This window comes from Chroicocephalus ridibundus, chromosome 3, assembly GCF_963924245.1.
Source record: "Chroicocephalus ridibundus chromosome 3, bChrRid1.1, whole genome shotgun sequence".
NCBI lineage: Eukaryota > Metazoa > Chordata > Aves > Charadriiformes > Laridae > Chroicocephalus > Chroicocephalus ridibundus.
The window spans coordinates 70,148,909-70,267,352 of record NC_086286.1 but is presented as its reverse complement, the minus strand read 5'-3'; the positions used below and the strand labels follow the sequence as shown (position 1 = coordinate 70,267,352).

General features: G+C 42.5%; 2 protein-coding genes across 4 annotated transcripts; both read right to left on the bottom strand.

Annotated features, from left to right (window-relative positions):
- Positions 1 to 51,000: 51,000 nt before the first annotated feature.
- On the bottom strand, positions 51,001 to 73,807 carry KIAA0408 (KIAA0408 ortholog). Of its 2 annotated transcripts, none has more exons than XM_063329651.1 (8): positions 73,607 to 73,807; positions 70,777 to 71,325; positions 66,455 to 66,561; positions 61,825 to 62,023; positions 58,702 to 59,043; positions 58,296 to 58,375; positions 55,602 to 56,976; positions 51,001 to 53,665 (listed from the first exon to the last, which is right to left on the bottom strand). In XM_063329651.1, the coding sequence occupies exons 4-8, from the start codon at positions 61,957 to 61,959 to the stop codon at positions 53,492 to 53,494; spliced, it is 2,106 nt and encodes a 701-aa protein (XP_063185721.1). In that variant the 5' UTR covers positions 61,960 to 62,023; positions 66,455 to 66,561; positions 70,777 to 71,325; positions 73,607 to 73,807; the 3' UTR covers positions 51,001 to 53,491. The 2 variants fall into 2 exon arrangements, with proteins under 2 accessions (XP_063185721.1, XP_063185723.1); XM_063329653.1 differs by having other exon boundaries at positions 61,825 to 61,968.
- Positions 73,808 to 73,939: 132 nt separating this feature from the next.
- On the bottom strand, positions 73,940 to 107,884 carry MTCL3 (MTCL family member 3). Of its 2 annotated transcripts, XM_063329649.1 has the most exons (7): positions 107,640 to 107,884; positions 106,714 to 106,829; positions 104,313 to 105,340; positions 103,762 to 103,986; positions 100,190 to 100,348; positions 77,017 to 77,088; positions 73,940 to 76,385 (listed from the first exon to the last, which is right to left on the bottom strand). In XM_063329649.1, exons 3-7 carry the CDS (start codon positions 105,267 to 105,269, stop codon positions 75,078 to 75,080), a joined length of 2,721 nt encoding a protein of 906 aa, XP_063185719.1. In that variant the 5' UTR covers positions 105,270 to 105,340; positions 106,714 to 106,829; positions 107,640 to 107,884; the 3' UTR covers positions 73,940 to 75,077. The 2 variants fall into 2 exon arrangements, with proteins under 2 accessions (XP_063185719.1, XP_063185720.1); XM_063329650.1 differs by lacking the exon at positions 106,714 to 106,829.
- Positions 107,885 to 118,444: the final 10,560 nt, after the last annotated feature.

The window sequence follows — 118,444 nt, the reverse complement described above, 5'->3', positions numbered from 1 at the left end:
GGGGAAGGTGCTCTGATCGGCAGGCTGGGGTGTGTTGTGGGGAAGCTGAGAGAAAGGAGCCCAGGCCTCCATGCCAAAAGCTGTTTCACTTGAAATATAATGAAACATTGATCAGGCCAGAGAGCAGGAGAGAGGTTCAGCATGGCCACAGCTTGGTGTTTGCTCAGTCTCTCAGTGACCCAGCAAATACTGATGTATTTAAACATTAATAGCTACTTAAATTATTGCATGCAATATGGAGCAGTTTGAGCAGGTCAGGTAAAGCATGTTCTTGCTCAGCAAAGTCCTCTGTCTGGTTCCAGCTCACCACTGGAAGGGTGGGCTCAGACCAGCTGCTACCAAAAGGGCCAGCAGGCCCCTGCCACGTGGTCCCACCTTTCACTTTACCACACTGTCATTTGATGGGACATTAATTTTCTGTCAGGAAATGTATACAGTACAAAAATATGCTTGTGAGTGGTTTACCTTCCTATACAAGATAAGATCTTATTTCACAAGATTGCTCAACTTACAGCACACATTAAAATAATAGTTCATCTCTGCTGATGGGTGGGGGTCCCACGCTTCTCCTCCTTCCTTGGAGTGAGGACTGAGGGCGACTGCCCAGTGAGCCGGTTGAGCTCACCAAACTGGCAGAAAAGTGCTTTAGCACATTTTTATTCCAGTGCTAAGGAACTGAACCAGCCTGGCTTGCTACCAGATGAGCTGCAGGGACATGTAACGGGGGAAAGAAGATGGGGAAAACCATATAAGAAAGGCCTTTTTTTCTTTTTTTTTTTTTTTCTTTTTTTTAAAGTGTTGTTTTAGCAGCACTGAGCTGTCAAATGGGCTCGGTTGTATTATTATGCCTGACTTTCCCCATGGCATTCAGGGCATTGCCAGTTTGAGGAGAGGGAGCGGGTTAGAAATATGTGGCCCAGGGCAAAGCTGAGAGATGCCTGAGCAGGTGCCCTTCTTTTGGGGGGGCAGCCAGTCCCTGGGTCAGGCTAATTGTACTGGAAAACTCCACCCTAAATCCCTTTGAAGATCCATCTGTGTTTTCTCTGTCTTCCTCAATTCTCTCTCGCCACTCTGTTCTGTAAAACTTTCAGGAAAAAGAGGCATCGTGCCTTTTTTCCAAGAGCATTTGAATCACACAGAAGTAGGCCAGGTGATAATTGCACAGCACATTGTAGTGCTGCTTAAATGTCAGCTGTTAATTAAAAGCCTCTCCTGAAAATGGGCCATTAATTAGGGCGAATGCAGCCATTTTTTACGGGTTCTGACTAACCAGTGAGAAAAAGCATTATTTCAACATTGGTATTGGAATTGTTCATTTTTATTTGTCTGAGGTGTGTTTACTATTTAAAGAAAAACAACTGAAAAAATTACAACTCACTGAATTTATTGTTCTTTCTTTTAAAGAGAGTTTAAAATAAATATTTTGGCACAAGAATATTCATGGGCACACAGATTGCAATAGGGAACATTTCAGTATTAGGTCCAGATGTCTCTAGCAGTCGTATAGCCTTGGTAGGAATGCTTAAATGCTGTAGATATTAAAATACAGCTCTGACCTGCGAGAACAGCCTGTTGTGGCACTTCACTCGTGTCTTTCTGTTCTTAAGAAAATGGCACTATCTGAATGAATAATGTTACACAGACACCAAAATGTTTGCTAAATCTGGGCCAGAAAGTAAGGCATGTGCTTCCTTTGAAGCTTTTCTGAATTATTAGGGAGAATCATAATATTGATAAAGGATCTAAGTGTTCCAGACTAAAGAGATATATATATCTAAGCCTTGCAACATAACCATCTTGCTTTTTGTCTCTTTGGCCTGGATTCAGCAAAGCAATTAAGCCCCTAAATAGTCCCATTGATTTCAGTGACACATAAGCACTTTGCTGAATCAGGTCCACTTTTGCCTGCCAAACCGCATTCCTTCTTGTCTCACAGTCTATTAGAGATTTTGAAAGAGCAATTCCAGTTGTTATCAGCAGCTGTAACATGAAATCAAGGTAGATGTTGGCACTTTTATGCCCATATGCCTATGCAGGAGGTCCATCTACGAGAAACTGTGCAGAGATCTGATTGAAGATTTCAGTCTTTCCCTGTTGCAGTATTCCCATGAGGCGTGGTTCATCACACCGCCATGGACACCAATAATTGCTTTTACAGGAAGACCTTTATCTACAGAGCAGTCACATCGCCCCAGCTACAGCAAAGACAAGCCCTCGAAGCTGGACTGATCTCTTGAAATCTGACCATGGAGAAGAAGCCCCTGAACCAGCCATGCCGGAGGTGCCTCCGGGCACAGTGCCCACCTCTCCCAAGCCATGGCTCCTGCGGCCACTGGTGGTGCAAACACTAAGACAACATCAGTTTTGTTTCATACATGGCTCTAGTTCCTCTTTTCACGTGAAGAGCTAGTAAGTGGTTCTGGGTGAAATGGAAAATGCTGTGATGCGAGCTGAGAGTTGTTGCTAAAATGAGCAGAATTGGAATATTTTTTGGTACCTTATTCCCTGCTTTCATCTGCCTTTTCATCATTTCTCTTCCTTCTTTTCTGGTCACATCTATTTTTTGCTCATAATATTTTTCTAGTTAGCACTTTACAGAGAAAGAGAAAATGGTGAGAACGGAGTGGCGGCAGAAGCTGCAGAGCATTTCTCTTTAAAAGCAGAGATGGGTTTATTTTTCTGAAGTACATGTTATGTAAGTGTATCATTTCCACAGCTGAATTATTTCAAAAGATGGATAATGAGGTTCTCATCTGGGTCAAGACAGAGCAGCCTGCTGAACTCTATGACCCCACTTTCACGGGAAAGATGACCAGTGTAGAGTTTACCTTGTAACAGGCCACATTTAATAGAAACACAATGCATGTAAAAATACTGTAATGGTAAAAGAGGTAATTAATAGAAAGAAACTTATGATTATCACCAGAGATTTCATGGTATTAAATCTAGATATTTTAATAGCATGAAAGAACTGTTAATGGCTGCAATCATGTCGCTGAAGTAGTTAATTCAGGAATAAATTAATTTATACCTACATGTCAGTATTTTTTAAATATTGTAAAATTCTGGGTTTGTATACAGTTTTTGTTTGTCACAGAAAAAGTTCTTGATTATGTACTGTTCTTAAAGCCTTTAAAGATTAACCAGGCCCTGCACTTTTCCTGCGTTGAAAGCATAATCCTGTGCAGACCTGATGTTCTAACCTATCACTCTTTTTTGCAGTGTCAAAATTTGCTGCTTTTGTGATCCAATTCAAAGCTAAAACCAAATGCAGAGAGATTTGGAAGGAAAATAAACCTCTTGAGATTCCTTTTGTGTTACTGGTGCTTCCTGTGCTGACCCGTTTTCCCCTGTCAACAGATGACAACCGGACAAACAACATACAAAATTTCAATTAACTGTTTGGGTGTTTTTAAATAAATAATTTCAGCCTAAAATAACACCTAACATGAATAACACTGGAATATGAACATCTGTGAGTTAGCTTATCATTCTCTCTATGTTTTCACTAGCAGTGCAGTGAATCCTTATTTTATTTGAATTGATCTAGATAGGTGCATGTTGCCAGCTGGCCTAAAGTAACGGGGATGCAAAATCCCTGGACTATCAAAGGTAACCAGGGGACGGCAGGCTGGAGTCAGCCTGAGCGTAAATTTATGTGGTCTGTGTCCCTGAGGCAGGGCTGCTCCTGCTTGCGTTGGTTGTGCATAATCTGGTTGTACATTCAGACAGATTTATTTCAGGATGCTGCTGAGGAGTGTATCTGAAAATATGACCAACCTATCCTGACAAGAAAAGGCATAAAGAAATGAAAAGACCACTTCATCGATTTTATCATCTCTATTGCCTTTTAGATACATGTGAATAAAACAGGATTTAAAATATTATCAGAAAGCATGAATCTTCACACAATGCCTTTCTGTCTTTCTGGTGCTTAACACATACTTCCCAAGAAAACAAATTTTACAAGCTTTTAACTGCTGAATCAAGTGAATAAATCACAATTAGTAACTTATTTAGTGCAGACAGATTTATTTTTCTATTCCTATAAAGCTGCTGATGAGGTACTATCTCATCATTTCCAAAGGTGTTTAGGATTTGGGTTGGTTTTCCCTCCATGCCTGTTAGCCCGGTGTTACTGGGAGGCTGGGTGAGCTCGGTGGCTAGCTGGCCCGCGTGTGTGTGTGCCTGCACGCCGGCACAGCGCTGAGCTAAGGACAAACCTCGGCGCAGTTTCACAGGAAGACAGGGGAGCTACCTGAGCTGGCAGCGGGGGATGCTCTGCCCAAGCGGTTGAGCTAACCTCTCTGCCGAGCGAGCAGACTTTCCCCGTCGATGACGACAGCGGGCACTGGCGAGGGGAGCCTCCTGCCTTTCCATTTGCCTCCCCTTCCCCTTCTGCAGAATGGCGGATGGATGGCTGGACAAACATCCTTTGCAGAGTGTTTTGTAGCATTAGGTATTGGTATTATTATTCATCAAATGTGATCAGATATTTGTGGCCATATATATTTTAGCAGCTTCTAATCTAGCATGCTGTGAAGTATTCCGTTTGCTGTTTCCCCATCCAAGCAGAAAGAGATTGGCAGGGACCATAATCACATCTTTTAAAAAAAAAAAAAACAACTGCAAATGAAAATAACAGAAATGAATCTTTCTATAGACTTGGCACAAGGATGCTGCATGGGGCATTAGCCTCATCTCAAGCTCCAGGTGGTTAAAATCCTGCCTGGGGACCTGGCACCCAAACTGCCTACAACAGTTTGGGAGCCTCAGAGCAGCTGCCGTGCTCTAAATGTCATTGAGGGAACATGGGACACCCAGGAAAAAAAGTGAACCAGAAAATCTGTCAGGATCCAGTGCATGAGAGGGGCTCTCTGTCATGTGCCAGGTCACGCAGCAAGGGCAGAGACCCGTGTAAGTGGCGTGAGCACTCCCATGTATTTATGCAGCTCCCGCAGCACTTTGGTCTCTTCCTCTGTTGCTCCATGGCTCACCACAGCTCTTTGTCAAACAGCTACAACAACACATCCTTACTGAGAGGCCGAGACGCCAAAGTGCAGTCTTAAATACATGTGATACAGGTCTTTGAGAGGAAGGTGGAAAAAGTGTTCCACGTAAAACGCGGTGGTAGCTGGCAGATCCTGCCTCCCAGTGCAGTGACTGATGGGTCCCCGCAGTGGTGCCTGGCTCCTGCTACGGCCCAGACTCATTCAGAACCAGAAGCTGAGCCATTGCTTCTCACAAAGGTTTCTTAGAAGAGATAAAAGGTTTTTTTGATGCCATTATTAAAAATCTGTCCTGCTATGACTCGTAAAGCCTTTGTGAGTACAAATTATTAATGCAAATAAACTCTTCCATACTAGAAGAGGGAAGGTGTATTTGTTGATTGGCCTAGGATCAGAAGCCACCATTTATTTTAAGAGGCCTTTTTTTCAGGATCCTTTTTGTCAAACACCACAAATAAAAAGTAGAAAACACTAGAAGTGATTCTCCAACATTTTCTCTGCATTAGCTGCCGTGTGAGTTCATTCCTCTTCCTACCATGCCTTGCTACCATGTGGCAAGCTGGGATGTTGCAGGACCCTTATATCCTACCTTGTCCCTACTCTGCCACATTGCTTTTGAAGTGGAATCAATACCATTCCAAGCAGCACTGAAATTCCATCTTAATTTACTGAACCATAATGTATATTTAAGGCTGTAAGGTGAGAGAAGACGACGGACCACAGCAAGACCAACATTCATTACCCCCTGTACTCGGAGTCTAGGAGGCTCAGTATTGGGCCTGACTGGTCAGTTTTTTCTGTGAGTGAGAAAAACAAGGACATGTGCTTTCCTACGGATTTGTGCTTGCTTGGTGGCTCATCCAGCTCCTTTGCAACAGCCCAAGGCAGAAGCAGCGCAACACAGCATGTGTGCTGGGTGGCTGCCAGTGCTTCTGGGTGACCACTGCCGAAATGAAGGAGTAGTGGTTGTTTTGCTTAACTTTCTTTTGAAGGGGAATTAATTTGAGTTCACTAAGGTGATTGACCTCAAGCTTTCAGGAATCTGAATATCTTTGAGACCTGGAGACCTCTGTCAGACTTGGCTGACATAAAGCAAAGGATTCAGAAACTGCTGTGCAGACAGCATAATCCCATCAAACTAATTTTCAGGCTGAAAGTCATGGTAATAAATGTGACATTCACACATACATTGTGTTTCTTATCTGGATTCTTCAGAGTCATTATGATTATTTGGATCACATTTTTGAGACTCCCAAAGAAAGACTAAAAATGAACTTAAAAAATTTTAAAATGTATATTCTCACATAATTATTTGACTTATGTTTGGAAATTTAAACTAGCAAAATTCCTTGGAAACAAAGTCATTGAGTAGGAAAGGGTAAGTGCACATTAGAGTTTGCCTACTTCCAACAGATGCTGCAGATTCATGGAAGTCCTTGTGGCCATTTTACAGGTAAGGGTTTTCACTGGGAGAGCTTTCTTTTGGGATGGCATCCTTGCTGGCAGCCCCTGCGGCCGCTGTCTTGCAGTCTGGTAGAGGGAGGAATGCTCACAGCCTCCAGGGCTTCCCGCTTGCCATGTTTGGTGCTGTGAGAGAAGGTCAGCAGCAAGGATGGACCTGTCAGCCCCTAAAGAAGGGGAAGCCTTGGAGCGAGCCGGATCACCTGGAGTAGAAATTTACTTTATGGCTTTTTTCCCCACCTCTACCCCTTCTCTTCTTGATAACTGATTTAATTACGACTTTCGTTTTTCTCCTGGCTCCTGCAGTAAAGGAGGTTTGTCTATCTTTGCTTCCATTTTGAAAACACAAAGATGCTTTTGTAAGATCCCACCTGGCCAGATGGCTGCTACTAGCCTTAGTGCTTCAGCAAGTGATCACAAATTGTCAGATCACCCGATTACATCACCCTCTGAACATACAGGCATTGGAATACATTACTTGTTTTAAGCATAATCTCTTCAGAGCTAATCAAGATGAAGCAAGAGAAGCGAGGCCAAGGACCGGGGCCCATTAACACCTCTCAGCACGCATTGGACCGGACTACAGACTTGTGTTCATGATGTACTGGGCTAAAGAGACCACTAACCATGGCTGCAGGGACTAGAAATATTGCATTAACAGAGTTTACTGCATTTGGTAACAGTGCTGCAGCAATTTATATAGTACCCTTCCTTCCTCTAGGAGCTCACTCCTAACCCAGTACCTCCTCCATCATGTTTGCACAAGGGTTTGTGTGTCCAGGACACGAACCGAATTGATGTTTTGGTTTGGCTGAAAAGTTGCACAGCCAAGGAAATGAAAGTTGACTTTCAGACAGGTCAGTTCTGTGATCTAGTTCATTGCATGACTATACAAGCAGTTATGCCAGGCACAAGGAAGGAGGGAAGTGTGGTGTAGGAACAAGACACTAAGGTGAGAAGGAAGAAAGGGCCACTTCAGCAAGCATTGCTGCAGAATAAAGGTCCACAGAGCCATAGGCCAGTCTGCTTTAGAAGAAACTAGTATTTATGATCATTCCTGCACCAAGTATTATCTCCTGGTTCAGTAAGATGTAGAGACGCTAGCCATTCTTGGCAGATTTTCCGTCTTCTTAAAAATAAAGTAAATTTCAACAATAATGTAATATATCTGTTACAATGACACGACATAGCCGAGGCATACATCTGAGCTATCATAACAGCTTTTTCAACAGAATAAATATAACGTTTCCTGCTTTCTCTCTTCCCCAGTATGTTAATGTCTTTTTGACATTTCATCCGCATTGCCCCGTGCTCTGAGATCTCTTTCTGGATCCAGTCAGTCTGATACGTGGAGCTACATGTACCTTACAGCAGTTCACATCAGGGAACTCTCTGCTTTTTCCTACAAGCAATCAGATATGCCAGATACTAGCACCGTTTCTGGTAAATATAGCTTTCCTCTGACACCAGACCTACACACATAAGGCCTGTGCTGCATCATAGGACGGCACATATACCTGTCACCTGCAAGCAGAGTGAGCTCAGAGAATTTATACAACAATTTATTGTTGTAACATGGTTGTCTGCCCAAGATATTCAGAGCTCCCTGACACACTTTCACAGGTTTTATAGCTCATGTGATATGGCTAGCTTAAGGACTTTAGCTGCCTTTTCTGACTCTCCCAGAAACACAATGGCAATGTGGGAGCCTGCAACCCAGGAGCAGTGGGGTTTTCATCCCCTCGTAGTAATAACATTTATTCTTTCCAAGGGGGCCGCTCCTCTGTTCTTGCCTTATAAAGTCAAGGCAGGAAGGAACAAGGAGCAAGGCATTAATAACAATGGCAAGTTTATACAGTGAAGACAGAAGGGAAGTGTCAGGAGAGTAACAAAAAAGAGAAGGGGAAGAGTATGGGTGAGGTGTTGTGCACAGAGAGCTTACTTTGACTCACCAAGACATGAGACAATCAAATCTATTTGAAAAGATAGTATTGGCGGGTCAATGGTTTTGACATGAGGCAGAAGGATCCCTTGCTGTGGCCATGATTTTTGAGCTTTGCAGCTGCAGGGCTTGTGCTGATAGGTAAACACTGTCTGGATCGTGTATCAAAGCCCAGGCATCATCCTGTCTGTGATGGCTGTATGACACGGGTCATAATCCATTTACTGAGGCTTGGGTGAGAAAACCAAAATGAATTTCTTTACCAGCTAACATTTCATGGTGACCTGCCTGGAGAAGAAGCCAGGAAGCAATCTGTGTTACAGATAGGTAGATAGGTAGGTAGATAGATGGATAGATGGATAGATAGGTAGGTAGATAGATAGATAGACAGACAGACAGATAGATAAACACACAGGTAAGTAGAGGTTTGTGTATGTATACAAATGATACCGGTCCAGTTTGACCTCACCATGCTCTTTGAAAGAGTGGCATATTTTTATCTTCTTGAGGTACCTACTCTACATAGTCTTGCCTCAGCACAAAACAAGAATGATAGTTTTAGCAGCAGGACCACCCCAGCCTGAGACCTCTCTTTTAAGTTAAGGGTGGGTGCTGAGAGGAGACACAGAATTATTGTCCAAGCATGTCCTTCAGCCTCAGGTTCAGGGACTGCACTAAGTTTCTAGAGGAAAATGGGACGAGGTGCTCCATTTAGTCCCAGGACTCGAAGGTCATAGAAACAGTGTGACTCACAGAAACATGCACCATGCAGCCCAGTCTCAGACTCAGCCTACATTTGCTCCAGGACAGGGACGCAATTGCCGCTGCCTTTCCCAGCAAGAGTTGCTGCACTCATGGCAGACTGGGGGAGAGCTTTCAGAGTGGCTGCCTGCAGCTCCCTGAGGGCAGAGGCTGCAAGCTCTGGATGCTGCTGCTGTCACCTTTGGGTCTGGGACAACCACTGGGAGTGGTTTGCTCTAAAACAAATAATGGAGTAGTTGCTGGTTGTCTTAGCATTTCCTCCATATTAAACAGTAAGAATTATTAATCAGTAATAGTGGTTATATGCATTCCTTTAGTAACTGAGCTATACCTTAAAAAAAACAAATGGAAATACAGTTTTCCTACAGTAATAAACCAATTCAGCTTCCCTGTAGGGTTCGACAGATGGGGAAACCCAATGTCTGCAGCAAGACAGAAGAACAGAGGACATCATAGCTGGTGCTTTGATGATGATAATAAACAACTCCAGGAAAGGCAAGACAGCAATCAATATGCATTTTAGTTTGGCCTGGTATTCACAAGACAGGCTTGACTTCAAGAAGGAAATAATGAAACCTTGCACCTGAGGCTTACCTCAGAGTGGAGACTTCAGGAGTTACAGCTTCTTGATAGAAAAAAACCTCAGCTCCTCCTTCACCTAGCTGTGAGGCTTGGACATGCTTTCTGCAGTGGAGATACCAGAGTAATTACACTAACAGGGAGGATCTCATGTACAGGTGAGGGTGAGGAGGTGAGGCAGGCAGCCCACTCCTGCAGCACTTGCTTGCACCAGGGGAGGCTCTCAGGAACCATGCTCAAGCTTGTGCATCACGTACGCCTTGGCTCAATTTTGTCGACCAGGTGCCCACACCAGGAGGAGGTAGCTTCAGGCCAGTAGAGAAAAAAGTCCTGGTGTGAACCAATGTGAACGAGTTAATACCAGGTGAGATATCTGTCATGTTTTCAAGTGAGAAAATAGACACCGATTTTTTATACGCGGGGTTGGAGTGGGGAATCAACCATGGGAACAACTGCCAAGAGAACTAGTGGGGGTTTTAGCTCTTGGTGCGCATTTGACTCAAATGTCTTCCAATCAAATTCCCAAACAAATATGTTTAATGTAGGAAAAAATGGGTGAAATGCAATGGTCTGTTTTGTTCAGGCGGTCAGAAGAGATGGTTCCCAGTCTGTCCTGGCCTCAGAGTTTAAAAATCAATGTCCAGTACTGAGTGCCATCTTGAGTACACTGCGTTACAGAAGGCCAAACACTCCCTGGGGATAAAAACAAGCATTTAAAAAATATCACTGTAGGCGGGGAATGTATGATGATATAACCTAAACTTCGGTCAATGGTGTCCCAAAGTACAAAGTGTGACTATCCTACAAAGCCTACGTACAGCTGTGGCAGCGAGAGCGAGAACTGCCAGCTGTTTCTCTGTAATCCAATAATGCAGTATCACACTCCCCAGCTGGCCTGGTTCCACTCCTGCCCTCACAGGCAGGCAGCAGAAGTTATATCAGCATAATTATAAAATGGCCCAGACACACTAGTCAGACAGAGGCAGATATCTGCCTGTCTCACTGTGATATCATCCAACACATGCTCCATGAAATGTGTTTTCAGCTGTCTTGCAGGAGACTGTTTCCCAGTCCTGTTGTGGGAAGTAACCAGCTGTCTGCTGGCCATGAGCTGCTTTTCCAAGGTGCTGTATACAAGAGGTGACGGGCTCTGATTGATAGCACAGGAAAACTGGTGTTGTATAACCCTGCCAAAGCTGGTTTTTATTAAGGTCTTGCAAAATGACCATGGTTTGAGCAGCTGGTTCCACCACCCTAGACTGAACTGCCTCAGCCTAGCCTTGGCTTTTTCCTTAGTGACCCAGCTCCTAGTGGTGCATAAGTGATTTGACCAGAGAAGGTGACCAAAGAGCCAATTTTGTGCAGAAGACATATATCTATCATTTTAAGCTGAGGTTTTCCAAGCTACCACGTTAAGACCAGATCCCAGTCCCTCTGTGTCTACAGCTGAATTCGATTAATGACCTGAGACTTCCACTAACACACAGGAGCTACAAAGCACGTTTCAGGTTTATGGCCACTGCATACCTGTGGTGCTACAAAGCAGCTGCAGAGACTGATGGGTCTGACCAATGTGGTAATCAAATATTCGGGAACCTGTGTGACAACAAATGGGAGAGCGTAAAAACAGTTGACTGTGGGCAGGGTGTTGTAGGAGAACTGAGGAAAAAAATATCCCGTGGTGGCAAAGACTGATGATATTTTGGAATTGCTCATCATGAAGTTCAGTTATTGCCCTGCATATCTATGCCAGGGAATACTCTATTCCCTTACATACAGTTACCAGGGAAATTAAATAGGAGGTTGCTACTATTTCAAGACTCAGAATGAAAAATAAAAGTGCTGGTTTAGTGCAGCAGAGTGAATTTGGTGCAGCAGAGTCTCCAGGCCAGGCTGTTGAAACAGACTGAAAAGTGCACATGGGTCTTTATTTTTCATGTCAAAGACAGACTTAGGCTCTGATTTTCCAAGCAGGAAAAATTGTAGTGGAGGTATGTGCCCCTTACCTCACCTGCAGTAAGGAGTGAAAGAAGTTAAACGAGCAGATACTATTCAATGAAGAACAGCCCTGCCTTAGTTAAAGGTGTTGCAAAGACTTTAATGGGAGGAGTGCTTTTCTGCTGTTAAATTACTGCTGTGCCTCATTTGTAACCCCTGGTAGCTACTCTGGCAGCTGCTCACTGATACAAGAAGGTTGCTAAGAGAGGCTGAATGCTGCTCACGGGGCCTGAAGATGTGCTGTGGCTAAAGTAAGAACCAGAGCTTCAAACAGGAATTTCTGCGACGTGACCCAAGAGCGTTCCCTCCCCTCTCCAGGAAGTCTGGCTTCTTTTTTGTCATGAACTTAAAAAAGCTCAAGTGTATATTGATGCAGGGATCTGGCATTAAACAATGAGGATAAATGTGGAGAAGCAGAGTTATTTGCTATACAGATTTATTACACCAAGTCACTACAGGAAGAGCAGTGGAAAACAAAGCCTTCCCCTAAATTATATTTTGATAACTTTATCAAATTAACGACATAGTATTACATCCTGAAATTCACTTGCAGTTGCTCTGAAACTTCCTCTTGTGCTCGCAATGGCACATGAAAAATGTGTTCCTCTGCCGGTGCTGCTCCGAGTCAGAGGAATGAGAGATCTCCTATGGGGAACAGCATCTTCATTGCATTGACAGCATATCAAATGCCAGAAGTCCTCAGTGAGCTCCAGAGCACCTATTTAAACAAACAGCAGGGATCAGGGTAAAAAAGAACAGGATTTTAATCAGATACTGCCGTGGAGTGCCTCTTGGCTGCAGGGACGCATGCTCCCTTCACTGACTCCCACGGTCGCTGGGGCAGCGTGGAGTTAAACAGTGTCACTGGAAGAGCAGGAGACCCCTGGAAACAGAACAGCCTCTCGGCAGAGCCCAACCCCGTCCTGTCAGGCCACACACCACAAGGCAGGCAATGTCACTGCTTTAACTTGAGGTTTGGCACTGCTGTACCCTGAACTCATGTCAGAAGTGACAGAAGTCATCTTCAAATGCTGCTTCAAACCTCTGCTCTCCTCCTCCCTCTGCCTGCCTGTAGCTACAAATGAAGCACAAGGGTTTGTGTCTGTCGGATTTGAAAAATATTTACTGTAAACATCACAAATTGCGATTTTTGTGAGAAATGCCACAAGGGGGAAGAATCGTATTATTCACAGGGCAGTGTTCCTTTAGAGCATTTGGTTTTTTGAGTCAAATTAAAACTAAGATTGCTCTACACACCCTTTGTTGGGCGAGCCAGAGAGGGATAGAGGAGAAAGGATAGTGTAAAATGAATCTCTAAGACCCAAGGAAAGTTCAGTCAAACTCTTCAAGCAACTCTGCTTTTGTACCCAGACTGGGCAAACTGAAGTTTTGCATCATATTGGTGAAAAAAACCAACTTTGGCCGGTGCAAAACCAATTCCTTTCAAAAGCAGGCATAGTTTGGCTCTTAGACAAACTGCTTTTGCTTAAGATTTCTTTAATCTGTTCAACAAAAGGTTATAAGGGTTCAGTTTAACAGCTCTATAGCTGATAGTTTGCCCTCTGTTTTTAACAATATATTGCAGAAACCAGCCCTGATAAGGTTGGCAGAGGCACCCCGCGGCATCATGGCTAGTCAAGGTGCCTGTAGGCTCATTGGGTCTGATTCTCCTTTTAAAAAGTTTTTTTTTTCTCATCACTCTAACGGCACCTAGGCACCTTGGTGGAAAACAAAAATCCCAGCCACACGTTCCAGATTCATTTCAAGGCAGCAGCGCTTGCTTAGCAAGCAGAGCTGTACTTTGTGCTAACGCTGCGCTCCAGAGCACATCTGTAGGGCGACGTGGTGTTGGGTTTTTACAGAAAAGAAGCAGAGGCCAAAAGAACCTGCTGCTTCAGATTAGCGGATCAGCTTTACAGCCTATGAGCCGTAACTGCTAGAAATGTGTGTATACATATAAGAGCATCATTATGCGCATGGATTGACATAATGAAGAGATGCTTGCATGATGTCGCCATTTGGATGCTCTTAGATAGCTGAGCAGTTCAATGAGACAGTGTAATGAAATATGGAGTGCGAATTGCTTTAAAATAGTCTGTGATGTTCCCAAACTTTTGCCTGAGGAGTTTGACTATAAGAAGAAAAAGGAGAGGCACTGAACTAGCATTCCTGGGAAATGAATAAACTGTTGCAGCCCGATCAGGAAGGCAGACGTAACGTTTTCTCTCCGCAGGAAGTAACGAATGCTGAGTTCATACTGCAAAACATAACGAGGGGTGTTTGTCATAAGTTAAAAATCAATGAACTCCAGCTGTTCCCATGGTCCTGGAAGGTTCATTTTCAATGAAGAAATATTTCTTCTTGCAGGAGCATTCCAGAAAACAGACTTTGCCCTCAGTGGCAGTGTGGAAAACCAAATTGGATGGGACATAGCTTTCCAAGCTAGTAGAGACTCTCTCTGATGAGCCCTTAAGAAAAAAAAAATATTAACATGCCACATTAAGATTTCTACAGTTAGAAAATCATCAGAATGAGACTTGCCTCTTCTTTTGAACAGAGGTTCAGCCTCTATTTCAAAAGCTGTCCCCTGGATCACCAAGGAGCACTTTCTATTACCAATCCATCACGCTGAAGTATGCAGAAGACCAGCTTCTGGCATGAACCAGACTAGCCTTAGGGTGTCTATCTAGTAAAACATTGACTGATCTAACCAAGGAAGTATCTCACTTACCAGAACAGATGGATCCTATGGGATTTTGGCTTCTCTGTCTTCTAGCCCAGATCTGCTTCCTCTCTATCATTAAAGAAAGTCTTCTGGTTAATTGTCTTGCCTCTGCACAGGAATTAAAGATGCTTTAAGTCCCTTTTGAACAGGAGGAGTTGCATCAGTGGCAGAAGGCATGTTAAGGATCTGGATCTCCACTTCTGCTGTTTATTCAGTGTGGGAATGGCAATAAACCTGTGAGATGGCAAGGAGGGAAAAGTAAATGCAAATTGTGCACCCAGGCAATAAATCTGACAGAACCCTCTTTACTGTTGGAAAAATGTCCCACATGCAGCCTGTTTGGGTGGAAAAGAAATGATTTCATAGTTTCTGGAGTTCCTCATTCCTGTTTATGTCAGTGTCTCCCAGGAAAAAAAAAATAATCAAAAAGCTATTGGGAATTTTAAGCCAGACTTGGACTTGGAGCCAGCCAGCCAGCCATCAGAAGCGATCATGTCAGTCCTGAGAGCAAGCGCAGCAAGAAGCAGTGTCAGGGATAATGGCTTCTGTGTCCATTTCGCAAGCTCTAATAATGCCAGCACATAGGCGAATTTAGCCAAGAAACACACGGAAAGAAACTCACCTGTACTACAGGCAAATAAAGATCAAAGTCACAGAGCAGTTTGATTGCTAGCAATTATTCACACATAGTGAATAAATAACTGTGTCAACAGGAAAGAAGGCATGGGAAGTTACAGTTAAATCTTGGTTTCACGTTCTTCTTTTAAGAAATGTAAAACCAGAATAATTTCTTAGGTAAAGTGAGACTATTCCTGAAATTAAATTTCCTGAAATATTTCTGAGATTTCCTACTATCCAGCATTTATTCAAAGGATCCCCAACTACAAGTTGGAGCCGTGACTTCCCAGGAGCGCAAGGCTCCTAATGAATTAAATGCAATGTTTCACAAGTTTTATCATCTTCTAATGGTGGTGCAACCAAAGGATTACATGGTCTCACCTACAGGACTGAATTTAAGTACCACGCTATCTGTATTAAATGGTAAATGTAAGTTAAGTGCATTGATTTGCATGGTAAAGCTATTAAAAAATGGGAGCATTTTCGTTTTTTTTTTCTTTCTTTCTCAGTTTTTCCTCAGGCCACACCTTTCTTGTAAAGCTAATCCTTGCCACCAGCTGCAGTAATAAGCAGTACTTGCCCACGAATATTGGACTCAGCAATCCTGCTTTGGAATATGTTACTATAAGTGAATTTAATTTACCTAAGCCAATGAAAAGGACATTTTTTAAGTTACAATCATCTCTCCTTAAAAAAGCTCACACAATTTTGCAATCGACATACGCACAAAATGTTCCAGCAAATAATGTATTTTTCTTAAAAAAATTTAAATTGAATTTTTTTGAAATGTGAATATGCAATACAGTCTGAGTCTTGATGACTTTCATCCAGGAGTCACAGAAAAATAAGCTAAAAAGATCAATGGCCTTCTGTCATTATTTCTGGTAAATGTTAGAATACTTGAGAAAATATCAAACTTCAAACAGAACACAAAAGAGGACTCAAATAATTACAGGTCATCTACCCTGATATCGTATTCAATGTCCTATGTGTGGACAGTGTGAAGATACATAGTTTATGGAAAATGTTTAGTGTAAGACAGGCCTGATTTCACTCATTCAAGAGTTTAGTTGGTGAAAGTATGTAACTGTTCATTATTTTGAATATTCTTATAAGAGATGTGACCTTAAGCTAAAACTTTGTCCGATTGTGTAATGCAATCAGCTTTGAAACACACAACATTCTTGTTTTAAAAATGAGTAGTCTCTGGCACTCCAGTACAAAGAGATACCTGACCTCATATCTCAAAACTGGTTGTTAGTGAGGAATCATTGTTGAAAGAGGACGTATCTGGGGAGTTTCTGCAGACCTCAGCTCAAGTCTAGCAATAGTTACTGGGTTTGTGTGGACCAAGAAGTAAATACAAAATCACCAATGCTAAACCTGGTGGCTGAGACAAGATGAAAGATGTAGATAAGAACAGGCTAAGACTGTCAACCATAATGATCTCGATCACTTGGGAAATTGGAACTATTCAGTGAAAATGGTTTCAACACAAAGCTGCAAAGTTTCAAGCCAAGGGAGAAGAGATACAAGCCAGGCTAGCAGACTGAAAGGCACTATCCTAGGAAAAAACAAACAAAATGACCTTAAGTGTTCAATCATGAAAAAAAAAAAGATGACATAGTTACATGATGACATTTTATGAGGAAATACATAGCGTTTAAAATATCACTAGTTGTATAGACATGATGTTACAAGAATTTTCCACACAGTGGCTGGAAAATGAAGCCAAGCAAATTAATGTGAGAAATCAGACATACTCCTATAACCTCTCTTCGTGTATGCGTGTGTGTGTGTGTTTATGTGCATATACATATATAAACCCACCAATCCAGAACATACTGAATAGTATGACAGATTTTCTGTCACTGCTGTCTTTCTTTAGTCTCTTTCCAGAAGCGTTAGCTCAACACATTACTTTTGGGTCGGAAATGAATTATTGCACTCTGTACAGGAATAGCTGGATGAAGTGTAATGGCCTGTTGTTTTACAGGAAGCCAGATCTGATGATCTAACAGTTCCTTTAAATCACTGAAGCAACAAACCAGCACCATTAGCAAGAGTGTTAGCAACAATTATTCAAAAAGCCGGTTCCAAGCAAAATATTCTGGTGAAGTTTGCTGATGACACCAAACTGAGTGGGAATGTGGACACTTCAGAAGGGATAGCCACCCTGCAGGAAGACCTGGATAGGCTGGAAGGGTGGACTAACAAGAACCTTATGAAGTTCAACAAGGACAAGTGTAAGGTCTTGCACCCGGGAAAACATAATCCAGTAGTGCAGCACAGGCTGGGATCTACCTGGCTGGGGAGCAGCTCTGTGGAAAGGGACCTGGAGTTCCTGGTGGACAACAAGCTCAATATGAGTGAACAGTGTGCTGCTGCGGCAATGAAAGCCAACAGGGTGCTGGGCTGCATCTACAAGGATGTCACCAGCAAAGATAAAGAAGTCATTATCCCACTCTACTCAGCACCTGTCAGGCCACACCTGGAATACTGTTCAGTTTTGGTCCCTGCGAGACAAAAAAGATGTGGACAGGCTGGTCCAGAGAAGGGCCACCAAGATGATCAAAGGACTGGGAAGCCTGCCATATGAGGAAAGGCTGAGAGAACTGGGTTTGTGCAGCCTCGAGAAAAAAAGACTTAGAGGAGACCTTATAGAATCATATCACCGTGTTCCAATATTTAAAGGGTGGCTACACACTTTAAGGGATGGAGACTCCCTTTTTACAAGGAGTCACATGGAAAAGATGAGGGGTAAAGGGTACAAGTTACTCCAGGGCAGATTCCAATTGAACACATGAGGAAAATTTTTCACATTGAGAACAATCAGCCATTGGAATAATCTCCCCAGGGAAGTGATGGATTCCCCATCATTGGACACTTTTAAGATTCAGCTGGACAGGGTGCTGGGCCATCTTGTTTAGACCATGCTATTGCCAAGAAAGGTTGGACCAGCTGATCCTTGAGGTCCCTTCCAACCTGGCATTCTATCATTCTCTGATTCAGTCAGCACAAATGCTCGTGATTTGTACATATTGCATTGATGCCCCAAAATTATGCTCTGGAAACACCATGATATGGGAGATTGTGGCCACATGTTCAGAGACCCTTGGTTCCTCTGTGCCCAACAAGGGATTAACTTGTGGATCTGCCATCCCTTTTTTGGCAGCGTGTCCTTTTTACCGTGGCTTATGAAGCAGCCTGGGAAAGGCAGCGTGGACTGGATGGGCCAAGGGGCTGCCTGCTGCATGGCAGAAGGCTGCGCGCAGCTTTTACAAGAATTTGTTTCTTAGAGATTTTATTCATACAGATTGATCCAATAAAAGAAAGTTACATGTGAAAAGCAGATCCCCAATGCATTTTGTAGAATCTAAACAAGTTTCCCATTTAGGTGTTCAAGGAGCAGAGACACATGGAGAAAGACAAAAGATAATAATCAAAGGAGATGATAGATTATAAACTGTATTATCCTCAGCATGTTACTAAAAATTTCTGCTGGGGTCCTTTATGCCTGTTATTTTCATTACTTGCAATAGCAACAATAACCCTTAAGAATAGAAATCTTTATTGCACCCATTTTTAAGGGCTGGCAGTGGACCTTTTAGTTTGATACTGGTTTTTAACTTGCACATTTCAGATGTGAAATAATGTATCTTAGGATGGTGTGTTGAAACCTTGTTTGACTTGCTGATTCTTAATTTTTATTTTTTTAGGCATCTAGCCTGCCACTGAATTTAAACCCAGTGACAATAGGCTTGCTTTCCTTAGTGCCTTCTCACAGACCTTTTTGAAGTAGTCTACAAACCCTAGGTAAAAATGGACTGCTCAAGGCACTATGAGCATGTTCAGTGGTTAGGTGTTATGGTTTGAGAAATCCACAACAATTTATTGTCATTTAGACAATTATTCTATCGCCTGATGACCCCTCCCCACCCAGGAAACGGAACTGGGAAAAAATAAGGAAACCCAAGGGTTGAAATAGCTTTAATAGAATAAGACTAAATAATTAACATTAACAATACTAAAGAACCAGTATTGATCCCAATACCAGTATAAAGTATAGAAGCATTATACTCAGCCAATGCTATCAGCAGGAAGCTGTGCACTCCCAGCAGTGGACAGCAAACGTCAGACACTGCGAGCGCCATGGCTTCGGGAGAAAGGGAGGGGCTTAGGGGTCCAGCGCCAGGGCAAGGAGTTCTCAGGATGGCCGCCATCAAGGGAGAGAGAGAGACTTATCTAAGTGTCTAATTTATATTGAATGTGACGTTCATGGTGTGAAATAATCCTGTTGGCAGCTTGGGTCAAGTGCCTGGGTCTCGTTCCTCCTCATCCCCACACCTGTCAAGGCTCAAAAACACTAAGGCACCTGGAAACCCACATAGCTTAGCTGGCAATAAAGTAAATTTTTTCACTAATTCAGACATTAGTGTCTTCTAAAAGCACAGTTTTCTCAAGCATTAGAAGAGAAATCAGTCCTGTGTCGCCCAAACCAGGACATGAGGGCTTGGTGACTTTTTGCAGTATATAAAGCCAATCACAGCACAGTAGGAGCACCCAGAAATGGTTGCTCCTCTTGGAATCGGGGAGCTCCCCAGCATTCAGGAGGCTCTTCTCCAACAACCATGCCCAGTTGCAAGTGGTAAATACTTGGTGATTTGTAGGACTTGGACTATTTGCATCAGTGTGTGTAGAAGGCTAGGACAGCCGCTAACAGGTGACCGTGTCCTTCAGGGGCACACAGAGATGATGGCCTCAAGAAAGTTGAAATATAAGTACTAGGAAAATCTCAGGTGCAGAAAGAGACCAGTCTTCCTTCATGCAGGCAACACGATTGCAAGTGCAGCAGCCGGCATCATCTAGAAATCCAGGCCATCATGTACTCCAATACCTGCCAGCGTCTTCAAATATTGCCTTAGCACTGCTTTAGATCTGGCAGTGCTAAAGGGGTCTGGTTTGATGGGAGTTCCCAGCGTATGATATCAGTGTTTGAAAGGAGACTTTAGCAGGGTAGGAAATGAATGTGTGGGGAAAGCCCGGGCTTGAAGTTGGATTTCAGAGGTGGACAATAAAACCCAGAAGATAGAGCAAATTCAGAGCCTGCTCTGCATGCCTTGGTTTTCCTGACTGCTGGCTGCAATAAAAATGCTAGTGAGGAAACCAATCCAGCTGTTAAAGGCAGGAAGGAGCAATTTGTGATGTGATGAAGTACAGATACGTAGTAAACCTGTCAAACTTCACTTGAGCTGTTCCATCTTCACCAGGTACCACCTATTTTTATATTTTTCTCTGCAGAACACACAAGTTCGCTATTATTTTACAAACTTCACACATCAGGGGAGCCTCTCTCCTTTGAGGTCATTTTCTTTAGACAATGTAAATGTCAGCTGCCAATTGTAAGTATTGTTATTTATATGGAGCTGTCAAGGAGTGAGGGGGAAAGGACGCAGGCAGCTCAATTCTGTCTTGTTAGCTCTCAGGAAAGATCAGCAGAGTTCTTCAAAAAGCACACAGTGTCAAAGCGGAACCGTCTTCCAAAATCCACTCTGCAGAAACAGTGCAGGAGAGCATGTGCTTTAAAGCCAGCCAAGGTAGCACTAAAATGCTGTTTTTTTCTGTTGCCAAAAAGCTCCATTAGTGACTGCTTGTGGTGTAAGAACCCAAAGTGGCCAGAGAATGGACAGAGCTCACGCTAGTAATTTCGTCCAGCTGTGTTCGTTTGTTTTGTTGGCTTTGGGGATTACGTTTTTTAGCCTTCTGTTTGACCTAGCTTACATCTGAGCAAATTTCATCCTCTGATGAACATCCCCACATATCCCCATTTCATCCTCCCTGAGCTGCCAGTACACGGAGCATCTCTCCACCCTACGACCTGGGTGGGTGCAGAGGAAGGCCCTTCTACCCATGCACCATTTCTTACCAAGCTGTACAGCTCTCAGCTCTAACACTGAGGGTGGATTTTGTCCTTGCAAACTCGGCAAAGGAATATGGGATGTATGGCTGAGAACAGTAAGAGTCAAGGCAGACTGTGGCACTCAGCTGTGGATAAACTGACCAGAAATGTTCTAAGTGCAAAAAGGAGATCTCTTCACAGAGCTTTGGCTGAAATCCCAAAAATATTTAGGTGCCTAATTCCCAAGGAAATCAATAACAATCAAATGGCTAAATGTCCTGCCTGTTACATAAAAGAAGCAGAAAGAAATGATTTGACTTCTATCAGAATTGATGATACAATTCTGCAAAAATCTCCCCAACAGAGACAAGATTAAAGGAGGAAAGGCAAATCCCAGATTAATGGCGTGAACAGCTTTGTGGTATCCAGAGGTGCTCTCCCAAGAATATCCCAGTGCAGAAATACTCTGGAAGATTTTCAAGCATGTTGGGTTTCAGACTATTAAATCCACCTTGCAGTTGGGCTTCACCCAATTCAAAAAAATCAGAAAACCCTCACATTTCCCTGAAGGCGTCTAAAAGAAAAGAGAGATCCACTTACTATTGCTGCTACATGATATTTCAAGAAAAGAAAAATGAGTAGGGCGTTACGAACTCTGCCCACAGCAATATTTACTGTTCTGGCTCCTCCTTAGCTGGATCCACGTTGTTAAAGAAATGGGATCTGTCCCCAGCAGGATGTGGGTGAAGCCATATAGGAAGAGTGATTCCCCTCCCTCCGGCTTCTGGGTTTCTGATCTGAGGGCAATGTTGAGATGGATTGCATGGTTGCAGAGCCTTGCCCCTCTTGGTGTAGCTACCATTTCTATTTTTATTTTATTGGTGTGCTCAGCTGTTCTTTTTCCCCTTGGCCCGCGCCGTGCTGGGATTTCAATTTCTGAGTCCTGCCTACAAAATTCACAGACAGAAAGCACTGAGACAGAGAAGCATTAAAATGAAAAGTAATTTCATGTACACTTAAGCCTACTGTTACTGCGGGGCCAAGTCTTTTAAGAGAACACCATGGTGTACTTAAATTGGAGACGGGAGGCCTTTTTATTCACTGCTGTTTCTGATTCTGCCATAGGAGGTCCTCAGGAGCAGAAGCATGTGAAGAGAGACAAAAGCCCACTGCCAGAACACATTTTGGATGAGGTTCTCATGGCTTGCAAAATACACTGCTCGTTTACTCATGAGGCTGTTTTCCCTTTGACACAGAGTTTGCCTTTGCTAGCAGATACAGAAGGATCACTGGGAAGACTTGCCGGAAGTTATGCTCATGAGGGCAAGAGAAATGCTGATTCTTTGGTTCCTTTAAGTCTTTGCCCCTGGCCACCCCAACAAGCCAGACACCTTCCTGTGGGAAGTGGAGGCCATTCATCGTGGGTCCTCAGCTCCTGGCTGGAGAGCGTGGACCGTCTGCTGCTAGGGCTTGAGAGAGCTCCGTGGGGTTTGTCAAGGTTTCCTGCGAGATGCTGGACAAACCCATGACCAACATATGCCCACCTTCACCTCCCCACCTGTAAAATGGGAGATGTGTTTACCCATCTCATACACTGCCTCTTTTTAAGTCAGAGGTGACTAGGAAATGCTTTGGATGAAGGGTTCATCAAAATATCAGGCCTTATTCTTTCCCCTCACCATGCCTATTTTCACTACTTATCCCCAAAGAATTTTATCTGGAGTTTATTATTGCTCTGCTTTTACTTATTACCTGGAGATTTACATTCCCACCAGCCCCCTTTTATTCCCTCATTCTCTCTTTTAATTATCTTGTGCTCTTCCTCTCCAATAACTGCTTGTGCCTTCTCTCAAGACTGTGGTTTCATGATAATTAGTACCAGACCTGAGTGCTACAAGTCCTAACAGGACAAATGAGATCAAACAATCATATTCCTGCCAAATTAACCCAAGCCCATAGCAGCAGTTTCTGGCAGCCTGAAGCTTTCAAATGGGTTGCAGGAGAACTGGCAATACCTGATGTGGTGTGAAGTTAAAACAGTGATATAAAGCCAGCTGATAAAAGCTGAGCCCACAGAATCACAGAATGGTAGGGGTTGGAAGGGACCTCTGGAGATCATCTCGTTCCAACCCCCTGCCAGAGCAGGGTCACCTAGAGCAGGTTGCACAGGAACGCGTCCAGGCGGGTTTTGAATGTCTCCAGAGACATTCCAGTCCAGAGACTCCACCACCTCTCTGGGCAGCCTGTTCCAGTGCTCTGCCACCCTCAGGGTAAAGAAGTTCCTCCTCATGTTTAGGTGGAACTTCCTATGCTCAAGTTTGTGCCTGTTACCTCTTGTCCTGCAATGACAAGAAGAAAGAATGAAATAATGAACCAATTTTCTTTGAACAAGTGGGAGCTGGCAGAGTTTATTGGTGTCAGATTGGTATTGGGGGGCTGGGGATGTTTTGGTCTAGTACTAGGAACCCGAACTTTCCTAGTCTTAAAGGTCTTGTATTACCAAACTACAGCCTTAGGTGTGTAAACACACCAGCTCCACCAGCTCCTCTCCTTGCCCCTCACCACGGGTGGACTGGGCCCTTTCCCACATCCCTGCCTGCCTTTGCTGGTGCTGGGGTGAGAATGGGGGTGAAGGAAAGCAACGCAGGGCAGAGGGCAATGAATAGGCTTCCACTGATGGTGTAACATCTGAACTTTTATTTAGCAGTCTCTCCCTCTATAGATAAGAAATAAATAAAGAGGACTGGTGCATTGAATCCAATAGCACTAGTCAAAGCTGTACTGGTCGGTGGAGGAGAGTCTGTGCATGAAAGTCTTTGCCCACCCAGGGGCACTGTGCTTGCTGGTTATCTCCTGGGTCACCGCATGCCTGCCAGGGCTGCTGTCATGCTCCAAGGTCTCAGCTGGTCTCTGTGTATAACTCTCCCAGCGGCGATGCTGGCCGGGCAGGGGTCCTGGAGCTGCTGGTGCTGTACCACCGTGCGTGGCCCTTGCATCCACCTGGAAGCCTGTGTGAAGAAAGGTCAAAATCTCAACTCCCCCCACCGATGCCACTTTGGAAAGTCTGGCATTGGGAAGCTTATTATTCCCATGCACAAAAAGCATTTTGTCATCTCTGATGGCAACGTAGCTCTGGGACTAATATTGTCAATCAAACACTGCAGAAGGAGAGTTCATACACACTGCCATTTTATTAGTCCTGAAAACCTATTTGTAGTTAAAAAAGAAAAACAAAATTACACAGCCACACAGCTCATATTTATTGTAAAGATGGATTTTTAGAATTAAAAAGATGATAGAATTTAAGGGAAAGAGCTCTTACCAAGAAAACAAGTTTCATATAGATTAGCTCTGTGGGCAGTTTTGTAGGTTTATGTAAGAAGTGGAGTTAATCCATCCAAGATGCACACTCAGCCCTTTCCCACAAATAAAATAAGGCTTCCAATCACATTTTGACAATAGGAAACAATATGTGTGTTGCAAGCTGTTCTGGCTGGGACTGAGTTAAATTTTAAGTTATTCCCATCTGTTTCAGATATCCTGATACGTTTATCACAGTGAAAATACTGAAGAGCACCATTAAATGATAACCCGAGGGAATAAGCCACCACTTTACCTGCTTATATACGCTCTCTCTCCCCATTTCCCTGTGCTGTGAAAGTCACTTTACAATTTTTATGCAAAGAAGCCAAAAGCCAGCAAAAATGCGGGTTGCCTTGGTAAAGGAACTGCAGCATGTGGGGATGTGTGTGCTTGCACACAGACTATGCTCAGCGCACAGTTTTTCCTGTCCCTCTGGCTCTGCTTGTGCTCTGACAGCACCGATGGCTTAAACGCAGCAAACAGGACTGAACAAAGGTCTTGTCTCAAGCAAGTGCAGGAGCACGTTCAGGCTTCCTACAGCAAGGGCACTTCTGGCAACCGTTTTCTGCACAGGGCAAACCGAGATGGACAGGACTGCCCTGGAGAAGGATCTTTGATGCAAAGGCCTGGTGGACATGAAAGCAAATGCTGTGAGGAGAAAGGGAAAACCTCCGTGGGAATAGTGGGTAAAACAAGAAGGAAGGGTTTCATTTGAAGTGCGATGTCAGATGTCCCGTTTAGCCCTTGGAGAAAGCTCTCCCCACATCAGGGATAGCAAGGCATGGGAAGGGAGCTCTCTGAGGCAGTTCAAGTCTGGTTGATATTGCCTTGATATTTGAGATTCTTCCTAAAGCTGCTTCCATCCCTATTTCCTATAATTTTATGAGCTATTGCAGAAAGCAGATACCTTTTCCTGCGATGAAACTAGCCTGACCAGTGAAGTTGTCCTCTGTTTCAGGCCTTGCATCATACAAATACAATTTTTCTTTTATTAAACCTCAGGGCATCTGGCACTTTCCCAGGCTATTCCATGTGCTAATAGTTTTAATGTCATTTGCTTAGGTGCAGAAATGCCTGTAATTCTCTGGGAATTCCTGCCTTAGCAAGTCCACAGAAAGTATAGCTAATGTCCATGTCACCTATATATGGCCATATAGCTAATATAGAACAAAAAAAAAAAAAAAAAAAAGAGAAAAAAAGAAGAGAGAGAAACAATGGCAACTCTACAGCGCACTCTGGCAAAGCCCCAAGCCTGTAAACTCACAGGCAGCCCTTGCTGAAGAGAAGCTAAGCTAGCCCAGTGCTTTCCAACTATCTTTGTTTTCAGAGGACCAGGCATTTGCTAGAGGAGGAGGAGACCTTTATTCTCACTTTCCTGAGATGGCTTTTCCTTCTATGAAGCCCTCAAGAATCAGCCCATGCACACAGTTGACCACAGATACTGCTGTTGGAGACGGCTAGTTCAGACTGCTTTTCTGAGCTAATTGCAAATGCCAGGATGCAGCAGGAGAAGAAATGGACTGGCAGTTTCCATGACAGTTCACTACCCTATTAAAATCACAGAATCACAGAATGGTTCAGGTTGGAAGGGACCTTAAAGATCATCTAGTTCCAACCCCCCTGCCATGGGCAGGGACACCTCCCACTAGACAAGGCTGCTCAAAGCCCCATCCAGCCTGGCCTTGAACACTTCCAGGGATGGGGCATCCACAGCTTCCCTGGGCAACCTGTTCCAGTGCCTCACCACCCTTACCGTAAAGAATTTCCTCCTGATATCCAATCTAAATCTTCCCTCTTTCAGTTTGAGGCCATTGCCCCTTTTCCTATCATTACACTCCCTGATAAAGAGTCCCTCCCCATCCTTCCTGTAGGCCCCCTTTAGGTACTGGAAGGCCACTATAAGGTCTCCCCGGAGCCTTCTCTTCTCCAGGCTGAACAACCCCAACTCTCTCAGCCTGTCCTCATAGCATAGGTGCTCCAGCCCTCTGATCATAAAATATAAATATAATCAATAATAATCAATATAAAATGAAAAATAATCAATATAATGATAGTAAGAAGTTGCAATTTGTTGTCACAGAGCACAGAGCAGGGAAGCAAAGCAGCAAGCAGGTTCATGTTGTCCACACCATACTAACACGGCATTCTTGAGATGCTAAAGTGGAACCAGCAGAACAGAAAACTACATTGGACCTGGTTTTTAAAAGGTTGGTGCATCCAGAAACTTTCCTGATGTAGCAGGAATTGCATGTGTCAGCATCTCTGAAAAGCAAGGCCCTAACACGTGTATACATGAACGCAGTATCAGGATATGGACCATGGCAAGAAACAGCCTGCGCATACATGGGTTTATTTACAGTCTGTTTCAGTCAATACAATTCTGTTTCTAATGAGATGCCAGACCATTTTGCGAGAACACTTACATCAGTAAGGAAAGACCCGTAAAACTGGATGAAGATGTCAGGAGGCTTGTTTTAAGCCATTATAACCTTGACAGTTATGAAGTAAACAAAGCTGTTTTCACATCTGTAAGCAGAGATTTTGAAGAGCCAAATATGCTGAGAATTTTTACTCTTAGTGCCAGGCATTTGTACTATTTTTTCTTCTTCAGTAGAGTTCATCAAACGCATGCTCTGTTTTTATGTTGTTAAGTGATTCTCATTACATCTTCATGGAACAAATACCATTTCTTCCAGCTGGATTTCCAAAAGAGCTTGCCACTCGGGCACATCTGATTTTTACAGAATTTTACTTTACTGTTGTCTTTAATGGAGTCGCTGCCATTGGCAGATGCCTCCCCACGCAGCGTCGCAGGCAGGCTTCTCGCCACCCCTCTGGTTTGCAGGGCTACTGCACAGCCGTTCCCTCCATGGACACTGACATATATACCTCTTTGAATGTGACATTAAAATGTGGCTCTCTAAGGCCACATGCAGCAATCGACAATTAAAATGCAGGAGAGCGCTTAACCGCTGTGCTTGCTAATGCTTTTTAAAGCTTTCAATGCCCTTTAGCGCAGAAAAAAATTCCTTAGGAGGAGAGGTCCAGCGCGTGGTGTCAGCCTGTGCCATGTGCTGAACTCCTTCATCAACAGCCTCTGCTCTGGGCTGCTGAAACACAGCGGCTTTTGTGCGGGGTGTGCAGCTTCCCTGGGAGAAAGGCACTGGTGCGGCTGGGGGGGTGGCTTTTCACACAGTCGGGGGTACCAGACGTGGAAGGGTTTTTCCACCCTGTGATCAGCCGCACTCACCGCCTGTCCTCGGTACATGTATCAGGGTCGACATACTCCTGGTGATGGGGTCGGGGCACGGAGAGGACGGGTTGTAGGGCACGGGTGCCACCGGTGGGTGCCATCAGCAGAGCTCCTGGAGCCCACCGGCGAACCCTCCTCTGCACACCCCTCCTGCCCCCGGCACCCTCCCCGTGGGCTTCAGCCAAGGGCCTCCAGGGGCAGCAGCTGCAGAAATGAGCCAAAACTCCATAGGCAATGCCACGCACATCTCTTTTTTTTGCATGCAGCCTTTCCTTCCTTGTGCCAGGAACAGGATAAGCTACGAACCGAACAGCTGGAATTCAAATGCTCAGGGTTGAGGAGTGTACTACAGATTAAAAGCAGCATCACATTAGCAGGTAGGCACCTTGTGAAGCTCATGACAGGAAGACATCTGATGGAAAACCCTCCCTCCGGTCTCAGCCTGGCTCTCACAGCACCGCTTGCATGCAATTAAAGTCTCTGTTCCAAGAATTTGGCAGTGCCGGAGGACATGGAGAGTTGGCTGCTTTCAGGGCTGAATTCCCTTGCTTTTGTTCAGCCTTTGAGGTGGAAGGAGCCAAGCCAGCGGGAACTCGCTGGAAATCAGACCCTTCCCAGCCGGCCGGTTCCCAGCAGGGATCTGGAGTCCCCCCACACAGAGGGGGGAGGCATCGCTCCCTGGCCAGGAGAGGGTCTTCTTCTCCTACCCCCTGGCTCCCGCTCCGGGAGTGCAGCTCCTCCAGCAGCACTGCAATAGCGGGCTGGCTAAAACCCCTGGGGAAACTGCACCTCAGCTCCACACCTGCTACCAGGTGATGTTCGGCATTAGGTACTTACCCTATGGCATATACATGCAGCAGGCAGAGCTGCAAACACAGGTTAGTTAATTCCTTACTACACTACTGTCCCTTTCCTCCCCAGTGACAGTTAATAAACAAAAATACTAGAGTGATACTTTAAAAATAGTTCTACTATAAGAGCATGTGGTTGTAATTACTGTCTTTATGGACAAGTCTATTATTTTTCTTTCCTTCCATCTCTGCGTTATAGGAAACATGCCAGTTTTCAAGCATCTTTCTTCATTGCTATTGGAAGGAAATTTCCAAACAGCAGAGTTTGTTCAACACAGGCTCCTGAGCCCATCCCAAGAGTCACCCCCAAAAACTGGGCTGGAACAAGTCTGAATGAATTGAAATTTTTGAGAGTTGCAAGCACTTCCTTGCTTCTTTGCTTTCATTCTCTATTTCTCTCCATTGTATCAATTTCTTGCATGTTTTCTTTCCCTCTGTCTTCTGATTCTTCTTACCCCAAATCCAGCCTCCCTTCGCCTTCTCCCCCTTTTCTCTGCCCTGTCTCTTTTGCCTTCAGCTTCCCCTCCAGTCCTTATGCCACTCCTGACGCTGGTCTGCTCCCCGTGTCCCTCTGTCCCTCCAGACAGTTCCTTCCATTTCCTAGCATCTGATTTTCCTCCTGGGAGTCTGAAATCACCCTGTCTCCTTCTCTTCCCTCTTCTGTCCTCTTTTCCATGGTTTCACTACCTTTTCCCCTTCCTAGCCCCTATCCTTAGCCTGTCCCCCAGCTCTCTGTCCCTCTGCTCAGCCATCCTTCAGCATCCCTCTCTATCTCCATTTATCTTTCTGGGGTCTTTGTTGCAGGGCTCCCCCTTCTGCTCCCCATTGCCTCCATCCACCACCCCCAGCCCTCTCTTATTCCTCCTTTGGTTGCCACTAGAGACAGGGTCCCCAGCCAGCAGCGCGCCATTGCTCTCCCCCAACATCAGCTCATGCTCCAGTGGGGCTGGCACCGATGCCACACGGGATTTATACGGGGCCACAACGTCTGGATGGCTTGCTGGGGGGCTGCCGCCGTGCCGGAGCAATCACTGCTGGCTGGAGGCATTGGCACACGCTTTCCACCTCCGTGCCGCCCCGGGGAACCGCTGTCGGAGCCAACAGGCACAAAGCAGTGCGGGCTCCAGCCCTACTGCGAGAGGTTTGTTTATAATGAAAACAGTCCTGCTGGATTAGGGGAAGCTGCCTCTTCCAAAAAACACATCAGATTTCAATATAAGATGGGGAGAAGTGGCCAAAGTAACACGACCCACAAAATACCTTTGAACTTTTGAGTTTTTGGCATGATGGCAGCGGGCACGTTGTCACATTCAGCCACCAAACCAGTCCCGCTTGCATGGCTGAAACCACTCCTGCTGCTACTGCTAAGGGTATCTGCAGAGTCCTGCCTCCCACCAGAGAATTTGGGAGTGCAATACAAATGCTAATTAATGAATTATCAGAACACCGAGGGCAGATAAATATTTTTATTATTCCCTCAAAGACAAGGATTCAGGTCAGGCATAGGACGGTGACCTGGTGTCTCCAGTGCTGCTTGCCACCTTCTTTCTCACATCCTTTTGGTTCAAGAAAGGCAGTCTGGCAGGTCAGTGTGAGGCTAGAAAATCTAGGAAGGTGGGACACTGGGCAGTCACTGGAGCACTCAGAAGACTAAAATGCATTTTCTACAACAGTAGTTTTTGGTTTAGAGATTTAGGAATTTCTTTTTCTTTCGGAAGCCTGAACACTGACAAAACCTGAAAATGCAAGTATCTGTATTTAGAACATTTGGATGTTCAAGAACTGAACCCTTTTTTTAGGGAAAATCTGCTCTGTTACAAAGCAAGGCTTGCATCTACCACCTTTGGTGAAGCCACACTGCCACATACTTGTCACATGTGTAGACACGTGTGTGCAGAGTCAGAGTACTCCTCCCAGATAATGCACTCAACACACCCCACAGCATTAGTTCTCAGCCTTTGCTGGGACAGAACTGATGATTAATTCATAGATTTATGTCTTTCTAGAAGAGAGCAGAAAAAAATGAGAGTATATGGAAAATATTGGAAAAGTGATTGCACATGCTTATAAATTTCCAATACTATTTTATTTCTTTATGTAATTTATTATCAAAAACTGTTGGCTCAACTGTTTGAGTTTCAGGCAAGTTCTCTGGCCTCTGAATGCCCATTGCTGGCGATCTTAAATCTGTGCACGTACTGACATTTCAAGTCTGTACAGAGTGTTTCACTGCAGTCCGTAACACCTCCCAGAAACTGGGTTACCAGTCTGAGTCCAGCCAATACTGAAAGGATGGGTGTATGGGGAGAGGGGTATGCAGGGCAGCATGTGGAATTAGGGAAAGGGGCAACTGGAAACAACGCTTTCCTGGTAAACAAAAACATAACAGAAAGAAACAAAGTGTAGTGTAAAGAAAAAAGAATTAGACCAAGCATGAACAAATGAAAGCGAGAAGGAAAACATAAAAGCTGAAGATCATAAGCAAACACACAAATACAAATACGCATACTAACCTCAGTGTTGCCCAGTGCAGACATGAGATATGTGCAGAACTAAGCCTGGCGTAGACCATGAATGGGTTTGTGGCATTACAGTGAATTGCTACCCTATAGATGAGAGGGAGAGAGGGCTGTACAGGGTTGTTCCCCCTCCCACTATAGGGTACTTATGTAGAGAGAAGACATTAGGAAATTAACCTCTTGAAGATCTATCTTCAAGTCACGACAGTTTTGCCTGTCCTAAAACAAGACTGTGTGCCCTTTAAAAGCGGTGAGAGACATGACAACATGAGAGACATGACTGCAAACCAGAGATGTGGCGTGCACTTCTCCTGACCCAACGGGGGCCGCCACCAGCTGCTGTTAGCAAAACCTCATGAAAATAAGAGGAACAACCAGCGAAGGCTGCACAGCGTGTTGCGGTTCTGGAGTTTGCTGAGTCACAAACCCAGGATGAGCCTATGACCTAAAGACAAATGTGTGTTGACAGCAAAAACCAAGGAGAAAGCATCATGGGTCTTCCTGGGAGGGAACAAAAACTGGGATTCGTGGGCACAGAGCTCACTGGCGTGGCAGGCTGGGGGATGCTGAGCACGGGAAATGCCCACTCCTTCCGACTGTGCTCAGGAGATCAAGGCTTTGTGCTTTGTAGGTTAAATAAGATCACACCAAGGGACACATGATCCATGTAATTGATTACTCCTCCTGATAGAAATGATCCCAAATATCAATCGACTGCTCCAGCTGGACAAGACATCTCTTATTTCAACACATCCCACTTGCTGGCCACCAAGAGAAAGCAAGCAAATCCTCTGCATTTTTAAATTGTGATTGTTTCACTCAAAACTAACTGCAAAGCACTGGTAAGATCAAAGAAGAGACTTTAACTTGCCTTTCACTATTTTCACTGTTCACAAAGCAGGTTAGGAAATGCGCTGTTCCGGACCAGGAGGTGACTGTTGTCTTCTGGGGCTGTTGTCCCCAAGGGGGAGCCCACGCTGGTTTACCTGCAGACTGCCACCGTGTTTCCACCTCTTTCTGATGGTTGTCAGAGGCTGTGCAAAAGGCATGTCAGTACCTTGGCCTACTAGGGAAGGATTCTTTTTCTTTTGGTGGGTTAACGTGCTGAGGATTTAACATGCCAAACTGCTCAGCGTGGGGTTCAACAGACCCCAGAGCCATTAGAGCATGGGGATCAGGACACAGCTGGGAAGGGGCGGGTGAAGGGAAAAAGGGAAAGAAGCCAGGTCAGCCAGCAACTGGGCTCTCAAGCAGCCTACATTCATCTAAGTACCTAAGGGGATAAAATTCTTCATGGTTAATGCTTATTTCTATTTTAGTCTAAAAGGACAGCCCAGATAAACAAACAGTCTCCTTGAAACAAACCCTCGAATGCTCCTCCAAGTCTGACCTGCATGAACCAGACTGGGGTTTCATGTGCAGTCACACAGATCTGATTTCACGCCGTCATCAAAAGGGACAAGAGTGGCCCTGCTGCACATGGCCAAAGCCTCCCTTGCGCTGTCACCAGCAGGAGTGGGGGCACACAGCAAACTGAGTCAGGGAACGTCTCAGGCTGAACATGATGAGTCTTTATTTTTCCTCTGGGTCAGTTTTCAGCTGGACCTCTCCCTGGATCCTGCGTGCCAGGCTGGGGTACAAGCATTAGCGCTGGAAATGTGCGTCTGGGAGTAAAGTCCCCTTCGGCATCAGTGCACGCAGCAGAGCCTGCATCCGCAGCACCGTCTGACGCCGATGGCATTGCAGGGTGACACTGGCGCGAGCCATCTTGGGCTGCATGTGCCTGAGCTGAGGGTGTGCGTACGTGTGCGTGACCATGTCCATGCGTAAGGTCCTTTCTCACAGACGTAACAGAGCTGTCTTCACAGACATGGAAACTGGTACACACATGATTTTTGTCCTGGCTTGGCAAGGCTTCCCCATCTTGCTGCCATTAGTGCATTTTTTCCTTTCAGTGGTCCAGCCCTGGAGACCACCCTGAGCTCTTCATGGGATAAGTTTGGCAGCTACAAGGGTTTGCGTGCCAGTTGGATTATATTTTATATATCAGCAGCCGTGCCTGGAACAGTGCCTGATCTTTTGGCTTCCTTTCATGGTGACCTTTTTCGTTCAACTGCTGCACACTCTGATGCCCGTCAGTCTGCCAGGTACCAGGGAAGCAGCAGCAGGACAAAAATCCTCCAAGGATGTATTTGCCCCTTCCATGAGTTCAGGCACTACGAGGAGGTTCATGAGGAGCAGTTTATGAACAATTCAGCTCTTGTTGGACAATGTCCTCTGTGTCAAGCAGCGGCCCAGCAGGAGCTTCTGGGTTTGACAGCTTTGGCTTGTCTGAGTTAATAGCCATGCAGTCAACCCAGCTCTGGCCCATAAAAAGAATCAATCAGAGCTCTTGTCATCCCTTGGAGATGATATATGTCCTTTGGCTTGTGGCCCTGTGAAAGTTTATGTGTTTGTACACATCCTGCCCTTGCTAAACAGCAACTTGAGTGTGCTCTCAAGCACAGTCTCATGCTGCTATAGGCCACCTCTTGACACAGTATAGTGCTTGAGATCAAACTCATATCCCACACTGCATGGACCAAAGCATAGGGCCTACCTTTTTACAGACCACAAGACATTGTTAGCATCAAACCATTCCCTCCAGATGCAACGGATGCTAATCTTTCACACAGGTCTGCAGACTGCTCAGCATAACCTCATGGACCACATGCTCTCTTGGGATTCACAGGAATCTGATGTGAGATGATCCAGCCGGGCTTCACCTGCTCCTGCAGTCCCTTCTGCACTTCGCCCTGTGCATTGGGAACTACATGCCTTCTTTCCTCTGGATATATAGTTTTCTTTCACCCCGGAGACCCCTTAACAGCTAGGAGCTTATGATGGACCATGGTCACTGAAGGCATGGGATGAAAGCTCCTGCAGACAGGAGGCAGGAACACAACTCCATGGTTCTGCTCACAGGTGCTACTGAGGCCACAGGGAACACAGAGCACAAGCACAACACGGAGGAACGTGGGTGCCTTTGGCACATTTTACCCCATGCAGAAAGTGTGGAAGACCTTGAAGTAGACATAAATTCTGTATCAACTTGACTGGTCCTTTTACTGCCTGTTTTGCTCTAAATGACAGCCAGGCCCAAAATATCCAAGTTAATATATCATAGCAATATAATTTCATGTTGAGTCATACCATGAAGGACAAATGAAAGATCTAGTCCTGCAAAAATATTTAGTACCTTCAGAATACTCTCAAACAGCCCTTGGTGGCTATTTATAGCAGGTGCACGTTGCTCTGTGGTGCTCTGGGGTCTGGGGCCTGCTGTAGCAGAAGGATGCACAATCTGCAGCAAGCCGTATTTGCTCATGGCTAATAAACAACAGAGTTTATTGTAGGTCTTCTTCCACTGCTGTTTGCTACTCACTTTTAAATACTATTCACTTTCTCTACCAGAAAAGCAGACAATTACTACTAACAATCAGAATAAATTACACTCCTAAAGTAATTTCCACTGAAACAGAGAACCCTCCAGGGTGAATCACTCCAGCTTAGCTCTGCAGAGCTGTGCCAGGATGCAAGCAGGGACAAAATAAGACTATGTTGGAGGATAGGAACTTGAAAGAATTGTCACCGGTGTTTCCAGTAACGTGCTTCTTTTCTTCTATTTCAGTTGAACGTTCCCTTGCTATCAGCTTTTCCATCCTTTGGCTCCAGTCCAGTGAACTACTTGGGCACAGGTTTAACTTCAGCAGTTACTCATGTGCTTACGTGCTTTTCTCGACTGGGAGCCTGATTATTAACTATCATCTGCTTCATATCACAAAGGAGGGCTCTGTATGATAGTAAGCATCTGCTAACCTCACCTTTGGTCTGTGAGCTTACTCCAAACGTTAGACGAAATGGGCTTGTTCAAGGGCATTACAGTCGCTATTTCTGCTGGGAACACATGTGCTGTCATAACGTCAGTCTCGGCCTAAGTACACCTCATTCTGGAGATGGCAGCTTTCTGTGTCCTCCGCAGAAAGTTGACTCTAAATCAGAGGCTTCGTGTGACACTGCACTATTACCACCCTGCAACAACAGCTCTGAAGACAGCAGTCTCAAGTGGCATTCAAAGCAAGGGCTAGGAAGAATATTTTAACAGCACGTTAGTTTCTCGCTGGTTCCTGTTTCTATGCCTGTTAATACATACCTCATCCAGTTGACTACAATTTAAAGTGAATTGGGTCTGGCAGAACACAACTCTTGCTTTCCACTACAAGCCTCTTTGAGAAAGGCTTTCCTGGGACAGTAGGTTCATGGAGGGAGTGGAGGGAAAGCTGCAGAGCTGGGCAGAGCGCCACTTTTGAAGGGAGAAAAGACTCATGTAGTGCCATCTGCCCCGTAAATGTTTTTGGCAGTGTAAACATATATACCATGTCTTCAAAGTGTAACATGCCCCATATAGAGAAAGCCAACATCCCTTGCTAAATCACACCCCTTTTTCCCTACATTTCACTCTACTTGGATAGATTCTTACAGAAATGCCAAACACTAAATTCTCTGATTGGCTTTAGTTCCCATCATCTTTGACAGGCCCAAGTTAGTGTGCTAACAGGAATGCGTGTTTAATGCTTTGTTCATGATTGTGCAATGAGGATGGAAAAGCCGTAACGACTGTTCCATGATGCAGACACTATTAATAGAGTGTATGGAAAAGGATGCTCTCTGATGCATTATGTTCTAATCAATAACAACAATCTGACTCCAATTATATTTTATTGTCTCTGATTGAGAGAAGTATTTACATTGCAGAACGGCTGTGACTCACAGCAGTGGTTTAGTTAGGAGTCAGATTCAATTAGGAATATTTCAGGCTAATGGCTATTGTTTTCTGCAGTAAGGCACCGTACCATCCACTGCTCTTGCTGAAGTTAATATGTAATTCCTTCATTGAACTCACACTACTTACATATATGGCTGTCTTCACCAGAGCGCTCTCTAAGGTCATATGAACCAAAAGGTTCATATCCTAGCTGGATGCAAACAAACAGAAGAATTCTTTGTATGGGGAAGTCTAGAAATCCCAAGTGCATATGATCCTTCAAGTTCTTTTAACCTAAGTAAACAAGAGAGAAGAAAAGTAAAAGGGAAAAGAGGGAGATGACAGATCAAAGTGATTTCCCCAAAGTTTCAAAGCAGATGAGTGGCAGAGACAGGAAAAAAACATCAAGTTTCCTAATTTCCTGCATTGTTAGCTCTGGCTGCAGTCCTTGGGCACATGTTTTATTTCCACAACAGTCTGAGCTATGTTGCATTACCTTGTATCTATGGCAGACTAGCAGCTGGTACGCAGAGGATTACTAGTGATATCCAGGTCTTTGGTGGCACATGGCAATTAACCAACAAGTTAGTCAAATGACAGAGATCTCATATGTCCGTATGGGCTTGAGGAAAACCTTCACAGAATGTGATCAACCTGCAGACTTCAAATTCTCAGACACGAGTAAATAAAATCCAAATACTGTGTACTAACATTTAATGAGAACTGGACCTGGGAGAAGAACATAGTTTCAACTTTCAGCCATTTTCCCTCTTCAGAAGTGAAGTGACGAGAAACACTGAGAAAAGTGCATGTTTTATCTTTCTTTCCTAACAGATTTAAAAGCTTGGCTAATGCTTTTAAAAAAACCCTTCAATTATATACTGCAATATAGTAAGTACAAAGGTAATTATTATAATTTCATATATCTATTTTCCATAGCAGCATTTATATCCCTGGTTTCTCCAGAGCACTTAACGCTTTCTGACAGCCAGTCAGGATGACTTGTTGGGAGGTGGAAAGCAGGGAGGCAGAACTCATTTGGTGTTCCAGGAGAGCATTCACATCTACTTGAATGTTGCCTACAGCAACTAATAGTATAAAGTTCCTTTTGTCTCCCTAAAGTGGCAAATACACTGCTCACGCTTTCTTGCTTTTTTCAACTGCCAAGCAAGGAGAGGAACACGAAAAGAGAGATTGAGAGGCAGTGAGAGAAATAGCTAGCAGTCAAGACCAAAATATAAGGTAGCCTCAGAGATAAACCAAACAGATTCATTTGTCTCTCAGACACAGTTATGCTTTGGGGAGAGGAAACTCGCTGCTGTCAGTGAGTTACAGACGTCAGAAGCCAGGACCTGAAAATATCCATTAGTACATTATTGGCAGACTGGGTCCCAAAATAACTTTGCCTTTGAGAAAGGTGAGGTTGACTTGCTCTCTCTCTGTACCTCTCGACAGTTGAGATTATGGACTGTGACTGTGTCCAGAGAAACTGCATTATTGGGATGTAAATTTTGCCAAAAGTTGTTTTTTCCCCACTTTGTAAAGTTTTGGTAGTACTCAAGTACCCAAAGCAAGCACAGGTGCCAAATGACACTTTTCATAGGGATGCCCAATGGTTATTCTGACATAAAATGTGAATTCACATTGCCACATCACTGCTTGCCCAGTGTGTTGGGGATCTAACATGCCGCATAAGCATGAAGTGTGCTAAACTATTGTGGTCAATTGGTGACATTTTCCTCTTCCTCCATTGCTGGCAACGCTATCCTACCCAGTTTCACATGCAGTACCAAGGCCCATAGGGACAGAATGACCACAGATACATAAATAGCATCACCAAGGTAAATATGTAAACACACAACGTTAGGAGGTGATCCCACCTGATGCTTTCAATACCAGACAATAGTTAGTACCCCTGCTATGACCTGGTCATTCAGAAATGAGTCATCGCTGATCTCTTGAACTTGTTGAGCATATGAGTTCACATGGAAGAAGGTTTATCTCATTTTGCAGTAAAGTGTCTTTTAATATTTGTCTGCATAATAAGAAATGGAGGCTGTAGGATACCTCTTGGTGTGATAAATTACACTAGAGTATTTGAAGATGCTGTAGTTCGTTACAAATATTTTAGTTGTAACATTGCCAGCCATAGTTTCCATCTGATTCTGCCTACAATAGGAACTTCTAGCACAAGGACAAACAATTTTTTTTGTCTCTCCATCTCGTCCATTTAATGCTGTATACTGTTCATGCCCACAAGTTCTGATCAATGTGCGTTTGTTTGTGCCTGGCACAATGCAGTCCAAATCTCCCCTGGTGCCTCCAAAAAGTACTCGACTAGATTTGTGTTTCTCATATTAAAATGCATGTCTCTTAGTATTCTGATGCTTTTAAACAATTAGCCAGCATATGATTACCCTCCTGCTTTATTTTATCTACCCTATGTTAAAGTGCATCTTTTTCTGAACCCTAACTTGTCAGAACACTGAATACTCTCTGTTAGTCTAAGAGAACAGTTTACTTACTGAAAAAAAATTATCCACTTAAACACTTCTTTAGTGAAGCCAGGGATCAGAAGCACTAAATAGGATCAAGGTCTAAGCAACAGGATTCTTTGTACTGCCTTTGTGTGCTTTAATTATCATCTTATTTAAAGGGGGAGAGGGTTATATTTTACCAAACAAGAAAACCAGCAACTCTAAATGAGACTGTACGACAAAATTTCATAGCAGTGTGTTTCAGAGCAGGGGCTAACCTACTTTGTACCTGTGCAGGCTGAACTTGCATCCCCGCTTTTGGCTTGAACTCAGGCTCTTTTCAACCATTACTTGCCCTGTGGCAAGTGGCTCTTCTAGGAAGAGCTAAGGAGATTATTCCTGGGCAGGATCCAGGATCGACTTCTTTCCACCCATGATCTGCCACTGCCAGAGGCAACGGGGCCATGGGATGCTTCGCACAGCAGGGAGGTGTGCCGGGCAAGCCACTATAGTGCAGGGCTCACATCAGGGAGCATTATCTGGCTCTCCCTGGAGCCACATCCCAAGGAGGTCCCACCAGCAGGTGGTGTCGTCAGAGTGAACTCTGCGCCATGGTTAGTCCGGGGGCTGCTCCCGAGCGGCTGTGCAAGCCCAGCCAGTGAACTTCTTATGAGCAGGACTAACTTTTACATATATATTTCAAGTGCAGCTTTCAGCTAGACTTTTTTCCCTATATAGTTTTGCTGTTTGTCTGACCCTGAGGAACATCTAGTGTTTCTACAAATCATTGGCAAAACTCCCATGGACTTCAATGCAAGTTAAATTTGGATGCAGAAAGAGACATGTCATTTAGTCTGTGTGATGGTTTTTGCTCTCTCATTAGCATTTGCTGCCCACTGCTATACAAAACAAAATTACAAGTTTCTAAAAGGGAAGATTATTCTCCTGTATGTGTGTTTTCTAACCACATGAGTAACAAATAGACATGGTAATTTCACTGCCTGCAAGTGAACATCTGGAACTTCTTGAAAATCATCTTTCAGAGGCACCACGTGAACTTGCAGGGCTCACTAACTGGGACCCAGGTGCTAATTCCATTAATAAGCTGTGTTTAAGTGACTCAGAGACAACCACAAGATGACATTTGGTGGCTTAGCATCTCTCACTCATCTGCCCCAGCTCCATGCCATTGTGTGGATGGGCCCAAGGGCATCTGCAATCCATGTTAGGAATTAACTTGGTGTCAGCATGGAGAACCACAAAAAAACCCTCTGCCCAATTTGCAGGAGTGGTGAAAAGAACTGATGTATGTCTGAATACAGAAAGAAGGGGATGGAGAACAGTATGAAATATGCCCTGTGTCATTTGATAATCCAGGGAGATTTTCTCATCCAAAGTGTCCACGTTGTTTACTCCTGCCTATTTTGAGAGGACAGAATGGTATTGGAGGCAATTGCAAGGCATAGTTAGAGGCAAAGCAAAATTCCCCTGTAAGGATTCTTGAAAAGTTTGGGGATCATTTTCTTCGACTGAATAAAGAAGTTTGAATAAAAAGAAACAAGGCTAAAAGCACATAAAATGACCCAGACAGACAAAATGAATCCGGAAGTTGCATTCACTCTTCCTCATAAGAGCAGGGGGAGGAATGAAAGAAAAGCAGGTTAAAAAATGTACATTTTCACCATATGCACAGCTAACCTATGTTGCCATTACAGCAGGCACCTCTTAAGGCAGAAATGAAAGTTAACGTACGCTTACAACTCACAGCAATTTCCAGAGTTGTAACAGTAAAAGTAAGCAGGGCCCAGATCCCAATCTTAGTTGGTGGGGTTGTAGCTATAATGGTGGATGTGAGAGGTGAGGGTCCAATTTCCTTCTCTACCCTGTAATCTCAGTTTGGCCAGGGAGGGAGGAAAAACAATGGCTGGCCAGATGCTAAAACTCGGTTTGGAAACCTGACTCCCACGAGAAGTCTCTGCAATTAGACAGTTCAGTGCCTTTAAAACATGGGTCTCTCTGTGCTTCTGCTCTCCAGCTACAAAGTGGGAACAATGGCATTGTACTCCATCCAAAAAATACGAAAGGGCCAATCCATCAATGTGGACAGATACATATCCCTGCGACCAAGAATAGGAGAAACGTTATCTTCAGAACAAACTAACTCATGTTCTTACTTCTGGGGTTTTTTTATTGCTTGGTTGTTCTTTTTTTTTTTTTTTTCTCCTTCCCTCAAAGTACACAATACTGCTGAGTGCTACCAAGATCTACCTGGGCTTGTACTGTCCTACTCCTGGAGAAGGTTATTCTAATGCCAGAGAGTCAGGAGGGCAGAAGTGGTGCTTGATGAGTCTTGCCAGTGACTCAGCATTCCTCTCCCCTCCTGTACTCTCTAAACTTCAGTGACCAAACTTCTATCCATACTTTTTCTACAGCATGGACCTTTGATGACAAAGCATCAGAAAGTGTAGCAAAAGGGACTTCAGGGTGAATCTAGGAACAAACTGTTGCCAGCAATGTGCTGATCCTTTACTTATCTTCCATACACTGATACAGCGCTGAAATACAAGTCCCAGCATGCAATATCACATCTTCGTCAAAATGTAATATTGGTTGCATAGGAATTAAAAATCTCAGTAATAAAATTTCGATACTTATGACTGTGTGAGCAAACATCAGATTTGGTGTTGCTGCCCCCTGCTAACTGTGTTTGAGGCATTTGGTATAGCAAAATTCAGAAGTCGGCTGGTTCAGAGCACCAAACAGCTACTACATTTGCACCAGAGGAGAAAAAAGGGGATGCAGCACGTTTTGATCGCATCCGGCAGTATATACTGGTATTTAAATCACACAGCAAATATCAGAAGACAGAGTTTGGCATTATGTCTGACCATGCTTGAATAATCAGGTCGGTCTTATTTGTTGCTCTTCCAATCTCTCCTACAAATACTAGCTCCCTTGTTTTATTCTGATTTACGCAGGCCCCACAACCATCCACAATTTGGCAGCTTCTGCTGAGTTAGAAAATGTCAGCAGGAGAGGGGAGAGGTGATTAAAGAGAAGAGAAGAGACAGAAACTTTTCCAGCCATCAGCTTGCTTGCCTTTTCAGCGTGCTTTGTGTGAGCTCTGCTGGCAATACCTACCACTTCTTTCTTTCGTTAGGACATCTGATTGTGCTAACCGTGGCTGCCCAGCACTTGATTAAAGATGTGTTTTTAACTGAGAAGAGTGAAATTAAATGCGAGACTTGTATGGATCCAAGACCTTAATCAGAGGCAGGAGAATAAAGTATTGCGGATTTGGAACCTGCTGCATGGAATCTGTTAACTCATACTGACAGTCACAGACCAGTTTTGTTTTGAATCCAATATGCCTTATATGGTAACCTCAGCAATATTTTAATAACTTTATCCACTGCCTTGATAATACGAAGTTCTTTTGATGACGGTCTGCAAGACTGTCAACTGGCCTTTGGTATATCCACATTTTTCTAGAACTAGGACTAACACCAAATTTTGCCAAAGTGTAATTGGGAGATACTTGTTAATCAAAGAATATAATGTTCTTTGCATCTGTTCAGCTCCTTCTGTCGTGGCTCCTTTCCTTAGTATTCTCACAAATTCGATGATAGGAAACGTTAGCTGAAAATTGACCTTAAACACACACAGGGCATGATCCAAGATAGAAAAGACTTCTAATGATTTCAGTGGATTTTGGATTTGTTACTATTCCTTTGCACTGAAAGGGAGTTCCTGTTGTTTCTCTGCTCTGTCCATACAGTGACCAACATAATCTAAACAGACCAGTCAGCCAAAGAAAGCATTATTGTAACCATTATTTTGCACAAGGGGAACGAAAGCTGAGGCTCGCACAACTATGCAAGTGCCTCACTCGCTCCTGTAGAAATAAAGAAACTCTAGGTCCCTATTTGAGAATCTCACCCAGTGGCTTGAGCTAAGATCAGCTGAGGCATTTCCTGGTAGATCAAAGAAACTGACCGCAGATCTCCTAAATCCCAGTCCCATAAATCCATTTTGCTGCTATTTCTGTTCTTTGGATTAAGACCCTACAGATGAACAACAGAAAACTAATTGTAAACATACAGTCGTTAGACCAGAAATGTACATACAGGGATGAACCTCTGTAGAACATAGCACCATTTTGAAAAAAAACAACAAGCCTCTTCAGATGGTGAATACAGAGTTACAGAATTACTTACCAAATGTTACACAATTTGCTGGCTAGAATAAGCTTGACAGTTACCAAAGTACTTGAGATAGTGACCAAATCTCTAAATAATTATTTCCTTGCTAATCTATGGAAGTAACTAAAGGCTGTACCCAACCAGTAAGTTACTCACTGTGAACTGAGTCCAAGCAGAACAAATGGTGCCTCCTTCAATAAGATCTAGCATTAATTTAATATATCTCTGAACTACTTGATATGTTGATACTTCATGTTCGGGGGAGGCAGGGGGAGACATTTAAGGGGCTGAGGCCCCACATAAAGAAGCAGGATGCAAAGCTCAGAGAACAGGTCTGCCTTCACGTCTTTTCAGCACTCTACCTAGGCACCTGCCCCTTACCCTTGGGTAGCCTGGTACAGATCACTAGGGACTAATTTCTGCCCCCTGCTTGGCTGCTCTGCCTTTGACTACATTACAAATCATCATGTTCCCAGACCCACTGCAGGGTGCATATAGGAATACCTTATATGCTGTTTCAGCCCAAGCTAATACATTATCAGATTTGACCAATTCTACTGGGGCGGTGGTGACAGAAAGTCTTCTGTACCATGACAAGATACAGACAAGGATGTGTTAATGGCACAGTAACATATTTGGACTGGAGCACCTCTCTGGGCAGGGAAAATCTGCTTAGGCTGCAGTGCGCAGTGACTCCGCGGGAGGCACCCACCTTCCCGGGAAGAGCTGCTGAAATGAATCGTACAAGTGCCTCACACACTTCAGCACAAAATCCGCTAGGTTTTCCCTTCCCCAGCGTTAGGTGAGCTGACATCAATCCGAACATTTGGCTTGTAAGGTGGTGGAGGTTTCACCCTTTCCCTCTTGAAAGGGCAGTGAAAAGGAGCATGGCACACCTTACATTGCTACAGCTGCTTCTGCTCTGATCTTCTGCTCCACTTCCTTCCTCCCAGTTCCCCCCAGAACGTCAAGAGTTTCCTGCTATTTCTTTTTTTCTGCTTCATTTTCCTTCACTTCAAAAATAGGAATGTTAATACTTGCTCCACAGGGCTGCAGAAAACACAGCTAGAAGATAAACATGTACCAGTGCAGTGCTTTAAGATTTAACATCTCGTATCTAGCATGGTCTCACACTGTAAGCTGCTTGTGGGGAGAAGAGTGGTCTTCCCAACCCCCATATTTATGACTTGCCGGATCATAGTTATTTATTCTACCTCTAGACAAAGTCTAGTGATCAGAAGTTCTTATTGTGTGATAGCATTAAATAATTTTGCAGACCAAGACCTGTCTGAAATGATGGAGATGGACGAATGCCCTCTCCTCTTGATCCAACTGAAAGCTAAAAGATGCGTGTGTAATGAAAACCAAATTCTCTGTGTTGCTGCCAAAGAAATGAGAAATTGAAGAATGGCATTTCCTTATTCCTGACCTGCTGCAGCTGGCTTTTCCTGTAATACTCAGTCAACAGTGGGTAATGTCATTGTTATGAAAAACAGTTTTAGTCAACAGTGACTAGGTGTGTACACAGAGCATTTCAGAAAGAGGAGAAGTGAGGCTGTTGGGTTTTTTACTGTGTTTAGGAAAAGAGATGCTATAAGATTCACCCTTTAGCAATCCTAAATTTGCTATGGGTGGCAAGAAGACCCTTCTTTCTTCCTGCCTTTCTTGGTCAGTAGTAACAGCAAGAAGTTCTGGAACAAAGATGATGACATCAGTATCCATTCATTGCACAAGCGCTGTTTTCAGTTCAGCTCTGCCAGTTGTTGCTTTTTCAGGGAAGTCATCACAAACCTGGGAATCCAGATATGAACACGGAGAAGTGCCTCTAATGTTCCCCTGTACAAGAGGGAGAGAGCACTTCTTTGGCAATAAGTCATCAGTGCTGAAGCCTGTGCAGCAAAGCTGGTATCTGCTTCCTTATTTTAATAGAGATGTCCTAGGTGGGGCTGGAGCTTGGACTTTTTTCCGTGGGGTTTTTTGGTGTTTTTATTGTTGTTCTTTCTCCTGTGGGTGTTGAGGTTCATGGCTTTTACACAGTTTGTCTTACAGGCTAGAGTGGAGATCACCAGCGTGAAATATTGGCAGGAAATTTTGAGTTCCTGAAGTGCTTTGAGATTCACTACAGTCTCTGCACACCAATAATACTTATACACATGTGTAAAAGTTGAAGTTTCTCTCTGCAGTCATTCAAAATTCAAACTTTGTGGATGGTACCAGGACTGGAATATTAATTTGAGATCTGCTTTTGGATTCTAGGGAGGTTCAAGCAACAATTAGACTAAACCAAAGGTCTGAATTTGAAGACTCAGTTCCTGTTCAACTTTCAATAAATTCCAGTCAGACACAGTTTACATTTGACCCCTGTGTGCCAAGTGAATGAACTGAATCCAATCATCCTGAATTTGGGAAATCTTCAATCTAATTCAAAGTCCTTTTTCTACAGCCTGTCTTTCTCCAAATCACAGGAAAATGTAGGCAACGAAAAATATGGATATACTAAAACTGTCCCTGTAAAGACAGCTGCAAACCTGTAATGTTTGAACAGAATAGCATGAGAAAGGATTAGGACTACTTTAACTGAAATTAATGTGAAATGTCTCAACATTTCCTTTCACCGGGATTTTGGTTGGGATCCCAAGCCCAGTGTAACGCCACTGTTTGTTCCAGTTTGGCTAAGACCGATTGTAACTGTGTACAGGCCCCACTGTTGCTGTTTCTATACAGTGGAGTCACAGTTCAAAAGCAAGAAGGAAGCAGCAAAAAAATTGATAAGTGTATATATACTTGTGATGTGTACATATTCCTGTGTATAGACATAAAAGGAAAGCAGGCGCTCTGAATTAGTGAGCTTTGATTTTCTCAAATGCTGCAGATCCCAGAGACGGTGTCTCCAGCATTGCATCAGCCTGGTTCTCCCAGACATGTTTAAATGTGTACCTCCTATGAAACACAGCAGTCTAGACCAAAAGACATATGGGCTGGCACTGAATGGCATCGCAGGCAAAACAGAATATCTGACACATAACTACTCACAGGAGGCTGTACAAGCAGGATAGTGCTACTTAAATCACCAGACCGCCGTTATCTTCATTTCTGCATGTTGCAAATTGCTTTCATCATCCACTTTCCACTCACTACAACAGAAACAAGTTGGTTTATTTCCCAGAGCCAAGCTTAAAGAGACAATTCAGTTCTAAAAACCTTGGTGGGCTGACTGCAGATCACTTTGGCTGGAGATTTTTAAACAGTTTTAAATTCCTCTTGGCCCTTTGTACATCTACTTCAGCTTTTGGCTACCTTCCAATAGGGAATGAGGATTTCTTCACTTTCTGTCCAAACTGCTGTGAAATTTTGCTGTAAAATGAATTAAAATTGCAGAAACCCTTCCAAGAGCTGGTTGAGAGGGAGACAGACTCCCGCACAGAAGAGGTAAAAGCTTTCTCCACACTAAAAAAGCGAAAAAACCCAATAAAACTATTCGGCCCCCAACTGGCTGCCTTAGTGCTTGTTGCAGAAAGACCACAAAAGGCATCTTTCTCTCGCTTCTGAGCTAGTCCGTGGAAACGTCATGTGTTCTGCAGGTCTGGAGGCCTGCAGAAGAGAAGCTGGAAAGTGAAGAGAAGCTTCCAGGCAGCTATTTTTACCAGGCCTACTTCTCTTTTCCTTGGGTGGTTGCATCTTCACCTCCTAATGGAAGGAGGGGGAAGGAAGGAGTAAAACTACAGAGAGGAGAAATGGAAGTTCAGCTTCCCTGCATGGACAGTACTGTTTAATTTTACGCTGTTGAAGTCTCATACCCATGTACAGGGAGACCAGTACCTGCCATTTTGCAGTGCCTAAGCTAGAGGATTTCTTTGACTACCTCTATTTCCACTTTCTTTTTTTTTTTTTCTTTTTTCCTGCAGTACAAGAGGCAAAATCAGGATCAGGGCTTGTACGTTAGGCTTACAATATTTGGAAGCAAAAGGTGACATGCACAAGCACATTTTTTTCATTAAAAGCTTTGATTGCATTTACTTATATGAAAATAGGCTTTCAAAAACTACTGGTTCCCATTAAGTCACATGTTGTTTTTAATGTAGTACCATTCTTGGGGAGGACTCTGTTTACATACAATATTAGACATCATTTATCTGTATATACTATGTATCTGCCTGTCGTACTCATATACGCAGTAAATGGTGTCTTACAGCACAAACAGCTGCATAGGACACTGTGGGACTTCCTGGAGGGAAAGTTGCTAAGAGCTCTCATATATATATATATATATTTAGATATATACACACACAGAGAGATGTGACAGTGTAGGAGACAGCTTGTGAACATCTTATCTCCTTTGGTAGCCAGCTACTTCTCTGACTAGACATTTTGGTTTCAGAAGAACTCCCTGTGTAACTTCTTACCAGCAACAGCTTGGGTAGCTCGGGTAGCTCAACTGCCTTCAAGTGATTTTGAAAAAAAAAAATAAATTCCAATCTCCCCAAACAATCAGAATATCTTTGTGGAAACTGGGATTCGGCAAAGAAACAAGCAGCCCACAGGCACATATATCTGTGGTGCACTTCCATCAATAGTATCTTAAGCAGCTCTGCATCATATATGGTGCCAGAATATATGACCTGTTGCACATATCTCGTGATATAGAAAGATGTAGAAGTAAAACTCAGTATGCTTTTCTGTGTCACCATGCCAGCTGGCAGTGTCATGTTTTCAGAGTTCACATATGAGTGCAATTTTCTTTAATGAAAGTCCTTCTCTACTGTGAATATGATTTGGTGGCGCCAGAAATTCTTCCAGCTGCAGTAAACCAGGGAAATTTGAGGGGCACTGGCAAAAGACTATGCAGGCACATCTGCCACGGTTGCATGCCTCCAGTTGGAGGGGCAATCAAAACCAGACTCCTTAGCATTAAGATCCCTGCGACACATTAGCAAGTTAGTAGAAGTCTATGCATCCACTGAGACTGAATATTCAAGAACCTCTGGCTTTCCCGGGGTGACTAGTCAAGGGATTTTAGCTTACCCATTAAATATCAGCCAGTACAGCTTGCCTACCTGTATTACATGCCTTAGACATGCGTGCAGTGCCTGCTGTCTTTCCCCCAAGTCATATTGGGATCATATCTACTCTGTAGTAAAGGGAAACATGATATGCAATACAGGAGTAGATTTTGGGCTCACACATTAGATAATCTGATTTAAAAGTGTAAGAGGTATGGACCTTACCCTATAGTGGCATTTTTCAGTGAATCTTGGCCATACACACACAGACATGTGCCACTAGAAGGAATCAAACTCTGGGCCCTTAAACAGAAACATTGTGGTTACTAGAAAAAAGACATAAAACAGCAGCCCCTGGATAGGTACTTGGAAAGCTATACAAATAAATACTAATTGGTATATTGCAGTCACTCCCCCCCAACACACACCTTGATTTCCCTCAAAAGTAGTAACGGATTTAACACTACGTGACAACAAGACATGGATCTGATCTGATCCATCTGATCCAGGAGATGCCTCATCCTAGGGCAGGCTCTACTTCTTTGCTCCCCAGCTGTCCCTAGAGTAGGGCATCCTTCTGCAAAAGACCATAAGACTGTGATTTTGTCCCAGTGTGGTAAAAATCATCCATCCCTCCAGAAAAGACCATAAGGTTGTATTTTTGTCCCAGTCAGGTAAAAAGCATCGTGTACTGAGGACTGAAGTTGCTTGTAGTCTAGTCACATCGCTTGGCACAACCAGTGGAGTTGAGATACAGCCTGGCTCTTGTACTGAAGAACAAGGTTGGTTCAGATTTACGTTCCAGGAATCTCCCATTTCAGCAGTGTGACAGAGCGTGCCCTTGTGCAGCGCTGGGGATCTAGCGTGGGTGGAAGACACAATATGTTGTGCATTCCACAATGTTCATGCTGTGAGAACCATCACGGACCTGCTGATAAAACCAACTGCTGCCACAGAAAGGATTAACAAATGAGACTTGAGCATTCTTCAATAACCACCATGCCATCAAATATGGGAAGTGGAAGGACTGGTGTTAATCTGACGTTACTAACACCAGCCTTTCAGTAACTCTTGCTATTACGGGCTCACAGAACAGGAAAAGTATACATACAAAGATGCTCATTGAAAAAAAGACAGTACATTACTGTAAGTTTCAGGTGGTTTGAAGTAGGCAGCACAGAGGGATCTTCCATTAGAAGCAAACAACTAGCCACAACATTTACTACAAGTTTGCACCCTCCTCTTTGATTCTTCTGTTTTCTTTCTGATTTTTATTTGCACACTTTCACTTTGATCATATTGAGGGTTCGATCTCTCTTACCCCACGGAAATTCAGATACAATTCTTTTTAGAGTAACATAGATAGCAAGGCACCCTTAGGTATGAGCTCCCATAGCCACACAGCAACTGGATCAACCGTACATACCAGAAACACATCTCTGCTGATGCAAGTAGTTTGCAAAACAGAAAAGGTGTGAGGGAAAGGGGTAGAAGCAAACCTCAAAAGCAGATTAATCATCATTTCAAAAAACAAGAGCACAGGTTTTGTATAATGTATGCCACTAACAGTTGATGAAGAAAGTGCATTTTCAGTGAAGCAAAACAATAGATCAAGACCTAGTATATTTGTGAATGGCAATAGTAATATCAGCACTTTTTAGAATAAGCTGTCCAAAAAATATTTTGACTGTGGTACAAATAGAATGATATGGCATATACATATAGAACAATGGCAATAAACCACATGAAAATATATATCCACTGGGAATTGAGGAGGAGTGGAAAGGCCAGAGGTAACAAGGGGCTTTGAATTAGTGCATTTAGAGCAAATGCATTCTGCCTTCCAGTTTAAAGAGCATGTACACAACAAAGACACCATTGCAGATTAGTCCAATAGAGAATATCAGCAGTATAGTGGCTAGAGTTGTATATTACAGATCTCAAAGCCAAAGAAATTCTTTGCATAGCAGCACCGTGAGAATTGCATAAGTTCTTGCGTGCTAGGAAATTTAGGCTTGGTCCAAAAATAACAGAAGTCTAAGGGAAATGGCCTGGCTGCTGCGTTGCTGTAGATCTTTGCTAAAATGCCGTTGAAGCCATTTGGATACAAAATCCCTATTTACAGAAACAATTTTTAAAATAGACAGCCAGAGAAATAAATTGGTGCTCTGAATGCTCTGGAAAATTATATTACACTGATTGCCAGTTCTTTGCTATGTATAACAGCTAACTCCCTTACAGTATGTGTAATAGTGACAGGTAATTGTGTTGTCGATGGAGAACAAGCAAAGTGCATCCCTTCAGCAACATTTTAAAGATACACAAGAAGTGTATCACTGGCACTGGAACGATAAAACATTTAGTCGAAACGTACTCTGAGTTTGAGGAATGATATCCAGAGGTTTTAAAGGAATTTTTTTTTCCTCTACTCCTTCTGCCTCTAGCAGAGGCTCGGAGTCAGACCAGTTTTCTAGCCTTCAGCTGGCCTTCTATATTGCCTATGTCGATAAAGTCTAACTGACTCTTCTCTATGTGTTTCTACTCTGCCAAACTCCTCTATAAAAGGGTTTCAGGGAAAGATTATGGCTTCATCTCCCAGCATGAGGGAGAATGATGCTTTCTCTCAACTGAGTACCATCAGCTGATTCCTAGCGACATCCTCATTTCAATGGGCAGCTGACTCTGTGTGTGCAGAGAGTTTGAAAACTCCTTGCTGCATTTATTTCAGTACTAAAGCCCACAAACATGCAATAAAGAGAGTCTTAGACTTGTTCAGAGCACAAGTAAGAAGAACCTATAGCTGCATTAAGACTTTAGACAGAGTCTGGAGGAATAATATTAAAAATCTATTTTAAAAACAGGCTTAAAAAACTCACCGCTTCCATAGGTGACGCTAGGATTAATAGAAAAGTCACGTTATATGTGTGTGTGTGTGTGTTTCTGTGTATAGAGAGTCTCTTGCTTCAGAGCTTCCAAGGTAACTATACTTCCTTGTCAGAGATAACATGGGGGAAACCCGAAAGTCTTCCCCCTATAGCAAATAAGTGCAATAAAGCCATTACTAGGGTTCAGTAATCACACTTCCGGGAACTAAAAATTTCACCAGCGTGCACTGGCCCTGTTACAGTTGAAGAGAATATTTAAACAGTGTCAGTGGTAATTTTCTAAAATTGGTATGTCCAAATAGCCACCTGCAGACCAAAATCACTGGTTTTGATACTTTTGGGCCTCAGAACCAATGTCTGTAATTCGACGGACACAGAAAATCTTGACAAAATGGACTTGTCCTCGACCTTATTAGTTTATTTCAAAAACCTTCTGTTCATTAAACTTACATACATCAGGGAATGTTGTAAGTATTTGATCCTTTCTCTGTTATTCAACAATGTGATTTATGTCAAAGGCAATCAAGGAAACTGAAGGGAACTAAAGAAACTCCTTCACTGATGAATCAAGGGAAACACTTTTATAGTTACATATTTCAAACAAAAGTGCACCACCGTTTTTCAGAATAAAACTGCTTAACTTTACCATGAAGGTAATTTAAAGAAGTTTTATTGCAGTCAACACTGACTGAAAAGAAGAACCATTTTTCTACAATTCTATCTTATTACCCTTTCCTCAGCCTTAGGCATTTAAAGCTGCTTAGCTACGTAGGCATTTAAAAGGTCAATTTGCAAGGCATTTTGGTTTGCTAATTTCCACTGTTAGCTAGACTCTTAAGCCATGTTCCAAATTCTCTTATGAATCACCTCTAATTTTTTCTAGTTCTAAGGAAGTTAATGGAGTGTAACCTCTAAATTAGGGCAAACAGGCAAATTTATAGTACCCTTGATTTTTCACTCAAGCACACAGATTTTTGTCTCTATCCAAACTTTAAGATTTTCTTCAAGATTTTCTGTCCTTGTATCTTTTTGAGCCATAATTTTGCAATAAAGTCTGAGTAAATTTTGATGAATTGTTGATCTGTTTGAAGCCTTCATATATTGTTGTGGGATTTTCCCACCACTCACACCTAGAAAGGACCAGAAGTCTAGATTGGGCAAATTACTCTGAGCGTGTTTTTGCCATGCAGGCAGCTACAATGGCATGATAAAGTGGGATTTATGGCTTTAATGCCTGCTTGCTCCAATACTGGCATGCCTGAAAAGTTACTGATACTACCATACATGCTATATTGCTCAGAACACATGGCCTCCTGTTTTCTCTCTCTGCAAAACTGAAGTCGTGCAGAAGAAAGAATAATAAGGCTCTGAAAGGAAGGAAAAAGGTGTGGATTCTCATGACTGGAGTAGGACAATAGATCACTATCAAATTAAGCACAACTAATTTTCCCTATTTTGCCACACATACAATTCACTAGGACAAAAGCCTACACTCTCTCCAAAATCCTTTTTACATTCACATAAGAAGATGTGCACATTAATGGATCCTGGGATGATTTTTGAAATTCCTTTGAACACGCTATGTTTCTCCAGGAGAAGAAGAAAAGTTGCAAGACAAGATCAGGCTGATGTTGAAGAAGTGCCTCTTTACTCCTTTTAACCTAGACATGCTGTTTAAAGGTAACGTTTGTCATCATTACCGCCCTATGCATCCAGCAACAGCCTAGAAAAGGGTGCAAAAATTCCAGGATGAAGGACACTGTCTTTCTGAAAGTTCAGCAAGAGTCTGGGTAGCATCCATATTTCTTTCACGCTGTGGGAAGGAACAAGCCAGGCTCTGTGCACATCATTCAGATGGCCCATGATACCGAGTCAAGTGATGGCAAAAACATACTTCCAACACCATGTGTCTAGGATTTCGGGCACCATAGTGATGATACCTCAATGCAATATTTCTGTGTGAGATGCAGCTTGTTGCCAGAGTGCAAGTAAACTTCGTAACCGACTGCCACGAGTCAGTCCAGGAGCAGTAAATTGGCAAGTGGCTCAGGCACTCTAGTCTAGGAGAAGAGTAAAAAAGGAGTGTGGCTGCAGCACTGGGAACAACAATGGTCCTTGTTCTCCTGCCTTGAGTGAAAATAAACAAGTCCATTGTTATCGGACTTTGCCAAAGCTTAAAGTATAACGCTAGAAGGAAAAATAAGTTTTACAGAATTGAGCATATACAACCCTTTTTTTCCCTTCATAAATTGTATGTTACACCAGTTGAAACTACCGAAGTGTTTACAGTATGCTATACATATAATGGCACATTTAAGCTTTTTAAAGGGATTGGAACATTTCAGGAATGTCTCTGGTGCTGAAAAAGGCTAATGTATTACAAATCATATAATATTTTAATTCAGAAAAAATATGTTTGGGTATTTTGACCTAGCATCATAAGGATTAGGAAACCGAACGAGGATGCCGTGAAGCATGACTGACGAATCAGTCGAGCTAGTCTGCTTCAGATACATATTGTGCAAGGCATTATCGCTGCAGTCAGTCACAAAAATGCATATTTAGTTTTGTACATTAAATACTACACCTGTGAACCTATGTAAAAGATATACAAAATATAAATGTCATCAGGACTGTATATTTCAAACTTTTTAAAATAAACACAAAGTATATATATATATGTAGGCATATAGGTTGTAATTTCAATGTCAACACTAGCACAGTTTGTCTCTTCTAAATACAGACCTGTATACTTCCTAGTCCAACACATGCACCTACGAACACATGATCATGCATACAGCTTTACGTTCTGCTGTTTGCAGAAGAGTCAGAATATACAGCACTATACATTGTTTCAACTCAAAATTGATTGGCAAATTAAGGAAGATGCCATTCAAAAGAAATTCCTTGTGAGCTATTACCAAAGAAAACAGAGAAAACCAGGGGTATAGTTATTTCATCTCAATAAAAACACTGAAGACTGTGGTGATGATGACCTAGGATTCAAAATGCTTTGTCCGGCATGTGGTGGGGGTCACTCTTGGACAAGATACAACAGTGTAGAGCTGGTTGCTCTAACACATACCGAACACGGTTACAATGAGGCGCAGAGCTTTCACGACACCATCCAACCCAGTTCTGGGTTCAGACTACTGAGGTCTCTGACCGAAAGGAGACAGAGCAGTTGTACGCCGTTCTTCTCACAGCAGGCGGTGCTGACGGTGATCTGGATGCCCATCTGGAAGGCAAGCGTCGATTTGCTGGCCGAGCAGGCCGGGAGAAACCCTTCCCACTTGAGCATTTAGCTGGCACAGATATCTAGAACACAAAGGCAACTCCTTGCTTTAACAAGTTACGGCTTTTGCAGAATGCAGCGGGAATGTAGGAAGACATTTGGGCTGACCTCAGAACAGGTGCTCTGAAGCTATTAAAAGGAACACAGTAATGCACAGAATGCAAAAGAACAGCTATTTCTATGTATAGGGATTGTCACATCAGTTGCAGTTTAAAATATATGGAGCCAAGTGTCAAGACACAAGGAAAGGTATAAAATGTTAATGCAAGCCAAAACTGACATTCACTTCTCATTTCTTTTCATTTTTGGAAGATTTTTGTCAATGAACACTGTATACTGTTCTAAAGGTAGAACTCGGAATACCATCTTACATTACTGGAGTATGATCTATATACTTTTCAAGTATTTTTTGATAGATCCTATTTCAGCAGTCACATCTTGCTAAGAACTCTGTTTCCATGAGTGCAATGTGAAGCTCTTTACACTTGGTAACGAATTCAGAATGGTTATGTATTAATGCGGTGACATGTCTACATGCAGAGCCTTGTATATACAGGAAAAGCAACAGATTTCGGTCATGGCTACAGTCATGTAAATTTGAAATAATAAAAATAAACCAAATGTCTCATGCCATTTGTATTTCTTTAAATCTTTGTGATGTGAATGCTGCTGGACTTAAAATGGTAGCCCCTAATCAGGCAATATTCTACACTTAGTTTGTACAGATAGAAAAGACAACATAAAGTATGAACCTATGGAGAAAAAAAAATCCAATTGGCTTAGTAAAGTTTTTCTGGGCTTACATCAATGTAAACTCAGTCATTATCTAGTCATTATTTCTTCCCCACATATTCATTGATGAAAATTTGTTTTCCTATCAAAAGTTCATTGGTTGAAAAAGAAATCAGGTTGATTTTTCCTTTCTTTCTGTGCTGTAGTAAAGATGTGTCTGCTAAGCAAGACGTTGCATCACTGCCAGGCTGTCAGAAAGACATGCAGAAGAAAATCTGCATGGTCAGATTCTCAGCTGTTTAAATCCACATAACTCCACTGGTTTGTGAATTCGTGACAGTTTAAAGCATACCAGCTGACAGTCTGAAGCCATTTAAGTTTCTCGGCTCCGAACACATTTGCCTTCTCTTTTCTAAGACAGTAAGGGGCAAATCTCTTTGTTTTTATTGGCCAAGGAGCTCTTCAGGAAAAATTATTTTTCCATCTTTTGGCCTTTTACAGAACCTGCAACTTATAGTGCATTTTCAAAACCATCCGTTTCTCGTTTCATTAAGAAATAATGTTGGTAAAAGCATTATTTCAAAACTTCTGCAAATAAAATTCAGCCAAATATAAATTAATTCGTCATGCCATACTCTTCTGTTTCTGTGAGGCTATGCTTGCATATATAGGAGAAGCCAGGAACTGAGGCATGAGTAAGAGGAGGTCGCTTTATTGCTGTAAATTTTATGGAGCCACAATACCCCTTTTCATAGACAGTTCCAATGAAATTCTGAACCAAGCAGCACCCTGGATGCTGAACAATGCTGTCTAAGCCCTCTAAGATTGTGACATGTCCAAGTGTGCTCAAGCCTTTTGGGAAGGCTTATGAAATAATTTGTCAGCTAAAGGAAGGAGGGAGGGAGCGAAAATTGGATCGCAGTTCTCACTAGTTCAATCCTTGAATAACTGCACTGCAGTTAAAATCTAGCTTCACACAACAGCAGCAGAGACTAAAATCTGGCGCACGTCTACATGCTTCTGCCCTCCCCTGTTATCTTCTTGTCCTCTCTATTATCCCTCCTCTATTGTCTTCAGAGGAAACACTCTTGATTCATCCCGATTCTGGCCTAAAGTGTCTATTTTTACATAATTATTTACAATACCATGTTAGCCTGCCTCATTTTAGAATCTGAAGCTTGGTATGAAACTGAATTATTTTGTTCTTGCCATTCTTATGAACCTTACCTCTGGTAACTTCTGTCTTTCTTTTCCTTGCTTGAGTTGCTGCCCAATATGCTTGGCTGAATTCCTCGGAAATTCTTGCTTTCCTTGCTCAATCTGGAGCATTTCTAAATACTGACTCAATGTCTCACAACCCCCATCGGTGAATTCAGAATTTGCCTGCATCCACTTATCTTTGCAGCATTTTGCATTACATGGAGAAGTCACTGCTGCTTTTTCATAGTTTTTCAAAAGCTTTTCAACAACACCATAGTTCGACCTTGAGTCAGCTGAACGCGGGCGACCGGATAAATTACTTGGTCTCCAGTCATGCTCGTGAAGCATGTGCCTATAGCCACTAGTATTTGGAAGTCCATTTATTTGCTTTTGTTGCCCTGCCGTTCTGACAGCTTTGCTGGGGTTGCTAGTTTCTTTCTCCTTTGCCGCAGAGCATTTGGGATTTGAAACGCAAGTTGTATTTACAGTTTCTGTCCTGCTAATAGCAGAGTCATACAGTGGGCTGCAGGGTTGGTGATCTTCTGATGCTGTTCGAGGCACCTGGTTTTCTTGCAAAGCATTGTTACGTTTATCTGTGTGAAAGACAGTCCGGTTAAACTCATCGATCTTTGCTGCTAAAGTTTCATTTCTTTGGGTCTTTCCTAAAGTATACCTAGAGTCTTCCAAAAGATCATTGTGCAGGGTAGCAGGGACATAGAAGTCATTACTGTAATAAGGGCTGCTGTGAGACTTGGGATTTTGTTTCTGGTGCATCTTGTTGCTTTGGGCCATATTTCCATCTGAACAACTCTTTTGGGCTGACAGTGGGGAAGGTTCACTTTTATTGTCTTTTCCAAGTTTGCCCACATCGTATGCCCATGTGTTGTGGCAGAAACTTGTTGGTACATTGCACTCATTTTTAGTTACTGGTATTGAAGCAGTTACCATCACAGGACCTTTCACAGACTGCCCTTCATTTGCACAGACTGCTGCAGATTCATTCTGGTTTATAGGTGAAGGATTCATTGGTTTCCTTCCACTCCTACAGTCCTGAGCCTTGCAATTGCTTTTGGTGCCTGGATCTCTCATTGGTGCTTCACAAAGCTGCACAACTGCAGAAAGTGAGTTTGTTAGGTGCCGAGAAGTGCTCCGTGGAGGAACTGGTGGAGCTTCTTTCTTTTGCCAAGGTCTGAAGTCTGTTCCTCTGTCACCAGTAAGACCACTGCAAGGAATGTCCTTCAAAGCCTTGGTGGAGCTCATCAGATTCTTCCTGTTATTATGTTCCTCTGTTTCAAAAGCAACTGAAGTCTGTGATTCATTGCTGGACACATCGTTCATGTCAGGCAGAATAACTGTGTTTTGCGTTTCCTCAAATTTCCCCAGGAAAGGAAGTGACTTCATTCTGGAAATAAAAGGCAAGGTGTTTTAGGGATGAGCAATAAGGGTAATCCCCCAGGGGACTGCAGCATGGATTCGTTCTCCCCGTGAGCAGGTGTTTTAACACTGGCTGCTTAAAAAGATTTAGGAGCAGCTTTGGTGCAGCTGATACATCCAGATATTTGAAACACACATGAAGAATTTGAAGAAAGCTCACCAAAAGGAATCTTGTATTCCTTTCCCTTGCCACTAAAATTCCTTCGCTGAGTTTTTGTAGATGATTGCTTGTTTTCTTACCTATCCTACAGTAAGGACAGTGGATCTTGTGAGTTCTGATGACTACAGTGAGAGTCTACCTGACTATGAACTGAATGAAGAAAGCTTTAGGACATAGTGCATCCCTTGTGTAGGTTTCCTAACATTACATGTGACAGTAGAGACATGTCTTCTGAGATCTGTTCAAAAATCACCTTTCTCAGCTAGGATTTAGAAACTATGCATCAGCTATGAATCTATTATTTGCTTTAAAGATACAAACACTAACCCAACTACAATAAAAAAGTGGTGACAAATAGCCAACTGATTGCATGGGGGAATGTAAGAAGTCCCTCTGCTCTTTGGGAGCATCAGAGAAGAGTTTGCCATGATGCAGACCTCCATGGGGTCTCAGCATGGCTGGGACACAGCTTTCGCAGTCTTTTTCATGGTTCAGTCTTACCTTCTGAGACTTTCTGCACAACTCGAGAAGAGGACTGTTGTTTAGCTTGCTAAAGCAGACCATGAATATTGAATTTTTAACAGATGGCGGAATGTTCATTTGCCATGCTTTTCAGGGTCTGGCTTACCATCTTTCCACTAGTACAAATGTATGGTTGATCTTGCTTCTCTTGCCTTCTTTGCACTCTTGGATGGTCAGTCCCTGACACATCCCCCGCACTTAAGGCTAGATCTGGGTTTAATGTAAGAAACCTCCCAGCCTAACAAACCCATACAGTGCCATATAGAACTGCATGGAAATGGGACCAGGGCAGACAGTAATATGTGTTCAGTTTCCCAATCCTCTATATAGCCATTAGAAACAAGTACAATTTCATCTCGCATAAATACTAATTTCATTTTGTGGGTTCTATAGATAAACTCTGTTTTGCTAGTAAAATGTGGCCTTATATCATATTTCAGTATATTTCATTTGAATGTTTAATGCTGAGCACTGAAACACTAGGAGGATAGGAACTGCCCAACTCCTAATAAATTCAACAGCAAACCCCGCTTCAGAGTGAACAGGAGCACAGTCTCATTAATCATTTTCTTCCTCTAATATAAAGAGTACAAATATGTTTTTACCTTCTGTGGTTGGACTTCTTTCGAATTTCTTCTTGATAGCTGCATAATTCTTCACTGACTCTGGCAAGTTCTTTAAGAGCCTTTATAAATATAAAAACAGTCCTTTAATATAAGCCTTTTAAATGATATCTCCAGAATTATTTTGAAACTTGTAGTGATTTGCATTTAAGACTCATAGCAGAGGAAAGCAGCACAAGGCAAGATACAAAAATGCCCCCAAGGTATGAATGGAGTTAAAGAGCATGCTGTTAACACATTTAAACAGTGGGAAGGCACTCATCAATAGCAAACTGAGGAGAAAGTAGAGAGCTGGAAAGCTAAAATCAGGTATATCAGTTCTTTAGGTTAACCTGGCAGTCCAAACCCCTCAGTATTTTCCTCACACTTGTAACTGAAACATACTTACTACATTGAGATCACCAATATAATTCTTGGCATTTTTCTTGGAAGTTTTGATGCTGAGGCTGTCTTCAGATTCCTCATGGTTCTCAAAGACCAGACTGTCCATCAACAGAGTATTGTTTCTGCTCTTGGCTCTGGTTTCTTTACATTCGTGTCCTGTTTTACTGAGCAAACTCCCTTTTTCCATCCTGTCATTTGCCACGTTGTGTTGATGGTTCAGTTCCACTGTGTCACTCTCTTCCGAAGTAGGGGAATGCATGGACAGCTGCAGCATCTTGCTCTGAATGGTCTTGTTATCATGGACATTCATATTGCTCTCCCTTCTAAGTTTTACCTCCTGGTAAAGCTGAAAAAACAATAGAACCTTCTATTAAATCATGGTACTGTGATAAACACTATGGTAAAAGAACATATTAATCTTCTATTTTGAACGATGCTTCACTCAGTAGCATCAAGTAGAAAGATTTTATACATGTGTTAGTAGAAAAATGTTGAGTCACACAGTGTGATAGTTCACAGACTGTTACTGTCACAGGATGAGGAAAGGGCTGTTACTGTTCACAAACTTTTTGCCATGGTTTTAATGTATGGCTTCCACCCATAGGATGGGATTGGAAGAGATCTCACGAGGCCAATGGCGCTGCCTTGAGCCAGAAGCTGTATGGTTGTCATCAAGTAATACCAGCACACAATGTGGTGGATACAGCCTTGATCAGATGGATGAGGAATGGGAGGGAATGGGAGGGAGAGAGAGGGCTCTGGTTATCTTACAGCCTGTTAAAGTATATTAGTTTCAGGAGGGGAAGTGAATTCTCATCGCATGCAGCGCTATCTGCACTAGACCAGACTCTTCTGGTTCTCAGGCAAATGGAATTCTTCCCTATGACTGGAGTGATAAATCAGTACTGCAGAATGGTATTATGTGGCAATGTGCTGTCACCCTCTTATCTTCTTTTGGGCTATCTGCTGAGATCCAGTGGCTTCATTGTTAAATGAAAAGGTGTTAATTCCTGTCACCCAGCACATTCAAACTAGGGAACTGTGATAAATTATAAATTAGAAAAAATAGCAACATCATAAAGGCCTCTTCTGCTTACACTATAATTTCCAGTGCCAAGAATCCCACGGCTCTTTATAAACATTCATTCTTAACTTGCTCTTATGAAGAAAGGGCAGAGCAGGCACCTCTGAACAGCCATCTGCCTGTTCTCTCACAGTGCATAAGGCCATCACAACATCTTTTGGAAGGGCAGTGAAAAAGAATAACAACATGAAGAACATGTGGCCATTTCATGGGTAGTGCTGTGGATTAGAAGTATTCTCACATTCAGAGACTTGACACTTGACCTTATCCTGAGCTTTCAGATTTCACTCCCAAAGCCCAGCTGCTCATGGAACCTGGGGGCTGAACTTCTGTCATTTCCAAGAAATAAGGGCTTCATATGGACTCAGCATATCAGTAAGAAGAAAGGATACCACCTCATAACTCTCAACAATATCATCTCCTAAATCATGTAAATCCTCCTGGAGGAATCCAGGAATTAAGTTAGGGTTTGGTGGGCTAGAGAAAACTACTGAATAAAAATACAAGCTGATAAGGTAGCACAAGATTTATAGAGGAAATTCCTCTACAGATGATGGCATTTAAAATGTATCTTCCTTTTTCTCCAGCCATGTGGCTCTTGGTGAAGAAATGTCAGGCAACTGAAATCAAGGGCAGCTATATAGACAGCTTAGGAGGGGACCTTGAGATGCTGATAATTTTGGGGTATCATCTGCAGTTTTGTCTGGTCCTGCTGTACCCAGCAATTTGCTTTATTCTCTTCCCCTCAGCCCCATTCCATTCTTTATCTCTTTTTCTGTCACTGTCACGCTTTCCTAATCCATATGCTAATAAAGAACATGGGACAAACATGGTCTTTCCACCCATTGTCAGGACTACCAATATCCAGAATACCTTTTCACAACACATTATCATCATGTCAAAACAGCTCATATACCTAACAAACTGAAATTCAACAGAATTCACAGAAATCACATTACTAACTTTTGAAGCACTCTCATCTTGGTGGTGAAATTAGGTAAGATTGCACAGAAGTGTCCTAACACAAAAGACAAAATGTGGCAAAGACTATCATACCAAAGTCTGCAAGAATTTCAGGTAAAATCTAAGAGAGCTGACATTATGGAGTTATGCTGCAGGCTGGTTTAACGGGCAGTGTATGGCTGCAATTCATTTGGCTCTCATAATTTTCCTTCTCATACTTTCATGCGAGCAATCTCTGCCATACATTCCTGTGTTGCTCAGCCACAGGATGGTGTTGGCAGCCAGCAAGCAAAACTACTCCATGTGTATATTCGAATGAAAAATGTGGAAAACTCAGAGGTGAAAAAAATTGCTTCTACACGTTGCCAAAGCAGATTCAATTTACGCATTACAGAGCGCCAGAGGGTTCTGCTGCAGGGACAATTTGGGGATAAAAGAATCATAAATAACTACCCAAACTATTTCTGGAAGGAGATGCATTAGAAATGGCAGGGAGTGAGTGTTTGTTAGTACGTGTAAACAGAAGTGGTGTCAGGATTTTCATACTATTTACTGTAGCTCTTTTCTCTACTAAAAGCCGTCCATAAATGGAACAGGTTCTAGCCAGAATGCAGCGTATAATGTATGACCTTCTTTTTAATATTACCATTTACCCCAGTAGACCTGTGCCGTCTAATTCCTTTTTGCCAGAGAATTATCATGCCTAGATTTTTTATTACTAAATATGCATTTTCCTAAACCCCATATACATAGTTGTTCAGCATGTACTTGAAAAAAGCATGTATAATACGAGCAGTGTGGCTCAGTATATACTGAACTGGCAGCAGTATATACAGCCAACAGCACCATAGCAAATTTCACAAAGTGATATTTAACTTCCTGCTTCGTATTCATGGCTATTAAATGAGAAATTGCAAACAGTGCTTAACCCCAGGCTTTGCATCCTACTGTCAGTTACTAGAAATTGCCAGTGACAGATAAGATATAGGATATCATTCAGAAAAAAAAAAAAATGGAAGCAACCCTAGTCACTTCACCCCAAGTGAAAATGTTAGTGTTCAGAGTTCTGTTTAAAACTACCTCTTCTATTTTCTTCTGCATGACCTTCCATTGACATTCCCATTCTTTCCTTTCGTTGTCAAATCTCTCCAGCAATTCCATCTTCTCTTTATTCCAGTTCCTCTCAGTATTCTCCAGTTGTTTACGCAGGTCCATGGTTACAGCCTGTGTAACAGCAAGAAGACAGCTCTGCTTTTTTTCTTTCTTCCCTGAATGTTTCCTGGAAGTTTATCAGAATAAGTTTTACTTGTGTTTGATTCTAGCTTTCACGGGGAAAAAAACCCCAAGGAAACCCCCCAAATAATTAACTGAAATGTGCAGGACACAGCATCACACAGTTGCATGATATATACGTGGAGTGTGACTGGAATATGGACAAACTAAGCATTATAGGACACAAACCCAAGGTCAGAGAGGCCCAATCTGGAAAGGGGAGGAGGTACACGCATCGGGCATCATAGAATTCAGGAACATCTGCCACAGTGGGCTCTGTACAGTGGTCACTTTGCATCTTTGCCACTACTCTTCACTATAAACCCGTTTTCAATGAAATTCGAGACTGCATGATATTGCATGGCACTTCAGGGCCTTGGGATCCTGCAACGTCTGCCCTTGAGGGTGAAAGCTATTTTTACATTTGTTCAAAAGACAACTGCAAGTGTAAAGGTATCATGTTTGCTCATGCACTCCTTTCACACATGCGTGTGGCACGACAAAGACTGTGACATTCTTTTGGCAATTGAAGACTGTAAACTTGATACATGCAGAAAATTCTCCTGGCTATATGAATGCTGTAGAATATATGAAGGAAAACAGGACAGGAAAGATAATAACCAGTAACAAGCTTACATATAGAGTAGAAAGCATAATTCTACTATATAAAGGACTATAGGTCACTATAAAGAGTTCATATATTTTGGATTTATAAATCTAAATCTATAAATGTTAGTTCCAGGACCAGCACAGGGAAAACTAAGAACTATTCTCCAATGGCACTATCTCTAATCTAGTTCAAAAACTTGCTCAGAATATTTAACTAATTTTTGCTTCAGTTTCTCCTTCCTCTTCAGAAGTCTTTAGTATCTTGGTATCTATGAATGAAAAATTATTAATCGAATGACTAAATATGTATATTTTAAGGCAAATATTTTGGATCTGCTCATCTGACTTTGGAACAAAACAGTTACAGATTTTATGGGCCTTATGTTCCTCTTGCTCTCGTAGGCTTTACAATAGAAACTCCACTACCATCAGCACATTTACTTTGCCAGCAAGGCCGAAATAATATTCATTCAGTTATGATGGCTCAGCTCCTATGGTATAATGGCTGGTACAAACACATATCGATACTTGAGTTCGTCAACTTTGGCTCTCAAAGCCAGCTGTTATGTTACTTAGGTGGACGTGGAATCTAGTTTTAGTCCCAAAATGCCTCTGCATTGCTTTGGTCTCCTGCCAGAAACCAAGCGTATGGGCACGCAAATTAGTTAACAGAGAGCTAACTAGGGGTGGTCCAGTTTACCTTCCTGGAATTTGTTCCTTTTCCTGACTGACAGTCAGTGATTGTCATCTCACAGGAACTGCCCATTTTATCGCCCAATTTTCTTTGATATAGTGAAAATTCATTCTTGAACTTCGTGCAAAGTTCTTCCTCATCCTGCATTTTATTGGACAAGTCTTGTTGATTCAGCTGTGGCTACTGTGTAATCACTGCTTACTAGTGTCTGCGTTATTTCAGCTGACTGGGAAGCTGATGCCAAATTTGGAGTCAGCTTCTTTCTTGAACAAGCAAGCAGAAGAGCTCAGCTGAAGCCCAATGGGTTACTCAGGTCTTTGGGTCATAGGAAGTCCTGCTACAGGATCTCTCAACTGACAGCCATCACGGGCCCGATCCTAACTCAGGATTTGAAAAACTGTTTACCCCAAGCAATTTTGGATGGAGGACTTCTTAGAGAACAAGCTGACTATTCTTCAAACATCTCTGCCAGCCCGTTTCACAATGGTGTAACCATGTCACTGTGTAACATGGTATTGGAGCTTACTCTTTCAAACTCTGACACACATCTGCCTTGGAGCTCTGAAATGGCAATCTGTCCCTCAACTATCTACAAACAGATTTCAGACCCTTCTTCCACCTGCCTAAAATATACAGGGCAGCTTTATAAAAACATAAAATTCCTTGAAACTAATTGCTGCTGAAAGACAGCACAGCATTCTCATCACAAAAGACGTCAAGCACTGGTTTGCTCGTGGCTTCTTAAGGAAGGCAGCCAGGCTATAGAGACTGCACGTCACCGGGCCAAAGTTTCAGCTTTGTGTCAGACTTCAGTAAGTGTTGACCAAAAACAACTTTTACAAAAAAATTCCACTGCACTTAAGACCTGTTGCAATGTAAACATCTATTGCTAATGAACTTTAAAACCATTTCAATACTTTCTCACCTTGCTAATTCAAAGGTTGTATTTTTTAGTACAGTCATTTGCTTTTTTCTTTTTGTTGTCTACGTTTATGTCTTCATAACCTTTCAAGACATCTCTGAGAAATAAACAAAAATAGACTCTCTGCTTCACTAGAATCCTTCAAATACACGTCAGAAAGAAATAGAAAAATGTAGAAACGCTGTAAAGCCAGGGCAGGCAGTCATAATCTGTCTACAACTTGCACAAATGGTGATTTTGCTAATGCGCTACTAGTAATAATGACCATGCTTCAATCAGCAGCATATTACTAGAAAGAAAGTCAATACTATATAGCGATCTTTTTTTACACTTATAAGAATAGATACATAATATGTACTCCTTTCAAGCATGCATATAGCGTTGAAAAGGCCCCTGGTGGTTTCCTAGTGCTGGGAACTACTATTGCCATGTTTGCATTCATCTTAACAGTTTCCAAGTTGTTTCATATGAAACTCTGATTATAAAAAGAGGTTGGAGACCATCAAAATTAAATCAAGTCTTGGAAGAGGTTAGTTACAGATAGTCACTTGTAGTTCTAAGATCCACAAAAATATTGTATTGCCTCTTATGCTTCTCCAATTTCCTCTTGACATAAATTCTGAGAAGAAAACTCATGTTTATTGATGCTAGCAGGTGGATTACTATACAGTTTTACTGCTATTGTAGAGTGGATAAATTCCTCAGAGAGTTTTAACTCGTAAATCTATGAAACATTTTTTTTCCTATGAAACTTTCTAGGAAACTTTCTTTTCCTTGATGTTTGGTAGATGGTTTATTTGGGGGTTTTCGGGTGTTGGGGTTGGTTTGTTTGTTTGTTTTTGTTGGGTGGGGGGGAAGGGGGTTGCTTGTTTTTTTTCCTACTAGCAATAAAATCAAATTTGTAGTCCTGGTAGTATAAACTCTGTATAGTGCACTGAGATGTCCCCATGGGTATTTTACATGGCTTAAGCAATGCAAAGGGATGTAAAATGCCACATTATAATTTGCTGTGTGGATCAGAACAGAATCTGTGCTCTTGCAGTGCTGGCACTTTCTGCATGTCCTAGACAAGGTCAGAAGCTCATTACAGCAATCAAATTCAAGCAAATAATCAATTCTGTCTGCATCAGCTGCATTTTCCCTTAACTTTTCCCGTAGCCCTCCCTCCTCTCAAGCAAAAATATTTTAAGCAACTATTTGATGTTAATGTTATTATTTTCCCATGTCTTACCCACACCCTTCCTATCCACATATTAAAAATGCATAATAGTTTGTAAAAAACCTCTATCAACTTCTGAAAATAATATGCAGTGACATCAGCTGAGATGTTATTTTTAAACAAAGATTAATTAGATTGGATGTGCACAAACATTCAGAAACACAAATCTTCCCTTGATTTTACAGAAAAAAAAGCAATTGCATTATATTTCCAACGAAGTGCTGTATTTTGGATGACTAAGGAAATTGTAAATTTATGTATTTGTTCAATTACAAAGGTGTGTCATGTGTCACAATACCGTGCACTATATACATAAAAAGAAACTACAGTTGAGTGAGAGAGTGAAAGAGAAAGGGAAGAAAAATGAGAGAGAGGGAGCAATGAAAGAGTGAAAGAAAGAAAGAAAGAGAAAGAAAAAAGAAAGGAAGGAAGGAAGGAAGGAAGGAAGGAAGGAAGGAAGGAAGGAAGGAAGGAAGGAAGGAAGGAAGGAAGGAAGGAAGGAAGGAAGGAAGAAAAAGAAAGAAAGAAAGAAAGAAAGAAAGAAAGAAAGAAAGAAAGAAAGAAAGAAAGAAAGAAAGAAAGAAAGAAAGAAAGAAAGAAAGAAAGAAAGAAAGAAAGAAAGAAAGAAAGAAAGAAAAGAAAACAAGGAAAGAATGAAAGAAAGAAGAAAGAAAGAGAGACAAAGAAAGAAGGAGGAAGAGAGCAAAAGAAACAAAGTGAGAGAGAGAAAGAAGGAAAGAGACTCGAGTGCTTACAATACTACCTGTCATCCCTGTTCTGTTGATACATCTGTGCCTCCTCTGAAGAAACTGACTGAGCTAATGAAGAGTCTTTCTCTAAGAATAAAGACCATATATAACATACATGACCACCACATTATATATAAATAATGTTAAAGAGACGTCTAAATAACTCTTTGCCACATTAGTAATTTGCTTTCTTTTTTAATCTTAACTGTTCAAAAGCACTGATTTAGAATAAGCTGTAACCATACCTTTCATGGAATAAGAAATCCTTTAGAAGTTTTTCAGTCCATTTCTAAACAGCAGTGAAAGCAATGAAATGCATAGCTAGCTGGGATCCAGTTCTGCGAATCTTGATCTTTAAAAGAAATAAGAAAGCTAAGCAAGACACAACCTTTCAACTGGGGCAGCATTTGCAACTCTCTTTGAATAACTCCGTAACTTTTGCAAACTGAAAAACAGTTCCGTTCAGCATCATCCCAGCAGCTGGCTTCCACGTGACGTCAGTGCACGGAGGATGGTTTTAAAGCCATCTACTCCAACCCCCAGCTCTGTAACTTTATATCTCCTCATATTTTGTGTAAACAACTCCAAGTCCAGGACATTTTTAGGTTTTATAGTGCAGTCCAGTCTTTAAAGCTTGCCAAAGCAGCCAGTGTTAATATTAAAGCTATGACAATAGGCAATTTTAGGTTTCTTTTATTAGCGTCCATGTTGTGAAGGAAGATTCTTTGCTGCCTTCCAGACCCAGTTTTCAGGGTCATATTTTTCAGTATGATCATTTTGAGCTTTGCAACTTGATCCTCATAAACTGCTTTGTAAAGGGAGATTGTTTAAAGCAGCAGTTTTGCTGGCTAACAGCTATCTTAAAGAGCTAAAAGCAAACCACTCCTCCCTAAAATCTTTTTCTGTATTCTAAATACACCATCACTTACGAGATGCAGAATTATTGGGCACTGTTTAAACCTACTGTCTTGCATTCTGGGAATGATGATAATGGTTTCTTTGGGATATACTGAAATATTCCTGCTACTTTATAAGGTTTCTGGATCAGATTCTCCAGTCTGTTAAGATACTTTGTGTCTCGGCAAAGCAAAGTGCTTGAAATTGGATGGAGAATCTCCCTTGCGCCGGGAAACTCATCCCTGGCATAAGGCTAGCGAGGAAGGTCTAAAAACACCTCAGCCTGGATTTTAAGCACTGGGAGTGCCCACAGCAAGGGTTGGCATGAAGTGAGGGAAGGGACAGTATGTGACAAAAAAAGATTCAGCAAGTGAAAGTCCACAGGAGACCCCGAAGCCAGCGTAGCGAAATTTAGGTACTCCCCCTGCAGAGCCGCAGGCACAAGGAGTTCAGCTTCTTTGCGTCTCTGCCCATCACACTAACTCTCCTCTTGCACTATGTGTTTAATTGCTTTCATTTGGCTCACTGAGAGAGACGCCCGGGAAGAAGCTTCATGCACATACCACTGCCCTGACGGATACTTGTGCTTGGATGTGTCTGTGGACGGTGACTGAGACCACCCATAGTCAGAAAATTCACATTTCGGGGAACATTTGTCCTCACATGTACCTGGAGAACAGCCACAAAGTACTTGACTCATGCAGCATAAAACTCTGGACAAATTCTGCTATCAGATGGGTGTCTTCAAATGCACTAAGCAGGAGTGATGTGTATTTTTGTGGGCAGAGCAGCTGATGACAAGAGGATCAGTGAGACGAAGGATAAAATATGAGGATTCACACATCCTTTGCTTAGTCAGCACTCTCCTCTTTAGAACAATATGGTTTTATCTGTGATACAATCCATGCGCAGCTAAATACGAAGTTTTTTAGCTCTGAGTTCATTTTATAGTAAATACCAAAAGCAGGTTTCAGGGAAAACACATTTTTCTCCTTATATGGTCTAGCTGTAAGTCTCAGTGAATACATTACTGGGGTGCTTATTCTGCACCCATGTAACATAAATAATGGGACTCCAGCTATTTGTGAAAATTTCAAAGATCATCTAAAAATTGAACAAAGATGCCCAAGTACACGACTGAATGTTCCTGAAGAAAATTCCCAGCCTCTAAACTCTGAGGATTTAAAAATTCCCTCTTCATAAAGCAACAATGTGACTTTCTTTTGGGATGTTACGTCGCAACACTCCAGCTGACACAGCTGGGAGCGAAGCCTGAGTGCCGGGGAGCAGAATTGAGCCCACAGCTGGAGGCTGGGTGCCACAGCGCTGCCTCCTCCCCGAAGCCAGCACAGCTGCACCACTGCAAACGAAGACAGACTCTGAAGACATGTTTTTTCACCCTTATCGATCAGCATAGGTTATTATTCTTGTCTTTCATATTGCTAACTCAATGCCCCTCGTCTTGTTACTCAAATTCTTCGAAGTAAAACACAGTAAAATTAAAGAAAACAATGGACTAAATTCCAGACTTGAGTTTTCACTCAGGCAAAATCCTACATTTCTGTCAGCATGAGGAACTAGAAATGTGTGAGGCTGAGGGGCTCATTAGGAGACAAGAGCTGGACCCCTCTGATAGGTCAAAGGGCCACGTTAAACTCATCCTAGTATGGGAAACACAGAGCAAAGTTGGGACAAAAAAACCCACAAAGCAAGCTCTAAAAAGCTGGGCTCATTGCTCCTGATACCCTTAAGTGTAGCGGTAGTGACTTTTGCACTTGGGGAAAAAAACATTATTCATCAGAGACTGTCCATCCCCCAACAGCAGCAAAGCAGCAAATGTGGCTTTATGGCCTTTGGCACAAGCAAAATAAGCAGGAAGGCTTATTTTTTATTATTATTAGTAGTAGTAGTAGGTTTATTACTTCCAACGCACTGCTTCTACAGGCAAAGTGTACTTTGTCCATACCTGATATCAGGTCTACTTGTGCTGAAAGTCAGCACCTCAACAAAAAAAGGTGTGAGGGCATTTTAAACAAGCCCTCTGCTAAAATTTTCTTCATCATGGAAGACTGAAGGCAAAGGAGCATGAGTTTTAGTGTGGGCTATAATCTAATTACATAGTTAGGGTAGTGTGCATTCCGGTTAACAGTCTGCACTCAAGATCACTTTAGCGCGTCTTCAGTTCTGCTGTAGTAGCTTGGTTATGGCACACCTGTTTTGCTGTGTCCACATAAATTTGGTAACAAAAAGGAAGAACAGCACTGCTGCCACTGTAATCAACCCAACCACAACATCAGATTCCTGAATGATGGTACTTTTTACACCTTGATAATCCTGGCAAATACATCTCAGGAGTGCACGTATAAATCAAGAAATGGGCAGAAGGGAATACAAATTCTGTCTCCTCTTACTGTTGTGCACTTCTGCAATAGTATATAATTTAGTGGAGATACAGAACCAACAAAGTGTTATGTCATGTCACTTCTCCAAGGTTACATTGGAAATCGGTGGCAGATACTTTAGATGTTTACTTTAAATAGAGCCACTGTAATTTTCCCCATAGGCAACTGCATGTGTAATGGCAAAAGCCGGGTTTGAATATCACTTCCCCTGGCATTAAATCAGAGACAGAAATGTAAGCCAATGGGAATTACGTCCCTGATACTGATGCCTTTAGAAATCTCCTATTCACCTATCAAATTCTGGGGTGATTAAGGGGAAGGGCATCTAATATCCTAAAGCTCTGCTTGTTTTTGTAAACAACTCCCAAAGTTCATGTGCAGTTCATCTCTTTTTATAACACATATTTAGACAGCCATGGTTTTGGCAATTTTCTATTTTCCGACTGCCAGGCATATTTCTGCACCATAGCACCTGCTCTCTTCTCGTTTTGATTCTGAAGCACTGGTGACATGTGTCAGCAGACACTTATTCTATCTCTAACTGGAGCTTCAGGCATGGATATTTTTGGTTGAGAGGAATATCTCTGATCCTGGAAAAGATTATCATCTTTTGGGAATGGAAATGGAAAAAATTCCCATTCCAGTATCATGGATCATGGGAATTTTTCAGTTAACAGTAAAAAAAAATAATAGTAGAGGTATTTGGTCAGGGCATTCAGACCTGACTTTAAATATGAAAGTAATTTAATTTATCTGGTTGTTTTATAGGAAAAAATGCATCTATTTTCTAAATGACATAAAAATTCATTGCAGTTACTGCCAATTTACACAAGTGTAAAAATGTCAGAATTAGACCTATAGTTGAAAGATTTCTTCTTTCTGAAAGAAGACAGAATGAATTCCCTGGGACGACAGGAAACAGAAATTTAATCTTTCAGATAAATGTAAAATTAAGGCAATCTTGGGGTTCAAATTCAATTATATTTTTGCCAGAATATTAATATTTTGTCAGAATATTCTAAATCGGGACTTGTGAATGTGCTATCGGTATAACTGAGATTTTAACTGATAGGTAACCTGGCATATCCAGCTTGTTGCCACATAAAAGCAAAATATTATATTTTCTTATTATTGCTCTTTGGAATGAGATGCTATGCGGCAGACAAAATCTAGTGAATCAGCAGTGTTCTGCCTGGCTCTGCCCTGCCCGACTCCCATGCACTCCTGCTAGAGGATGTGGACGTGTTCAGCTGCATTTACTTACTCACCTGTGAGGTGGACTTTGCCCACCAGGCCAGTAACTGAGTGGGGAGAATCTGCTTCCTTTCTTGGCAAGTATAGTTATTGCGTTTCTTTGTGAGACCAAGTTATTTCAATTTAGCAAGACACAGAACAATTATTTCTTTGGCTAGATGTTATCTTCTGGCTATGGATGGATGTCCACGCTGATTTATTATTTCTCAGCAGCTTTCAAAACAGCGAAAAATGGAGGGCTGTGAACTTCTCTGCAATATCTGGTGTGAAACAGATAAGCAGCTCCAATCACTCCCTTCAAGCTGAATGCAGAAGGACATGAAAAACACATATCATTTCGCATTGAGATTTCTCTGTACTGAGGCTGGCAGGGGTTCTCACCATTCTCCTTGCTCATCGAAGATTCAAAGACTGCGGGGAGCTTCTAAAATGATTTTGTATGCTTTCAGATGCTTTAATTTCAGACTGTAGCCTGTGCAATAGCTCCCTAGATGTCCCAAAAGGTCTCAGCTTTGAAATTGCTTTGCTGATGCCTGACAGAATTAGAATGAGGAAAGCTCCAGCTACATGCAAGAAAAAAAACATTGTGAGAAATCAATGGGGTTATAATTGCCAGTCCTGTGCAGACGTTATCTCTACCTTTTCTCAAGAGGTTGATCCTCACTTTTTCTGATATCTGAGAAAGAAACAAATCTTTCACAATTACTTCCAAGATGTATGAATTCAGTGTATGAAACTTTCCTACTACTTTACAGTACTGTTACTGATACACTAAGTGTAAATCAAACCCTCTCTACTCATCTTTATCACATACAAGCCTGAGAAAAGTATAAACAAGTGTGGGTTAAAATCTGAAAGCCCAAAACTTCAGATCAGATTTAAGTATGATTTTTTCTCTTTTATGGGATTGAGCCAGTAACATTTAACAAAACCCAAATGATCTTTTCTTGCCCCAAGGGAGACACTAAACTAGAAAGAAACTCAAAAAGTCAGTCTTGTGCTAAGATCTGATATGACAAGTTTAAGCCTCAAGTTATTACACTTTTAATGTCCAAATTGCAAATCCATGGGGTGGCTGGGGGGCGGGGGGGGGGATAAGAATTTCTCAAGCAGTTGCTGAAAAATTTATTACAGGAGTTGCTGAAAGAAAAGCAGCAGAAGGGCCTTTTCCCAGTGATTTGAGAACTATCTTTACAGTTACAGAAATTCATTGTGAAAGGATGACATGCAATTATACCTTGCTATAATAGTTTCTAATACGTGGAACAACCTTCAGGCAACTGAGCATAAATTAGAGCATCTTAGAAACTCAAAATTACTTTGGGCCTGACTTTCTATTTAATCAGGAAACCAGGCAAGGCTATCTATTAATCTCACATATATTTATTTTCATTTCCTTTATACATATCTTGCTAACTGCAAAATAAATGATGGCGACAACATCCTCTCGTAGGAATAAGTATTTGGATTAGATCACAGTTAAGTGATTTAACTGATCAAGGTTACTACACCTGCAGAGGACGCCGGAGCAAAGCTAGACAAACAAAGAGACAAATACAAGCTTTGTTTAATACTGAATGTTGTGAGTTTACTATTTTTCTTGTTCTCATAAAATAAATCTTATTGCTCAAACTCTGATTCCATCTGAGGAGCATCCCTCAAAACGGTGCCTCTCTACTACTTCAGGTAGCAGAGCACAACCCAGGCATGGAGAAGAACTGTTCTCACTGGGAAATGGGTTAAGTGAACAGACTGATAATCAAAGGGAATCCTTATTGCCAGCTAGAAAAACAGCTGCTTTATTTATTACCACTATTTATGACTAGGTTTATTTTATCATGGCATCTGCACAAAAAAATTTCATTGATACACTCGTAAATGATCACCTTTGGAGAACTCACATTTGTAGGAGTCAGGGGTTTCAACACAGGTTGAATAAAACAGAAAAGAAAACTGAGCCACGCTTGGCATTTCAGATGAGGTTTTCATAGTGTTTGTAGGAATTGCCTGTGTTCACTGTGGTAGAAAGATCAGGAGTTGCCTGTGCTCTCAGTTCAGCCTCTCATAGGCAAGAGAGGAATATTCGGTGACTACTGAGGTACACCTATGTACACAAGCTTCCCTCACCTATGGTTGCTCACTACCAACGACATGGTTAGACGGGGGTCACTCAGCAAGCGAAGTGTTACCATGTTCATTCAAAACTCGTTCTGAAACCTGGAGAGAGAATCCAGAGCCCTGTCGGCTACAGACTGGAAAATGTTATCTGATAAACTGGGTTTTTAGGAAACGACACTTGGCATCAGACAAGGTGACTAGCATCACTCTCTCCAGTTCAAGTCAGACTGTCAGCATCATTCTTCTAGAGCCCAGAGAGAATGCAGCCAGGCTACGTCTCTCAGAAGACTCCTTGCCTACTCTGATACCTCCTCCTCTTGCATCCTATTCTCAGGGGCTCCAGCTCCTCGCCACATGTCCAGATATAGTGCTCTATATACAAATCCTTCTGATTTTGTCCCCTCTGTGGTGTGTAATCCATATAATACAGTGCTGAAAAACATTATCATCACAATCATGCAAAATATACACAAGCTGTGACATGCAATTGCAGAATACACATCAAATGTGGTTTTACTATTCATATGTGGCTAGAATACAAATTCTTTTTCTGGGAACGGGAAGAGGAAAGGAACAGACTCCTCACACCCACTCCACGTATTTCTGGTTTGCTTCTGATTTGGTGAAAATTAATGAATATTAACTTAGTTCCAGTTACTTGGAAAATTTTTATTCAAAAATGATAAAACCAGACAAAGTGAAAAATATCATTTTCTGTTTGCTTACCTGGAACACCGTGGTGAGTTTCCTATTCAACTGGGTGACTTTTTGGTATGGTTTTTGCAGTTTTTTTGGTTTGGTTTTGGCAAACAAGTAGTCTTCAGTGTTTTTACAGCAGTGGCTATTACAGAAACTATGTCTCTTGCACTTCTTATCTTGGAGGGTGGACAAAATAAACAAACTGAAAATAATACTACAATGAACAGTAAATGATGAATGACTTACAGTACAAAAAACAGTGTAAAAAGGAAGACAAGTTTAAATATTGTTGTGTATGAAAGGGATGAAAATAATACAAGGATGAGAATAAGTAAAATGATAGGCTGGAACATCTGGGAAAGTAAATACAAAGACAGAGAGAACAGTCAATTAATGGAATAGCAAGTCCAAAGTTTCAACAAAATAAATAGTGAATCAGACTATGCTTGTGGAGGGACCAAGTGCCCATCTCCCATTGACTTCAGGAGTTCTGCATGGTTAAGCCCTGAAAAGTCCAATTTAACTATTGCTGTTATTTGCTTAGAGAAAATACTAATTAGTTTGCTTTAAATATATGCCCATGCAGTGCTCTGCCTTTAAGCTAATGGGAGCTCTACAAGCTCAGAGCTATTGCTACATCAGAAAGTGAGCATGCTAAATACCATTTCTGTTTGATTTCATGCAATACATGTATAGTAATTGATCAGCTTTAAACTCACTGCGTCTGTGACTTTCTGATACAAGGAAACAAAAGACTAATTAGTCAGCATAGGAATAAGAAACAATAGCTTTCAGCTTCACCTGGCAACTACTTTGACTGTAAGCTACCAGGACAGCACAAAGTAAATTAACACAGCAAGAGACTTAATAAAACATTGGATAATACCATGAGCAATAACAAGATTTGCCAACTATAGGATTGCATGATAAGATGAGGGTAGGTAATTTTTCATTTTTCATGGCAAAAGATCTTGAGTCAGCAAGGAATTTGCTCCCCCAAACCTCTCTGGAACAATTCTGCATAAAAACAAACTACAGAAAAGATGCTAGTCACTCCTGCATGTAAGCAGTGACCCATAGGCCTTCAACAAGTTACAATTAGTTACAGCAATTCCAATATTCACACTACCATGTGGCTCTGTGACTCTGTAGATTTGCATGGTTTATTTTTCTTTGTGGTTTGTCATATTCTTTATAATTTTGGAAATTTAATGTTTCCTCCTGTTTAAAATTTGTAAGATTTTCTTTTTATTCATCTAACAGGAACCCAACCACTAAGAAAACAATCATGTTAATTTATGTGTGAAAAATGCTGTCTGCACTGCCTTTACTGGCAATGAAGGCACAACTCTGGCAACTGTAGTTGCCCAGGCCAGAAAGGAGTAAAATCTTCCACCTCCTAGAGCATAATTCTTTTAATTTCCAGGAGATCAGACTCACTCAATGTTCACAAACAGCCCCATTGATAGAACAAGGTTTCATATGGCCCAATGAGGATTTAAAATAATCTAAGAAGTAGTGAATTTTGTCGACTGTCTAGAATAATTTTCATGTGCCATACATCGAATTTGAGGCTTAATTCATTTGACAGAGCCTTTTTACCTGTAGGCCGTAATAAGTAAAAGTCTACCTGACTCACTGACAAAGGTTCATCTGCACTTCGATCATCCGAAGACTTTGGAACTTCGAGTCTGTCGATGAAAGCCTGGAGCTCTTTCCTGAAGGCCTTCATCTGTGCGTTGATCCGGTAAAGAAGCTCATGCTCACGTATTCTGCTGCCATCGTCTTCCTCATCCATCAGTCCAAAGAGGTCCCCATTAGCTACATAAATTCTTGCCTCTGTTATGATGGTGCTCGTGTCAGAAATTAAGCGGTCTATTGTCTTGCCCAGCCGCTCAGCTTCAGAGCGAATGTCCTTCATCTGCTGCCTGTCAGTGAAGCTTTTCTGCCACCCGGATGGCGTCGGATAAAAAGACCTCGTGGGTGTCAGGCACCGAATGTTGCGTACCTCCTCAGAGTCGCTTTCCCCACCGATGGGGCCTTCCCTTTTGCGGTGAGGGGGACGGGAATCATCATCGCTCTCTTTTTTTCCTGCATCACTTTCCGCATCACTGTCTCTGGGACTGCCACGGATCCCAAGATGAGAGGCCAAGTCATAGCGTTGCATGTTGGACATTAAGACTCTGTTCTCATACTGGAGTTGCATGACTTTGCCACTCAGCTCGTTGATCTGCATTCGTGCAGCTTTTAGCTCCTCCTGTAACGCTTCTGTCTTGGCATTATCATGGTGCCTAGAGCTCTCGTGGGCCCCAGACTTGTACTTGTATTTGTTCAGCTCAGCTGTTATGCGCTTGTTTTGTTCTTCCAAATCAGCTAAATTTCTCCTCAGCAATTCTGTTTCATCTTCTACTAGCTGCAAATGCTGTCGTAATTCTGACAGGGATTCACTCTGCTCTCCCAGAAGCGGGTTAGCGGTCCCTGAGAAATCATCTCCTCTTAAATCATCAAGCTCTGCTTTCAGTCCTCTATTTTCTACTTCTAGTTCCACTATTTTTCTCCCAAGAATGTTAGCTTCCTCCTCCACAAGTCTTAATCGAAGCTTGAGTTCAGCTTCTCTTGTGGTAGGTGGCCCACCTGCTTCACCTTTTGGCAAGGGACTGTCCAAATCCCCATAAAATGATCTATATTTTTGCAGCTCATGTTCAAATCTGTCTTTCTCTTTATCAATCTTAGCCATTTTCTTCCTCATCAAGGCTGCTTCTTCTTTGACAAACTGTAGCTGGCATTTCAGGTCTTCGTTGTCCTCCTTAGAAAAAAGAAAAAGAAGTATTTGAAGAAACGATGTAAAACAGGAGACCTCCAGTGGATGGTCTTAAATTACAAGATTAACAGTCGCTGCAATCGCTGGTGCATAGCTTAAGATACTAAGAGATTTTCCTGCGATCATTTTTTCACTGATCAATTAATAAATACTTGAATTTAAAAGAGGAGAAAAGACTATTTCACTTGTGACTGAAGTTTGCACAGTCCCCAGAAAATACATTGTAGGGGTGGGAGGCCTGTAGAAAATCCTTATATTTTCTAGGCTTGCAACACTGTAATAGACTTTATGGTGTTCAAAAATCCTGAAGTAAGCACACGAAGGGCCTATAATCTTGTTTCACTGGTGCTCCCATTTACTTATTTTGCTTAAAATATAGAGGACATGAAAGCTCCTGGGTGCTGTTGCAGGACCAGTGGCTTGTTTAGGTGGTCCTTGACATAGCGTGGTCTGACTGCACATCTGGGGCAAGGGGTCTCCGTTTCACAGCCTACAGGAAAGTAACAGAGCGTGCAAACAAGCCAGCAACATGCAAATCTACAAATCATGTACATCATGTCCATAGTGTCCCTGAAGCTTCCACCTGAGAATCCAGGCTACTGTTACTACAACATACCTCTGTTGGTGTCTGCTGTGACTTTTTTTCTGATTTTGGTAGGTCTTTGCTCCCTCTTCTTTTCAGTGATTGCTGCAACAACAAAACGAGACGCACTGAATATTTCACTAAAGAGGTATATAATTCAGTCACTCTTTCAAAACATTGCAAGTCAAGTGCAGCTATAAAGAAATTAATTTCTTGTAATCCTTGAGATACCAAATAGAGAGGGGAAACACAGCTGCCCAAAAAATTACACAACGTTATACAAGTAAGGTATTGGTTTAATCGGTCTGTTACCTTTTTTATACAACACATTTTAAGACTAGTAAATAATGAATGTTTAACACATGACAAGAGAGGAAGAAAGCAGGTACCCCAAGTGGCATCTTAGAGATGCGAAAGCTGAGGCAAGCAGTGAAACCCAGCTTCAGTCTTTCCCATTTTATATTAACCTTAATGGGGCCAAGGCACTTAAAAGATGCATCTAGCCAGGCCATGTGGCCTTAGCCTTTGTGATAGGCAAGCTACGTAAAACAGTGTCAGAGATCTCATCAGCTGACTTCCAGTGTACATCTACAAGCACACCTTTCTCAGTGTCCCATCCGCAGGCTTCGAGCTTGCAGTATATTGCGGTCACACCTCTACAGGTGTATGCCCTAGACAAACTCTGTGCGGACAAACTTACACATAGATCTGGTCACTAGGTTTGTTCTGTTTTCAGAACATATTCAAGTCAATACAATTTAAAACTGCTTGGACTACAAAGTCCCAGTGGAGAAACAAAGCATATTAGCTTAAGAACAGCACCACACAAACACATGTATGCACCACCATATGAGGAAGCTTCTTTGGTGTCTTCTCATCTGTTATGTAGCTGAAGTGAGTAGAAAAGAAACTCCTGCTTTTAGAGCAAGATGCACTGGGATCGAAGCCTACTAGCATATCCAGCAAAAATCTTGTAATTGATGACAGTAGAAAGTACGTTAGTGGGCAAGTGGTAGCGGTGGAAAACGACTGCAGCCATCCCACTGTCAACACTCAATACAGATCATCAAGAAAACAGCAGGAGAGAAGAAAGCGAGTGAGAGAGTATGTTAATACATAACATCCCACTTGCAGCTGTTCCCAGTTTTTATGTTCCCCAGGTAAAATGTAGGCCCTGAGGCAGGGCAGTGATACAACCAACGCCATCTCCCTGAGATTATTCTCTGGTAGAAGGATCATTTGTGCCACTGAGAAACACGCATTTCCCTGCATCAGCCAGGGGAGAACCCATCTGTATCTAAAAGCCACCCAGTTCCATGCAGTGGAAATTAAATTATGTTCATAATCCTCAAGAAACGGAGTACAGTGGGCGAGTATGCTATACATAACGATCCTGTGCACTGCTGGTACTAATTATTCTCGTTCTTCTGCATATCAAACCCATAACAAATACTAAGCGCATGGACTGCTCACTCCAAAGGAAAAGTCAATGCCACAGAAATGACTCCTGTATAAATCTGAGCAACCACAAGAGATGATTTCCCTATGAGGCTTTTTGCTCAAATTCCTTATAGAGTTTTGCAAGAATTACAAAAAAATATGTCAAATTCAGAATCAGAACTAAAATTCACAGTTGGATCCACCAAGAACCAGAATTAATTTTTTTATGCCTCTTGCAGAAACACTGAATTCTCAATAGACAAAACAATAAAACCAAAGATCATTAGCATCTTAGCTGTGATAACTCAATAGCTGTGAATCACAGAATTCTAAAAGAATCCAGATACGACACAAAAAAATAGTTGAATTAACTTACTTTTCCCTTTAAAAATAAAGCCAACATCTTTGGGATCCAGTCTACAAAATGCTTCTTCTCCAGGGTTACACATCAGTTATCCTATTGCAGAAATGGTATGTGCATAGGGAAGGTTTTTGCGTTGTTTTTCTTTTTAAACGGCAAATTTATAAAGCATTAAACTTTCAGAGGTGCAGCTTCCTGCTGTGTGTTACCACTGATTATACCACTATGTATTATAACTTTGAAAAGCCCCTTTTCAAATTAGTTAGCACTGCAAACTTCTTGCACCAGATTCTTGCCAATGCCACCCACTGATAAAAAAAATAGGAGATAGTTAAACTGTATTTCTGCTTGATTACCTAAATGCTTTCTGTTCAACCTGCCGAGTTCAGCATCTTTCCAGACATAATGAGGTTCTGAAATGCTGAGCTGCAACTTCTTGTGTACCCTACAACTTTTCAGAAGATAAGAGGTATATAAAAAAGTTTCCCATGACAAAAAAAAAAAAAAAAAAGAAAGAGAAACTACAGAGGGCAAAAAATATTTTAAGGGTTTGACTTAAAATGAAAAATCTGGTTTCCTCCTTTCTCTCAATATATTTTGTGTTAAAGTTCCTTTTGGTAGTCGGGATAGCTGTAATTTTAATTACAGCAGTAGTTGTGGCTATGCAGTGACTGGGCACCACTTTCTATTCTGCTCTATTTGAATTATCACAAACTAGCCATGGAGCTTGTATTATTCGCCAACAAATGATGGTGTTTAGCAACAGCATGTTATAGCAGAAAACAATGAAGAATACAAACAATTGAATTAGCAAAATGATTTGGGTAAGTAAGTGGATTAGGCCCAGCTGGAATCGGTATGATCTCTTTTCTTGTGAAAACACCATGAAACACTTTCTGATCACTAGAACTTAAGATCTCACTTGCACATCTCAGCTGACATATGACATCTGCAAAATCACAGAGCCCCATAACATCACGTTAGGGCACTGAGGCAATACTCATACTGAGCAAAGAATGCCACATATCAAGCAGTATATCCTGATCTAAATAATAATTTTTGGAGAGGTTTTTTTCAGAGGTACATTTCATAATTTACAGTGGCTACTCTATCATTTCTCTCTAGCCCTGTACTAGTCCGCTCTTCCAATCCAGTTTTCAACCTGAAAAAATTTATTGTTGCTAATGAAAAGAAGTACCAAAGGAAAACAGAAAAAGGAAAAAAAAAAAAGTTCAAATAAACCTATGGCAAAAATAAAAACGGCAACCCAGATCCTTGCAAGTGAATCTTCATATTATGCCTGCAATTGGACACTATTAAAATTGTCTGCATGTTGGTTTTTTGGACATATTAACAAATGTTAGAAAGGGACAGCCACCTGCATGTACAAAATTTGTTTGTTCAAACATTTTTGTGTTTGATCATCTTTTATTAAAATTCGCCACTTGTTCATCCTTTTCCCGTGTCACAGTATACCACAAAACATACTGTAGTGCCACTAAAAGCCACCTGTGCTGTTTTCTCAAACTATAGCAAAAAAATCTGCCACTCATATTCGAGAATTTGGTTTTGAGAGTTTGTTCTGAAGGATAATTTTTGGGCTCAGGTAATTTTTCTTCTATATAATTTTAAAAATCATATGCAGTTCACTCTATTCAATGATTATGAGCTAAAAAAAGACAACGATAAAAGTAACAAACATAAGATGCTTTTGCACTCTCTGATCAGTAATGCTTACCAGACAGCTTTATGGTTCTAATAACCTTGAACCAAGTTACCCATCTGCAGGAGAAAACAAGCAAAAAATGCATATAATTCAGTTTCTACAATGGGCAGTCGGCTGAACTGCTCAAGTACTAATGAAATATTTCAACAGCGCTAGGGATAATAAAACCAGCAACTGGGGCATGTTTCATTACATTGTATAATCTCTGTTTACCTCTGAAAGACTAGGAGGCAAAACTGGGTTTGACCTGACTATTCCAGCATTCACCGTAGCCAGCACACATGGGGCTGCACGTGTGTTTTGGCAATGCTGAGAAGTTTCCACAGTCTAGATAAGACCACTGATAACGTTCATATTATATGCAGACCGGATGACATGCAACGAGTAATTCTGTTGCGATGTTCAGCAGCATCAATTCTCTGGTGACCTTCACTGGAGTTTATCCAATGTCTTGCTGGAGATGCTAAGCACTTCTCAAGACCAGATGGTATAATCCTTCTCTCGCCAGCCCTAAACTGCAAGCCAAATGTGCAGTCCTAACACCACCTGTGATGCTCAGTTCTTCTCAGGCGTAAAAAGACCTGAAATCTACTCTGAGAATAACACAATGCAGAAATAATAGCATGACACTCCACTGAGTAGGAAAGCTGCAAAATCAACTCAAATTCTAACTACCTGATCCTAAGCTACAGTAAATCTCTCAGCAATTAATAAAGAAACCCTAAGCAAAATATACCAAGATTTTTCAAGATACTTAGGTTTGATTATTTCAAGCCTGGTTTGGGGGTCTATGATCTAAAAATCAAAGCAGGCAACCACAGGAGGAATTCCTGACACATAAAGCCATTTATGGGTGCACAGAGCCCCCATAACAGCCCTTATCCCTCCTCACAGAGCAGGCTAAGGCAAAGGCCATGCAGCTTCTTCAGCCTCCACAACTGCAACTGAACCTTCTTTTCGGCACACAACGGTACTGTACGTGGTTACAGTTAGCTGCCTCCCACCTGCTGGGACAGGTCTGCAGAGCTTTTCAAAAAAGTTGCTGAATATTGAACGACCTTTTGGGATGCACAAACTTGCCTCTGTCTGGCACAGAGTGACTATGACCACAGAAATTGAAATTTGCCGTAAGACTCTCTCTGCATTTTCCCTTCAGTCAATACGGTCAGTTAGCTCATGGAGCTGGGTCAAAACAGACAAAAGACAGATTTTTTCAGTTTACTGCCACCAACTCTAATTTAATGCACTAGAATATGTATTAAAAACTAAATGGAATCCATGTGGGCAAATTGAAAATGTGCATTCTCCTAAAAAAGAAACCCTCTGTTTTTAAAATGTCTCTCTCATTCTGCAACTCTATCAGTGCAATTTACCAGCAACAAGCTCAAGATACTGCCTTTGTTTGTCATTGGCACAAGTACGTAGAATCATACAACCCATTACTCCTTCTATCCCCCTTCAAGGGCAGGAGGAGTCCTGAGTATTTCAGTATTCTACTTGCTTGCAAAATTAAGGCAGGAGAGAAAAAGAAGGGGATAAATGAAATGAAAGAAGCACAGCACCCCTGTCCATGAAGCAAACACTAAGCATATCTCTACTAGCTCTAGCAATGCTCTCTTCATATTAAAACCGGCATATTTGAAAACACTGCTGAGGAACGATACAAAACAAAAAGAAAAAGCAACCTTTACTACTTCACCATGAAGAGAAAAATAGTTCTTATGTAGTCTTTTGAATGTCTTCATATTACAGAAGAGAAAAGAGGAGCTGCCCTCCAATATTTGTATGATTTCATTTGCAATGATTTAGGATTTATTTCAACTATCATTTTCAGATCCTTTGCCATTATTCATTTGCCAATTAAATGAGAAAAAAAAAAAAAAGCAGAGGTAAAATTTACACATTTGCACTTTGCCTAAAGAAACCCTTTGCATTTTGAACCAAACCCACATTGCTAGAGCAAATAATGATAACTCTGTGGTATAACTAGGTAAAAGCATTCTTTGCAATGCATAAAATGAAGCAGCACATTTATGCTTCCATTACATTTGCTTCCTTCTTTTTCTTATTTGAAAAACTTCCTGAGCAGCAGAAGATGAAAGCTGACTTTTCAAAGCTCTCCATATGACCTGGTCAAATAGCTGGCCAAACTCTGATACTTTGCTTTCTGTGATTACATACTCCTTCATCCACCAGGATATCATAAAACAGTGGAAGCAACTTCTGTGAAGAGGAAGAAGTCTCCTGCCATTTGAACCTTTCAAAAGATGGAAGAGCTAGCCGTGCTGAGCTCCCCAGCACTATCCAAATAGGCCTCATTACAGATGCAGGAATCAGAGTCAGCTTACACTCAGCTCCCTAATCCTGAAGCGCAAAAGCAAATCTCAGAACACCATGAATATTTTGGAGTGAAAGTGCAGGAATAAGGTATTTTGTTGCATAGTGATGCTAGTTAAACCTATTTCCTAGGGCCTCCTAAGTTGCTGTTTATTTGTCAACTCAGCTATTTGTCTTTTTTGGGAGAAGAGAGTCAGTCTTTTTGTCAGGGTTTGCACAATGCCTAGTAAAATGCACTGTCCCAGTCTTTATCTGGGACTGACAGTATGACAGACACTATGTCAACATAGTTCAGAACACCACCACATAACAGTAGCAATAATCACAGTCACAGACATGGATATGGCAATTATGAATTCAATACATAAGAGATTTTGCCAGCTCTAAAGAGTTTTCTTTCTACACACCTATTATGACATGTAGAGTTTTTCAGTCTTCTTGGAAGAATATCTCAGAAGAGATTCCAAACAAATTTTCATGAGAACAGGAAAGTGCAAGCAACCAGAGCAGGTTTACTGCCTTAGTTACAAAAATGCATATATATAAACCAAAGTGTAGTTACCACATCCCAACAAAAAAAGGTTAGTCTGAAAATGAAAAGTAATGAGAAGGAAAATAAGGATGATCCTGCACACAATGTGCACCCCGACACTGCTTGCTGGAAATGTGTACAGGAGCCGGTTCAGTTAAGTTGTGGGCTGATCACACGTGTATATTTGTGTTCAAGCCCATTTCGTACTGAAGAGTTGTATTAAATGCACAGACAGCTCTTGCAGTCCCTCACCGGGATTCACAGGGTAGGATGGCATCAAGAACATGCCCATCTGTGGAGGTTTGTAGGCACATAGCAGAGAAAGGAGCTTTGCAACTTGTCCTATAAGACTGTGCACCTTGGACAAAACCTCCAGTTACAGAGATATCTCACCAAAAAATCAGATTTCAGACTTCATTTGAGAGGATGCAAAAATTTAAGATGAATTCATGTAGGAAATATTTTGAAATCTGCACTTGGTCTAGAAGCCTGAGCAGTGAGCAGATGATTTTCTGTTAACAGGGGAAAGAAATTCATCTCTCACACGTCAGCAATCACCACTCTGTCCCCTGCCTATAAGGAGGGGTCTTCTGTTACTCTTCGTTTCTTCTTTTGTCTGTGTTTACTTGGGAAAGTTCTACGGAAAAGCTTGTAAATTGGCTGAAAAACATTTTTGGTAATACAACATATGGCGAAGTTTCAAAGGTGTTTGGGAACTTAGGTTATTGAAAACAGAGGATCTCCGCAGTGCTCTGAAGTTATGCTGGTGTGATCCTGCCACAAATTAAATTTAAGTTTTAATCTAAGTTTTGTTAAACAGGTCATGTAAAGAAGGTGCTCTGGAAAAATAAACCATGGACGCTAGAAGCTAAAATGGAAGGAAGACATTTTAGCAGTTTGGACATCCCCATGCCTACCTTTCTCACTCTAGTACCAGTTTGCTCTCCCATAAGCCTGCACCCAGTGCTTTTCCTTTTATTTTGACCATGCAAAGATGGAGATGAGGAGAAGGAGAATATTGCAGTACTGGCTGGAGCAGACCATCCAGTGGCTTTGCTGACTACAAAAGGCTCAGAAGACCCGTGGCTGATCTGCATGCCTCATCCTCCTAAATGATGACTCTTCTCCCTAAATGAAACTTGCTCAACTTCTTAAGGGAAATGCTTATTCCCAGCAAGGGAAGGGGCTGTGGCTCTTAGACTGACTTAAAACCTTCATGTAGAGGTTGGCTTAAGACTTATTTAAAGATTCCGTTTGCTAGTGTGCTGGTTTTGTCTGGGATAGAGTTATTTTTCTTCATAGGTATTCCACACCATATCACATCATGCTTAGCATATAAAGCTGAGGGAAGAACAAGGAAGGGAGAGAACATTCGGAGTGAAGCCGTTTGTCTTCCCAAGTAACCGTTATGTGTGATGGCGCCCTGCTTTCCTGGAGATGGCTGAACACCTGCGTGCCGATGGGAAGCAGTGAATGAATTCCTTGTTTTGCTTTGCTTGCATGCGTGGCTTTTGCTTTACCTATTAAACTGTCTTTATCTCAACCCACAAGTTTTCTCACTTTTACTTCGATTGTCCACCCCATCCCATCGGGTTGGGGGGCGAGCGAGCAGCTGTGTGGTGCTTAGTTGCTGGCTTGGGTTAAACCACGACAGCTAGAAATGTGAAAATCTCATTCTGAAATGAAGTTTAACAGTCTTCAGCTCATTATAAATATTTGATCACTGGGAAGCATTTTTAACTAGCTACCGTGAACAAACATCTGACTCTTCAGCATTTATCATAAATGTCACTGAACCAGCAAATCACCTGCAAATTAATGCCACAGAAGTCCTAATGGGGTCACACAAGAATCAATTCTTGGTCCCACACTAACTAACATTTTTTGCTGCTGCCTGGAAAAAAACTAAAATAATATTGGATAAAGACTGCAGATAGAGTAAAGGTTGGAGAAATGTTAAATATTGAAAAGGACAGTCACTGATACAAACCTTGGTGCAATCAAATAATATCTGTTTTAATATGACCAAATATGAAGATACACATGTAAGAACGAGGAGTAAAGCTATGCTAAGACAATAGGAAAACAGCCTAGAAAATAAAGATACAGAAGATCTCTTGAAAAGTCACATCTCTGAAAAAGACTACAGGGTCATAGAGGATAATCAGCTGAAATAATGTCCAAGTGTAATTTTGTGACCAAAAGCCTTAATTTAGTCCTAGGATCTAGATGTCAAAATTGAGGTTCACTGTGCAATAGCTAGAAAGGGATGTACCTCTCCACAGTCAAACCACCCTCACACAAGTGGAATGAATCACTTCCAAGTGGTGCCCATTTTTCTCCTTTGAGGGAGGCCCAATTCCTAACTTAGGTTAAATGCTTAATTTTTAGATGGCTAAATTATATCAACCCTAAGCATACAGATTTAAAAAAAAAAAAAACAAACAAAAACAATATCAAAGCATTGATGCTGGACTTCTGAGTTTAGCATGGTAGTAAGAACATACATTTCCTGGCTGGTAACTAGCTTACTGCAAATTTAGGTGAGAAAGGAGGTGCAAATTAGAACAGTTCCTGGGACAGTTCTGGAAGAGTTCTGGTAGACTGTTCTCATCTGTCCATTTCTAGCACAGACCAGCACCCTTTTCTGAAAAGTAGGCATCGGTTTAAATAAAATTGCTGGGGTTATTTTATGACCCATGTTATTCAGGAGGCCAGACTGGTTGATCATATTATACAGTTCTGTTTTCATAATTTCTGAATGCACAAAACCTAACCAAAGTCTGGGAACTCAGCGATAATACTGTTAGAAGCACACCACTATGTCTGTGTATCATCAACCCAACGTTCCAGTTCAAAACTCTTTCTGGGGCAATGTTACTGGTGTTCCCAATTAATCATTTAATCAAAGATGTAAACTGCTAGCATCTGTAGAAATTAAAAGAATTCAACCAAGCCTGTAATATAAAACACTCTTGGTAATTATGCCAGTTGGATGTCATCATCAGTCATGCTTTACAGGGAAGTAGAAGCCTCTCATTATGCACAACACTGATGGGAACAGATGCATGGCAAATACTTTCTAAGTGCAAGTACTCATCTGTGACCTAAGCAAAGAGTTTGGTTATTATCCTAACCTGGATTCATTGCTGAGATAACCAAAGTCAATCAACACAATTGTGTTAACTAGGATTAGACAAAGCGAAATAGAATTTATATCCACAGGTCTCATTCTACGCATCTTGATATATGCTGTTGTCAATATTAGCAATGGAGAAAAAAATCACATAATATGTCAAAATATATCAGCAGAAGCAAACACTTCAGAAAATACCTAAAAGGTTAATCCACTGCCCTTTGCTTCCAAGTAAGAAATGCAGTTCTTGGAACTCTTAACTATGGAGTGTTATCAAAAGCTGAATCTGCTAAAATGCTAAGGGGTTGTATTTCTTGATATTATAAGCACTGCAGTAGGTGAAAAATAAACCTCCAGGCTGTACTGAACAAACATCAAAAGCCTGGTGGTTTTGTTCCTGGCTAGCATTGATTCCACACGATTGAGAAGAGCAGCTGGGCTGATCCCAGAGCCCAGCACACCCTACAGTCGGGTGCTCTCCCCGTCAAGCGACTCATCTCTATTTAATATGCAGTGACACGCACCACATAATATGGCTATAAATGTGTGCAAATTAGAGGATATAAAAGAAGAAGGGGGCTCAAAACATGCTATTCTGGTCTCCGGAGTGTAGTAGGGGCAGTTCAGAGGTAAAGCACAACTAGCACACTGGTAGTCAACGAGGCATCAGCCGGCCGCTGTGCACAGTCACGTACAGCCCCTACTCCTGTCCAGCCTGGACACAGAAGCCATTTGTTGAGCAGTATTCCCCACAACCGTCCTGTGTGTAATACTTTCTTTGTTGTACTTTGTTCTTTGTACATTACTTCCCTTACTGCATGTGAGGTATCTGCCTGATGAAAGCTTTAGTGCTTTGCACACGGACACACACACACACGTACAGCTGTATTGCCCAGAACACATCTAGTTGCACAAAACACCGTGCATATGATTGCAGCAGGGAAAATGCCCTGCTTGATAGCACACTTGTCTCTGACCTCCTGCCTGTTCACTCGCTGTGTTTTGCCTGAGAAGAAAGACAGCTTGGACAAACACTGAACTCTCCCTGTTTAGCAGAAATAATCTGGAAACCATTTCCTTTTTCCCCTTCCAGAAGTGACCTTTTCTAACCCCTGTATGCTCTGCTGCAAAATGAGAAATTAAATTCTGCTTGTTATTAACAAGTCCAGACCCCAGAGCTGAGAAAAATCACACACTAGTTGAGTCTGAAAGGGACCTCTGGAGATCTAGTCCAGTGCCCCTGCTCTGCAGGCTTCTCAGGGCCATGTCCTGGGTGGTCTTGAATACCTCCAAGTTGGAGTCTTCTTCCTCCGTAGGCAATGTGTTCAGTGCTTGACCACCTTCACAGCAAAAAACCATGGGTTTGTCCTGTCACTGGACACCACTGAAAAGAATTTGTCTCCTTCTTTACACCCTCCTCTCGAGTACTTATATAAATGGATAAAATTCTCACACACACTCACTCTTCCGTCAGGGCCCTGAGGGCACCCACAGGCCTGCCTTGGTGGCCCTGACCAACCTCACCTGGGGCTTCCCCGCACACCCTGCACATGGGCCCCGGAGCCCGTTTCAGCTCAGCCTGAGGGGGCTCCAGGACCTGCTTGAACTACGTGAGAGAAGTACTGGTCTCCAGCTCACCCCAGTTGTTCCTGTGCCCAGACATGGACCCTGTTGATCCACCTGTGGGTTGGTTCCCTGGCTTCTCCTCAGACCTGCCTCATCACCACGAACCTGGCTGATAATCTGGACTCTTGTTTGAACCTGGCCATGATCTCTGAGTCTGCCCTGCTCAATCTGCTGGGGTACTGTGGGACTGGGCCTTGGCCGGTGACACCTCTGCCCCACCGGCTGTGTTATCCCCCAGAACTCCCCATCCCGCAGGAAGCAGCCAGCCCTTGCTGTTCCCCCAACATCTCCAGGCTGAACAGTCACAGCTCTCTCAGCTTCCCCCATTTGACACATGCTCCAATCCCTTCACAGCCCTTGCTCCAGCATGTCCTTTTCTGTCTTGGAGTGCAGAACTGGACCCAGCACTCCAGGTGTGGCATCACTAATGATGAGTAGAGGGGAAGGCTCATTTCCCTTGACCTGTTGACCTCATCCAGGTCAGTAATGAAGATGTTAAACACAATTGGCCAAGTGTTGACCCCTGGGGTCCTGCCAGAGGCCAGAGTGTGTTAATAGGCCTTCATTATCCTGATGAACTTCACCAGGGACTTTCACCCACAGCCCTGCTATTAGGCCCAGGAGCTCCACCTAACCTCAGATCTGGACCTTAGGTCCCCGCCTGAACTATGTTGTAGCTGTAGCCAGCTCTGCCATAGCTGTGCGTGGCCATGGATCCACTTGATCTTAACCCTCATCTGTGGCCTGACTTTCTGGCTTGACCTTGCACTTTCCCCATCACTTGCCTCATGATCACTAGACCTGTGGATTGACTTCCTGGCTTAATCTCAGACCTGCCTTGTCACCGCAAACCTGTCGGATGATCTGGACTCTTGGTTGATCGCAGCTGCTGTACCCAGGCTTGTTCTGGTCACTTTGATGAGGTACTGCTGAACTGGGCTCCGGTCGGTGGGGTCCCTGCCCTGCAGGCTGTGTCCTTCTGCTTAGCTCCTGGCTCCCAGTCCCTCAGAGCAGCTGGCCCTTGCTGTTCCCTGACAGGTGCGCCACTAGTCACCAATCTCCAGATGGACCTTGCACTGCTGATCACAACTCTTTGAGCCTGGTACTTCATCAGACAATTTTCAGTCAACCTCACTGTCCAGTTATTTAGCCCATACTTCATCAGCTTGTCTAGGAGAATGTTATGAAAGAGGTCTCCCACGCCATTTACCACTGTGCACACAATTTCCCTCATCTTCATTTTGCTGCTGATATACCTGTAAAACCCCTTCTTGTTGCCCTTTAATGTCCCTCACCAGATTCACCTCCAGGTGGGTTTTTTATGTTCTGAGAGTGTCTCTACATTCCTCTGGGATCACCCTCACTTGATTTCCTGCACGGTGGGATGGACCATTCAAAAATTCACAATGCTGCAACCAATAACCTCACTACACTGTATAATCTTTTATTTTTAAGTGCACTGGAGACAAACACAAGAGACATTTGTAGAAAAGAGGCATTTGTAATAAATCATTAAGTTGCGTTGCCTCTTTTTTGGGGTGGGCTGGGGGGAAAGATGGCTTAGGCAACAACTTTGAAAGAAAAGGACCAAGATTTACAGCCAAATCAAAAGCCCAGAGTATTACACTACATCTTCTGCATGCTGCTATGTGCCATTAGGATACTAGTTATGAAACAGTATCATCTCTCCTTCAGGAACTACTTATTAATCATGTATAGAAGCACATAAAGAAGCTATATTTGCTTCACTTGGCTTTTCTGATTCTGTAAGCACCGAGTACTTTTTGTTAGCCACCTAAGTTCTCAGAACTATCATTCTGAAAAAGTAATGAGTAATATATTGACTAGTAAATATAGCAGTTTCTGTGATAGTTTTGTTGCATATGGCTCTGTTGTCTATGTTCCCATTTGAGGTCTTGCCAGTCTCTTTCACCTGTTTTAACACTGGAAACTGCACTGAGGTTACTCCCTGAGGGCTCAGGACATGCTTCAGAACAGCCATCTGCACTATGACTTGACAAGGTTCTTCTTCCTCACACTGGCAGCTGAGTTCAGCCAAAACACGGGACAGTGCTTACCTCCATGGTGGTACTTTCTGCTTACTCTCCTGAAGCCAGAACAAACTACCTGGGGCTGTGAGGCTCTGCCAAAGGGCTATCAGGAACACAGGCACCTGAAAGATGCACTGGGAAATTCCATGTGCAGGATAACTAATATATCTACCAGGCTACAGAGTGACCTGATTTTTTAACTGTAGGCTTGCTAGCAGCACCAGAGAACGTAAACACAGAAAATTGTTTCATGTGGGGTTGCTGAAGAGCTCAATTTAAGACTATAAGAAAGACAGCCCTGAAGCCAGCAGCGAGCACATGCACTAAAGACAAACGAAGCTATGATAATTTTCCTTTCAATCTGAAACAAGCTCAGCTTTGACCTGTATCAGCACACTGCAAATGCTCTGTTTTTCCAGGTGTTCCTTTGAAGGGACCGATGCACTTAAGCAGCAGACTGAACACAATGGTGTAAGGGAGAGAAATCATCTATTACTATTATTCACCAAAGCCTTGGTGAGACTTCCAGGAAGATGATGACATTTGGTGCATATTGATTCCATATGAAGACATGTATCTAGACCTCTGGTTCAGCACTTGGAAAATGTCTCTGTTCTGCCTCCATAAAGCCTTCCAGCTGATAGAAGGTAATTTTGCAAAGTCATCTGGATTTTCCAGAATCCTGGCCTACCTCTATACTCCCATTCATGCTTTTGTAGTAGTACAAAGAGGTCAGATTTGTCTTCTCTATCATGCAATCCCTTTCTTTAAGAAACTAAGCAAATCATACACAGTGTCTTACAAAAATAATTCCAGAGACTTGCCAAAATTGACACAATGGGCATAAATAAAATTATAGTTGGAATTTAAAAAACATAAAAACCATAATATATTATTAAAAAAACTTAAGCAAAACAACACAAGAGCCAGTGTGGACTATGTACTGTCTATGGATACAACTATGAAAGGTATCAAGACAGCTATAGAAAAGCCAGCTAAACCAGAGAGCTCATTTTTACACTTTTAATTTACCTGACAACTTTTTCTTTCATTTGAACAATCGAGTTTGTACCTCTATGTCTAAGTTATGTATATGGACACTTGAATGTCCACTTGAGTAAAGAAATACTGAAACTGGGAAGTGCAAAAAATAAAAACTTGTATTCTGTGATTGAGGACCATTACAGAGTCCTAAAAACCTTATATTTTCCTAGAAAATAAGTAAAACTTCTCAGGCTTACAAACAGCACAGTGCCAACAAATGATTAGGAGATGACTGAATAGAAACCAAGCAATACTGGATTTACCAAACTTTCCTCCATTTGTTAATGTGGTATCGTAGTTTAAGGACCTTATTGAAGTTGGTATTAAGATTGACTACTTGAGATATAAAAGGCCTTCTTTCTCCTTTAGATATCAGCAAAGTCATAGCCTGAAGTCTGTAGCAACAGATACATCTTTTCCAGCCTGCCCCACTGCGAGTTCATGCTCACAAACCATTTTCTTTAGTAAACAATTACCATCCACCACCTGAGACACAGTTACTGCACTTTCCATTCCTCCCACACACAACTGGGCACGCCAATTGTGTTGGCTTTGTCGCTGCTGGTGATCGCCCCTTGCCAATAATTCTCAGCAGCAGGAATTCACATGGCAGCAACGGACTGGACATGCCATTCTGTGTCTCATTTGCTATCTCATCTGGCTCCATACCAAGTCAGAGACCCTTTGCCTAGTTTTTACACTATAAATGAAATGGTCAGGGACTGTTCTCAGGACCTGATGCCAACTGGCACTCCACAATTCAGTCTCCTTTCAGGTAAAATGACAATACAGCTAAACTTCCCTACAGCTTCTTTCCAAACAAGCAGGACCACATCCAAACTGTCAATCAGGAATGAGCTCTGAGCCAGGCTAGACCCCTAATCATGCCCAAGCACTGAAGCAGTGGTAGCTGATCCAGGCCAAAACCATTCGAGGGATGTGCTAGCAATTGCTTGTCAGCGTGTGGGCCCTTCCTTAGCCTGATTTACTTCAAAAATATAGTTTTTGACTAATGGAAGCAATTCTGTAGCAAAGAACAATTTTGAGAAGAATGATTCAAGCAAAAAAAGGGTCTCAGGTACTAACTTGGATGTAGGGACTCATGTCCTTAATCTAAAACATAGTTTCTGTGTGTTTAGAAGCTCAACTCTTATTCTGGGCCTCCATTCTGGATAGGATTTTTTTTAAATGGTCATTACTTTTTTTTTTCCTTTAAAATAGAGCTGACTGCAAAGAGATTCTGATTTTACCTGAGACTGTATGTAGTATCAATAACAACTGTGACAAGAGAACTTGCAAATATAAGGCTGCTGATATCCATCACAGAAAGGAAGGAAAGAAAACAAGGTAATATTCTGCCACAAGGAAGGAAGTCCCGTGCCCTCATGAAACCAGAGGAGAAGCATTATGTTTACAGATTCAAAGAATTCCTCAAACCTAACTTTATTTTGTGATGGCTAAATTCTGTTTTAAACATATCCCAGATACACTCTTTTTCACTACTAGTTGCTACTCTTTCAGTATTACTTCCCCATTAGCAAGCAATCCTGCCTCTCTTTTCACACATCCTTGCAAATTTTAAGACAAATCAATAGGAATCCACAAAGCAGCGCACCAGCTTCAATGAGTCTCTGAAAAAAATCCACTCGAGGCATCTTTACTCACAAAACCGCTTAACAATAAGATATTTATGGAGTCTTATTCCTTTGATGTCATTCACTATTTATTACATACGTTTTGGAGCTATATTATTATTGACCATTAGTCTGTTTATTTTCAGTTTTGATAAGCTGTCTTAAAGCAAATGGCTCATGTGAATTGTTGATGGCTGATACATAATTAAAATGTAATTTTATGAGGTTTAAGTTCAAACTGCTTCTCAAATGCACATAATTTTTTTCCTGTTTATAGCATGGCATTTTCAGAGAATTACTACAACAGATTTTGTAATAGAAATTAATTTATTTCTCCACTATGATTCTTTTCTGATATCCAAAGAACTAAAGAACTGAAGCAAGCTGCTTATCCTGCTCACTGTGAAATCACAGTGTGCTCTGAGCAAGGATGTCAGTCACACCCTCGTAGATGATGAATAGCGTCCCTCCTGGGTACTGTTTTTAAAGGAACACGATATTTGGGCAGTGTACCAAAGGTAACGGAATTTCACATAAGCAAGTCTGACAGAAGTAAATGGGGGTTCTGTATCTGCAGGGGTGTGATGCTTAGAGAATCGCTGAGCCGCACTTGGAGACAGAGGACTTTTTTGCCTTTTCCTGTATGAACTCAGGCAGAGACTTGTTTCTCATCTTTTTTTAAGAAAGCCTCCTCATTATCCTGTTGTTCTTTTCACCAAAGCAAATTGAATTTTCATGGGGCAACAAACTGAGATTCCAGATCACGGAAACCCTCTGCTTAAAGGTACTTTTAGTAGAAGTGTTGCTGATAGGCTTGGTATTTGGGTCGTCCAAAAGACCCAGGAAGGAACCGGGCTTGTGAAAAACTTATTAAATCCTCCCCTGCTGCCATCTGGTGCCAGGAGCAAGTAAATTACTGTAACTCTTCGAAGAGTACCACTTACTACACCCATCCTGTGAAGCTGATCAGCTACATCAGCAGGCATTAGACTAGCGTCTCGTCTCTCTCAATTTTGTCCCTGCTCCCTCCATTACCAGCTGTTTGAAATGAGGCTCAAGCTCTGAAGAGAAATGAAAACACGAGGTGCAATTAGGAAGTGCTTGGGAGATGGTATGATGCAGGAGGCTCAAACTTTCCCTTTCAAAGCAGCACAGCCAAGTCTCCATCTCCAGTGGCTTGTATGCATGCAGAATGGGAAACAAAAAGAAGCTAGAAATCCTTGCGCAGTTACAGACCTGCGACCTCACTGGGATCACAGAAACATGATGGGATAGTGCAGCCATGGATCAAGGATCAATACAAACTCTAAAGGCGAGGAAGCGGGGTTGTGCTCTACACAAAAAAAGCAGTTCAATTGCATGTAGCATTGCCTTGTAACGGGTGATGGGCCAGCTGTGAGCTAGGGGTAACAATCAGAGAAGCATGGGTGGCATAATTTGGGGTATCTTCTACAGACCATCTGATGAATAAGAGGAAACAGATGAATCCTTTTTCAGACAACTAGAAGAAGTCACATGATTTCTTCCATGGATTGAAGGCAATTTTTGCCACAGGGCATAAACAAGCCAGCTGTGGGAATCACTCTGATGGACCTCTTGCAAATAAGGAAGCATTGGTCAGGGGCTTGATGGCCAATGGTAGCACTGGCAGCCCCAACTGTGAGATGGTGAAGTTTAAGGTCCTAAGAGAAGTGACCAAGACAAATAGGGGATGACAAAGTTTTGCTTCTGAAGGCATCCAAAGATGTAATGCTGCTGTTGAATATGGTTGCCTTGCCTATTGGAAATGCTGCAAACCACCACCCATTATGAGACCTGTTTCCTGTTCCTTACAACCTCATCACATTTTAAATGTTGCAAATTTTCCATGCCAAGCATCTGTCTCAGGATGTTATCAACATTGTTAATATTTTGGAAAATTTCAGCAAAATTATTCAGCTCTTTACAAGAAGAGAATATCCTAGTTTGCGTATATTAAATTATTCTAGTAACTGTTCTTTTGATAAGTTCCAGTATGCCTGTGCTCGGGAACATTTTTGTGTCTGTATGCGACACATACCTCATACTTTTCTATTTCATCCAAATCATGACTGGCCAAACCATAATCTTTCAGAAATCTTCCATTTCTGTACATTACCAGGTAATTATTTCTTGGAGTTTACTGGTTTAAATTGCTGAAAATTCTGTATTTACAAACTACCGCATCCTCTCCCACCCCAGCTATCAATCTGCACATTTTCTCCAGCTGACAGATTATGTGCCAACTCCAGGCCAGAAGGCAAAGCCTAATTAGTCCTGCAATTGTTGCTGCATGTGGGTCTAGATAAAGCCGAGGCTAGACATTAGAACCAGAAACCTTTTCTCCTAGTACTCACAGTGATATATTGCTCTTTCCTAGCACAGTTAATGATCCTGCACTGCTCTCCGTCCAGATGCAAAAGTAAAGAGCTAAAGCTTGGAAACAAGGAAAAGGAACAGAACCAGCCAAGGAAGCTGACAGATTTGTATGAGGGGGTGGAAGAATCAGGGGAAAAAGACAAATTTCGCAGAAGAGCAAAGCTGTAACTAAGAAATGGGGATAATATACTTGGAGTAGAATAAGAGGAAAATGAACTGGAATAGACTTGAAATCCAGAGGGGAGATTGGACACTGATGAAGAGTTGGAAGGATGAAAGAAAGGAGGGAGGAAGAACGATAAGACTGGGACTTAGGAAACAGAAAACAGAAAACCAGCCAAGCAAAGGAACTATTATAAGACACACACACACCCGCCAAAAAAAAAAAAAGAAAAACAGACATAGGATCAAGATCGAGAGAGAGAATCTAGAGAATTTGTGAGTTATAGGAAAAAGACTGGAAATAAGTGGCTCTGGTTACACGGCTGGAGAAGGGGTTTAGAGAGAGAAAGGGATGTGAGAAAGGAGAGACACTAGATTTTTATCAAGGAGACATAGTGGGCAAGCTTATATAGATGATCAAGGGGACTGGGACAGATCATCCCTTACCAGTTCTTTTCACAGCTCTCCAGTTTTTTTTTTTTTGGGGGGGGGTCTGTTTTGGTTTTTGGGTTTTTTTTTTTACAGTTGTTGGGTTTTTGGTTTTGTCTTTTTTTTACAGAAGCTTTTGTTGTGAAATTTCCAGCTACCCTCCTAATTTCTGTGCAGCCTGAGCACACAAGAGGTGTATGGAGAACTAATCTGTGCACACAGGTTAAACAGGGCAGGCAAAGGTTGCAAGAGTAGAGCAGTAATCACTTTCCTGTGGTCCCACAGCAGGTTAGTATCAAAATCAGGAATAGAATTCAGATTCCTCCTCCGAGCTCCAGTGCCCAGCTCCCCAAATCCTGCTGCTTTCTTCCGTTTCCATGCAGCATACAAAACCAGACTGACTGACTGACAAGACAGGCACCACTCCAGCAAAGCACAGACCCATGTAGAGAGGCAAAAATTCCTCTGCCTGCAGTCTGAACTGAGGGGATAAAAGACAGAGATGTCTGGTTCACACGACATGTAGCCATGGTTATCGCAAGCTCTGTACCTGAGCTAATAACCTATGCTTAGAAGAAGAAAATGGTAGCTTGACAACATCACCCTAATGCGGCTGTAAGAACTGAGCTGTCTTGCATCTGACCAGTTTGGAGCACTACAAGAGCAATCGATTTCTATCCATAGATATATATGTCTCTGAAAAACCCTGGGCCTCCTGCAATTACATATCTGCATCGCAATAAGGATTTGTAAAGGCCGGTGTCCAATACATCTGTCATATTTTCCTCCTACTTCATTTGTCTCACAACAAACCATCTAAAGCACAGCTAACTGGGCATTTGCTACATAGCTATAGCAAATGAATGAATTATTAGTTCACACTGTTCTCATTAAAAGCTCTAGAAGAGTTAGCTAGGCTATAACAAATGGTTACCAACAAATTAATGAACATATTAAGGAATCCAACTATTTAACAAATTTTTTTATATCTGGAGAAAATACATCTAGCTACAGTTGGTTTCTCTTTCTTCTGGGAAACAATTTCCCTAGTTTGTCATCAGCTTCCCAAAAAGCATTACAATTAATAATAACAAATAATAAAGAGGAAATCAGCAGCAGTTGCTACAAATAAATGCTGAGAATTGACAATGCAGATTAAAAATCTTGTGTTTCCATGTGGATGTATGCAGGAATAACATTAAATGCAGTAGCTGCAGATCGAGGGACTGAAAGTAAACTGATAGAAAATGTATGTTTTGCTAGAACACCTTCCAAATCCCGGATGCCTGCAAGCTTCTGCTGTCGTCAACAACAACTTCTATTTGTCGTGGAATATATCATAATTATTTTTTTCAAAAGCTACAAACCCAGAAAGGAAACAGCAGCCATCTCTCTATATTAACGGACGAATATATTCACAAGTCTATACTCACCCAAACGTTCACTGGAGAACTCCAGATTTGTCTCCCCACAAACACATCTGCTAGCATTTATCTTTTATACGTGTTTGTAGTCAAGTCTAACGTGTTTTTCAAAACAATACAGAATCTACACAAAGAGAACTTTGGCTTTGGTCCTTCTCTGGAGACTACCTAACAAAAAATTATGCTTTTGCCTCCAACATTTTCTAGTAAGTCTTTTAACCATTCTCTGCTATTTTGCACAGCTCTTTTAAAAGGAGAACAAATTTCCCATGGCAGTTATACATAAATAGATTTTAAGAAGAATGGGAAGGTTTGTGTTTTTGCAGTACATTTGATGACATAAAAGTGCAGAAATCAGTCATTACATACTCTGAGCACTGTTATTATGCTGTAAAATAAAAATGCTTCATTGTCTTTGGAGATTAACTCTGCCATTAATTCTAAGCTCAATAAAGTGAAGATCACAATCCAGACAAAAGGTCTTGACTCTGCATTCTTATTTATGCTGAGTAGAACTTCTTAAGCAGGAGGCTGATTGGTCATAATGGCTGTACTGAAATGAGAAAGGGTTGTAAACCCATGAAACTGGAGAAAATAACTCACAAGCAAACAGAAAATTAATATTATGAGTATCTGTCAATGACATTTAAGATGCATGAAACCTCCAATTGCCAGAGAAGAGACGGTATTTGTCACAGAAAAATTGTAATGCACTTCAGACTGCGTTGGGTTTTTTTCATGCTTGTTTCAAGTTAACATTTCATAGTGTCTTCACAGATTCTAAATTTCAAATTTGTAAGAATTAGTATTTGTCACCAGCATCCTTCCAGTCATCCCCCAAGTCATGGCATGCTTGCAAAGTGCATAATAATTTGGCTGCACTTCAAACTTGCTTTTCTTTGACTTGCACCTCCTCAACCATCCTCCAACTCCCCCCATGCTGTGCTGAAAGTCCTAGCCTGAAAAGCAGCCTTCTCCTACTGAAAGGGACTCAGCAGCCTGTTTGAAATACATAAATGAAAGTTCCTGTCTAATTATGATGACGCATATAATGACTGAGCATAGCAGTTCTCTTCTCCTATTCAGTATAAGGATGTATTTCTGACTTCTTGTCCACTCCACCTCTACTCTGGTGTAGAGTTTTACTGCATTTTTCCATTCTGGCTCAGTGCCCCCATTTTGTGCCAATGGGAACCATCCATCTGTTTCAGCCTCATGAAAATAGTATTATGTAGAAGAGCCCCTGGCTTAAACATAGCACTTTCCTTTCTTCCGGAGTCTCAAGTATCCTTCCATTGATACCAAGAGCAAAGACAGAAACAGACAAACACCTAAGCTGAAGAAAGAAGTGGAAAACAGTATGAGAGCAGCAGAAGCACAGTTCCGCGTAGTGGGCCAGAGTGAAGAATCAGAGTTAAGGAGAAAGTGACTATTGATGACAGAGACAAAGAAGCCTATTTATCGGGTTATTTCCTGCAGGTACATAGCTCCCAAAGAGCATAAGCTATTAAATTGCCACTACACTTCACTGTAATCTGAAGATCCATAAAAAGAAGCATGGCCAAAGAAGCTTACTGTGGTACAACCTGTCACAAGGCAGGAGGAAAGGATTCAGAAATGGGAATCTACAAGGAAACAGAGTCTGAATGGACAAGAATAATGGAAAATTTGGAGTAAAGCCAAGCTTAGCAAGAAGTTGTAAGGATAATTACAGAAAGATCATGCACTCATAAAGAAGATGGTCCTGGAAACTGAGTTGCATTTAATGGCGGAAACCACAGTGAAAACAGAAGAAAGTCTCAGGCAGAGGAGAGGGAAGCTGAACAAGGCTCAGAATAAGCCTTATAAGGCTGAATAAGGCTTTTCAAATATGCAATTATCTGGAAAAGCAGCAGAAGGCAAAGAAAAAACACCTGTTTATCCTCTACTAACATGTTTGAAATTCAGTTCCTGTAAAGAAAAAAATATGAATATTTTTAATACTACATCACTTAAAGTAAGCAATCACATTCCTAAAAATACTGTAACTTCTCACACAACTGAAAATTTCCTGCCTTTCTTAACAACTGAAATACATCTCTTCTGCTTCATAGAAGATCAAAGTAGACATTGGCATTCCTGCTAGGTAGTATTACTGAAAGTTAAAATCGGTGGCATTCATTGAATTTTAAACACCGAACTGAAGAGCTATTTCTAAAATCTGTTCTGAGAAGCCATTCTTAGTCAACAGTTTCTCTTTTTACTGCATGCTTTGTTACCTCTGTCGGACAGGCTATTACCACTGTAATACAATTTTCTGCTTACTTAATGGCACAGTATCTTGCAACTATATAATGGCGAGGCGAAAGGAGTAATTTTGAAGATGGATTAGGTATAATGTAAAATTATGCTTAGACTGAAAGGCCAGGTAGAGTCTCTCACTTCCCAATACTACAAAGAGCGTGACTGAACAATGTGGGGAGGTAACTAGATGCCCAGTCTCGGTGTGCCTGCTAGTCCCTAGTAGTAGTTACCAAGGACAAAAAAATGGTCTTTGTAAAAACACATGGGGAACATCATCTGCAAAGTTAGATACCTCTGACTCCCTTCAGCACCCTTCCTGCATGTATCTTAACATCAGCACAATTTTCTCAAAGCCTCTGAACTCTGTTACCATCAGTTCCACCTTTCCCTACTTTTATAGGAAAAACAAAGCCACAGTTTGGATTCTGTTTTGCCTAGGAAAGACTGAATATTTTAGTTTGTTCGCAGCTTCCAAACTGCACTTCATCACTCTATGCAACTTTCAACTTTTGCCAGACATAGTTTTTGCCGCCAAAACAAGTTGTAGGAAGAAAACCAGTTAGTTCAGCAATAAGCATTTGAGAACTTCAAATACTTTGTGTAGAAGTAAATAACAACACTAACCTCTTTCATTTTTTCCAGTTCATTCTGTAGTGCTTGTTTGGCAATTTCAACTTCTATAAGCTGCTGTCTTAATTTTTCGTTTTCGTCTTCTGTTACAGTACGTTTTTCTTCCACGTTTTCTAACTCATGGTGAAGTCTCACTGATACATCTTTTGCAACCTAAATGAAATGATATTTCAAAAGAAAGACATTTCTTTAAAAAAAAGAATTATTGCTGCAGCCTTTAGTGCTTAAGCAACCATTTACAGGTTAATTCTGGATATTTTGATAGAAGCGGTATGAAAGAAAATGTAGACAAGCACATCCACAGATAGAGTTCTAAATAATTCAAAATTCAAGTCAATTCCTTCAAAAAAATGGTATAGTCTTCCTACGGACTTCACTGGAAACTGCATTAGACACTAAACCCCAACTCCTTCTTAGGCTCTGTTATGTCAACAATGAAACAGGACTGTCATTATTCCTGGAGACAGTGCAGCATCTATTTTCCCTCAACCACTGCTAGCTTATGTTTTTCAATGCACTAAGGCATGTGCCCTTTAAATATTTCACATGCAGAAGCATCTAAAAGCAGGGCCCACCTTCCCAGGTCTACTGTACCTGTGCCTGGTACAGGACCACAAAAGGACACAGCTTTATTTCAACCCCACTAGTTTCTCTGTCCTTCATGGGCAGTTAACCTAAATATCTGGCATTTACTACTATTGGATAATTTAAAGAGTAAAATATGAACAAACGACATTTTTACTGACCTTGTGTTCATCCAAATGATGTCCAATACTTTAAATGAAAATGAACACTGAGGTTTTTGCCTTTTTTTTAAATGCATTTTCACAGGAATGGAGTTAAAAGGCACACGTCAAGACCTAATTCCTCTTCTTCATATAAAGCAACGAGAATTTTGCCATTCAAGCCACTTGCATTGTGTTTTGTGAAACCACCAGAAACTATAATCATGCACCAAAAATATTTAAATATACACTAATCACTGTTATGATGGGGATTTAGGCACATAGTTTGAAAAGCCTAATTTCCTACTTTTTTTACAACATCAGAAAGTGTAATTAATCCTTCTTAGCATTAGCTAGGGGAGCTCAGAGAGCTATCCTTTATGGCTTTCACTGGAACAATCTTTATGTTTCTGTGTCAAAGAGAGTTCTCTTTGACATACCAAAACTCTAAAGAAAATAATAATAATTGTAAGCAAGCAGTCTTGAAGAATCTGATCTATCAGAAAACAGCAGCAGCTAGTGACTCAGCCTCCCCTGACAAGAAACCCAGTGTGTGTGAATTACAGATACAACACTGCAGTGTAGCACAAGATCATTCAATAACCTCCCCCACTGCACGCACACTCAAGACACATAATGCCCAACAGAAAGAGAGAGTGGAGGGGAATTTCAATTATAACCATACCCCAAAAAGACCGCAGGATGAGCTGAGAATCACACCACAGGGTGAAATCTTGATGTCTTTTCCTATGCTCAGTATTAAACTGTTCATCTGGTTGTCCAACCAAAGTAAATGGAAAATCATAGGGGACATTTTTAGCAGCATCCTATCGGATTCTCTCTTCGGTCCATAGATACAGTTAAATACAACAAAATAACAAAATCATTACTGGTAGTGATTTTTTGACATAAGATTTGGTGGAGTGGCAATTAATGCAGGGAAATCCTACAGAGCATTCTAGATCATATGGGAAATGTGACTCACTTAGGCAAGATGCATTGTAATACACCTAAATGCAAGACTGTGTCTCTGAAGGATTAAGTCCCCTAATATGTTACCCATGCAAAATGGACAACATCATTTTGGATAGAAATTCTTCAGAAGAGGACTTGGGAACACTACAGAGAACTGCACATGAGTTACAATTATGGTTAGCCAGCACCAGGAATTCAATTAGGCAGAAATTTGGCATTAGATGTTCATCCCTACTCCAAAGCGGAACACATTCATGATCTGTGGGAACGCTTTGCAAAAACACTATTCCTTTCCAAATAGTCAGTTGTAGGATTATTGTGGGAGAAATCCTAATTAGAGCAAGCCCTTTGTCCAGCTCAACCTAAGGCCTTAGCTGCTATGTCCTATATTGCAGGCGAGCCTCTCCCAGGCCCTGTGCATGTGTTACCTGCTAATACAAAGTATCATTGAGCCAACAAAGACATCAACTCTATAAACTGGAATCACAATACTCACTTGGGACATGAAGGCTCACGTTCAAATTCTGCCTGCAGAGGTGTGTATGTCAACTATTCACCTGAGCATCATTCTGAGTGTGCAAAATGTCTCTTGCTTTAATCAGCAATTCCATCTGACCCCTGACAAAGGGGTCATTTTGCTTCTGACCAGGAAGACACTATTTTGTCAGGGGCCACGTGAACAGTTGTACTTACAGAACTGTCATGGCCGCAACGGCAAATGTGGTTTTTGAATATGCACAGGCAAGGAATATCAAATAGAAATACAGAGAAGGATATCAGCGTTTTAAATCGGCATTAGCGAGAAAATTACTGAAACGTGTCTTGGACTGGTGTCTACATTTTAATAAGAATGATGTCAAGCTGGAAAATGTTCAGAAAAGATAATCCAAGTCTGCAAACCAGGCTTGGGAATAACAGACTCTCAATCCATTATACTTATCAGACAGAAGTATAAGAATCACCTTGTTCCTGATCATGTATTAAATTAGCATTTTCAACTGCAGTCCACTGAATCCAACAAACCATAGGTCACTAGTCCTATACAGAGGACAAATGTTGCTATACAGATGTCTGTATTTCCATGAGAAATGGAGGGAGACCTGTCAACTGAAACAAGTTTAGGAGTCTTGATTAAGTAGGAGCCTTAACAAAGTCTAGTGGATGGAAGCAGAAATTAAACAACTTCCAACTAGCGCAAGAAAGGGTTTGGGTTTTTTTCTGTAATTGGACAAATCTGTAATGGAAATTATGAATATTTTACCAACAACAATCTTTAAACACAGACTTGTTTTCCTCAACAATGGGCTGTGGTTCATTCAGATGGTATGGATTAAATACAGTTGATTACACATTGAAATTTGATGTGTCTATGGTATCAAGTGCATGTGGAAAATCCTGCTTTCACCAAAGATAACAGCAGTTTTTCCACTGACACCAACAGAGTCAGGATTTCATGTTGTGACTCTGCACGTATTTAATCTACCAGTCCTCTGAAATCTTTACTAAAGAGTACAGCAATCCCCTCAAAGTTAACGGGATGATTCAGATGGTTTAATTTTGTGGTGGTAGGGTGTGTTTTGCATTCGTCGTAAAAGAGCCAAAACCTCTAGATCCTAATTTGTATTTGAGTCACTTCTTGCACATCAACTTTACAACAAATGCTTGGACTAAAGCTGAAAATAGCCTACCTACGTACTGCAGGGCTTCTATTACCAAGGTAAGCTTGACCATTGCTATCCTATGGGCTGCATCGGGTGCACAGTGTACAGCAGAACAGATGGAAATGCCTGAGTCATGAGGACCGAGAGCCCGCTCATGTCTCCATCTGAGGCTCTCCCTCCCCTTGACACCTGCTCATGTCTGTACCTTGAGGTCCTGCTCCATGCTGCGCAAGAGCTCGCCGTCAATCTCGCCGGTCTGGGCGTAGCGGAGCCTCTTGCGCTCGGCCTTGCGCAGCCGGTACTGAAGGATACGGCAGTTCTTGTTGGCTCGCTCCAGTTCATGGCGCATTTCTTGAAGCTGACAAGCGTCCTCCTCGAAGAAACTGTCCCTCATCTCATCCATCTCCGTCCTCAGCTCATCTATCTCATTCTGGCACCAGGGTGAGAAGGGGACAGGGATGCCACAGGTGGGTCAAAAGCACAAATGTCAGCATATATAGGGGAAAGCAGCCAAAATGGAGCTCCTGCCCGCAGAGACACCAGCTAAATACAACCCAGCTCATTATATGCACCGCAACGAAGACGGGAAGTGGCCCCACAACAGGGCCATCTTAACTCTGCCTCCAGCACCAGTGCCGGGGGTGAGGGCAGCAGGGAAGCTCCTCACCGGTGCGAGGGTGGGCCCCGGTTCCCCCCAAACCCCCACCCCCGCCCCGGTCCCCCCCTCCCGCTGCCACGGCCACCCCGGCCCCTCACCTTGAGGCTCTCGTTCTCCTCCCGCAGCTTCTCCATCTCTTCCTGCATCTCCTCCTGCAGCTGCGGGCTCAGGGCGCCTTCGGGAGCGCCGGTCCTGCCGCCGCCGTCCGCCTCGCCTTGCCGCAGCCCCTCCGCCCCGGCCGCCGCCATGGCAGAGGGCGAGGAGGCGGAGGCGGCCGGGGGAGGCTCGGCCGGGGCGGCGGCCGCGGAGGCGGAGGAGGAGGAGGAGGCGGAGGAAGCGCTGCCGCTGCTGCTGTGGTTGCTGCCCTTGGTTTGCATCTGGGCGGCCGCCGCCAGCCCCTTCCTGAGGTGGAACTGGATGAGCTCACTTTGCAGGCATCCCTCCTTCCAGTACCCGCCGCCGCCGCCCGCCGCCCCCCGACCCTTCCCCGCGCCGGAGGAAGATGGAGGCGCCGGGGCCGCCTCCCCCGCGCCCTTCAGCGGAGACCGCCCCGCTTTCCCCCGCCACTGCTTGGGCGGCGGCGGCGGCTGCGGCGCCACCGCCCCCTCCCGCTCCCCCCCGCCGCCGCCGCCGCCTCCTGCAGGGGGCGCCTCCTCGGCGGCCCGCGGCGCGGCGGCCTCGGCGGCCCGCAGCGGCGGCGGCTCCTCGGCGGCGGCTCTCCCGCCGGCGGCCGGCGGCGGTTCAGCACCGGCGCCGGGTTGGACAGCTCCCGGCGGCCCGGCGCTGCGCGGCGGCCTGTCGGCGGCGCGGCCGCGGGCGGCTCGGGGGGCCTGGCCCGGCGGCGGCCGCGCCGAGGCGGCCTTGGCGGCGGCGGCGGCGGCGGCGGCGGCCGGGACGCGGGAGGCTGCGGCGGCGGCGGCGGCTGGCGGCGGGCGCGGCGGGTTGTCGCGGGCCCTGGCCGGGGAGGAGGCTCGCTGCTGCTTCCTGCCGCTGCTGCCCTCGGGATGCAGGCGAGGCTCGGCGGCGGCGGCGCCCCCTGCAGGTGGCTGGCTCATGGCGGCGGCTATCTCCGGGAGACGTCCATCACCGGCGGCGTCCTCCGCCTCCGCCGCCGCCGCCCTGAGAGCTGGGGGAGGGAGGAGAAGCGGAGAAGACGGTCGGGGTGGGGACGGGGAGGGCACCCCGGCGGCGGCGGGGAGACGGGGTCTCCGTCAAGGCCGGCGGCCAGCGTGCCCGCTCCCGGCCGCCGCCGTGCCCCGTCGGCTCCCGAGCCCTGCCCCGCGTCCCCCCGGCACCTGCGGGCAGAGCGGCGGCCGAGGAGAAGCCGGCCGAGGCTGACGCCCAGCGTCAATCCGCAGGGAATGGCTCTCGGGAGGGAGCCCACACCGCCCGGCTGAGGCCGAGACCAGTTCCCACTCGGCTTGCACCTAGGGGCGTTTGTCCCCCCTGATGCCGAACCCTTCCCCCTTCGAGCTGCCAAATCAGAGTTAAAATTCCATCCACACACAGCCTTCCCTCTCGTCGTCCTCCGTACCAAGCCCAGTACCAGTCTGGGGTGCTACTGCACCTGTCTGCCTCCTCAAAGGCCTCTTCCAGGTGTCTGTCACAGCCAAGTGGGGGAAGGCTGCTGTACAAAGGGCTGCGCACGTGGAAGCAACAACAGATTTCCCTTCAGCACTGACAGGGACTCTTCCAGGACAAGGTTAGGCCTCTGCAACTAGTGAATCGAGGCCCATAAAGGAAAGGGGGCCTTCAATCAGCTTCTAAATCCAGATTTGTCCCAATTTGTTTTCCAGAGGCATTGTCAGGATTTAAGTCTGATTCAGGTTTGTTACTGATTATGCTGAGGTGTAATCACTCCAGCAGATTTTCAAAACAGAGGAAGCAGGGAATACACCCTCACCCAGTACAAGATATTATGTGGTACTCACCAAAGGGTGCTCGGAAGGCAATTTTCTCCCCATAGGGATAAAAATATAGTTTTCATGGTCACAACAGATTATTTAAAAGGGCTGTTAAATGCCACATCATGCTGCAAAGACACTCCTTAGTATATTCTGAAAATAATGGCTATGATCCACAAACAGTTTTCACATAGCCTTTATTCAACTGTCCTCAAAGGGAAAACGTGGGCAAAAGTAGAAATGACACCATTCCTAACACGGCCTAATGATTCCCTCCTAAAACACGGCTTAACCATTCCCTACTAGAAGAGGGAATAAAGAAAGAACCCCCCCCGACTGGGCAAAATCAATGTAGACATTATAACGTACCCTGACAATTGGTTTACTCCCTGGAACATACTAGACAATGAGACTGTGTTTGCTCTGCGCTCACTGGCAGGGGCACAGGGTTTCCTCTCAAACGCACTGTCATTATCACTCTGTTTTTAACCAATATGCTGAAAGTTCATGCTCAAAAGAACAAAATTTGGCAAAATTTTCCCAGGCATTAATGAGTAAAAAGGGAGCATGGAAGTGTAAACCTAGCAGAACTTACCCTTGTATCACAACACTTTATAAAAGGTTTGCTTTACATCTCTATTAACCATCACAAACAGAATTCCCAAACTGCTGTTGTTCAGAGGTACAAAATGTCACTCTTGAAATCCAAACCTAAAGAAAATGCAGAAAGCCAGGACTCAGCTTAGATCCTCTATCTTTTACTCGTTACTTTGCCTTTTACCTATTGTAAAATTAAAATTACAAAATTAAATTAAAAATAGCAGTCGGGAACCCTACACTATACCTGGATCTTTTTGGGAAGTTTCACTGCAGCAAAGTCATCAGGCTCAGCCGCGATCTGCCGGGAACACAACCAGCACCGTGCATGCCCCCAATTCCAGGACCGGCTACCGCCTACGGTTCAGTTGCTTAATTTTATTTTTTTTTTCGCTTTTAACTGGCACAACGAAAGCCCCGTTTGAGCCCAAGTCCGAAATCTCCGTCCTCATAAAACTCCTCCGCACAGCCTCCTCCCCAGAGGCAAACCCACGTGGCGCCAGGACCTGGCGTCTCCGCAGGTTTTCCTGCCGGGAACAGCTGTCCAGGCGAAAAAAAAATCCGTAAATAGATGGCAGCAACAAAAGGGAGAAGTCCGGTGGCTCCACCCGCCGGCGTGAGGATGTCCCCTGCCCGAGGCTTCAGGCAAGGGCTTCCCCCGGCCCCGGCCACCCGCTTCCCCTCGCCGGGCGCCCGCCTCTCCATCTCCGACATCCCAAATCGCAACCGCGGCTTGAGGTTTGGGAGCGCTTCTGCCTTTTGTCCGGGTTTTAAAGGCGCGGGGAGGATTTTCGCTGGTCCCCCTTTATACCTGACGGGTTTGTTGCATCCGAATCCCGAATAACATTCCCTTTTTGTAGGGGGGGAAAAAAAAAAAAAGAAAAAAGAAAAAAGAAATGGATCTAAAGCAGGCGCATTACTCACCACCACTTTGTCTGCTGCCGGGCTGGCGAAACGCATGCACGGGGAGACGGGCACCCGCACACGAGGTACCCGGCGCTGCCAGAGCCTCTCAGGAAAATGAAGCAATATTCATGAGCTGACCTCACTGGGCCTGGGAGACGGAACGAGGGGGGAGGGAGGAAAGCAGCGAAGGGAAGAGAAAAGAAAAGATTAAACGGGAAGAACCCCGCCCAGGCCTGAAGGCTGAGTTGCGTCCCCTCATCTATCTGCACATGCTGGAATAGGATTACGGCGCCGATGGGGGAAGGAGCAGGCTGCATGCAAGGGATGCGCCCGGTTTCCCTTCCCAATGCATGCAGGCAATCGATTCTGATCAATTATTTAGTGTCCCTTTCAGGGGAGCCTGCTCGGAGCAGGCAGGGATGCCGGGCGCCTTCTGCACCAGCAGCAGCGGGACGGTGACGGGGTTTTCCTTTGTTCGCTGCCGGGAGCGCGGCGGGTCCTCCCTGCGACCCTGCGGGAAGGGTAGAGACAAAGGCAAAGCCGCTCTGCCCCGCCGAAGGTGATAATCCCCTCCGTGTTATTTATTCGCGTGAACACAGGGACTAACGGGCCGTTGAGCGCTTACTCGCGTCGTGGGCAAACCCCAGAGGCGGTCATGTTTCACCTGTTTATTTTATCATGAGGGGAATTTATCTTTGCTCTGAAACACCTTAGAGGGCTCTTAAGATTTCACGCTTGAAGTCTTTCCCATATAGAGACAAAGAAAAGCAGAAAAAAGGGCATTGTTTCTTTTCCCTTCCCGTGCCCTCCGAGGAGGGAGTATTTCCAGCTGGTGGCCGTGCGCGGGTGTGTCATGCACCCACCTGTGTCTGCGTGTCTGCGTGAACACCCAGCAAGAGCAGGCTCGGGGGGAAGCAGTGCTTGGGTTGGGGTCCTTCTCATTCCTCCCGCAGCAGCTGGCAGGTCCGGGTGAGGTCCTGGGCTCTGCCTCAGCCCCCAAAAGTGCTTCCTTGGTGGGAGCAGGGCACAACCTGTCATGGCACTTTGCTCCATCTCGGGAGAAACGGGGGTTTGGGGATGGAAATTCCTCCCAAGGGACAATTAACTGCGCATTTTGTGCCCATAGGTATACCAGCACATACATAGATGCATACATCTATACATACATCTATATACAAAATATATACACACAGATACACTGTACATACTCTTACATGTAAATGTGTGTGCACACACACATATGAACACACATATAAAATATATATATATATGCATGGTTTTATATATTGCATGTAGCTATATATACATATCTGTGAGGTCCGTGTGCAGGCCTTGGGGCAGGGTAAGCTCGGGGGAGACCAGCTGCCCCCTTTCCATCTGCCCCTACCCCACAGACCTCTCCACCTTTTCTGGCATGACGAGCAGGAACCAAAAACCTCTGAAACAGCATAGCCTGGGATGGAAAGGTACTCCCCCTACCTGCATGTCCTCCAGCCTTGAGCCGAGGGACTGCATGAGCCAGATATATATAGATTTGAGGAGTTGAGGACAATCAGAAAATAGGAAATGGAACATTTATGCTGAAGAAGAAAAACACTGGGATGATGAACACTGACTTTTTATATTCATAATACTTAATGCTTTAAGTTAGGCCCTTGAAACCCATCATAAATATTGACTGCAGTCGTACCAACTAAACAGAATAATTGGTTGAAACATGAGGAATAAAAATACAAAATATTTCTGGAGTTGGAGCTGAGAAATAAACCCAGCATATTGTTCTTTTCCTATGAAAGTGGTAGATACATTCTGTTAGAAGAATACCTAAGCACCTTGTCTCAGTGAATATATAGAATAACAGTGATGAAGCCATCATGATATCATAACATTTCGTCTTTACAATATTCTCCAGAAGGACGAGCACATCAGTCCCTACCTTTAAGCACTGGACAGCAATGAGCAGCCTTTCTGCTCTCTCGGTGTTGTCTGGGTGGACTTTCCATAGTAAAACAAAAATGGGATGTGATGACATCTCATACCACCTACAATGAGTTTTATTGTGCTTTTGGAAAGATACGTACCCTTATTGTCTCGTAGTAGTGTCCAAATGAAAACCAGATTATCAGATTATCTTCACACATATTGTCAGGCCATATGTCTGACAGTAGAGACCCATCTTATGGTTGAAAAATTTGCCCATCTCTCAATGTCATTTGGGATTGTTGACTTTTTTCTCAGAATTTCTATTCTGGCTAAAACTCCAGTGCTGACATAGTTATAAAAGCTGACATGGGCACAAAAATGCTTCTATTAGTTTAATTTGGGGCAGAATTGGGTCAGAATGGTGTCATCCACCCAAGCTAAAACACTCTTTTGCTAATAAAAGCTGTATTTCCATTAGGAAATTTGCTGCTAGTTCTCTGTAGGCATTTTACATGACCAACAGGTCATGATGTAATAGATATAATAATTATACCTACCCTAGAATAAGTACAGTATGAAGAGACCTATTCAGAAAAGTTAATACAGTAAAAGTTCCATTTCTGATAAGATTTTGTTGTAGGTTCTCTAAAAACCTGTGGGTGGAAATAATACACAGGAAGGTCTTAACTTCACGTAGAAGACAAGGGGATCTCAGGTGACTACTACCATTCAGGAATGAAGTACTGACAGGATGCTGAACAGTTGTATAAATACATTGGCTCAAATGTCAACGGTAGGCAAAACAATGGAAATAAAATATTAGAGATTATTTAGGGAGAGGCAGAGAACAAAACAGAAAACATCGTTATTGCTCCAGTGTAGAGACAGATTTTGATTACCTAGAGCAGGTCTGGTCCCCCATCTCAAACCAGGCATGATGTAACGGGGTGGGGTACCGAAAGGGGCGGCCAGGATCTGAAGTGGTTCTGCTCAAGGAGTGACTAGGTATGGTAGGAGTTTTCAGGCAGGAAATGGGGTGACTGAGGAGAAATATGATGCAGGTCCCTATGACCTTTAGTAAGGAAGGTAAACAAGGGTAAAAGGTTCACTGTTGTTCACAGTCTCTTCTCACATAAGTAGTGCAAAGATGCAAATGTGAATGAAAGAAACAAGCAGGTGATGGGTTCCAAGAAAACAGAAAAGAAAACGGTCCTTGTGGTCAAGCTATTCAACTCCCTGCCAAAGTTTGTTGTGCATATAAGGATCTATGTGGGTTTAAAAAGCAATTGAATAAAGTCATGGAAGAAAAATCAGTTGGGGACAACACAGGCAAAACATGTAGCTCAAAAATCTCTCCACTGACAATTTTTTTGATATGGGAAATTGCCTGGGAGAGATATCAGTATGCGTTTTTCTATTTTCTTCTAGCATCCACTATTGGCCACAGTCAGATACCTATCAGTAAGATAAAAGATCTTTGATCTGGCTCTGTGTGAAAATTCTTATCCTGTTAGTATCACCCTCTAGTTTTTCCTCTCTCTCTTTCCCACCTTCTTTTTTTTTTCTTCATTTCTTTTTCGTTCTTCATCCTTAGATTTCTTGTCATGCAGAGCATTGGTAACCTGCTGCACCCTGATTGAGCATACCTATGACTTTTTTAGTACTTTTTTGCCTTCAATAGCTAAAAGTATTTTGTCTCGAACTAGAGCCATGAATACCTTGTTTTCTAGTCCCCATTACTGCTTGCTCATGTAGAGACACATCTTTTTATTCAGCATACAGTTGGATTTAGTTGTGCAAGAGATGAAAGGGCACCACACTGAAAGAGGAGGAGAGGAAAAGAAAGGAGAGGAAGAATTTCTCCTCCAAGGAAGGAGTGTTTCAGTTTAAGTCATATAGGTTTCTTTTCCTAAGCTATGATGAGAATCTCTTTACATAACACCCTAAAAGTATGACCCAAATATGACCTCCTAGCTTTCAGTGGAGAATACTTTAATAAGAGATTTCAGAAGCAGTTTGGGGAGGACGCTTTTCCAGGAGGATGCCTGTGTGGCACGCACTTGCTGTACTTCTACCACTTTGCTTACTCACCTCTTCTGCCCTCCTGGGAATATGCTGCGTTATGCTGAGGCAGAAAGAGGAGTTGCTGGAGCGTGCTGTGCTAGTTCATGGTATTGGCACTGACCCAATTGGCCCAGGCTGCAGCTTATCTCCCTGCCCAAGGAGATGTGCTGGACACAACTAATTATACACCAGACCAGAGCCCTTTTTCTCTGTCCATGAAAAACTGAAAGTTTGAGACTTTAACTCACCAGTTTCTGATATGTTGGCTAAATGACCCTGATGTCTACTGTACCAAGCAGTAATTTGAGAATAAGCAATGATTATAACTGTTCTCTTTTCTTATTTACTTGGAAATGCAAAAGCTTTCCAGATGTACTGCATACCAGAATTGCACAGCACCACATCACGATATTTCAAAAAAGAAGAGTTCTTTATGCTAAAGAAAAAGGAAAGCTAAGAAACAAATAACGTTTTAAGTTCACACAACTCATCAAATAGAAATATGCTAAGAGCACCAACTAGTTTGTTAAAACAGGCATATTTTGGCATGTGTGTTGGACCAGATCATTTTAGGAAATCATGGTGGTCCTGGTTGTCATGTCTCCTTTTTCCTCCTCCTCCTCTTTAACAGCAGCTTCTCAGCCAGAGACAGCTACAGCCTCAATGAGGCGGCACCTTCTGTTCATCCATGTCCTCATACCTGCAGACCCCACCAAGGTGACGGCTTGCCTCACCAAAGGGACAGCAATACCATCCACCCTCCCCTGACAAGTCATCCCAATGGGACAAGTAGGTCATGCTGCATGTAAAGGGAACAGCTTCAGCCTTCATATCTGCAAGGGATCTCCCGTATCCCAGTTCGGGAACTCTGTATGTCATGCACTGTCATACCCGTCTTGGTTTGATCTTTGCGTTCCAACACCTGGCTGGTTTCTCAGCCTCACAGGGGGTGAGAAAACACAAAAAAACCCAGAAATTGTAATGAAAATTAGAGGAATCTTTGGCTCTGACAATGGAGAATAAAACTAGGTGAAATTAGGTCTGTAGCTTATTAGAATTAAATTCTTATAGTTATGAAATAAAAGCTTGGTTCTATTTTTGCTATCAAACATTTCATTCAGCCTTTCTCAAGGCTTCAGGAAGTTTTATACTGCTGCTTTTTATTCCTACAGAAATCAATTGTACCTATTGTTCAGAGATGATGACAGAACTGAGCATGCCCTGAAACAGACCAGTGCCATTCAACCATTTCTAATGAAAAAATGACCTCTACCAGTCTTTCTCTGTCTCTCCTGGAGTTGCTATACCTTGTTACTAGAACAGTTAAAAAAAATTATGAATTTGTAACTTAAGACATTATTTACACTGAAAAAAAGTCTCTCTGTGTCACTGTGTTTGCTGCCACTCTACTCTTTCATATTCAGAGGACAGGATTATACCAAACTCGCGCAAATCCTATCATGCATGCACATATCTGCATAGTCTATATACTGCATTAGTATCTAAAGCTCATTAATTACTTAATGAGGCTAATGGGAGAGGAACAGTACAGAAAATTTTATAGCTAAGACTGTAGGAATGAAAGCCAAAATATGGAATTTCTCTAGATTAATGAGTCTTGTATATTGTTGTCTTATTGCATTTTATATAACATGCTCCCTGGTTGCTGAAGAAAAACAATATTCCTGTTTGGGCACTGACACAGTACCAATATGTTCAAACAGCCACTTCCAGGGAGGGCTTTCAAATTTGAAGGACAATGATTGCAGGTAACCTCAGAGTTCTTCTCTAGCATTAAATGGATGGTCTTAAAAGAAGTTGGTCATGAACAGGCTGCACTCTGGGGTCTGCCGGCTTTCCCCCATGAGAGAGGCCGTGCAACAACCTGTGCATCACACTGAGCGGTGGCCCGCAGTCAATATGAAGGTTTTGTTGCTCATCTTAATCTTTAAAGTCCTCATTGCCACTTCCTCAAGCAGGCTGCAGAGCTTCTTACCCCATTGTGCTCCACCACGGCTTAAAGTAAGTGACAAAAGCAGTTCTAGCATCCTAGGGGGGTTACAGACTCCTTCCTCTGTGCCTAAAGAGCGTTTGGGAGAAGCAGGGCCATCCCAGCCTCATACATCTGGTGACTAACACGGCAAAGGCCTTTCTAGAGGTTTCTATAGTGGGCGATTTTTCTTCATTAATCTGTTACATCGCATCAGTCAGGCAGGTGTAAAATGAAGCTGCACAACTTTAAAGGCACACAAGTGCCCAGTTCCCTTTGCCTGCTAGGGGACTTAGGCCCTTACCTTGAAAAGGCAGGGGCTGAAGTGAGGAAACAGGTGATCAAACAGTCCATGTTTTGTTAGCCGAGAGGCTTAAGAGTGTTTTATTTTTTTATTTATTCCTCATTTAATGTTAATTAAATTTTTATTTCCTCCTTGTTAATTTGTGATGCTTGTTTTGATAATTTACGGACGTGTATAATTGTTTAGGCTGGAATTGTATCTTGCTACTCCGACTTCCAGGTGGCATCGCCTTACCATACACATAGGCTTCCAGATGCAAAATTCAACACAGATTTTCCAAGAGCTGATGTTAGACAATTGATTGCCTTTCCACCTATGGTGTTTCCTGAATTACTCTCTGCCTTCTTGTCACTCTCTTACTGATAATCTGTCTTTTTATTTTATCTTTAGTCTCTCTGGCAATTATTCACTACAACTTGTATTTCAGGATCAGTGGATTTTTGTACAGATCTAAGTCGTTCATGAGCTTAATGCTATTTTCAAGAGGTAACTCGTGGACTAGGAACTTTTGAAAATGTTGGCAAATTTATCTCTGTTCTTTATTCTCCTAAACGCCTGTGAGTAATTTTGGAAATAAGTTTTTTCATTTCTATGTTTTAATGGATTTTGAATATGATGAGCTGACATTTTATTTGTTAATTTACACTTCCAAAGGCTAGGGAAAAAACACTGTACTTAGGCAAGCTGAAAATTAATAAATCAATAGTGAATCAGATCCTTTGTTCACCAATTTGTTGGGCTTTCTATCGTGCCTGTTATGCTGTTATCTACATCCTGGATCATATCCAAGCTTCTTACATAATGCCCCAGTGCTTTTGGAGAAATTAGGGGACTTCTGGCACATATCAAAATAGTAAAATCAGGATATCAGGTTTTCCACCTGGTACCCGTGCATGGAAAAAGCTCTGTAGGTGTATTGAGAAGTACACGTAATAGGTTCGTTGCATGGCTTTTGATTCAGGGATCGCATATTTGAAGAAAACTGAGAAAATTATTTGCTCCAAATATCCTTCCTTCTGTACGCTGACATTGCTTTACATGGTTTTGAACAACAGGCAGTGTTGATCGTCTGTGACTATACCTATAACAGCTTCTGTGCTCTCTGCGGGCTGCAGGAGAGCAGCTCAGTGTGCGAATGAGGCCAGAGTCCCCGTTTCTATGGTGACTTCACCCGCGCGTCATTCCATCAAGCAGCCCCTCGTCAATGCCATCGCACTGGTGGGGGGCAGGGAAAGGAGGTGGAGGCGAGGAAGGAGCATTTCCAAGGAGAAGCCTGGGAAATCACAGTTGGCATGTTATGTTTGTGGCCTTTATGGTAGCCTTGGAGGATCAGAGAATGGAAATAGGAGAGATCTCATTCCTGCAGGGCCAGCATTGCGGGGATGCTGGGCTCCTCCACCTTAACTCCCTCCTGCACGCTTTGCATCTCGCAGAAGCGCAGGAGAGACAAGGTGCTGACAGCCTGATCTTGTTTGGAGTCCCAGTGGAGTAATGTTATTCATCACAGCACATTTACTCTGGTGTAATTCTATTACAAGCAAAATAACAATCAGGCTTTGTGGAGTAAGGGCAGGGCAGGTGACACTGGAGTCTGTCGACGAGGCTCTGGGTCACATTGACATAGCAAAATGTAAACCCTGGACAGCAGATGCTGCTGCCAACAGAGAATCAGAATGTTGCAGGACAGATCTCAGATAATCCTTTATTGTTCTGAGGCACTAGACACAATGATCAAAGGGTACTCTTAAGCTTAGCGTAATGCCTTAGGGTTGGAAAGGATGCTGCTGAGTGAATCTTTCTCTCTCCCCTCCTCTGAGTCTGAGGTTAAATTGGTATCTACCCCAGCAAAGTCCATAAAAAATCCAAGTGTTTCTGTTTGGCCTAAATAATCAGTTATTAATGAAATATATATACAAGAGAGGACGCCCCACAGCTTTCATTCATTTCCGAGGGAGAAAGCACAAGGAAGGCAGATAAATTTACCCTGCTGTAAACACATACTTGCTTAAAAGTGTTGTGATCCACTCATTCCAAACTCACCCTCTTTTCCCATGCTGCAGGTTGTCTTGTATATTGTGCAAGAAGCATGTGTAGGAAGCAACAAAACCTCATACTACAGGGATACCTCTTAAAATCTTCTGGGACTAAACTTTGGCTCCACTGAGGTCAATAGCAAACCTCAGATTGTCATTAAAATGGCTAACCCCAAATGTGAGGATTCCTTGGCCGTTTTACTCAATGTCTCCTCTGAGCTGGCACAGGATTGTTCACAGTGATTCGAGTTCTGACAGATTTAATTTAGAAGCTTTACTAAGTAAACTGCTATAAAGCAAATACAACTTTTCAAATCACTGATTATTTCCATCATGATTAGAAGAAAACAATGTTCTGTTCACTTGAAATGCTTTGTATAACCTGAGAAGTTCTGTGAATCATAATAATGAATAAAGAATAATGAAGAGATTTTAGGAATGGACTTTATTAAAACAGCAGTTGTCTTCGCTGTCCTTGCATGTAACAAATTTTTGTATTACAGAAAAAAAACCCCAAACCAATATAAAACTCACTTAATCCTGTAAAGTAGAGGTTCCTAATTTTATAGTGAAGCTTTTCTTTCCAGAGGAAGTACTGTAGTTACTGGAAATGAAGAGTCTCTGTGCCCGGTTGGGACTGCTGAGGTTCAGGCGCAAAGCAGAGCAGTGCGCTCCCATCTCCTGTTTGATGCTGGCCATGTACTACACGACTTTCAGTGTCACAGTCTCCTGCAGTCATGGTAATATTCACTGCCATCTCTTCCTCTCCTACCCTTCGGATCTAATCCTGGAACGAGCTATGAAAAACAGATTAACTCAGGGAAGTTAAATCCCTTCTCTCAGAGAGAATTGCGTTCTGGTTTTTTTTTTTTTTTTTTTGGAAAAAAAAAAAGCGGGGTGGGGGAGCAGAAGGGAAAAAAAAAAAGAAGCATTTTTACCAACTTTTCATTTGTACATACTTTCCATTAATCCAATGATAAACAAACAAAAAAAAAAAGTCTGAGTCAAAGCACAATTCTGGGTTTCTTTTCATTTGCCATACTTTTAATAGCTTAAAATGCTGAAAACTCCAGTGCTGAAAACTTCACTACTATTCAAGCCCACAAAAAGACACATGTCAAAACTTTTTTTGAGCCCAGAATTGGCTTCTTCAGTGACTGTTGTGGTGACGTTCTCTCCTTGCAGGATGTTTTGTGAACCATTGGGAGTTCAGGCGCTGAAGTATGAATCAGATTTGATTCTTTTTATTTTTGTAGCCTTTCAGCCCCATTTTCCAGGCTGTATGTGAGAATTTCATAACTACAATAAAGCAGTTAGATTGGATTGCTCATTGGGTACTGTCTGTATATTGCTACAGAAACTTGTACCCGCCAAAAATGTTGTGCTCCTGAAAGATGAGACATTAAGGAGCTATGAAGCAGTCTCATTTTACCACTTCCCGAAGTAAGGAATGTTCCTGCTAACATCCTTCTCGGCATGCTAGAAAAATTGAATAGTTTCTCCACATGCCCAAAAGAGGATGTTGATCTCTCCATAAAGCAATTGAAGGCATACAGAGGAAAGTGTAAGATAGGTGTTTGATGTATTCTGCTGTTGAAGTAATACTGACAAAGAAGAAAACAATGGGCCCAAGTGCAGGGAAACCTAATTTCCTATTGCAGGAAAGCTGAAGGTGGGTACGGGGAGTAAGTACAAAAGTTCAGCTGTATATTAAAATATTCTTGATGAGGGCATGAGCTTAACATGCAACAGATACAAAAGCCTTGCTGAGAATGAAGGTGTCATTAAGTCAGAACTTCTCTAGTTTGTGTGAAAGAGGTCGCAGCTTCTGTTCCCCGGTTACTCTCTTATCATCATACTCGACTGACAGGGACCAGAGCTGCTCTCAGGCTCCAGAAGAGCATTCTAAAACCCTGTGCTCCAGTTTAATTTAGTTTTAATTTTAGTTTAGTCTAGTTTAGTTTTTCGCAGGCAGGAGTGTGACACTTCTGAGGCACTGCAGGCAAAGTCCACGCAAATCATCCCCACAGCAGGAATTGGAACCAGATTCTGCCAAGAGTCCAATAGTGGAGCGTTACCAAACCCAACCCCGTGTCTGATGTTTTTCATATGCATTTTCATGTCTTTTCTTCTTCAACATAGCCAGTAAACGAAAAGGATCTGCAAGAACAGGGTATAAATACAGACAGAAGTGGCATCTTAGAAGAGATGGATAGGTTGCATACAAGCAGGATTGCTGTACCGTTTTCTCCCTTGTATTCATTTCAGGGTGTGTTCAATAATAGATATATTTTCCTAGACACTACAAATGCTTGCTGCATTTTGTCTCTTTCTTGATTTTGCATCAGAATCAAGTGAACACTATGATACTAGGTCTCAAATCAGTGAAAAGCTGTAAGACTCCTATCATTTGTGAAAGACAGGAACAACTGTGTTCCCACATATAAACCAACAGAAACATGCAGACAGATATTTCAATGTCTTAATGACTAGGCAGTAGAAACACCTT

Bases quoted from the DNA above. Each gene is read 5' to 3' on its own strand.
- KIAA0408 (XM_063329651.1), bottom strand. From the start codon at position 61,959: ATGGACCTGCGTAAACAACTGGAGAATACTGAGAGGAACTGGAATAAA. The intron at 59,044-61,824 runs GTAGTTTTAAAC...TTGTTTTTTCAG, and splicing joins TGCAGAAGAAAATAGAAGAG to CTTTACCAGGAGGTAAAACT. The intron at 56,977-58,295 runs GTAAAAACATAT...TTTTATTTCCAG, and splicing joins AAGAAGTCCAACCACAGAAG to AATGAAGTCACTTCCTTTCC.
- MTCL3 (XM_063329649.1), bottom strand. From the start codon at position 105,269: ATGAGCCAGCCACCTGCAGGGGGCGCCGCCGCCGCCGAGCCTCGCCTG. The intron at 103,987-104,312 runs GTGAGGGGCCGG...CCCTGGTGCCAG, and splicing joins AGGAGAACGAGAGCCTCAAG to AATGAGATAGATGAGCTGAG. The intron at 100,349-103,761 runs GTACAGACATGA...CATTTCATTTAG, and splicing joins GCATGGAGCAGGACCTCAAG to GTTGCAAAAGATGTATCAGT.